The 144,179-nt window shown below is 45.6% G+C and overlaps 3 protein-coding genes across 7 annotated transcripts in view; 2 read left to right on the top strand and 1 right to left on the bottom strand.

Moving 5' to 3' along the window:
• The window catches only part of LOC132693218 (uncharacterized), a 7,583-nt gene extending 7,257 nt beyond the window's left edge, over positions 1 to 326 (top strand). For both annotated transcript variants that reach the window (XR_009616662.3, XM_078445111.2), the window contains exon 4: positions 118 to 326. Coding sequence is in view for 1 of the 2 variants with exons in the window: in XM_078445111.2 (XP_078301237.1) it covers positions 118 to 143 (26 nt within the window). In the remaining variant the exon portion in view is untranslated. The remainder of the gene's footprint in view (positions 1 to 117) is intronic.
• A 49,181-nt stretch (positions 327 to 49,507) lies between these two features.
• RP1L1 (RP1 like 1) lies at positions 49,508 to 100,786 on the bottom strand. Of its 2 annotated transcripts, XM_060653705.3 has the most exons (5): positions 100,679 to 100,786; positions 100,201 to 100,542; positions 62,833 to 63,460; positions 57,020 to 57,161; positions 49,508 to 55,478 (listed from the first exon to the last, which is right to left on the bottom strand). In XM_060653705.3, exons 3-5 carry the CDS (start codon positions 63,439 to 63,441, stop codon positions 50,323 to 50,325), a joined length of 5,907 nt encoding a protein of 1,968 aa, XP_060509688.3. In that variant the 5' UTR covers positions 63,442 to 63,460; positions 100,201 to 100,542; positions 100,679 to 100,786; the 3' UTR covers positions 49,508 to 50,322. The 2 variants fall into 2 exon arrangements, with proteins under 2 accessions (XP_060509688.3, XP_060509690.3); XM_060653707.3 differs by lacking the exons at positions 100,201 to 100,542; positions 100,679 to 100,786 and adding an exon at positions 66,182 to 66,289.
• A 14,742-nt stretch (positions 100,787 to 115,528) lies between these two features.
• CB1H8orf74 (chromosome B1 C8orf74 homolog) lies at positions 115,529 to 142,738 on the top strand. 3 transcript variants are annotated; one of them, XM_060653708.3, is made up of 4 exons: positions 115,529 to 115,622; positions 117,154 to 117,346; positions 139,422 to 139,825; positions 142,367 to 142,738. In XM_060653708.3, exons 1-4 carry the CDS (start codon positions 115,575 to 115,577, stop codon positions 142,598 to 142,600), a joined length of 879 nt encoding a protein of 292 aa, XP_060509691.3. In that variant the 5' UTR covers positions 115,529 to 115,574; the 3' UTR covers positions 142,601 to 142,738. The 3 variants fall into 3 exon arrangements, with proteins under 3 accessions (XP_060509691.3, XP_060509693.3, XP_060509692.3); XM_060653710.3 differs by having other exon boundaries at positions 115,593 to 115,677; positions 139,405 to 139,825; XM_060653709.3 differs by lacking the exon at positions 115,529 to 115,622 and adding an exon at positions 115,783 to 115,886.
• The last annotated feature ends 1,441 nt before the right edge of the window (positions 142,739 to 144,179 follow it).

The following is a 144,179-nucleotide window of genomic DNA, read 5'->3' as shown; positions in this document are numbered from 1 at the left end:
TTGGAAATTCCCTACTGCTGTCACCTTCCCTTATTGTCTTCTTATTTCAGAGAAGGTTAAGAAGGCCCTGAAAGTGGTGGGCTTTGAGAACCTAATCTAATCTCCCCTTCCTTCTAGGAGGGCAGTGGAAGGATATCCTTTAAAAGCAGTCTGTGCTCAACAAGCAGTAAAGGTCATGCTTCATAACTCAAGGTTAAAAGGCACAGGAAGCAATTCTGCACACAAGACTTCTTACTGATCTCTTTCTTATTTGCTTTCTTTCCTCATAAGACAATGACTTTGTGAGACAAAAATACCTTTGTCATTAAAATGCACTCATTCATCCATCCATTCATTCACACCTTCATTGTGTTATTGGATCTAACTAGTGTTGAGTGCCTTTCTCTGAGCTGGGAAACCAAGTGACAGGATGTCCATGATTACCATCTTGGGGGAACTCAACGTCTGGTGGGAGAGGCAGAATTACTGGCAGCATCACAAGTCAATGGATGCAGTAATAGAAGCACCAAATCTAAGGCATGAACTAAAGGCAATGTGTCCCAGGACTGAGGCTAAGGTCTCCTGTGATTGTGCTTGCCTTGCTTGTTCAAGACTCAGGAACTGCACAGAGGGCCTTCACTTCCTTATCCTGGTAATGCTGACCAAGGCACAAACAAGAAGGGCTGAAGAGAACTGCCAAGAATGATTGCAGTGTCTCTTCATCCTGCACTGGCCCAGAGGCTCTCAGTGACCAGATAGAAGACCCTACCCCATCCTTTCAGGAAGCAAACAAACAGTTGCATATTGCTTTGTCCTGGTCAAGTCCCCAACTATCCTCACTATAAAGCATTCCAGATTCCCTTTTCACTCAATGTGTTTGTTTGATAGGTACCAACAAATAACTTCCAGGAGCAGAACCTTTGCAAAATCCCTGCTTTCAAATGTTCTTACCCAGAGGGACAGTTAAATGACAGAACCACTGCACTGGGTAATTGGGTAATGGAGCAACCAAGGGGTGGAGCACTGGAGAAAATGGCTGGAGGTTACCGGGAAAAAAGCGTCGTTCTCCTGCCTTGCCTCAGTAAGCCTTAATGTGAGTTGTGCAAAAGAGAGTATCTTCTTGTGTTAGAAGAAAATATATTAGAAACTCCTGAAGAAGCTCCCTAGTACGAAGGCTAGGGACTATTTAATTTAAACCAGAGACCTCATTTCTAACTTACTAATGCCCTAAAGTTGGAACTTTTGAGAAATCCCTTTCTTTGAAAGAGTGAAATCATGAGAGTGTTAATAATGGCAAAGCCAGTGATGACTGGAGGGGCTCCAGGGAACATCTTCCTACTATAATCTACCAAATATTGGCTTGAAAAAGCAAAGCTGTTTTCCCACTTTACAAGAACTGAATCCAGGAAGCTAGCAAACAAGGGCCTTTTGGATCCCATGCCTTTCATCTGCAAATTTTGTGCTTTTCTTTTTCTTCTATGTGAGCTATTTTTCAGGCAGAAAACACATTCCTTAGGCACAGTCTCAAGTTGAAAATCTTCAAGAACTTCTGTCCAAATGAATGGAAAAATCAAGTAAAGCCTCTCCATTTTGATAATGTTTGTACTTTGTGGTAAAAGTAGCCTAAAAGTGTAAAAATGAGGTCATTTTTCGTGCCTAATCATGAAATTTCACACAATTACCAAGAAAAGGAACATGTTGCACTGATAAGGAGAATTAGGTCTCTTCAACATTGTGACTCTATTGGTTTTGGTCCACTGCAAAAGAGGGGTCCAGGAACCTGTTTTGATGAAACTTTGGATAGTGATTAATGTAATAAAGATATTTGTTGAACACAGATTATATACTCTTAAATACCATGTGTGCTATAAAATCTCTTTGAAAGTTCCATATGACCCTACTATTGATCTCCATTTGACAGATGAGGAAAATAAGACACATAGGTCTCATAACATGTCCAAGGGCACACAGGAGCAAGTTGAACTTGATGCTCCTAGGCCATACCCATGAGGTTGCTGAGAACCACCTAGGAAAATGCAAGCCCTACAGAGCTGGCCAGTCTTTGGTTCAGAATTGCATGTGGTCTCCCACCTCAGGGAACGGGGCTCTAAGAACTCCTTCTGCCCTTGTTTCATGGTCTTTGTTCCTGTGGCATCCCCTCAGCCTCCAGATCCTCCAACTGAGATGCACACATTGAAAAAAAGATTAATATGTATCACTGCATCATGCAGAAAAGAAACCAACAATTATTTTTTAAAAAGGATCTAAGAGAGAGACAAGTGCTAATTATAATCCCTTTCACTCTAAATGTTCACCCCTGCCTACACTGCCCATTTTATTTGTCCTTCAGAACCTCCATTTTGTCTTTCACCCATTTAACAGATGTCTGCTGAGCAAGCTTCCACAGGCTAGGTGTTGGGGAATTAGAAAAAAGCAGCAGCCATTACTCTGTGCAGCTTGTATGGGTGTGGGGGAGAGAGTCATCTTAAAATGGTTGCAGCTGCGATCAATGTGATGCTGGAGAGAGAACCGATGACAGGGAGGAGAAAAGATGAGGATCTGCCCTGTAGGATATCCTGGAAGCCTTCCTGCGTGAGTGACATTGAAACTGAGATAGAAGGGAATGAGTCAGAGAACACTGAAGGAAAGAGCAATGTGTGCAAAAGGCTCAGCAAGAGGGAACATGATGAACATGGCGAGTCCTGGAGTCTGAAAGAGGTCAGATGGCCATGGAGAAAGAACTTAAGGATGTGCATGGTTCTGGCCAGGCTTGACAGCTGGGCAGAGGCAGAGCAGGCAGGACCAAGAAGGCATAGTCAGTTTTGCTCTCCTCTTATGAGCCAGAGGAAGCCACTGATGGGGTTAAGCAGAGGGTGATGTGATGGAATTTTTATTTCGGGGGAGGCCAGTATGGCTATAGCAGGAGGGGTTGGTGTCAGGAGTAGAGTACGGTAGATGCCTGTGGGTTAGCCAGGTGCTGTGATGTGGACTGAGGAGAGGCTGATAGCTTGGAGGGGTGTCAGTGGTATAGGGGGAAGTGGGAGGAGAACACTCTAGGTGAGGGAGTGAGGTTGATAGGCTCAAGAGATAGTCTGGAAGCCAAATTGATGGGACTTGATGATGGGCTGGACAAGGGTTGAGGGGTAAGGAAGTAATCTAGAGTTCGGGATAGAGAAGGATGCAATTCTGTAATACAGGGAAGAAAGAGAGTGAGCTAGACTGCCTCTGACTTTCCTTGAAAGAGACAGAATGCACAACTAATCTGGCGCAAATTTACCTGGCCAGCCTGCTTCCCCATTGACAAGCACAGCCAGCTGTTAACAGACTCTAATGCCTTTCTATTTTGAGTGACTTCAGGAGGGTTTTAGAGAAACAAGTCTACGCATCCAGGAAAGGCCCTGGCCACTGCTGAGGTGTTTACTGACTAGATTCCATCCATGGGTCCTCAATCTATTTCCATGATGTTTAGCATCTTCTTGCTCCCTGCCAACCCACCACCCACAACCAGGTACATGCAATAAAGTAATATATGCAACATAAAGGCAGATACTAGGAGCAGAGAAGCTTACATTTTTGGAAAATTCCTGGACTCTTAGCAAATTCTTTTGAAATCTATCAAAAATCCCATGCCTCCACGTTCTCTCAGGGTTGAAAGGAAAGACAACAATGTACAGAACCAAGCTGGGTGATTGGCACCCCCTGTAGGTTGCTGTGGGAATTCCTGGTTGAGATTTAAAATGTCAGAATTTTGAGGCCATTTGTCCCAGTGAACCCATACCTGGGCTCACCTGTGTCCGCAGGCCCTGACACTTCCCAAGACCTCCAGAGCTGCAAGCCATATTCTAGGGTCCCAGCCAGGATTAAGAAATTAGGTCTCAGCTAATTTCAAGTTCCAGAACCTCCTTCTGTTCATGGAGACCTGCCACAAGGTCAGTGTAATTCTCTGACTCCTCAGAGAGAAATCTTATTGGGTCCATCTCCTCCCTTTTCCCACCCATCTCCAAGAGCTTCTTCCTAAAGACTAGAGGAATTCAGGCCTGTGGCCTAATAGAAGGCACAGAATCTGATCCAAAACAAAAAAAAAAACAAAACAAAAAAACCCCAACAACTTCTGTCCTGACCCAGGGAAGTCCCAACAAAATCTTGTTAGGACAACCTCTGCACATCAACCACTCTGAACACCACAGTTACTCACTGGAGCCTCTGAATCTAAGGTCAAAGTTCCCACAGCCAGAAGCTTGGCCCCTGCTAGGTGCCCAGGCCCAAAGGAGTCTCATCCCAGCTGTGGTCAGGCCACACCTGCAGCTGGCACAGCAGACCCCACAGCCTACCTGAACCTGGAGAAACTTGAGAAAGGGCCCCTAAGAGCAAGTGACTGCTGCCCACCCCAGCTCTAGGAGGAAACAAATGCTGGAATTTCTCTAGTGCTGGAGCACCCCACCCCCACACAGACCCCCATCTCTTAGCTTGTGAACCACCTCCTGTTTTAATCATCTCCTCTTCACTCTGTTGGGGAAGGAGGGTTTCCCACCCCAGAGTTATGGGGAAAGCCTTACATAACAACTGAAACTGAACTGATGAGATTGACATAGACTCACAACCCCAGGGAAGAAGGAGACCCCCCCCACACCCACATCGGCCACACTGACCAGAAACAGCATCAACAATCAGGGGCTGTGGGAGGCAGACTTTGTATCAACAAGAGGGTTGTGTGATCCCTGGTTCTCGAAGGAGGATGGGATTGTGTTGTTCAAGCGGAATACCATTGACTGGCTGGCTTATACAAGAAATTTATTTTCTTATAGTTCTGGAGGCTAGAAGTCCAAGATCAGTATGGTTGGTCTCTGGTGAGACCTTTCTTCCTAACTTGTAGATGGCCACCTTTTTGCTGTGTCCTCACATGTCCTTTCCTCTCTGCACACATACCTCTGGTATCTCTTCCTCTTTTCATGAAGACATCAATCCTGTTGGGTTAAGACCCTATCCTAATGACTTCATTTAACCTTAATTACCTCCTTAAACTTCCTCTTTCCAAATGCAGTCACAGTGAGGGTTAGGGCTCCGACATATGAATTTGGGGGCAGGTGGGAGGACAAATTCAATCCATAACAGGAGCACATAACATTGAGCCTCAGTTTTAGGCCTTATACCACACCTTTAGAGCCAATAAAGCAGCTTAACATCTGGTAGCACTCCCCCAATTGCTCATAATGAGAAAGACTTCCAGAACCAAGAGTCACCATTTACTGAAGAATTTAGCCCCATGGTCACCAATGGAAGCAGGTCAGGTTGGCCTCCCCAGCCCATAATCTTGGTTACCAGTGGAGGCCCAGACCTGCTAGCTTTATAAGTTCTTTAGGGCCTGATTCAAAATGTAATCCGCACCTGAATTCCACCTGAAATCCTGACAGCTCTGACATGATTGTAGAGAAGGGGTCATTTGTTTAGCTTAAATCCCAAGCTGCGAAATGAAGTCTTATGGCCAGGCAAGGCCATTATTAAGGAACTCATAATGCCCTCATCTTTTCAGAGCCCCATCTGTCTCCGCCTGGAGTGAGCCACTGCACTGGCCTCATAGGTAGCACCAACTGATAGCACCAACTATTTCCCTAGTTCCTATCCCACCCGATGTGCAGGCCTAATCCTAACACTGGGCTCCTTCTTGTGCTCCTTGTTCTGCTCTAAGGGGTGGATCAGCCCCTGCACCTCCCAAGCTTCATCTTGAAGCCAATGAGCAATTGCTGGGTTCCATCTATAGTATGCAGTGCCCTGCATAGTACTGGGCACTTTCAAGAACCTGGCCTTATATACCCCTCCCAACAATTCTGCAAGCACATAGTATCATCATCCTTATGTGGTCAAGAGAGTAATGGCTCCAAAAGATATCAGGTCCTTATCCTGAATCCTGTGAATGTAATCTTAGTTGGAAAATGAGTCTTTTCACATATGAATAAGGTAAGGATCCTGAGGTGGGAAGATTGCCCTGGATTATCAGAGTGGCCCCTACATGCAATCTTAAGTGTCTTTACAGGAGGAGGTAGGGGAATACGTGACAAACACAGAAGAGAAGGGGATATGAAGACAGACCAGAGAGAGATTTAGAAGATACTGGCCTTGAAGATTAGAGCCATAAACCACATACCCAGGAATGCTAGCCGCACCAGAAGCTGGAAGAGGCAAGGAACAGATTTTGTCCTAGAACTTCCAGAGAGAGCACAGCTCTTCTGACACCTTGATTTCAGCACAGTGATACTGATTTAATTTGATATATATATATATATATATATATATATATATACACACCTCCCACTCCCCTTCACCTATTTTGCCCATCCCCCCACCACCCTCCCCTCTGGCAAACATCAGTTTATTCTCTGTATTTATGAGTCCGTTTCTGTTTTTCGCTTATTTGTTTGTTTATTCATTTGTTCCAGTGAAACAGGTTTCAGATGCCAGTCTACAAAACTGTGAGAGAACAAATTTCCATTGTTTAAAGCCACCCAGATGTGGTCATTTGTTACAGCAGCCACAGGAAACTCACATAGCCATTTAACAGATACTTCCAAGTGCTGACCTCTTGTAATCACCATCCCATTTACAGTTACTTATCCCCATTAATATCCAATCATTATCCTCATTTACAGATTGGGAGACAAGGATCCAAATGATCCCCAGACATTGCAGTTGGTTCCTCTCTTCAACTACTCTCCAGTGGGGCCTCCATATCCTTCTAGTACACTCTCCTAATTCCAGCTGCCTGCCTGGGATTTTAGTTGGATGGTCCTCTTGTTTTCTGGCCTTTTTCTGATTACCTGGAGCTATTCCACTCCATGCCCCTCTGGCTTACCCTTGGGAATATCTGGGTACAGGAACTCTCTTCCCAGACTGACTTGGCCCTTGGCTATAAGCTTCCTCTATTATGCCACATGCTGGCCATACACAGAGCCAGAAGGTTGGGACCAGCAGAGAGGCCAGCATGAAATGACTCTTAGGTTTCACATGGAGCAGTCCTGTGGTACAGAACAGTTCCTACTGATCCTATGTCCCAGGGGTCAGGTGTCTGCTCCCATAGAGTGCTACACACCCCCATCAGTGCAGAGTCCCAGGTTACCCTTGGAAGGCCTGGGCTCTCTGCTCTTCCAGTGGGGGAAGTGTAAGACTCACAGCCTCTTGGAGTGCAATGTGTGTGTACTAGAGAGACAACAAGTTCTTGGCTGCAGCTCTTGAACCTGAAGCCCCCAGTAGGGTATCAATGACTTGCTCACAACAGAAACACTTGGCAAGGGGATGGATGTCAGAGACACCATGCAGGAGGCCTGTGAGTGTGACAATTGTATCCTGGGCCAGGCCTTTGCTGTTCTGGGGAGGGAGGAAAGGGATGATTTTCAGAGGAAAGAATACATTGATAAGTCATTGATTTATAATAAAAAATTGTTCCAGGTTGTTCCACGGGTTGTTCCTCAAGATTATTTAAGCCAATCTTCAAATTTTATAGATGAGGAAACCAAGACCAACAGAGGGAAAAAGTCATGAAATTTAGGGGAGGAAGCTCATATTGGGAGTCAAATTCTTAGGTTACCAAACCCAATGTTCTGACCCACACTTCAGATTCTTGCATGCACAGATTTCTCCAAGGAGATCTTTAGCTAGTTTATCCAGAAGCCTGTATCTTTAATCAACCCATTTAGACTGGAACTAGAGAAGCCATCAATACCCACCTTCCCCAATTTCCCATCTGTTCCATTTCAGAAGCCCCATCTTCTGGAGAAGTCCCAAGTGTCCTACCAATTCTTGTGTTACCCTCAGACCATAAGATTCTTTAAGAGATATGTTCAAGTTCAAGGCCATTAAAGACTTTGGACCATTCAGGTGAGGTCTCCAAATTTCACCAAGACCTGCCTGAAGACTTGTCTATACTTTCAAGAGGAAAATAAGGAATGATGCTCAGGTCAGCCTCTGCACTCTCACCCATGAGATCAGGCTCCTGGGAGTTCATATTCTTTTTTAACTCTGCAGATCAACTGGGAAGAGCTTGCCTTGACAATCTTTTCTCTCCTTCCCCAGCTTTTTGCATGCCTGGCTGCTATTCATTTTTTAGTGTCATCTAGGACGTCACCTCCCTTTGGAACCCTGTATAGTCTACCAAGACTGGTTGGGTGCATTTGTGCCAAGCCTCCATAACTGGGCATACCTCTAGTGTGGCTTCTAGCACCCTAATTGTAACTGCTTATAAATTTGTTTGTGTTCACTACCCGATTATCCTTGTCTGGGACTACTATCCTTTCTTCAGCACGCCACTCCTGGTAGGCATGCAATAAAAGCATGGATGAACAAATGAATGGGTGCATGAATGAAGTATTGTTGCTTAAGGCACAGTGAAGGGTACTTGAAGAAGGTGCTCCCCAGGTCCGGCTAGGCAGGTGAAGAAGCAAGTCTCCTCACTGGCAGAATTTCATGCTGTGCTTTCATCAGTGGCAAAACCAAGGAGAAGAGTCATATGTCCTAGTGATTAACTACAAAGAAAGTCTCCCAATACACTGGCAAAGAACTGAAACTAAAACCCAGGAACTAAAAACTTGAAGTACCTTCAAGTCTCCTGGCATTCCACAGTGGAAATATAGATTGATAGTTCCACTATAATTGGGTAATTTTTATGGAGAAAAGAGAGCCCAGAGCCAAGAAGGCCTTTCCCTAACTCCGACATCTGTACTGGGAACATATATTCATCACCTAAGAGGACTTTGGAGGACAATAAAGACATGAGATCCCCGTTGAGTGAACCCCAGAATTAGTGGGACGGCTTGGGACATGGACTCCTGGTCTGCCTGCTCCTGAAGAGTTTTGGATTCCTGTGAATCCAAGGGCCTAAACACAGAAGGACAAATGGGGATATACAGGTCTGGGAGTAAGCAGTGCCATTCCCAAATGTACTGATGCTATCATCTGGAACAGATCAGCAACTCATAATTGTGCAGCAGATGCCTTGCATGAAATAAGATTCCATTAACCACATGAAATCTGTGAAATGTTCATCTGCAGTATGCAAATCCATTGTCATGCAGCATTTTTCTCAGCCACTAGGTGGCAGATGTTCGTGGTTTCTGGGACTTCCTAGGAGACTAGGGCTTACCAGGAAGGGAAGATTCTAGTTCAGATTGGGAATCAGGCCTCATGCTGTCTGAGCTGTTAAGTCTAGAAGCTCTTCAGCTGAGGAAGCCTCTGCAGCTACCCCGGAGCTGTCCCTTCTTTCACAGATTCTCTATGTTCAACAGTTGTGACATTTACACTCCTTTTCTGGTTCTTCCTTAGTTGACCTCCCCTCTAAGCCAAACTTTCTGTCTAATCCTTGTCCCATAGTCCCCAAGACCCCAGGGGGAAGAAGAAGTCTCCTCCTCCAAAGTACACGGGATGCCTCCCTGTTGCTTTTAGGTCACTTGTCCCAAATCCCAAAAAAATCTCCTAAATGACATTTTGTCTTCCTTTACCTATCTCTTGCCCCTGACCTGGCCACCTGACCCTGTCTGTTCTTCACATGAGCCTGGCCTCTCCTGAGGTCCAGAGTCAGCCCTCCCTTTTCCAACAGATCTTGTCATTGGCATCAGAAAACATTTCCCAAAGAGTGTTCCAAGGGTCTCATGAAATGCTCTGTGTTCAAATGGGTTTGGGATATTCCTCTGACTACATCTCCAACCTGGGGCTACATGGTGCATGTTAGCACAGTAAAGGCTCTAGAGAGTCCTATACAAAGGCTACTGTTCAACTGGGAGGAACCGGGCTTCCCTAGATATCCCAGGCCCAGTACTCTGCAGGCAAGGTGTCAAACTCAGCTATATCTGAGTCTTGGCAGAGCAGGTCGTGATAGTCCATGGATGGAAGCCTGGGAGGAGCTGATACAAGACTGCCCCACATCCCTTGTTGCAGTCATCCCTCCTCTTTTGTATCCATGTTTTCCTTCCAGTGTGTGGGACAGGGCTCTCTAGGAGATGACATCCTTTGCTTGTTCTTCTTTTCACCATCATTATAAGAAATAAACAAATAGTGGATTTTTATATTAGTTGGGTCTTGACCTTGTCTTATGTGTCTGCTTGACAAGCATCTGACTCAATGGTAGAGATGAAGCCCAGAATGTTTCATTTTTTATTGTGATTTTAATTTCTTATTTTGGAAACAATTATAGATTCACAGAAAGTGGCAAAACAATGTTCAGGAGGTCCTGTGTACCCTTCACCCAGTACTCTCCAGTGATAACATCATTTAACTACAGGACAATATCAAATCTAATATGTTGACATTGGTATAATCCACAGAACTTCTTCAGATTTCACCAGCTTTACATGCATACATGTGTGTGTGTGTGTGTGTGTGTGTGTGTGTGTGTGTGTGTGTGTGGTTCAGTGCAATCTCACCCCACGTGTAGATCTGTGTGACCGCCACCATCAAGATACAGAGCCATTCCCTCCCTGGGAGGCTGTCATGTGCCATCCCTTTACAGACTCACCTATCACTGCTGTTCCTTCCCCTGGCAATCATGCATCTGTTCTCCATCTCTATAGTTTGGATATTTCAAGAATGATACAAATGGAATGAAGCAGTCTATTGACATTGGCTTTTGATGGTTAGAGAGGGAGGGAGCCAAAACATAAGAGACTCCTAAAAACTGAGAACAAACTGAGGGTTTATGGGGGGTGGGAGGGAGGGGTGGGTGGGTGACGGGTATTGAGGAGGGCACCTGTTGGGATGAGCACTGGGTGTTGTATGGAAACCAATTTGACAATAAATTTTATAATAAAAAAAAAGATTGGCTTTTGAGATTGGCTTCTGTTACTCAGCATGATTTTGAGGCCCTCCAAGTTGCTGCCTGTGTTGATAACTCACTGTGTCACTGACCAGTATCCCATGGTGTGGACGTACCACAGTTTGTTTATCCATTTGTCCATCAAAGGTCATCTGAGTCATTTCCAGTTTGGGGCTATGATGGATACAGCTACTAGGAGCATTCATTTACATGTTTTTGTTTTCATTTCTCTGGAATAAATGTCCAGGGGGAGTGCAATTCCTGGGTCACATGATGATTCCATGTTCAATTCTATAAGAAACAACTACCAAACTCTTTTCCAGAGTGGCTGTCTAATATTTGGTTTTTCCTCTCATATGACTGTACTGTGCAGCCAGGGCTAAGAATCATGGCTCTGGAAGGAAACTGAGGCATTCCCAGGAGCCACAGGCACTTCAGCTAGTGGAGTTGAGGTCTCACACTCCAGTTTTTCAAAGATAATTCCTGGGAAAACTTCCAAATTTTCCCTGAGGACAAACATGGGCTGTTTCCTTCTTAATTATTTATGTATGTCCTCTCAAATAGGAGCTCAAGAGAACGGGAGTATCCACATTACATCTATACAAACTTCAGTATGTGGTAGAAAGCCAGCCTAAGTTCTTCTGATTGGGGAATTAAGTTGAATTTAGCAGCTGGGAGCTATTGTTCCTTTGACTCCTGCCACCATCTCATGGTGGCTAGAAGTTTTCTAGAAAATGGAGCTCTTCTGTCATAGCTGAGCCTCTCAGCACCCTGAGCCCCACCCTGGAGCTCTTGTAGATAATTAAAATCAAGGAAGTTTCTCTCCCAAGTGGTGTGACTTCTCTGGGCTCCCTTGGGTGCTCTGGGATAAATCTACCACAGACAGATAAATCTGTCTCAGCCACAGGGAGCACGCAGGGTGGCATTTGCAGTAGGATGTTGGCAGGGCTTCTCTGGACCCAAGCATGGAACCAAGGAGTGACTGAGTCACAGACCCCATGACACTTCCAGATGTCCCTGCAGATAGAGCTCTTGGCCCTGCATCCCTCCACATGCCCTTCAACCAGTCATCAAGCACTTACCTTGTGTGTGGTCTTTGCCCAGGGTCTCAGGTACACTGTGCAGAGGCCCTCACAGGTACAGCTCAAAGGCTGGGTCTATCTGGCATGAAAAATCTGGTGACCATGTCCCAGCATCTTACTCTCCTGGCCTCACAAAGCCCTAAAACTTCCCCTCACAAAGTCTCCCCACAAAAGCCACTGCTATCCCCATTCCTATGTCAACTCCCTGTCTGCTCCTTCAGAGAGTTCTCCAGTCTCGCCTGCTGGCATCACTGCCCCTCCACACTCTAGAGCCCAAGCCTGGGGCTAGCCAAAGGCCAAACAAAAAAAAAAGGGAAACAAAAGCAAACAAAAGAATTCCCCTGACCCCCCAATAAACACACACACAAAAGAGCAGGCTTGTGGGAAGAGGAAGCTTGCACCAGCATCTACCCTGAGGGGGGGCCTGGGGCTCCCCTCATTGTTCTCCCTCCCCAGGCCTTGTGATGACAATCCCAGCCCCAGACAGGTTGCAGCCCCCCTGCCCCACAGCCAGCACCCCTCCTCTTTTCCCACCTTGGGCCCCCTGAGAAAGACGCCTTGAAGCAGATGTCATAGCCCCAGGAGTGGTTCCCACAGGAGGAGGAAGTAAGAGCTCACAAAAGCCTGGGCCTTTCCCTGAGGAAGTAGCAGTGGCTTTTCAGTGACAGACTCTTACAAGGATGAGGGACAGGGCAGGCTGGGGGCCCAGGGGACCAGGGCCAGGAGAGGAGCTGGCTCTTGGAGGAAAGGAGGGCATTGTGAGCCCTTGTTTACGGTGCCTGGCGGGGGGCCCTGACCTTGCTGCTTGTCAACAGACCCGCAGCTCCCCCCACCCCACATCTTCAGTATTGTTGTGGAGGCAGCCCATTCATAATTTTATTTGGGGGCGGTTGTTTTTGCCTCCAGCCCCTCCCCCCAACTGGCTCACTTTCAGCATTGTAACCCGGATAAAAAGGCAAGATATCCTTCCCCTTTCCTGGAGCCCGCTTCCTATCCTGACCTTGTTGGCTGGGGACTCTGTTAACCCTTAGGAGAGCAGGAGAAGGGGGCTCTCCTGCAACAACGGGCCTCCCAAGCAGGCCTGGCACCCCCACCCCATCACCCCAGTATTGTTGGAGACATAAACACATGGTTCCAGGAAAGGCCAGGGAGAGAAGCAGTTTGGGATCACGCATTTAGACACTGAAGTGCCAGAATGTTGGGACATGAGGATGGGATATTAGGGACTGGGGCTATCCTGAAAAAGGGCTGACATGTCACCCATCACAGAACTCATGAGGAGAGCACACACACTTTCAAAGGAACACTGACCAAACATGGCAATGCAGGAAGGGGCTGCAAACTAAGAAAGGCCTGGAAGTTGTGTCAAGGGCAGGGCAATTGAGTGGATATGGGACTTCCAGCCTGGAGAAGACTAGGGGGCCATATCAGGGTTCTCTGGCATATTAGGGGCTGTCACAAAGCAGAGGGGAGAGTTTACTCTAAGTAAGGAAAGGGCAGAATTTGGGTTAGGGAGGGAACTACTGGAGGTCTACTTTCTGTGAATAAAGGACAGTCCCCAATATTGGAAGTGAGCCCTGGGAAAGCAGTGAACCTCATCACTAAAAGCACAGCCTAGGCCAGGGAAAGACAGAGGGTGCTGTGTACCATTGAGACCAGGCATCATGGGGCCAAGAAGCAGAGGCTCACCCTGTACATGGGCCACATGGGGAGCACAGGGCACAGGGCACACAGGGAGCTCAGGGCCACACGGGGAGCACAGGGCAGAGTCAGTACCCAAAGTGAGGGCTCTGGACTCCTGGAGCAGAGCTCTGCCTCACACATGTTCAGACTGAGGCTGGCTGCCCTTGTGAGGTGCAAGCCTGCAGATGAAAGAGAGTCTCAAGGGAGCTTAGGGCTCCTTCCATACTAAGATCTGTAGCTTCAATGACTCTTTGGCTTCACCCTTTTACTCTGCTTGCTCTTCCTTCTTAACACCCTGCACATTTATATCCATTATTCTCTGACCTGGTCACTCATCCTTCATACCTTCTCTCCTTGCATCTTGGCACCAGCTCAGAAAATGCATAGGCTTTGGACTCACAGCCCACTTGTTCCACCTTCCACCTGCCAACACTTACACCCTCCAACCCCCTGTCTGAAAGGCTCTAAGAATTTCTTACCCCTGTGCTCTGTGACAATACAACCCCCTTTTGCAATGTATTATTTCTCCTGACTGAGATTGTGTCCCTGGTGCTCCTGAGCAGTTTCTGACATTTAGGTCTCAACTCTGCAGTTGAAGAGGAAGTTTTCAGAAGATAGAGCCTCACTTCCAATCATGCATTTGGGGGCTGTGACAGGACACAAGAAAGACAATGGCCCTACCTTTATGAAGTCCACAGATCAACAGCATCCTCTGTGCTCCCCATAGAAGCCTGCACAGTGCTGAGCACACACCTCAACAGTCTTGTTCCTCACATGATGGAGTGCACATCCTGAGTCGTCCGTGCATTCTGGGGTGTACTGATCTGCTTGGGCAGCCATAACAAAGTACCACTGTGGGGCTTAAACAACAGACATTTATTTCCTCACAGTTCTGGAGGCTGGACATCTGAGGGTCAGCAGGGTTGGGTTTTTCTGAGACCTCTCTCCTTACAGGTGGCCGGGTTCACTCTGGGTCCCCACATGGTCTCCTTTCTGTGTGAGTCTGTCCTGCGTGTGTCCTGATCTCCTCTTCTTATAAGGACACCAGTCATCTTGGATTAGGGCCCGTCCACATGGCCTTATCTTAATTTAATCACCTCTTGAAATGCCCTATTTCCACATATTGTCACATTCCGAGGTGTTGGGACTTAGGACTTCAACATACAAATTTTCGGGAAACACAGCTCAGCCCATAACAGTGGGATTTGGAGTGCCTTTTTCTTTAAGATCATCTCCAGGAGCTCACTGTTTCTGTGAATAGTCAAGTGGCAAGAGAAATAGAACAATAAATAGAAAGAAAGGACAGTGGGATCTGAAATTGAAGAACAGAACCTCAGAGAAGCATGTCTCACCACCTCAGCTGTCTCTTCAAGCATATAGCCCATTGGCATCATGGGAGCCCACATTGGCATGTGGGAGCCATCCACAGACTCTCGGTTAAGGTCTCTTAAGGTCTCTTAACATTCATGTAAGTCAGTAAGGCCTGGGTGCAAGGATAATGATATTTGTGACTGTGATAGAAACAGGCTGAATGGAGGTCAGGGCCACTTTTGGGAAATGGATAGCACATTGAGAAAAGTAGCCTAGCTGGTGGCAGGGAGGGACATATGGGGTTGGTACATTTAGGGATTAATGATACCCAGAAAGTCTGTTAATTCTGACCCATAGAGGCCACACAAACCATAGGGTAAGCAAGATTTCCCATGAATGCCCAGATGGCTGATGGGGAGCCAGCCTCTCCCCCAAAACCCTTGCCATGGGTGTGCGTGTATATGCCCACATATGTGTTTGTGTGTGAATGTGTGTTTGTGTGTGCGTGTGTGTGTGCATACATGTGTGTGCACATATATGCTTGTGTGTGTGTGTGTGTGTGTGCCTTTGTGTACTATGAGTGGCCAAGTGCCCGGGATGAGGTGAGGAAGGGACTTGGGCCCAGCCAGAATTGGGAGGTTGTAATTCGGGACACAGGAGTCTTTGCCACTGAGTGGCCATGGCACACCAAGTACCTAGTTTTACCCAGGAACAGGTAAGGGCACCCAACTCCCCACATTCCATTCTCTCAAAGGTTTCCTCTGGCTCCTTGTTGGCCTGTTTGATTTTCTCCAGGAAGCCCCTGTTTTACAGTGACTGAGACCAGCTGTATTTGAAAGAAGGACTGCATTCTGCTCAGGCTCAACATGAGGGATTCTGAGAAGCCCTTACACACAGCACATTGCTCTAGAGCTCAAAGACTCACTCTTATGAGTTCCTTCATGCGATTTTCACAATGGTACTGAAAGTGGACTACAAAATCATCCCCATTTTGCAGCTGGGCTGGAGAGATGTTGGTCTAGGACTTGGGAGCCAGGGGAACCCAGGCTAGGATCCTGCTCAGTCACTTAGGACATGTGACTTAGGACAAAGCCAAATTTCCTGAAATTCAAAGTAGGGATATTAATACTCACTGGAGAACTTTTGTGGTGGTTGATGAGTTAAAGCATACAAAACATGAAGCACAACTCATAGTAGGTAGAGTAACCCCTCCTCTCCTCCTTTCCCCATCAAAGGTGGCACAGGGCTGGCTCAGGGTCACTGAGAACACAGCTGGACTTGACTCAGCAGCATGTATTTTCCACTGTCCCTCTGTCTGTCCTTAGAAATCTCTTTGCCCAGCTGTCCCACCTCAAGGCTGCTTCCTTTCTGATCTTCCAAAGGCTGAGAAGTTGGGTTGACCAGCATATTGTTTCCAACTTTTCTTCACTTCCAGTGATCCCCAAACTAATAAAATCCCAGATCAGAACTAAGAAGACAAGACAGTGTAACTTGGATCCATTTCAGAACCCATGGTGGGCCGAGGGTCTCTCAGCCTCATAGAACTTCACCTCCCCAGGGGTGAGCCAAACAGTGGCTCAGAGGCCATGAATGGCCCACCACCCTGTTTTGCCCTCATCTTTATCTCTGTATGTGGGTCCCTCACATATTCACATATTCACAGATGCATTCACATACTGCTCACTGAGCCCCTACATGGGTAAGCAGCAAGGTCCTGGCACACAGCAGAGAACAAGCCCCACGGCCTCCCAGGCTCCCTGGAGCTAACAGTCCATGTGGTTCCCCACCCAGCCACAAGCAACTAAGTGAGAGGAAAACGCTGAAGAACAGCAGCAAAGGTCAAGTTACCCCCGCGCTGCCCTGAACGGAGGGAGGAAACCCAGCAGCCCTATATATGTCATTCCCATAGCACTTCTCCAATTCTGGACTCAGGATCAAAAGGCAATTGAGTCAGGATGTAGACTAACTCCCACTCAATGCAGGGCCTCTGTCCAACCAAGAAATAACAAGGAGAGAAGTCATGGATAGCGGGCCCTGGGAGTCAGGGTCAGTGAGACCCCAAAGAAGAAGACATGATTTGCCCTTGGCAAATCCATGTCCCATGTGCGAGGTACGGTATGATAAAGAATGTCTCCTTGACCAAACTTTAGACAGGTCCTCTGAGCCCTTTTTTCAAGTAGCCCTCATCCTTGTTCATTCTTTCAGAGTCCAGTTTTTGTTAAGAGTCCTTGTAAGTCAGTTTAGAAATAATCCTGTATCCTTGGTATCTGATGACCCTCAATATCTGATCAATTCCTTCATTCCCCTCACCCCACTCCAGGTGAAATCTGAGTACCCTGACCTGCCTTCTGCAAGAGTCTTCTTAGGTCTTTTTAGCAATAATCCCCTACCTTGATGTCTCCTCTTAGTAATTTCCATCTACTTATGCCACAGACTGCTCCTTGGCTATTAATCCCCACTTGTTCCAATTGTATTTGGAGCTGAGCCCCATCTCTGTCATCTCACTAATCTTGACACCTATCATGGTAGTCCTGAATAAAGTCTTTCTTACCATTTTAACAAGTGTAAGAATAATTTTTCTTAGTTACTTAGTTAGTTAGAAGTATGGAGGGACAGAGAGAGAGAGAGAGAGAGAGAGAGAGAGAATCTTAAGCAGGCTCCAATGCCCATGCCCAGCATGGAGCCCAATGCAGGGCTTGATCTCACGACCATGAAATCATGACCTGAACCAAAATCAAGAGTCGGATGCTTAACCGACTGATAATTTTTCCTTTAACAGGAAATATTAAAAGCAAGCAAACAGATATCTGCTTTTTTCAGGTTTTATGCATATGAGTTTTACAAGCTGCCTAGCTGACCAACTACAGAATAATCGTGAGGATTATTGGCAATACACAAAATCGTGATCAGATGGAAGATTCCAGGCTATTGGATTTATCTTTCATAGAGAAGAACCTAGGGACATGGGCAGAAGTGTCAGCAGCTCCAGGCACCATCCCTGGAGCCAGTCCCCTGGTGGGGTGGGGCCACCATTTATTGGTGACTGCTGAAGCCAGAGCCTGAGCTCATGGCCACCCTCTGACAGTCTCCCATCATTATGTGGTGCTAGCCAAGTGACTTTTGGAACCTGTGATATCTATAGTTCTGGCTGCCTCTTGCATGGGGAGGAGCAACCACCTAAAGTCTGGTCTTTTCTTCTCTAAACAGAGATTCCCCTCCATGGGCCACGTCCAAGAGGAATGTACACTATTTGTATTCACAACACCTGATTCTAAAAGAATCCTAGATACCTGGCTCACTTTCTCACGAGGCAGTTGGGACTCAAACCATTGGGTAAAATCCCTCACCCACCACCAACCAGTGTGGGCACAGCTGGGGTTTGAATCTAGAACTAGAGATAAGGAGACATTCCTTTCTAGTTAGCGGGATCCCACATGATCCATGCCAAGTGAGTCTGAACAGATTTCAGTTATTTTTCACCCTTGAAGTTGGGAGAAAACTACCTTCTAAAGTTTTCTTTGTGGGAGGAGGAAAAAATAAGAACCTGTAATTCAGCAGGGAATACAATTTTAAAAATAAGCCTTTGGGCCAGTGTATTTAATGCCCACCCCTTGGGGATCTTCAGCCCATAACTCAGGAGCACAATGGCTTTTCTTGTTATGAATGAGTGTGAAGTGCCAGCAGAGGAAATAGGAAGCCCCCAATGTAGTCTGAATGGACCTGTGAACAGGGATAATAAAAGTTGTCCTGGATTTCCGTTACCACCAGGTGTTTCCGCTGGGGGCTTCTATTCATTCAGGCTTTGGGATGGCCACGGTGCCAAATCTTCCAGGCCGACCCCAGCCCCTTGTCCATGCCCCTGACCTCACCACAATCACTAGGGCCCACCCAGGCCTGGACTCCTGGGACTTCTTGATGAGCATGTTCTCACTCCTGGGGCACCAACACTGGGATTTATTCTAGAGTAAAGGTGAGGGGTGAGAAAGAAGAAGGGGCACCAAATTACAGCCCCCAGACATTTTGATAAAAGACGCTAATGAGAGGGAATGCAGGTGCACATGGAGACAGGTGATCATGAGCTATGGGTGACAGAGACACAGTGAGGGACTTGGGCCAGGAGCCAGGAGAGCCCCAGCAATGGCGAGGACTGGGGTTAGATGCCGAGAAGAACACCCATCTGTAAGGAAGGGCTAAGAGAGGTACACATCAGAACAGCTGGAGGCAGGCCCTGGAAGCCTGCTCTGAAGTCTAACCCTAACTTACCCTGTGACCTTGAGCATATCACTGCCTCACTGAGCCTGTTCCTTAGTTCCCAAACAAGAATATTGGAACATGCTGCTCATCTAGTGCTACCTTCTGTGATCTGACATCAGACTGTGAGACAGAAATGCTTCCAATTGAAAGGGAAAAGCAGGCTCCAGTCTCAAATGCCCACATGAACTAGATAAGAGTGCAGATGAGTGAGGTCAGCCTGGTGCAAGAAGAGGGACTTGGGAGGGTGGGCTGAAGTCACTTGCCTGTCACATATTCCAACAGGATACAGGCCACAGAACCTGCCCCCTGCCAGATGAGAGACCCTGTCAAGGCACCCTTCTTATCTCCAAATGCTGAGGAAGCCATTGGGATGGGCAATGCTGCCCTTTAACCATTTTAATTAAACAGATTCATAGATATGCTGCCATGGCAGGGGGTGGGGGCCTTGTCATTCTAAAGTGGAGAGAAGTATTTATTCTGTTGGGGTAGAGAATATATGATAAATGACTTAGCTTTTTACATGGGAGATGGTTTACAACACACACCAGCTGGGTGAATGAGAGCTCTTGGATCAACCATAACCCTGACCCCATCACAAGTAGGAAGAAGGCCCACCTCCTCCAGAAAGCCTGTCATGGTTTCCCAATCCTGGGGGACACGTCTGGAACCCATGGATAGGTGACTACATGGTCACTGGAACATATTAACTGGGATTGTTCCTCTCTGGCAATATCACTATGACAGGTGGAAGAACTTCCACCTGGGAACCCCAAATCCTACCATTTCTAGTCTTTCTTCATTCCATCTTCAGGGCAGGTGGGTGAGCCAAACAATAAACATGTACTAAGAACCCGGGAACCTCGGTGGCTCAGTCGGTTGAGCATCCGACTTAAGCTCAGGTCACAATCTCATGGTTCTTGAGTCCACACCTCGCATTGGGCTCTCTGCTGTCAGCACAGAGCCTGCATCAGATCCTCTGTCCCCTTCTCTCTCTGCCTCTCCCCTGCTTGTGTCCTCTCTCTCTCTCTCTGCCTCTCTCTCAAAAATAAATAAACATCAAAAAACATGTACTAAGAACCTACTTGGGCGAGAGCAGCCCTCTGGTTGCCATTGTTTGGAGAGCAAGTTCTGACTATGGACAGTCCAGGTGTTTGACTGATATCTTTATTAGTCGCCTAAGGCCTTTGGTAATTAGTAATTAAAGTATGCATCATGACATCCAAGATAATGTATATCTTCAGTTCCTCAGGCAAGATGATGGTGATAGTGGTGATGTTGATGGTACATAGATAAACAGCTTCAGACTAAATACTCAACTATATACGTTTTGTATCCCAGTTTGCATTTTTGGGTCTAGTAACTAAATGATGCAAGAAGGGTGTATATTATAATACAAGTAAGAGCATTGAGGCTCATCAATGTCAGAGATCTTGTAACTAGTAAGTGGCAGAGAAAATCTTGTTTTCTCAGCTGAGAAAGCCAGGTCTGCAAAGCACTGTCTGCCACAATGGCATCAACCAGAAGATGCTGAGTGGGCTGAATATTGCTGTCCACACTGGGGAAACACCCCTGGGACTAGATGACTTTAGTTTTTCTTACAGCAGACATGAGAACCCTGGTCCTGCTCCAACTCCTAGGGAAGCCAAGTGGACCCACAGCTTCAGCTGGACCTTGAAAAATGGTGATATCCATCCTTTAGTCTGTACACACATGCTGGGCACAGGACTGCCAGGCACAGAGCGGATGAGAGGTGTGGGTAGTAAAATGATCACCAAGCTAGAATCCAGAAATCTACATTAAATTACAAGGCATTCACCTGCTAGCTGTGTGATCTTAGGTAAGCACCTTCCCCTCTGACCTTCAGTGTCCTTATCTACAAAATGAGGGAATTAAATTAGATGCTCTTTTGTAAATCCCCTGTTGTATTATTGAACAATTCTACAATGGCTCCCATGCCCTTTGGGACCCACTAGCACCTTCCAGAAGCCCACCCAATGGAGGCTGCTAGGAATCCATAACTTTACCTGGAAGAAGAGAAAATTGAGAGCAGGAAGCAGGTGCTTCTCTGAGTGGAGGTTTTTTTCCATTTGCTCTAGCCATCCAAATCCCAGCCACCCTTCAGGTCAAGACTCAGGTGTGAAACAGCAAACGCAGCAGCCACTGCCTGTCTTTTCCCACCCCCACGTCCCTGCTGGCCCCAGCTCTCCCTCCTACTTCCAGGGCACCCCCTCTCTGAACCTACTACTAAACCATATCACTTGCAGTTTTGCAATTTCCAAACTGAGCTCAGACTCTCACTTTCCAGAAATCCTCACATGCAGAAACTTTCACCCCTCCAGGCTCCCCTTGGCCTAGAACTTACCACCCTACTTTGGGCCTAGCTATGTTGGTCATGGATTTATTTATGATGCTCATGCTTCTTGGAAGGGTGCAGGAATGGAGGTGGGGGAAACTGGAGGGTTAGGATTGCCATGGGTTCATGCAGATTTTAAAGTTTTGCACCTGGTCTCTGACTTGGCTCACAGTTGCTGCCAGGTCTGGGAGGTGGCTGAACCAGCAACATAGCAACCATGCCCAGGGCTAAAAATCCAGCTATGGAATCCCCTTGGAAGGAGGGCAAGAATATGACCACCAGCAAGACCACCAATTACATGCCTTTGGGGCAGGGGGCAGCAGGCAAACAGAAGAAATGCAAAGTTTCAGTCATTTCAGGCTGCTCTAACAAATTACTACAGATTTAGTGGCTTAAACACTAAAATTTATTTCTCACCGATATGGAAGCTGGAAAGTCCAAGATCAAGGTGTCGGCAGATCTCATGTCTGGTGAGAGACTGCTTCCTGGTTTTCAGATGGCCTCTTCTTACTGTGTGCTCACATGGTGGAGAACAGAGAGAGGAAGCCAGCTCTCTTGTGTCTCTTCTTATAAGGGCACAAATCCTATCATGAGGACTCCACTCTCATGACTTCATCACCTCCTAAAGGCCCCATTTCTTTTTTTCTTTTAACTTTTTTTTGTTTTTACTTATTTTTTGAGAGATAAAGACAGAGCTATGAGCGGGGAAGGAGCAGAGAGAGAGGGAGACACAAAATCTGAAGCAGGCTCCAGGCTCTGAGCTGTCAGCATAGAGCCCGACGTGGGACTCGAACTCACAGACCATGAGATCATGACCTGAGCTGAAGTCAGACACTTAACTGACTAAGCCACCCGGGTGCCCTAATGCCCCACTTCTAATAGCATCCCATTGGAGGTTAGAATGTTAGCATATGAATTTGGTGGGGGGACATGAGGAGGCAAATAATGGTACAGTTATGGAAGAGTGCTCTCCTGGCTCCTGCCAAGGCAGAGGATAGAGTCAGTAGAGACAGACCCCTTCATTCCTCTCTCTTTTTTTCTCTACCTTGTTCATATTCTCCATAACAGTTATCAAGTTATCACCACCTGAAAGGATCTTGTGTATTATATCTTCACTGTTTCACTTTCTGCTTTTTCTCATGAGACAGAAAGTTCCTTGAGAGTAGTCCCTTGGTTGTCACGTCTGCTGCTGTGTTTTCAGAGCCCGGAAGGGTACCAGTTGGTACTCAGTAAATGAGTTAGTGAACAAAGAAATAAACCCTTGTTATCATTAGCATTATCCCCAAATTATAGTTAAAGGAAATGGAGGTCCAGGGAGGTTAAATTACTTGCTCATGACACACAGCTAATAAAAGAGGTGAGAACCCACCCTAGGTCTTAGAAATTTCTAGTTGGTTAACAGTCTCATACATCATATGAATTGTTTCATTGTCCCTGAAAGCAGTCACAAGCCCAAGTCAGATGTCTAGAGGCTTTCTCAGCTCTCAAGTCCAGAAGAGTCAAGGAGGTTGCAATACCTTTAAGGCTTGATATATACCACTGATGCCATACATTTTAGTTGGGGGAGCACCGCCATGTTTTTCCCTCTACTTAGGAGTCTAGTTCAGTAAATATTTTTTGAGGTTACCACACATATGTGGTATCAGATAGATGTTATTCAACTGAGCCCAGCTGTGGTTGACTTACTGACCCTTCCTGAGAGTTAGCACCCTAGGGCAGGTTCCGAGTCTCTATCATTCCTCAACCACCATGGTTTCCAGAACAGGCTCAGTGTGGAATTGTGTGTGTGGAATTGAACCAAATTATCTTCATCCTTTATTGGTGCCCCTCTTGTCTAGTAGGCTCCTTATTCAGGGGATCCCAGCCTGAGCCTGTTTCCTTGACAACAAAGTTCCCACTTTCTTGCAGGCCCTAGGCACAGTTAACACCTGCTCTAAGAAAGGTGTAGAGAGAAGACTCCCTTTCTCCAGGAGTCTTCCTTTGCTTCCCAAGAAGTAGAGGCTAGAGATCGGCTGCTGATGTCCAGTCAAGGCCCTAACTTTTACATGCCAAGCCTGAGAGCACACTTGGTGAAATTTCCCAGCTGAGGGAATGTTCCCTTCTCCACCAGCCTCCTCCAGCCTACTCCATATCTCCAAGCACCAGAGCCTCCGTCCCTGGGCCCACACAAACCCATCTTTACCTACTGCTCCACATGAGATCTTTCCCCAGAATTCTCTGTTCTCTAAATGGGCACTGCACCTGCCCTCACCTTTTGCATCCTTCCTCTACTCCATTAAACAGTGGGAACCACATTCAAGCCATACGAAGGTCATAGTTACTGATAAGCATCCAGTCAGAGCTCCTGCCTGGAGGGTTTCCATCTCATCCTCCATCCACGGGGGCTGAACTGCCCCAGTTCCCCAGTGGGACAGTTATCAGACCTGGGCTTTAACCCAGCTCTGCCATGTTCAATGGCCAGTGGCTGGAACTCTTTGAGCTCCAATTATGCCAACTGTAACACAGAAGTAAACACACTTCACACAGTTGTTATAAAAACTAGTGGGAAAAATGCCTAGCTTAGGTGGGTTTTCTAAAGACCATCTCCTTAAGAAAGTGGAATAATAATACCTAACTTAGGGAGGTGGTGAGGATTAAATGAAGAGCCATATTTAAAGTTAGCAGAGTGTACCATACATAGTTGTGTCTCAATAAATGGCAGCTAATGTCATCAATATTGTGGTCTCTAACAAACGGACTGCCTTAACACCCAACCTGGGCTTGACCTTATTTGCATCTTGTGCTTCCTGACTTCCAGCAGAACCTGTAAAGCTTTGGCACCTCATTCTTGGCAGTGCATTAAGTATGTTATCCCATGTGTTCCTCCCAGGAAGATAGGATTCAGTAGAAAGATCCTTGATTTTGGAGTCTGACAGGCCTGGCTTGAAATCTGTATTTCACCACTCACTGGCTGTGTAAACTTGGGCAATTAATTTAATTCTACTGATCTCCTATTTCCTCTTTTTCAAAATAGGATCATTAGGAAAGGCTTTGCAAAGAAGCCATCATTTGAAATGTGCCTGGAAGGACAGGTAAGATTTGGAGAAATGGAGGGGCGGGAGAGCCCATGATGGGACAGATGCAGATGAGTGAGGGAGACAGAGGGAGGGGGACAACAACTCTGTGTCACAGGGCACAAGGGAGCCAAATCATGAAGGCCTTGACTATCACGCAGGCGGGACTTTACTCTGTAGGCAAAGAGGAACCACGGAAGCTTTGCAGGACAATGAGGCCACCTGCACTGCATCTCTTGGCTTATGTTAGAAGTGAGCTCATGCTACTGGTTTCTGGGAATATGGAGATCCCACTTGTAGCACCTGCAATGGGGGATCCATTCTTGGCAGAATGAGTAAGGACCCCAGGCTTGTCTCATGTTCTTTCATGTCTCTCTACAAGTATGTGTAGTTTGGACACATGCTTGCTAACTGGGATTTTGTTCTCATTACTCCTACCATGTGGATGATGCCCAGAAAAGTAGAGGAAGGGATATGAAGTCACCAAAAGTTGTACCCCTGAGAATATGCAAAGAGTGACTATGAAGAGTGAGTGAGTGGAGTCTCTAGTCCAGGTGGAGATATGCGATTTGGCCATTCTGAAAGGTGGGTACCAAAGCTCATGAGAGAAGAAGAAGGCCAGGCCAGAGGTCTGGCTGAGCTGGAAGGACTGAAAGCTTCCTTGGGCCAATACCAGGATGGGCCAAAAACCATGGAATCAGGCCACATGTTGTGCTAGAAAGAGCACCAAACCTAGAGTCCAACAATTCGGAGTTCAGCTTCTGTTCCAGCCATTGATTAGCTATGGAATCAGCGTGCAAAGTGAAGTCTTTATGAGCTTTAACTTGCTGCTCTACATAATAACAACATTGCCCTCTCAGGGCTGTTATGAGAAGCACATGAACACACCTAGGTGGTTGCCATAGGAGGCACTGGATTTAAACGCTTGATATGAACAACACAGAAGAAAACATAGGCCAGTTGTAAAACTGGAATCTGATGTCTCTGATTAGCAAAATCAAGGAGCAGCACACACATGTGGTGTCCAGGCCCTGTCCCATCCAGGAACCCTACAAAGAAAGAATAGGACTGTGACACCCAGTTCTACAGCAGAAGCTACTTGCTCTGTCTTCCAAGTCACAGAGCTGATTGTGGCTAATAAAAGATCAGAAGCTAGGGTCCAACAAATGACCTGCTTGGATGGGAGGGAGGCATGGACAGAAGTGCTTCTTTTTCCTCTGGTTCCTTGCTCAGGGACAACATCTTTATTATTCTATATAGTTGAAGGTAGCTGGCTTCTCCACCATGGAGAAAAGTGGACTATAGTGGGTCATGTCAATTCACCTTGTTTGGGAATGGAAACAGCACAGATTTTTATTTTAGGACTCTTAAGGACTTTAAATTATTAGGACCACAGATTTCAGTCTGAACCCACAGCAGTTGAGCAACGGTATCTAATATAGGTTCAAAAGTTACCAATTGTAATGAACATAAGCAAACAAATAAACGCTCATTCCTGCATCATTGAATACTATGTTGTGTTTAAGCAGAAGTTTTGTGGATTCAGGGCCAGGGAGATTTGGTGGAACAAGCACTGGGCTTAGAGTCAAAGGGCCTGAAAGGATCCTGAGTACAGGACTCACCACTGGGTCCTTGATTGTAGGGAAGTTACTTAGCCTGTGGGCATTCACTTTTCTCATTTGTAAATGGAATAATGGGATACTTTATGCACAGGGAAGTTGTCGCAGTTGAATGGGATGTAGACGTGAAGTGCTATAGAAGTGGGAAATGTTTGCTTGTTGGGTTCTAGAATTGATTTACTTGGCCTGAAGATTCTCTTGCTCAAAGTGGTCATCCATTGGCCTTGGCTGTCATCTTCCCACTCTCCCTGGGTGTAGGGAAGGTGGAGCTGCCTGGAATGATGTGCAGTAGTAGGTCAGAGGCTTCTCCACCCTGGTCAGGTCTTGCTCTTAGGGATTGGAGAGAGTGCCCAGGGAGCCTGGCTCCCCTCCTTCCCACTTAGAGGCAGATAGTGCCAGGTGAATGCAAGATTCCTGAGCAGGACCCTCGGTCAGGCCTTCCTGGCTCTTGAAAAGCCCTGTGGATCATAGGACATCTACTACCATGGTGGTCTCTATGGGATGAGGCAGTGAGGTGTGGTGGGAAGGATAGACTTAGGAAGTTGAGCTTCTCACTCCTGCATTTCAACTCTTCTGCAGCCTGGGTGAGTCACACCCTCCCTCTGAGCTATGTTTTTCTCTTGGAATGATCTCTAAGATCTTCGCCATCTCTGAAAAGTAAATTCCTGTCCTTCAAAACTGTAAATGTATTGCAATGCCTTTGCTCTTAGATCTTGGAGTTTATTGATCACTTTTTATCCTCCCCTCTGTCCCACTGACATTTCCAAAAGTCCGCATTGTCAAAAGTTAGCCTTCTTTGTACCTTCTGACACTAGAATGTTTCATCCAGGCCCTGACAGTACTTCATACCACCCTCCAACCTCCCGGGGCCTGTCTTTCCTGCCCTCTCTTCCCAGATAAAGAAATTCAGGCACAGAGAAAGCCATGGGATACTCCAGTGGCCCTAGATTTCCTTCTCAGGATATGTCCTCACTGACATGGGCTCTTCTGACACAATGTCCCCACTCACAATGCACCCCAACTTTTAGATTAACCCAACGAACTTAAACAAATGATGGACACTTCCTTTCAGATAGAAACCGGGTGATAAGATTTCGGAGTCAGGAAGACCTTACAAGGTCCTCCATGTCAGAACACATGGGGTCATGATCACCCAGCCTACCTAGTTGGAGGGTGATACCTAATTGTATCATGACCAGGGCAGGTTAATATGGGCATGTGTTGAGTAAGGATTGATAGAAGGCCAGGATGCCTGTGCTGATAGAGCAGTTTGGAGGGCAGAAGATAAGTCTCACTGCAAACAGTTTTGCAACTGCCCAGTGCTCAGATACTTTATAAAACAAAGCCATTTCTGCTACTTCTTCTGTAATCTAAAAGCACTGCCATCTATGTAGCCCTCAGAGGAAACAGAGCAGAGTAGTCAGAATTCATTATTAGGATGGCCTTTTATAGATGGGGAAACTGTAAAAATTTCCAGAATTCCAGGACTGGCTTGGATGAGCTTACTTTTATGAGTGGTAAGACCTGGAGTGTGACACCAATCTCAGTGCTGGCAAAGACAGGACACCTGTCCTAGCACAGTGCCCCAGGCCTCCGGAAGGTCACCCAGGGAACCAGACACACAGCTCCCAGCAAGCCACCTAAAAATAACATTGAGATCTGTACCTGCACACTCCCAGCCACCATGTGCAGGGCGGTGTGCACAAGCCCAGGGCACAATGAATGGGGATTGTTAAGCAGGAGATGGCTTGTATTCATCTGCATTGCTTGGGTCTGCGCCAGCCCCTTTTCTCCAAGTAATCCCATTTTGGCTATTGTGCCCATTATGGCTGATCATTATCTTGGTTGTTTATCCAGTTGCTGTATAGATTGACTTTCTGAATGTTAGGGTTTGGCTGTTTCCATAACAGGAAGCTGCTTGCTGTCTTACTGTGTTAAGAGACTCCAGTCTACACAATAGAATCCCAGCAAAACCCTAAACACTCCATTTGCTGGGGAAACCTCATTGAATCTAGCTTATTGTTTCTTTTATAGGCTGAATCCTGTATTTACAGTCAGAGTGCTGTGTGTGTGTGTGTGTGTGTGTGTGTGTGTGTACGCATGCACAGGATATTCAGTATTCAGCCTGGCTTTTCACTTTCCACCTGAGCCTCAGCACAGATTAGGGTGTGAAGATTCCCCAGCACAACTAAAGATTCCCCAGCTCAACTAAAGTTGAGGGTGTGGGGAACACAGGCAGGACCTGTTCCTGCAGAGTTTCTCCTGCTTCTCCTCAGGTTGCCTTGTACCCAGAAGGAAGTTGGCATTTGTGTTGTCATATCAAGACACAACCAGCAGAACAAAACACTCAAGTCTGCGTTGAACCCAGGCGCCAAGACCCCTATGGAGGAAATAGAAGGTCAAAAGGGAGACATTTGGTCCTTGTTGCTGTGTGTCACTATTATTTATTATTTTCTGAGATGGTTCCCATGCCCATGAGAGTTTTCAACAACTCCACTCTGGGCATCTGGTTAAATATAATGAATTCATTTTTTATTTGACCAGGTTCCCTCCTCTCATCTCACCTATCAAGGAGCTTAGAGAAGAAATCAGGTGGAGCACAGTTGGAAGAATCTAGATTTCCATGGAGAGCTGCCTCCTTCAGAACAGAGACTTGACACATCAAAGAACCAGGTGTATAGAGCTTGGCTGGACACTCCCTGAGAACACAGTCCTCAGCCTGCTACCTGGTGGGGTAAGCCTGCCAACTTGACGTTTCAAGGACCTTTATGAGCTTACAGTTCTTTGGGATGCAGTTCTAGGTAGAAAATAAGCCTAGATCCCTTAGGGTACCTTTAAACCTTGTAGATCCCATAAATACAGATGATTTTAGCATTTTACCTGATGTAACCAGTGAAGCTAGTGAAAAAGCCTGTCAAATCATCCATAATGGTTAAGTGAGTATGCAAACTGTAAAGAGAGTAGTAAGTATCACAGATTACAGAGGCTACCTGCAGTCAAACACTGCCAGAACCCTTTCTCTGCTCATCAGTAGAGTGCAACTGGTTTACCCATAATGAGCCAGGCAGAAGCTTGAGGTAAAATGAAGTGAGATTGCTGGGTCTCAGAGGAAGCTGGCAGATAATGCAGACATCACCTAGTTCAATCCACTTCTTCACTTTATAGTAGAGAAGAGTGAGGTCAAGGAAGTCAAATACTTGAGGTCAAGTGACTAGTTAATGGCACAGTATCAGGGGAGGATGCCCTGTTCCCCAGTCCACAGTGAGGGGTAACAGAGAGAGTGATCATTCCCCTCAAAAACCCAGGTGGGAAGGGATGGCAGCCACACAACCCAGAAAGCCAAGGCACCAAGAGAATGTGGACACAGGGCTTTGTCTCAAATGATTGGGCCTGGGTTACTTTATTTCTTTTTAAATTTTTTAATGTTTATTTATTCTTGAGAGAGACAGAGAGAGAGAGAGAGAGAGAGAGAGAGAGAGAATCTGAAGCAGGCTCCAGGCTCCAAGCTGTCAGCACAGAGCCCAATGTGGGCTCGAACTCACGAACTGTGAGCCTAAGTCAGCTTAGATGACTGACCTGAGCTTAAGGCAGATGCTTAACCGACTGAGCCACCTAGGCTCTCTGAGCCTGGGTTACTTTAAATCACTACATATATTGTAGCTTCCAAATGTCTTTAGAAGAAAATGCAAGAGAAGGAGAAGGAGAAAGAGGAAAAGGAGGAGGAGGGGCAGGCGAGGGGAAAGAGAAGACAAAAGGAGAAGAAAACTCAAGTTTCCTGGGGAGATATTTCAAGTTACATAAAGCATGGGAGTCAATGGTTTTAGCGACTTTTAAAAAAAATTTTTTTAACATATATTCATTTTTGAGAGACAGAGAGAGACAAAGTGTGAGTAGAGGAGGGGCAGAGAGAGGGAGACACAGAATCTGAAGTAGGCTCCAGGCTCTGTGCTGACAGGCTGACAGCAGTGAGCACAATGTGGGGCTCGAACCCACAAACTGTGAGATCATGACCTGAGCTGAAGTCGGACGCCCAACCAACTGAGACACCCAGGCGCTCCTAACCACTCTTAAATAAAATTGGAGGCCCCAGTGGCAGAGGCCTCCAGTGGGGAGGAGTGGGGGGTTGGGCAGGGAGGGGGAGGAGAGAAGTGCTTTAAACTCTTGACTCTTAGAATAAGTTCTGAATTTCCAAAGCCTTCTGTTCTGCTTGCAAAGAACTGATCTGGTGAGATAGCTATAAACACTAACCAATCCATCTGATCCAAAGAGGTAGAAAAAGTGTTTGCTTGTCTGTGTGTGTGTGTGTGTGTGTGTGTGTGTGTGTCTACTCTTTCAAACAAATGTGAAAATGTGAATATTCTTGTATCTGGGTGCTGATAGAATTCTAAGGGCCCCATAATCTAACCTCCACTGGATGCCTGAATCTAGATCTTAATCAGAAACCTCTCTTTTAGTTGAAGGCTCTTGGTGTCCCATGGATCTAACACTATTTCCACCTTGTTCCACTCCTCTTTGGGGGTTCCTGTAGACAGAGCCTCCTGGGGAAAGCCATCACCCAGAGAGCTGTCATGAGAGCTGTTTAGCAGTAGAGGGCGTTGTTTACCTAAAATCCAAGCATGAACTTCTCCTACAAGACAAACTTCGAATTCTGATGCCTTAAGCATGGTCATCTGGTCATCTAACTGGTTCTCTTGTCTCCTCCAAACCATGTACAAACCAGCCCAACAGATGAGAAGGTCGTAAGTTCACAAAGTGCTCCCTTGTCTTACTCAGGAGCTCAGTCCTGTGGTAGCAATTCTCCTTGTCTGCCTGCACCCATTGTGTTACATTTCCTTTTGTTCTGTTCCACTGACTTTGAACCTTGTGTTCATATTGCCACAGATCGAATTACTTCCCCAAGATGCCTTCCCTCTATTATTCTCATTTAGCTAGCATTCAGTACCATGTTAACATCCTTGGGGTGGGACACAGGGTAGGGTTGGGCAGTGCAAAGTGGGCCTAATCTGAACATGGGCAGATTAAATCTAACATTGTCTGAGAGTTTGGGATAAAGCTAGATCTTGTAAACAGTAAATAAAGAGCATTTGCTTATTTACTGGGCTTACATGTCAGAAGCCTGGTTTCTGTAAAACACATATAAAAACCAGAATCACTCTTACAGGACTATGCTTCTTGGAAAAAAAAAATGCCCCAAGACATTCGGAACACTGGAAATAACCAGACATCCACAGTGTTATTCTCTAAATATTAGCCATATTTCTGTGGATAACATTACTTGTGTTGAGATTTGGCCTTGGTATGTATAAGGTTAAGCCTTGGGGCCCCCCATTCTAGCCAAAGTGCCTTACTACAGCCATGTCCTTTGTGAAATTTGCAAACGTGAGACATATTAATCACAAATTGGTTAAGACTATTATTTTTTCCACTCTGCCTTCTCCTCTGTCATACTTGCCACGTATATACATATGTCAGTCACTTCTCTGTAGTTAATCATTGCTAACCATCCAGGTATAGAAATGGCTTCCAGGCAACACCCAAGGGACCCAACAGTGCCATGAGGTGAAGGTGCAAGGCCCGAAGTCTTGCTTCAGTGAGCACATGTCTCAGGGCTCCCAGCACTGAAAGTATGTACCAAGCAGAAGAGACCCAAGATTTGAAGTACACAAAGCCAGAAGCTTGTATGAATTATTTTTCTGGTTTTGTGATACTTGTTGAGTTTTTTTTTCTTTTAGAAATATGCTATTTGGACAAAACTATGGAGAACATAAAAAGATCTGTGATTACTGGGGGTTAAGGAATAAGGAGGGTTGAATAGGTGAAGCACAGAGGATTTTTAGGGCAGTTAAACCACTCCATATGGTTCTGTAAGAGGAGATGCATGCCACTATACATTTTTCTAAATCCACAGAATGTACAATACGAGGAGTGAATCCTAATATAAACTATGGACTTTGGGTGATTATAAGGTGTCAGTGCAGGTTCATTGATTGTAACAATGTACCTCTCTAAAGGGGATGTTGATAGTGGGGGAGGCTGTGCATGTTAGTGGGCAAGGGGTCCATTGGAAATCTCTGTACCTTTTGCTTTATTTTACTGTAAATATAAACTTGCTCTAAAAAATAAAGTCTATTTTTTAAAAAAATAGATAATTTTTTGTGATTCATTTACTCATTCCAAATAAATATTCACTTTTGAGCTTAGATATGCATTCACAATCTTGTATTCTATTTCTTTAAGAGGCTTCCAAATTGTAGAGTCCCCTAAAAAACCTGCTGCTGCTTTGGTTATAGATAGCAAATTCTTGCAGCTGTATTAGCTTACACTGAATAACTATGTCATTTTCCACTCAGATTATAAATATCTTTTTAAAATTTTTTTCACACTTTTATTATTTATTTATTTATTTATTTATTTATTTTTAATTTACATCCAAGTTAGTTAGCATATAGTGCAACAATGATTTAAGGAGTAGATTCCTTAATACCCCTTACCCATTTAGCCCATCCCCCCTCCCATAACCCCTCCAGTAACTCTCTGTTATGGTATACCGTATTTAAGAGTCTTTTATGTTTTGTCTCCCTTCCTGTTTTTATATTTTTGCTTATGTTTATCTGTATTGTATCTTAAAGTCCTCATATGAGTGAAGTTTTTAATGTTTATTTATTTTTGAAAGAGACAGAGACAGAGAGTGAGCGGGGGTGGGGGGGTGCAGAGAGAGAGGGAGACACAGAATCCAAAGCAGGCTCCAGGCTCTGAGCTGTCAGCACAGAACCTGATGTGGGGCTCAAACTCACTAACTGTGAAATCATGACCTGAGCCGAAGTCAGATGCTTAACTGACTGAGCCATACAGGCGCTCCCAGATTATAAATACCTTGATGGTGAAAAAGTACTATTTCTTGCATTCCATACATGAAGTAAAACTATTCATTGGCTGGAGTTAATAGACCCCTCTTAGTATACTCCACTGGCTGTTATCTGCAGGAATTTTGTTACTGGCCTGTTGAGTACAGCATAGGAAATTTTGTCCTGAGATTTCTGGTCTCTCGGAAGTATCTTGAGCTAAAACAGAAGAAGTATCACAGGAAGCATCTAATTATCCATGTCAATAGAAGGGAACAGAAAATTGTGAACTCCACAAGCCAGTGACTTTAGAACTGAGTTCGTGGTACAGTGAATGTGATAATGGCATCCTGCCCTGGTGAGCTAGGTCAAGAGGAGATACAAGCCCCTTCAGTGTAGTCATCCCATACTCCTGTTCTCACCGCTGTTAATGACACTGAGAGACATTACTTCGCAGAATGTGGCATACTTTTTTGTTTCTAGAATTTTCCAAGTTCACTCCTTATGGGAGACAAAATTAGTGAAACTTTAGTTTGTTTTCTCCAAGTTCCTTCTTGGCTAGAGTGGGAAAAATTTTCTTCAACAATCGAGATTTTTTTCAACAATCAAGATTCACAAGGGTGAATTTTTCTTCACAGGAAAGCCACAATTCAGATTCTCCCAGAGCAGATAAAGAACTGAAGATAAGCTGTAAATTTGGCTTACCTGGTAATTCTCCCAGAGACCAACTCTGAAGGAAAAATCCTGTCATATCTGCATGTGCCAGCAGAGGGCGGGACATCCCTGCAGGTGGGAACAAAGTTGGCTCACCAGCTAGGGGTCTTCCCTTGGTCCATCTCCATTACTGGGCCAGTTCTGCAGACTTCCCCTTATGCACCCACACCCCCTGATGAGGTGCCCCCACCTGAGGAGGTTGCACAGAGTCCTGGGCCTGAACATCTGGCCGGGGCTGTTCTAGGGGCCATAGACTTGGAAGATCTTCTGTCCTGGAGATCCGCCTGCAGGCTACAGGTCACCTCTGGAAAAGGTGCTCCAGAGAAAATTTAGGGAATGAGACAGATATGGGAAAACCCTCCCCCATCTTCCCAATCCTGTCTAAACTTTCCAAAGAATGCCCTACAGCATTCTAGACCCCACACTGGGGGTCTTAAGTAGCATCGCTAGATAAAATACAGGACATCCAATTCAATTTGAATTTCAGATTTAAAAAAAGAATAGTTTGGGGCACCTGGGTGGCTCAGTCACTTAAGTGTCCGACTTCAGCTCAGGTCATGATCTCACAGTTCGTGGGTTCAAGCCGAGCATCAGGCTCTGTGCTGACAGCTCAGAGCCTGGAGCCTGCTTCAGATTCTGTATCTCCCTCTCTCTCTCTCTCTGCCCCTCCCCCACTCTGTCTTTCTCTCTCAAAAAAATGAATAAACGTTAAAAAAAATTTTTTTTGAATAATTTGTTTAGTATAGTTATGTCCCAAATATTGCATGGGACATACTTATATTTTACAAATCATTTTTTTATCTGAAATTCAAATTGAATTGGGTGTCCTATGTTTTTACTTGCTAAATTTGTACCACCCAGCTCTCCTGAGATTCCTAGAATATTCTACACTGGTGCAGACCAAAAGTAGGAGTTTTTTCTCCTTTCCCCCAGCCCCATCTCCCCCAAAACTCTAGATAGGAGCTGCTTTATTGGTCCTGCTCTAATCTAAACCCCTCACTTCAGAAAGGGCCCAGGTACTGTGGGCAAGGTGTGCCCTTCACACTTCCATTTCCTGGGCCTCATTTGATCCTGTTAATAGAACAGGCAGGCCTGTGCTTAACAGAGTAGGAAACAGAGACACAAGGAGAGAACAAACAGGTTCTGACAGATGCAGGACATTGATACTGATGGAAAGAGGTAGAGAGACTGCATGAACCTCCTGACATCACAGCTGGGCCCAGGGTCTCCTGCCCCCTACCTCAAGCACAGAGAACCAAGATACCCATAGAGAGCACAGCACGTGCCATGTTCTCCAGCCGGCCAGGACTCTGGCAGCCCCCGCCAACAGGACACCTGGGCCCTGTCAGCCGGCCTCAGCAGCGGCCTCAGCGGCAGCCACGCTTTCCTGTGCAGCCGCTGCAGCGTGTAGGATGCTGATAACGGGAACAATGCGGCAGAGGAAAAGTGGCAGGAGTGGGACAATGAGCCGGCCATGGGGACTCTCCCAGGCCAGGCGGGATCAAGGAAGGATCTGCAGGTCCCAGGGGCCCAGCTGGAGACTGCTGTGTGGCGGCGTGGTTAGGGGGGTGCCCAGTGCCCTAGGAAGGAAGACTGGGGGCAGCTGTCCCTCCTTGGGGCAGCCCTGGCATTGCTCCAACCCCCAGGAGACCCCTCTCTCTTTGTGGGTGGGCCAGGTGCAGATAAGGAATTATTAACTTCCAGACTACCCCAGGGAGAAGGGCAAGCATCATCCAGCTGGAACAAGGAGAAAGAGGCTCCCAGGATGACCACAGCTCTGATGACTAACTTACTCTCCGGCTCTCCTGCCTGTTTTATGCCCAGCAGCAGGGGCTCTTCAATACCCCCTAGCCCATGCAGAGAGGCTGGGTACACACACAGCACACCCAGGCAGACCTGCCAATAGCTCAGGAAGACCAGCCACCAGGGACAGCAGACAGACATTTGCTGCAGGGCTGGCTGAACAAAGCAAGTTGTCTTGGTGGCTGAGTGCCTAAAGGTGCTGGCGAAGTCATCCTAAGAGTTGTTGCTGAGATGTCTCAAGTGCCACCATCACTTTGTCTATGGCTCATGGCATATGTGGTAGGTATGGAGCTAATGTGTATAGAATATATACTCGGATGCCCCCAGGCCAGAATTGTAGACCACAGGAGGCAGGCCCAGGAGATCAATAATGAGCTTTAAGAAATATTTGCCTCTTTCCTATACAAAATCTAGACCACAGGTACTGAGGCTGTGTCATTGCTTAGTCCACCTTATACGGAAAAGGACTTACAGCAATCTGTTGGATGCAACAATATAACAGGATACAAAGAAAACAAAGGAAGGGAGGTAAAATGGAGCCAGGACTGGGGCTAAGCCCCAATGGTGCTTGTGGCCAAAGGGAGCCCTGAATGCAGCAGTCCCCATGACCTGTCACAAGTTACCTTTTGAGAGGAGCAAAAACAAAACAAAATACCAGAATATTATTTCTGATACTAAAACCAAAGACCAATTCTTGCCCAAAGTCCTCATGGAGAGAGCTCAGAGCAAGGCAATGGACACCTTCCCCTGCATGGGGAGCTTGCTTCTCAAAGCTTCTCTTGGTGTTGGGCAGGGATTAGGCAAGAAAGGCCCCACCTAAGCAGTTCAGTCAGTTGAATGTCCCACTCTTGGTTTCCGCTCAGCTCATGATCTCACCCTTTGTGAGATCAAGCCCCATGATGGGCTCTGCACTGACAGTAAGGACCCTGCTGGAAATTCTCTCTCTCCCTCTCTCTCTGACCCTCCCCCACTCTTGCTCTGTCTCTCTCAAAATAAAGGAACTTAAGGAAGGAAGGAAGGAAGGAAGGAAGGAAGGAAGGAAGGAAAAGAAAGGAAAGGAAAGGAAAGGAAAGGAAAGGAAAGGAAAAGAAAAGAAAAGAAAAAAAAAGAAAAGAAAAGAAAAGAAAGAGGAAAGAAAGGCCCCAGAAAGGAGACCACTGTGGTATGGCCCGTATATCCAGCTATCTGCTGTTTCTGTTTAATTTTAAGGCAAGGGTTCAGGGGCAAATTATAGTGTATTGAGAGAAGTGGATGGGTGTTTCTCCAGTCCCCAGCCAATCCTCAACTAACCCTGTTTGTCTCGGTGGAACTCTGGTTAGGGATTGGATCACATGGAGCAGGAGGTATTCTTCTCTGGCAACACACGGGAGGGCCCTTGTATGTGTTCCTGGTTCTGTGCAGCCCTCTCTGCTAGCTGTGTGCCATGGGTGGGGCTGTCACCCTCTTGTGAAAGAGGAGATGTTTGAGAGGCCACTCTGCCCTCTCCACCCTGGAGGTCAGAAAGGCCAGCATGGCCAGATTGGGCCTGTTCTAATGCAAGTTCTCCCTGGTCACGAGCAGGTGACCTGGCTTTTTCCCACCTAAGCTCAGCCCTCTCCCAGACCCTGTTCTGGCCACCACTTCAATCTGTATTTATAGATGAAACTCATTTAACCTTAGGTGTGTCATCTGTACAGGTAAAGGATAGCAGCTTTGCTGGCAGGAGCCGGTGGACCTCTCGAGAGTCTTCACTTCTACATCACCAGGATGCTGAGAAGCCATGGACTGCACTGAGCAGAGACATGTGTGTCAGGCCCCAGGTATAGACTTGGAGGTGAGTCATGGATCCCAAACACCAAGCTGCATCAGTTTAGAAAGTTTCTAGCACATTCTCCAGGTTGGAGCCAGGATACGTTTGCACATGCTCCCATCTAGTCCAGCTGGGCCAGCTGCCTGTCTCTGGTTACCCCCAGAGAGTTTGGGGGCCACACAGGGTCAGCTCCCGGCAATTCCCCCACCCACACAATCAAGGGCAGCCACTGGAGCTCCCTATTATGGACTGTTTTGTCAGCACTTGGCATGCAATCAACAGAGGTGACACCAATTACTTGTGTCACAGCTTCTGGGGAAGACGGAGATGTATGAAATCCAGCACAGGAGCCATCCATCAAGGCCTGAGAGGGGGCCGAGGGTCTGTCACCATGACAGGAAGTTGAGGGAAGCCAGAGTCTCTCAGGACAGCTGGTTGGCAAAGTGCATTCTATCATCAGAATTGACACCCCAGCAGTGGAGCGGAGCCCAGTGTGAGGCACTGGGCCTTTCAGAGCCAGGCATCTGGGCCAGAGTGCCCACCCCTCCCCCACCCGCCTGTGTTTGGTCAAGCTGGGCCCTCCCTGCCTGCTAAACCTCTGAACTTTTGACTATTTGTCCCCTGCCCTGGAATCTCCCCTACCCCAGCTCCCAAATCCTCAAGTTAAAACCCTGCTCTTTCTTCAAAGCATTGATCAAACGCAAACTCTCTTGTGCAACCTTCCCAAATTTATGCTCCTCCAGTTTGAATGTGCTTTCTCTCCCTGGGCTGATCTGCGGTAGCTTTCAAGTCTTCTCAAGACAATTTCCCACCCACCAGGGTAGTAAGTAATCTATGAAATATTTACTATGGCATGTCCACATTTATTACACCACTTCATTCTCTCAAACACTTAGTCAGCTAGGTATTGGGTCTATTTTGATACAATGGTAAACTGAGGCTCAGAGACATTGGTAACTTGCCCCAAATCACTCTGTTGGTAAGCTGAGTGTGGCAGCTGAACAATCTGTAGGTACAAAGGAAGGTACGACAGTGGGGGTCTGTGAGCAGAGGCTTCAAGGGCTACTGATGTGCCATTGGAGACCCTGAACCAGAGGGAGGCTGAGAAGGGGAAGCCAGCCTCAGGAGGGCACTGGGCTTTAAGGAATGCCTGCCAGCGGAGAGAGAAGCCAGACCATGTTTGTTGATTGTGGGGCCCAGGCTCCTTTCTGGCTGCTGGGCCCCTGCTGCACGTCACCCCTGCAGAGTCAACCTAGGATGGTACTCATAGGCTTAGGGAATGTGAGTCTGTCTTGCAAAGCATGCTGTCTTCAGGCTCTCTGAAACCCCCCACTGGCTATCACAACCCGAGGCTCTCCCCACGTGAGATCTTTTACCAGAGGATTTCTCCAGTCCTCCTGTTCATTCTTCCATATCAGTTTCCCCCACCATCAAACAGGTAAAGCAGACTTTGCCTTTCTTCTTCACTGGGTTGTTCTGAGGGTCAAAGGAAACCAGGATGTGCTTTGTAAAATGCACAGTGCCACTCACATGTGAGGTGCGGGCTGGGGGATTCCTACTATCTGCTTTGTGCAATTGCTGGGGACAGGAACAGAACACTGAGCTATGGAGAACTTTATTGTCCTAGCCAAGGTTGGAAACATTTGAGGCTGGTGGATCCCAGGACCTAACCCAGGACTACCCAAGAGATTTTGCAGAACCACCAGCATGTGGCTCTGGGTCTGGATGGGAAATTCAGAGAGGTGACTCAGCCCCATAGTTCAGAGCTGGAAGGGACTCTAGGAATGTCGTAGATGAGGAAACAGGCCCAGAAGAGTGAAAGGGCTGACCTGAGGTCACCCAGCTCAAGAAAGGAGAGCTGAGGCTCAGATTCCTTCCCCCTTCTCCAAACTGCCAGGACAGTCCCCCTTCTTCCTAGGAGGCAACAGTTAGCTAGCCCAGACTTCAGTGTAGATCTTGCATCCAAAAAACCACTTAATTGTGGCAGCTTTAGGAGCTGCTCAATCCACGTGGCCTTCAAAGAATTCATGGAGAGTGGCATGTGACTATTCCCCAGTCTGTCTTTTCTAACTTCTGCTTCCCAGCTGAGGAAGCTGAGGTCAAATATAGGTGACTGGGCCAATGTCTGGCACTCAGGCCTGGGAGGAGACTCCCCTGGCTCTCTGCCTCATTGTCACCATATCCCTGTGCTGTGCCATGTCACAGGCCACTAGTCAGCTGGCCTACCTTCTTGCTTACTAATTTTCCTTCGATCCTCATTCTTGATTGGCTTGATACCATAGGTTACCCTCAAATTATAAAACACGTGTAATGCACCCAAATCTTAGAGCCCGGCCAGCTAGACTGGGAGCTCCCAGCTGTCTCCTGCAGAGCACAGGCACACCAGGGACTAGAAAGTGCAGCCATCAGCATTTTTCTTATTTAAAGTGACACTGTTGCATTAATTAATTAAACCTCCTTAGCCTCTGAGAGAGAGAGAGAGAGAGAGAGAGAGAGACCACAGTTATTCCTACTTAAAGTTGTGGGTGAGGGGCAGGTAGGCAAGCTCCATCCTATCCATTAAAAGGGGAAGTGGAAGCAGAAATGTAGGGTCCCAAGAAAGGGACCTGAAAGCCTCCCCTTTGGTCATCCCTCCACAGGCCTGAATAGAACCACAATGGCTAATGGTAAATCTGCAAAGGTTTCACACTCCCATCCTTCCAGGCTCAGTGGGCTGTGGGGGAGGGGCTTCAGAGATGCAGCAGAATGTACTGGAAAGGGAGGGAAAAAAAACAGCCTAGAAAATGCGAATCGGCTCAGGGAGCGGCATAATGGGAAGATTTCAGCGTGATGTATGGTGCTGGGGATGTTATTAATGGTTTGCTGATTTTTACCTTTAAAACCTTTGGGCAGATTATTTATTATGTCTTTGGCGTGCCTATGATCTATGGAGGGGGCACTAATCTGCGAGCACGGCCCCCCATGTCCCTGCTCCTCTACAGCTTCTAATTAGGCTGGGATGCTGCCCTCCCTGCCCGCCACCCTCTCCGCCCACATGAGCAGAGGAGGCAGCCCTGACTCTGAGGCTCAGGTTCAGGCTGTGGAGCAAACTCAGGCCTGCAAATCAGGGAACCCCGTTTCTTGGCCTGATTCTGCTTTGACTTGCTGTGTGACCTAGGGCCAAGCCAATACCTCTCTGGACTTCTGTGCTCTTATCTTTCAAACCAGGCCACTGGGCTACATGAGCTCCAGTGACACACGGGTATAGAATGCAGAGCGAAGAGGTGGTAGGTGCATGGCTCTCCTGGTCTGAAAGACTCATGCTTCTGTGACACAGAGAATAGGAAACCAGCAGCGCTTTCCAAAGCGCTTTCCAAAGTTAACAGTTCACTGTTAACTGCCCCTAGAAGCCAAGTGTCTCTGGGTAAAACTGGCAGTCATCCTTTCTTGTTCTGGCTTCCCTGTTGTGGCAGGTAACCACAAGGAGGTCTTGACAAATCCTGGCTCCCATAGCTAGGAAAGATGGCTGGGCCCTCCAAGCACATGGGTGCCCCGAGTCATTCTTCTGGTTAGGTATGGAGCCAGGACTAGAAGTTAGGTGCAGCAGGAAGGCCATCTTTATGGTCAGAGTACATGGCCTCAGGCAGAAACACCTGGAATAGAGAAGACCACAGTCCCCATGGTGGCCTGGCCCCCATGCCCCAGGAACCCAGGGGTCCTGCTCATCCTGGCTTCTCTCTGTCGTGTCACCATCTACTCCCCAGCACAACATTATCCCTCACCTCTCTTATATTCCCAGTCACTCCTTCCTGGATCTGTGGTGTGGGGCCCTGGTGGCTGGGTGGTCTTTGAGCCAGGGCCAGCCTTAAGCTGCCAGCTGGGCGGGCTCAAGCCTGGTCCTCCTTGAAGCATGAGGAGATACTGCTTCCCATTGGCCAAAGCTCCATCCTATTTCTTTGAAAGTGCCTGAGGAGGTTCAAAATCTCCACGCCCATCCTCCTCCATTGTAATGAGTCTCTTTTGTCTTCCAGAACAGCATTCTCTCAGGTCATACTGGCCTGGGAGTCATCAGAGCCCCCTCTTCTCTCAGCTCCTTCTCTGCCCTATACCCACTACCCACAGAGCACCCCACACACATACCACATGACTCCCTATGGTTCTTCCTAATTGCTGTCACCCCCATCCTCCAGTCCCCTGATCCCCAGTCTCAGCTCATGGCACACTTACCCCATCCTGGCTCCAGTCCTTTCGGCCTAGAAGTACCTATCACACCACTGCCATGAGTCAAACTAACACATGAACCTGGCCTTTTTGGTGCCATAGTTGCTCTTGAGGCCATTCCTGTTGTACCTCCCAGTTTTCTCAATTACCATCTGGGTTTTCTGCTGTTGCTGCCCCAGTGGCCACACAGAGTAGAAACATTGCTCTGTTATTCCACACTTAGATGTTAAGAGGGCAGCACTGCTAATCGATAAACCCCAGGGAGGGACCACACAGTCAGGTGCAGGGAGGGGGCACATCAGGCGCACCAGTTTCATCTCTGCATCCTCAGCAGCTGGCACATGGCCTGGCATGAATCAGCTGCTCAACACATGTTGGGTGAAAGAACTAACAAATGTCAATCATCCTGGTGTGTAGTGTGCTCTAAAATGCTGGTGTAAGTAATGCAGGAAAATTCCATCATAATGAGTCTTTGTGATGCTGTTGTGACATCCGGTTGCAATGAACCCATTGGCAGAAAATCATAACCTCCATCTGCAAGACCAGGATGAACGAAACACCATCTACTTTCATAGTAGGGGCAAAGAAAGGAGCCCTAAGCCCAGGAGGGAATAAAGTCATTTTATCCTGTAGATGTTTTAGCTCCTTACCCCTATCCTTTAAACTCAGAACTTTTTACAGGTTTATTCAGGTATGCATTTGGGAAGTTCAGGTGTTCTTGGAAGGCTGAGGTCAAAGAGGGGAAAAAGGATAATTGCTCCTTGATCACAAAACAAAGGAGCTATAAAGCATTTTCTTTACCCCTGGGTCCCCAACATTTTCTGGAGCTGCCTGTCTTGTCAGAACCTGTCTCCCATAGGGCAAGAAAAAGTTCACCATGCTGGGGCAGAACAAAAGAGGATGTGGGGCTTAGCCTTTTCCAAGAAAATGAATCACTTTTCAAGTCTTACCTTTCCCATCATTCCATCCATTGAACCCAATGGATGAGTATCTGTCCCTGGGTTTGTCCTTTCCCGGAATGACTATGATTGATGGAACATTGAAAGGTCACCCAGTTCATCCCTTTGCCTTGAGGCAGGGTGCTCCCAAGCCAGTCTGGAATGTTAGCAGTGATCTCATTCTTTATGGGACAGAGTGGGAAGAGTCAGAAGTCAAGAGAGGGATGTTCATCCACTCTTAGCGCCTCCCCCCCCCCCATGCTTCTGATGAAGCCACTGTGCTCGTGGACTTCAGTCTCCACAACTGTAAAATGCAGCAATAATAATACCTGTGGCAGTCAATGTGAGTCTGCCCATCTTTGTGAGGGACTGGTCCACATGTTGCAAGACGTTCAGCATCCTGGCCCTGCACCCCAAACTTCACTAGTGTCCCCAGTCATTGTCACTAACAAAAGCATTCAGTGCTTTTCCAAGGCTGTCCACCTTTGGAAAGCCATAGGTTCCCTGTTCCTTATCAGGGACAGGCCTGATGAATGGGGGTGTCAGGGAGGCTATGAGGAGGGTGAGACCTAGGGTTGGGAAACATCAGCTGGGACAAGATGAGACAACCTGGAAGGTTCAGCCCAGCAGACCAAGGCAGGACTACAACAAGGCCAGAGGTGCAGCTCAGCAGAGTGTGGCCATGCTGGCCTGCCTCCATACTGAGGCTGCAAGGAAAGATGGTGGAGCTTGAAGCCCAGCCTAGGGAATGTGAGGTAAGAGGATGCTCAGAGCATGGAGTTCAGAGCTGGACTGTGTGGAAGAGGGAGCCCACGCTTGAGAGATTCAGATTCGAGTTCAAATCACAACTCCCACATCTACCAGCCATATGTCCTTGGCAGCTCACCTCTGAACCCATTTCTTCATCCACAAAGTGGCAATACAACAGCCTTGTAGGGTCGTGGCAAGGATTAAAGGTGAGAATGTACATAAAAACCTTTTCCTGATACACATTAGGAGTGCACTAAGAGATCCTAGATTATTTGGGGAGAGGGGGAAGTTGTACCTCCAGAAGCAACGTAGACCCTCCATCAAAAGGTGCCCCAGACAGAGCTGAATTCCCAAGGCAAGGACTCAAGCCTAGCTGAAAGACAGCAGTCCAGTTACCAGAATGCAGACCTAGAGCAGACCCAATTAATCCAAGGGCTGCTTCAGTGCCTCTGCGAAAATGTCAGGGCTGTCCAGCAGCTGAGGGATTCAAGTCGCCTCCACTATGAGGCTGTATACATGACCATACTCTCTCTGTTCACTCATGCTTGACTCCAGAGACCCTGACTATTCACCATTCACCATTCACTATTCACCATTCAAACCCATATCTGACTTCTCTGTTCCTTTTCTCCTGTCATCACCTCCACCTGAAATGCCCTTCTCTTCACCTCTCTACACTACAGCTCATCCCTCAAGATCCAGAACAAGTGTCAGTGTCCTCCTGGTGCTTTTCTGGACAGCCCAGCTGGAAGGGACGCTTACTCATGTCAAGTGTCCATAATATTTTATCCACATGGGGCTCTCCTCCAACTGCACTGTGACAGCCTCTATTTTAGGGGAAGCTCCCTCACCCTTCAAATAAAAACATCTTAGGTTGTTTTTCTTTGACCAAATAGATGACTCTGCTGAATAAAAATAACAAAATGGTGGTGAAACAACTGAAGGTTTTTATTGACAACTTTTGGTTGAGTTGGCACCACCATGCTAATTGCTTTGTTTGTTCTCTCTGAACCATCTCAACAACTCCAGGAGGGGAGTACTATTATTTCCTCAATTTTCACATGAAGGAGGTTAAGTAAATGGTGACTGATGGTGGAGGTGATATGAGAGCCCCTCAGTCCACCACTAGAGCCTATACCACTAACCACTGTGCTCTGCCATTTCTCTGGTGCTGCTCTCCTTGCAAGGAGAGTCCAGACTAGGATGTGCTGTGGTCACAATCCTGGGAAAAGCAAATAAGAAGAAAATGGCCTTCTCCCAAAGCTTTAGCAAACTATTTTAGTAAAAGCGTAAGATTTTTCCAAGTTGTTGACCAAAAGGCCTTTGATCTGTGATCTGTGGCATAATTTGTGAGCAGTCAGGAACATCATTCTGGGTGATGAGAGACTCTTGCCTAGTTATAACTGGAAGCAACATGGTGCCCTGTTAGATAGGGGATGGTGGCCATGGTGAGGATAAACTTGAGTGGAGCAAGGTGAGAAATGGGGACACCCTCCTTGGAGGCAAATGGTAGTAATGGTGAGGACTGAATAACCAGGCCTGGGGAGTTTTAATAGAATAAAGAGAGAGAACTTGATGGGATTAATAGAAGAAGAGATAAATCTAGTATGGATAATGGTTGTGCCATGGGCATGGTGGGGGAGAGATAGTCTAAGATGGATGGTAGTGGTACCATGGGCACAGTGGGGGAGAGATGTGTCTAGGATGGGTGGTGATAGTACCATGAGGGTTGTAGGGGAGATGTGAGTCTAGGATGGATGGTACAGGTGTCATGGTGTGGCTGGGGAGAGAATTGTCTAGGATAGATGGATATGGTGCCAGGTCTGAGCATGTGGTGAAAGGAAAAAGCTGAGAAAGAGAGATGAGTTCTGCTCTGAATGTGTTGCTCCTGAGGAAAATGTAGGGGCTGGAAGCCCAGCGAAATACGGGGTTTGATGATTTGGAAGTCATCAGCCTAAAAGCTGGAGCATAAACAGCAAAAGTGAGTGAGATCATCCAGGGAGATGAAGGGGGGAGAAGTCCAGTGGACTTCTCCAGTTCACATGCAGGCCATGGAGAAAGCACCAGAGCTGGACTAGTGGGGGACCATGAGGATGAGACATTGTCATGAGCCAGGGGGGCATCATTAGGAGAGTGGGCCCTACCAGTCAGGAAGTTGATGACTAAAAAGTACTACTTTGTTTGGAAAACAGGCCACTAGCTGTGATTTCAGGGTGAAGAGTGAGGTGCTAGACAGTGAGTTGAGATGGGACGGGGGTATAGATGAAAGTGGGGGAGGAATAGCAGCTGGGGCTATGGTGAAGCTCCTGACCTGTGGGGGCTTTGATCAGTCTTCTCATCAACAAACTTGACACCTTGGGTTATGATCACCTCCAAACCAAATCTAAAAATTTAAAACCCAGGAGGCTCTGGGATAAGACTCGGTAGACCCCACAAGGAATGAAGGCACAGGTAAAGGTGTTATAAGTGCCTCTGGGGTGAGCGTGTGGAAGCAATGGGAGGGGAGGGTGGAGCCTCCAGAGGAGGAGCATCAGGAGGCAGTGACCCTCTCCCCCTGGATGCTGGGGCTCAACACAAATGCTGGGAATGGTTGCTGCACAGAGGTTTAGAGACCCGAGGCTGATTACCTTGGGAATCCAGGTCTGGGTGGCTCTAGTGGAAGTCACAAAACAAGTGTGCGTCACTTGGCCTGGGGTAGTGAGAAGGCATGAACTTGGGGACCTTTGCTGCCCAGGTCTGCGTCTGCCCCAGGTGAGGACTGTTGACAATCAGGGGGCCATGGGCTGCCAGCTGTGCCTCTGGATCCTGGGGATGGGTAGGACGACCAGCGGAGGGAGATTTCTCTTTACCCACCCTAATTGCTTCTCCAGAGAGGGAGGCAGACAAAGTTGCTGTGACTTACCCACACTGTCCCCTGGGCAGACTACATAATGAGAGAGAAATAGTGTGGGGGTGGGTCTGGGGAGCTGGTAAGGCTGGGGAAAGGTGCTCAGCCTCTCTGAGGAAACCCAGTTCTGATGGGATGGCCAGACCACAGAATGTAGGAGTCAACTCGGTGGGAGTGGTGGGAGGCGGGTATGTGGGGTTTCTTCCAGGGGTTTGTTAAAATGCATATTCCTGAATCCCACCTCAGACACACTGAATCAGAGTTTTCTGAGTAGAACTGTCCATTTTAATGAAGCTCTCTAGGTGGAATCCCTGGTCTATGATTTCTTTGGAAATCTTTCAGGATGTGTCCCTTTCCAAGCTGTACTTGCCTCGAGAGTTTTGCAGAGGAAGATCAGGTTACTTCTCCCCTGAACACCTTAGAAGGGTCCTTCTGGACATATAGCCTGGGTCTCAGGTACAGACTCAGATGCATGGAATTGGGGAGCAGAAGAAGGTGGGTGGGTGGGTGGGCCTGCAGGTGACATGAGCACAGGTCTGGGTGACAAGGGAGTGGGCTTGCTGCTTGTCACCTTCCTCTGCAGGGCTTCTCTCAGCTCTGGGAAAGAGGAGTCTGAAGTGAGATATGGCATCTGGTCTCAGCATGGCCACTTATCCTGCTGTGTGATTTAGGCAGTTCCCTTTTTCAGGTTTTCTCACCTGGAAAAAGGAAGTTGGACTAAACCAGTGATGAGCCACCTGACTGAACATTGTATACATCTGAGAGAGAGCTTGACAACATAGCAGTGCTAGAGCTCTAGCCAAGACTGATAAAGTCAGAATCTCTGGGCAAAGGACCTGGACATGGAGGTCTTTGGCTCCCAGCCACTGAAAGGCTGTCTTTTGAGCTGGAGCCTCTGATCCCCATCAGCTAGACACAAGGATAGAAAGGAGAGTTTGTTTTCTTTTTACTACTGCTCACTTCTCTCTCCAACTTACTTCAAGGAGAAATCCCTAGATGGAAATGTTTGCATTACCACTGAGACTATAAGGACTTTGGCATCACTTTGAGTGATGAATGAATCAAGTTTGGAATCAGGGATTTGAACTAAGACTACAGGAATGCCAACATTTTCCCAAGGTGCTAAATGTCAGAGGCCTGAGCCAGGCTGTGCGATACGGTTGTTATAGAGAAGGGGTAGGGAGGAAGAGACACAAATATCCCCACTTTAGGTGATGGCCCTGAATTCTTTATCTCCAAGTCAGAAGAAAACACAGAGTTTTCCATTAACAGCGATTTTTTAAATGTAAAGGGCAGAAATATTTGGGAGCTTAAAGCAGATGAGGTTGTAACTAAAAGGAAAATCCCATGGAGAGATAACTTTCCAGTTTAACTCTTAGCTTTATGAAACCAGCTTATCTCTAGCTCCTGATGTCTATATATACGCAGAACATTCCTAAGGACATAATGCAATCAGTTGAGCAAATCAATCCCATCTAATTTACTTTTCTAAGTCTTAACTATTTTGCAGTAAGTTCATCCAACAAAGTGTTGATCACCTTTAGTTGAGTTATTTATTTATAGGGTCTGAATCGAAATGAAGAAAGTATGGTACAATGGAAAAAAGATAGGGACTTTAGACTCTGAAACATCTGTGTTTAAATCTTGGCTTTTCCCCTAACTAGCTGTGTGAGCTTGGAGAAGTTTTAAGTCTTCTCTGCGCTGGTTACCTCATTTGTGAAAAGGGGATGACAGTGTGGTCTTGCCTACTTCACAGACATGTTGGAAAGAATATACGGGGTCACATATGTCTAATATGGTAACCGACACATAATAGGCACTGAAAATGTAGCAATGCTAATGAAAATATTGATATTTTCCCAACATGAGAGTGTAACAAAGTTTCATATGCTATCTCATTTACTTCTTAACAATGCAGTGAGGAAAACATTACTTTCACAGATGTTGAAACTGAGGTGCCATCCCTGAGACTAGAGCCTATATAGGTCATAGAACTCTAAGTCCTGTGCTCCTTCCATTGCATTCTCGTGATTAGAGACAGACAATGACACTTCAATGAAGTTCCAGGTCAGTGAATGCCAGGATGGCTGTCTCTCATTTGGGGAGGTCAGATTAGGAATCAGAAAGGTTGGAACATCTCTTAGGGGATGACTGGGGACCTCAAGTCACAGAAAGAGGTGCATGATGTATGCGTCATGTCAACTAATAGCAACAAGTTCCAGACAACCTTGCATATCACCGTATTTAAACTAAGCTCACAATACAATCTGTTCCACTGAGGGCTCCGGGCTAGGACACCAGTGCATGTAGGTGTGTGTGTATGTATATATATTTCTAATGTAAAAACTTCAAAGAATCATCTTCACAGAAAATTTTACAACACATCAAATTTTATTAAGAATATCTCCAGCACTCAGAAGCAGAATAGATGACTACAGGTATGAGGACACAGCCCATACCCAACATTCACTTATTTTTTATTTTTTTACTTATTTTTTAAAATTTTTTACTTTAGAGAGAGAAAGTGAGTGGGGAAGGGGCTGAGAGAGAGGGAGAGAGAATCGTAAGCAGACTCCATGCTGCCAGCACAGAGCCTGATGCAGAGCTTGATCCCATGAACCATGAGATCATGACCTGAGCCAAAATCAAGAGTTGGATGCTCAACCTACTGAGCCACCCAGGCACCCCTTTTACTTATTTTTATTTTTTATTATTTTTGTTATTAATATTTACATTTAAACAACCAGGAGGAAGTTCCACTTTAGTAATTCTGAATACACAAAATTGTCCTGTATGAGTGGAACACTAATGAAAACCAGTCAAAGAAATTCTGCCTCATCAGGCAGCTCCCCACTCAGACAGGGCCCCGTCCTAGGCTTGCTGTGGAAGGATACAAAGAAAGGGCATTTTTTAAATCTCAAAAATGATGAATAGAATGTTAAAAAAAATTGTAAAGGAACAAGTAAATCAATTTCTCAAAAAAAAAAAAAAAAAAGCTGGGATCCCAGTTGAAAACGGGTAAAAGGCATACACATAAAATTTATATGCAAATAGCTTTTTAATAAACATAGAAAACTCTTTAATCTCACTAGCAATCAAACACATCAAAAATAGTACCACATTAAAATCAGGTACCATTTTTGCCCATAAAATTAGCAAAAGAGTTCTCATCTTTAATGGCTATACCAAACACTGATGACTGAGTGGTGGGCCAGGTGAAGTTTATTAGTACAGACCTTTAGAGAAGCAATTTGGCAGCAAGATATCAAACCCTCAAAAAAGCTGGTAGTTTTGGCTAATTCCATGCCTGGGAATCTATTCTAGAGAAATCATGCACAGTTCAGGAGGGAAAAGGTTAAGAAAAAAACATGAAACCTATCTAAATTGTCCATGCTAGGGAAAGGAAATGGTGAAGTATTTTATATTTGCATAATAAATTATTTAGGCATTAAAAATAGTTTTATGAAAAAATAGTTTTATTAAGATTTTGAGATAAATACAGGAAATTCTTATACTGTTAAGTCAAAAAAAAAAAAAAGGAGCATATAATGATGAGCTCAGTTATCAAATGGCTAGGAATAAAAGGGGAAGGAGCCGTATCAAAATGCTAACATGAGTCAACTCTGAGTGATGGGACTGTGGGTGACTACTTTTCTTTCTTCCTGCTCTTTTTGCATTTTCTGTATTTTTCCATTACCAATATATATATTCATGAATATATATACATACGAATTAAGGAAATACACTTGGACTTTTGGGCTGAGAACAAACTTTGTCCAATGACCCTGAATTTATTCATTTTTTCCAAGTATTCACATCTGCAGAGTCGCCAAATACATTCAAGATTAGAAAAAAGCACCTCAAAGTCAAATGAGGTGAATGCCAAGAGAGGCCAAGGAGAAAAATAACTGGAGATCAATAGGCAAAAGAATGAGAGCAAAAAACAAACACATAAACAAAATGCTCCTGGAACATTTCCAGTCAGGTCCATCTTCTTGGACTCAAACAGGAAAATGGAAGAGTCCAGTGGCCCTCAGGTAACAGGGCAGGTCTGAGATAAGCCTTCTTCACAACGTGCATGGGATTGGCCAGGGAGGCCTTGGGAAGCTCCAGAATTTAGAACCCAGGGACAGCGTGGTATGACCATGTCCTTGGCAAGCCCTGATCGTTCTCCATGCTCTCTGTGCATCTGTAGGGGACCCAGCCACGCTCAGATTTGTAGACAAACTACTAATAAAAACAGACTTGTGACCACCTTGCAGCTGGATCTCTAGAAATCTAAGTCATCTTGGCCAAAACCATCTGTCCTGTCCTTGGTGAGGTTTTTAGACCTCATTTCTGTGAAAGAGAGACTTTCAATTACATTCTCAGCTTCTAGGCCAGAGGCCTCACCTACCTCCTGCTCTGGAGTCCTTGGGCCCAAGGGTGCCACTTCTTGCTCAGAAGTGGAGATTTCTGGATACATGCCTGTGACTTTTCTCTCTGGACTGGGGATTCCCTTGGACTCATCTTCGATGCTCCTCATGTCTCCATTCGAAGGCTTTTCTTCAGAGCCTTTCTGAGAGAGCTGAGAGCAATTTCCCAGAGAGAAGGTGCTGGAGGAGGCAAGGCCTGCTTTCCAGCCTGACCTTTGGCAGGGGGTGTCTTCATCTGGGGTAGGGAGCATTGCTGGCTTCCCCTCTTGGTCTGGGCTGCTGTTTCCAGAAGTTTCACCTTGTTGGCCCTGTACCCAGACAGCTTGTGAGCTACCTTCTTTCTCACCTTGATCTCCTCCCACTGACTCTGGCTTCCTGTCTCCCTCTGTAGTTACAGCACCATCATTCTGTCCCTCTGGACTTTGGTCACCTTCTCCCCAGGCTTCACCTTCCAAACTGCCTTCAGCTCTAGAGCCCTTCTCTGTGTTTTCATCCTTCTCACCAAAGCCCTGCTCCTCCCTGCCCACTCCCTCAAAGACACTGCCTTGCCCGGGATCTGTTTCCTCTTCTCCATTCTGAGAAACTTCACCCTTCTCTCCCACTTGGGGGTGTCCATCCCTGCCAAGGCTCTGGCAGCTCTCATCCTCACCCCCCTCCTCTGTCCCAGGATCCTGGCCTAACCCCAGCTCCAGGCCTTCATTGTCAATAGTCCCTATCCCTGAGGTGTCCCCCTGGAGAAGCTCCATCTCTCTCTTCTCTGGGACTGTCTCTGCTGCCTCCCCATTAGCACACCCTCCTTTCTTCTTTTGCAGAATGTGCTGCAGGTCAAAGGCCTTTTTGATGGGTGCACTGGTTACCCCCTTTGTGTCTTTTGGGGATGTAGGGATCACTTTCTTTCTCATGCAGGCCTCACAGGGACAAAACTCCTCCCCCTCAGGCTCCCCAACCAGCCAGGTCCCCAGGGCTCCATGGAGGGTTGGCACATCCTCCATAGAGAAGGACAGGAGCCCCTGGCTTCGAGCCTGCTCGGAGAAAGCCGAGAGGTTGCGCAGGTCCCGGAGACGACGCCTGCGCTGCTCTGTCTGCAGGGACATCTCCCACCTGAGGGCTTCCCTCGCTGGCCCTGGCATCCTCCCCGCTGCCCAGCTCTGGATCTTGTGGAGTTCTTTCTCAGTGCTATCCTGGAGCCGCTGGCCCACATCCTGCTGTAACTCTGCCACCATTTGGTCCAGAAAGTCATTGCTCTGCAGGCTCCAGCGGGCTCGGATCTCGGCTGTGGCTCTGGCAAGGTCAGCCATGAAAGCTTTCTCCATCCTCTTTAGCAACTTGGTCACCCAGAGGATGTCAGGATTCAGGGACACTCTGCAGGCTGTAGAAGAGCTCTTCTCCCCAGGCCCCTGCAAGAACTTGGTCTGGGTTTGCTCATGGCTTGTCTCAGTTGTTTGGGGTGGCTTCTCCAAGCCAGGCTCATTGTTGGGGCCACTCTGACTTTCGCTGGCATCTGGATCCCTCCTGCTAGGGCTCCTAGGGGGCTCTGGCGGTTTCTCTCTTGTCCCTGGAGGGAAAAGTGTGGTGGAGGCAGGGTCTCCTCCTGATTCCTCTTCCTGCACACTCTTATCTTCCTGTGCACCTTCCCCATCGTCAGAGTCAGCCTCTGACAATTCTTGTCCCATGACTCTTCCCTCTTCTGGAGATCCTTGGACACCCTCTCCTGGCAGTTCTGCTATTTCTTTTTCTTCTTCAACTTTCTCTAGTTGTACCTCCTCTTCTTGCATTGCGTTTTCAACTACTTGATCCAGGTTACTGCCCAGCACCTGCTCCCCACTGTTTCTTTCTTCCTTGTCTTTCCTGGTGGCACAAGCCCATTCTTGGGAGTTTGAAGAGGCTGTAGAAACACTGGACTGTTGTTTTTCTGGATCCTCTTGGTTCTTGGAGGTTCTAGAATCAGGCCTCTGGGAGGGGATTTTCAAGGGCAGCTCTATCCTCTCAGGGACCAGGGCGCTGTCCATGGCACAGGGTCCAGTGCCCTCCCCTGAGCCTCCGGAGCCACTGCCAACATCCACACCAGATGAGGACGTTGGTGTGAAGTCCTCAGTCATGACATGGGACCTGAGGCCTGGCAGAGCCTTGCACCAGCCAAGCTCCCAGAGGCCAGAATCCAGCTCACCTTGCCTGCAGCCACACCCTGGCCATAGGGCCTGGAAGGTGCTCAGGAGCTCCTGGTACCGAGGAGACTCTGTGAACCTCACTTTGTCAGTAGGAGACCTAAGGTCTTCATCAAAGAAGTGGAGCCCAGCAAGACAGGTGATAAACGCCCAGGCAGAGTGGCTAAGCCTCCTGCCCACTGTACTGGACACCTCAGGCAGACTGCTGGGCCGGCCCTGCTTGGAGCCCATCAGCACCTTCATGATCTGTATGGAGGCAGAGACCTTGTGAGGAAGCACACACTGGCCCACACCACAGTCCACAGCCATTCCTTTGCCTGATCCAGTCTCCCTGGGGACTTCTGAAACTCTGCTACAAGGATGGCCCTCTCCTGACTTGGAATGAGCATCACTAGTCACTGGGAGGGCACCATCTGATTCTGCTTTTTCACTGGTGACCCCTTCATGGGACAGTTGTCTGGCCAGAACTGGCTCCCCTAGACCTTCCTGGGAATGTTTGTCAGCATTGTCCTCCTTGGGGCCTTCTGGATCACCCCCCACCACAACTGTACTCTCATCCACCGTCTCACGTTTCATGGGTATGGGCTCCTCCGGGATGTTGCTCAGCCATTCACGGACCACAGCATCTGGTGAGGCTCGGGGTAGGGCACCCAGCATCATTCTGCCATCTTCCTCTTGCTCCTCCAGGCTTTCCCCTCCACCAGCAACCTTCCCCTGTAACATTCTCCCAGACCTGGGACCACAGCTAGAGCTGCCCTTTCTCAAGGCTTTGACTGCTTTCCCCATGGCCCCTGACTGAGACCCCGGGGGCCGTGGGGGCCGTGCATCTAGCTTTTCCTCCTCCAGCTTTCTCCCGTCTGGCTCCCAGTCAGCACCAAGGCTACTGCTGCCTGAAGGGTGTTTCTTGACAAAAGGCCATGTCCTCGGGGGGGTGGGACAGTACCTGCTGCATACCAAGGAGACCTCAGAGGAGGGCCCCTGGCTGCCTGATGGCTGGGAGGTCTGTAGGGTCTGAGTGTTATCACTGGGGGTCTCATGGAACAGGGGTGTGCTGATTGGTGAGCAGCAGCAGTCTCGGTGGGCTCCTGGCATCCCTCCCTCAGGCTCTCCAACTGGTGGAACTAAAGGCCAGGAAGGCTTGGGAAGGTCATTCCCTGCCTTTTTGTCCAGGCCATCAGCTTGGATGCTCAAAGGGTCTGATGTGTTGGAAGGTGAGGGAGCTGGTGACCGTGCCCTGAGCTCAGAGTGACCTTCAGTCTCAGCAGAGGGAGAGTATGGGGGATAGAAATTGGAAGTACAGTCAGAATTGCTCACAGGGGTCATGAGAGCACTGCTAATCCCCTGTACATCCTGGGAATGAAGAGAGGCAGAGGAGGGAGGCCCTGCGTCCCAGGAAGCCTGGTTCCTGGCAGTAGGTGAGCTTCCAGAAAGGTGTGGTGCTGGGTTATCTGGACAGGCCCTGCCTCCACTAGAAGGCCCCGGCACTTGCCTGGGAACAGCTGAGTCAAGCGGGCAGTAGATGTCCCTTCGGTTGGGGTGCCGCCTGGGGTGGTCTATCCGGGCCCCTCGGCTGTGGCTGGAAATGCTGGGAGAGGACACAGCCCTGGATCTGCCCTCCTGCTTTCTTCTGCCTGGGACTGAGGCACAGGCAGAAGGCAGAGAACAGCTTTCTGCAGTATCCGCAGAGCCAGATTGATCTGAAACCAGGGGCGATCCCATCCCAGACCTACCCCTAGCCTGAGGGCACCTGGAACCCTGTCTACTTTCCTCTGCCTGTGAGTCCTTGTTCCTCAAAGATGAGGGACTCACCGTGGGAGGACTGGAGCCTTTCCTCTGAGTGGCCTTTGGCCGGGAAGTAGTCATGACACTTGTCTTGCTTAGGCAGCCCTGGTGCTGCTCACCCATTTCACTGGACTCCTCATGAGACCCAGCACTCTCTGAGGACTCACAAGTAGCACCTGCCGTGCCTCCACTCTGCTGCTTCAGGCATCTATGGTGCTCTCTGTCCTGCCCTGTTCCCTGTGGACCCGGGTCTTTACTAGTCCTGCACATGCTGCCAGCTTCCCTCCCTGCTTCTGTCTGGGAGGCAGCCCCAGAGGCCGCATGTAGGTCACAGCTGTCCACGCTGCCCTCCAGAGACCTAGAGCAGCAGGAGGAGTTGGGCTCAGAGTCTTTGGGGGGTCTGTCACTGGAGTCAGGGCTGACACTGTCTTTCCTGCTTCGTTTCCTTCCGGTGACTCCTTGGCTCCAGGGCCTCCTGGAATAGGAGTGTTGGGTCAACCTGGATCTCCTCTGAGAGGCCATCCCCTCTTCCTGGGCAGAGTACAGGGGGTTCATCCATATCTCATATCTAGACCCTGGCTTCCACCGGCCTCGGCCAAGGGCTTTCTCACATCCTGCCTCACAGGTCCCTAGTCCTTGTGTTCCAGGTTCCGAGGAGCCCCCAGGGTGACTCTCACACACACAGTGGAGGGGATCCACCTCCCCCAGAACAGGGACCTCTCCATTGGCTGCCGTGAGGACACTGGCCCTCCCCACCCTCCTGGACCACAGAAGTGCATCCTCGCCAAGTAGGTGGAAACGGACTTTCATCTCTACAGACAGGCTGCCATCCTCATTCATGTGGACCTTTTTCTCAACATCATCACTGGCCACCAATGGGCCAAGCTGGGTGGGTGTGTCCTGAGGATATCTTTCAGAAGCAGGGCCCATCTGGGCATGATGCAGGGACACTGGGGGGTCACTGAGACCAGACCTCTCCGACAGCAAGGAAAACCGCCGTAGCCGACTGCCCGACCTGGACCTTGAGTGGATCACACTCTGCTTGGCCTTTGGCCCCCAGCTTCCTGGCACATAATAAAAATAAGAAAAAAGAGGAAAGACAGTGAGCTACTAGGGGGAGCTTCAGAGTAAGAGAATAAAGGCTGGCCATGAGCCTTTCATCACCTCAACACCCCTACCACCTCCCAAAACACAAAGTAAGGGCAGAAACCACTCTAGAATGAATATCCAGTCTGCAGTTTGTGAACCAGCAAAGCCTAGTGAGATGAAATTGAAGTCTGAATTCAATCTCAACTCTGCCACTTCCTTACTGTGTAGTTTTTGGCAGAGCCTCTTTACTGAGTTGTAAAATAAGAATAACAGGTTTGTTTTGATGATGCAAGGCAGTGCCTATAAAACTTTCTGTAGACGTTCTAGCACAAAGTAGGTTCTTGGTAGATAGCAGAGTTGGTAGGCAGAGCAGCAGTGCCCAGAGCTAATTCCTGGCCCTGCTCATGCCCACCCCCAACACAGAAAGCAAAATCAATAAGCTGCTGCACAGGTGCCTGACTGGAAACTATAAAATGCTTTTCAATTATTAAGAGTGATTTATCATCCTAACACTCATCAAGCTTTGGGGTTGATCCATGATTTCAAGGAAAGACCTGGACACACAATAGCAAGTCCTGATAGTCAACCCTGCACCCTAGCCTTGAAAAGAGAAAGAAAGAGAAGAAAGAAGGGATACCAAAAAAGAATAAAGTCCTTAGTACTTTCTCATTTCATCTCTTGAACTAATGCATGGCAAAAGGAAAAGACTAGTGGGGGCTGAGGCTACAGCCAGCAAAAGAACAGATCTCCCCACTTGAGTCCATCTGGACGGAAGGTTTTTCCAAGCTTTCCTCTTCCATAAGCACCTAATGAGACTGAGGGCTCCTCCAAAGGGGGGTCTGTGGCTAATAGGTCTTTGTACCTCTAGCACCTGGCATGCAGCGATCACCAAAATCATTATTGTCATTTCTTAACAGATTTTCACAATGGATATTATTTTGTTTATTCACCAAATTTGCCCATTTCTATTCCAATAATGTTGCTGAAATTTCAATCTACAGTTGTTAGTTATACTTTTAAAATAATGTGTTTTTTAAATAACAACCCTTTGACTCTGGAAATAGTAAGCTTTTTGGAGGGATATACAGTTGGATGTATAGATTGATGAATGGATGCATGATTGATGGTTATCATTAGTTTTAGGTCATTTGGCTTCCACTGTTGTCTAAGGAAGTCATGACTCTTGAAAGATGCAAATGCCGCACACCTATGGTCATGCCCACCATGGTCCTTAATAAAGTTTATTTTAGATCCTGGAAACTTAAAGTTCAAGATCTCCTAATTCCTGTTTTCCTAAATACCAGACTCCTTTCTCCATACCCCAGTCAAATGTTCAGCCTGATTAAGGTTGATGATGATAATAAAGAGGAAAAGGCAAGAGTTACCCAAAACAACTAGGATACTCCAAAATTGGGGCCAAAAGGCAGGTTTTTAAAATTATCTGGAAGGGATATCTTCCCAGTCCTACTGAACCACTATCCAGTGAAAAATTGAAGAAACTCCAAAACTAACTCACCAGTTTTATTTCTTGAAGTCTGCCCAGATAAAGTTTCAATCCCATATCTTCTGGAATCTTCCATTGCCAGAGGTTTGAAGGACTCATAACCAGCACATACTAGCACTGAGGGGCTGTGCAGTAGACCGTTCCAAGAGTCCACCTGAAGAAGGAGAGTGTTGAGTTTTAGGAAGCCTAGCTTGCAAAACCCACCTTCTTCCCGAGGAGACATAGGTACCGGAAAAATCCCCTCACACTGGACCTTTCCTGAGGTTTGCACATCTCACCCCAGAATTCTGATTCAAGGAAAGGATCCTATCCACTTCCATAATACCTCCATAACTAGCTAGGGCCTGAGGTCCTACCACTATGACCTTCCTTTCTACCTACACCCTCTCCCTCCACCTCGAATGAGGCCTGTGGTTTAGGGACTATTCTGGATGTCTCAGGTGGGAAACACTTCAAGAAATCTTTGGCCCACTTCCCTGCTTGCACTTGCACCCTCCAGAATACGTATTTTTTTAAAGCAACCAGAAGGTCCTACATCTTCCCTATGGAGATCTGATTTACTATCTCACTCTTTTCCCACACAGAGTTCTCTCCTGGGTCCTATCTGTGCTTTCCAATATAATCTTGAACCCTTCAACCCTTCTGGAGTGGAAAAGGGCAAGGCTGTTCTCTCTACAGGTAGTCATTCTCTTCCAGGCTTCTCCATTGGTTTTCTAGGCTCCTGCCCAGAGGCTTGTGTCATCCTTTCCCACCCACCCCAGGACATCCTGGGCTGGGTACCTATCAGGCAATATTGCATTCCAGGAAACAGGACCCTGCTTTTAGAAAAATCTCACGTGGGCCTGAGGCCCCTGCGTATGTGAGACGTTGCACTATTTATGACATTATATTGTAAGTAGCAGTGTTGGGGTATTTAGTTTCATCTTCAAAGGGCTTTATATGTTCTTTTTTATTTTCTCAAATTAGAAGGGTATGTTCATTAACAAGGAAATGGAAAAAAAAAGACCTTTTGCATCCTGTCTCCACAAATGACATTAAATTAGCTGTACATCAGATCTTTCAACCTAGTTAATTAGAAGTTTGTTTCAAACTACTGGGTACATTTCTTGGTTGATTTGGAGCTCTAGTCAATCACAAAAATACAAACATGACCCAAGTCTATCAATTTATAGATGTAGTCATGTTTCTAGGAAATCAGACTTTTCTAAGGGGAAAAAAATAATTGAGTCCTAAATGATGCTCCCATTCTGGAAAGAGGTTGAGGTTTAGGATCCACACACACAAAAGGAGAGTTATTGAGAGTGTTAATCCAGTTGAGGACCTGAAAACTGAGTTATGACCCAAGCCTGCGCTGGGGAGATACAACATCCTTTTGTTAACAGAAACTCTAATAGTTCTGCAGTAATTCTATATGAAATTACACTAATATTTTTTTCTCCAACTAACTTATGTTTGTACCTCTCCCTCTCACCCTTCCCTCTAAACTGTAGCTAATTGAAAGCAGGGACCTAGACTTATTTCTCTGTGTACTCTGCATGTAGCACATGATAGTACATAGCAATGTGCCATAATTTGAAAGTTTTCTTACATGATGACTCTTAAATCATCAATGCTGACTGTATCATTTGCCAGCCATGCAACCATGAGCAAACTACTTAGCCTCTGTGCCCCAGTTTTCTTACCCATGCAAATAAAAGAATGACATTAACCTCCTCATGAGTTTGTGCAGATGTCATGTCCTAAATTAGTCAATATCTATTTTACTCTTTCTGCTGTAATTTCCAGTACTGCAGAGCATATAAAGCTCCCTAGACTCCTTTGCAGCTATAATTCTAACCACGAAATAGTTTCCAACGATTAGATGCACTTGTACAAGGTATGGAAAATGACAATGAAGCAGAGGCCATCTTTTTTTTTATTTTGATTGTTGTCACAAGAAAAAAAAAAAGTCAAAGGTACAAAGGAGCATGTGCAGCTGAGATGGCAAAAGTCACACTCATTGTTCCAGTACCAGTCACCAGCTTTCTGGATACCAATAGACAGTAGTGGCATATCACCTGCCTGATTCTGGACCACAGCAGTGGTGAGCTGATACTGAACTCAATTATTCTAGTGCCAGCCCCCCAAAAACCCACTTGCTTGATTGTGTGAGAGGTATCTACCCAGATAGGTCAATGATGTTCTCGGAACTAGTTCCAGAAATCAAATGTGTGCTCCTGCAGCTTCCCAATCTTTAAACACAAAACTCTCTGTGTATAATTTCTTCGTGCTTACGATACCTACAGAGGATTTTGTTTCCTGTACTGAATCATAGCTGATTAAAAGTGCAGTATCAGAGATTGTTACATGCAATAGACACTCAAGAATGGGAATCTAGGATTAGTTATTTGATTATCTGACCTGATTGGGTTTAAAGGCAGTGATAATCTGGTTACAATGGGACACTGGTGGCCTATGGCACAAAGTGGTAAAACAGATTCTTGAATGATCACCTCTGATAGTAGAATGTAGTGTTTACTGAGAGCAGGATTTTGACTATCCCTGGCTGCCTTGATAATGAGGGCTGAAAGGATTATACAGTAGGCTGACTTCTCTGACTTAAAGAGAATGGCAAGCTTAAGGTCTAAGCTCTCAGTTCTGGGATGGCCAGAGGACCTGGGTGCTTCTACTACTACTGTAAAAGAATCTTTTCCTCTTGTAGTCAAACATCAGATGCAGAAACTGATTCTGCTAGTTGTTGAAATACAAATGAAATGGTTATTGTATGATCCATCAAGCCACAAAGCAGGTATGTCAAAGCAGCACTCCATCATCAGGTGGTGGTGACATGTACTATATCAGGCTCCAGATGTTTGCACTGAAGGCATATGTAAATTGCATGAACCACACTCTCAGTTCACGTGCTTCTGTTGCATTGCCATCTCTCCTCCCCACACACCTACAACTTCCTGGGGAAGTTCCCTATGACCAGTTAACTGAAGATGAAAATATTTGATTCTGGCTTTCAGATGGTTTCACAGGGTATGCTGACACAAGTCAAAAATTGACCGCTGCAGCATGACAGACCCACTTAGAGGGGCATTAAGGGCAGTGGTGAAGGAAAGTACAAGGAACAATGTTGTTGATTGGCTACTTTTCATGGAAGGAGCAAAGGAAGGAGGTTCTATGGCAATTTATGGGCAGTGATTAGCAGTTCAATATGAGAATCAGGGACTTGGAAGGAGTAGGACTGGAGGCTGAGTGACAAGGAACTCTGGAGAGGAATCTGCGCCCAGAGAGTGAGAACATTTGTGTCCCATTGTATGCTCACCAGAAGGTTATAATCATGTGGACAAATGACCTGTACAATGGATGTTAGTCATTATCTTCCTTCAACCACCCCAAGTTGTGCTCAATTGGCTCAAACAAAGTGGCAAAGTAAACATGAACTAGAAACATAAACTACCTTATTCATGTGGATCTGACTGCCAACTCTGCTGAGGCTCCAATCTGCCAAGAACAGAGATCCATGCTAAACTTATGCCAAAATACTTGCAATTTGCAACATACCTTGAGGTATTCAGCCAGCCATCTCTTGTGAAGATAATAACATTGAACCCACCCCTCCCCCCCCCATGATGGAAATGTGTACTCATTGGAAAAGACACTGATTTTGCTTATATATTTTCTTCCTTCCCAGCATCCTTCTAGTATCACCATCCTTGGACTTACTAAATACCTTACTCATCATTGCCATAATCCATGAAGATTAGTTCTATCCAAAGAACTGATTTTATAGCAAAAGAAGTGAGCCAATGCACTAACACACACTTAATTCACTGTGTAGACATATATACCATTGCCCCAAAGTAGCTATAACTTATAGAGCAGTAGATCATTCTACAGGAGGCTCAGTTTGAGCACCAGCTGAAAGGTATCACTTTACGATGTTGAAGCATTGTCTTGCAGGATGTTATACGTGCTCTTGACTGGCAACCAATATACAGTATAGTGCTGTTTCTCCATAGGCAACAGTGCCTGGAAATTAAAGGTGGGAATGAGAGCAGTTCCTCTCACTGTTACACCTATGACCTAACTGAAAACATTTTGTTTCCCATTCCAACAACTTCAGGCTCTGCTAGTTTGGAAGTCTCTGAATCTAAGGGGAAATGTTCCAACCAGGAGACACAACAGTGGGTCAGTGAAGTTGAAAGTTGAGACAGTGCAGTTGAAAGTTTAAAGGATCCCTTACCTGGCCATATGGTGATTCTTGCAACAATGAACCACAAGGCAACAAGGGGGTTTCTGTGTTGAATGGGATGATTGATTCTGATTATCAAGGGGAAATAGGGCTGCTGTAATGCAATAGGATTGGGGAAAAGTCATCTATTGCTCAGGGAATCCCTTGGGTGCTTTCTGTAGCTGTCATATTCAGTGGTAAAAGTTAACCCAGCAGTTCATGAAGAACCTCCAAGGGCTCAGAGTCCACAGGAAAGATACAGCACATGCTAGCAAATAGTAAATGCACCGTAATTTAGATTGTAGAAATGGTTCAGTCACTCTACCACATCCATAACCACATTAAGCTGAGGTGCTGGCAGAGGTCAGAGGGAACACACAAAATGGACAGCAGAAGGAAACCTAATACCATCAATGGCCTTGCAGTAGATAACCTGGTTTTCTTCACAGTTTTGGTAGGTGTGAAACAATTTTCTATGTTTTGCCTTTGCCTCCATCTGGCACTTTATACAAGGTATTTTGTTGGTTGTGGACTTGATAGCTAAATCTTAACACAGAGGCTACAAGGTGGGCTTGTGCCCAGAGGATGGATGGTACAGTTCTAATGTGACCCTGATGTGACTCGGAGTTGGGGAGAAAGTGTATATGTTCTGACGGTAGGAAAGACAGCTACATTCTTAGGTGAGAACCTGCTGCTGTAGATGCTGCTTATAAATTTAAGTAGTGGCAGAGTAGTATATACAGGTGTTAAATAGTGATAGGAGTGGATTATGGGGAGACTGTGGATTAGATCAATCCACCTCCTTCCCCCATCACGCCCACCTACAGTGCACATTTATGTTCTGCAGAATCTGGAAAGGCAAAAATTACATTCACTAGCCTTCTTTAAAGTTAGGAATGTATGAAGATTGGGTTCTCCATCAATTAGATGTACTTGATCAAGTCTGGGAAAGCAAGTGAGACAGACACTATCTCTTCTTGATTCTTGTTGTTGTTGTTGTTGCAAAGCAAATGTGTGGGTACCAGACGGCTACAGTAGCCCAGACAGCAGTGTCTGGACTCGGCACCCCAGTTTTCCTGCATGTCAAGAATGTCAACATGCAGCTGTGGCAGTTTCCTGATCCCAGCTTTACAAACTTGGATGCCACTGCAGAGAAGTACTCTTCAATTCAATAATCACGGTAGCTTCAAGCAGGGTAGTAGCTTCCTGCAGACCAGCTCAGAGCTCATGCCTCCAATTGTTTAAAGATTTAGAAATCCCCTGATGCCCTGGATTAGATTGCTTTCTGCTAAAGGTACTTTGAGTAGTTTTCATGTTCTGCACTGAATTCTCACCGAAATAGGTGGGATTGGATAACAGAAGGAGTGGATGAGGAAATAATAAAAATGTGCAAGGCCTGGTGTCTGGCACTTACTAAGTGCTCACTAAATGGTAGCCAGAATATAAATAATAATTGCTTGTTTGACTGCATGTCTCTATTCACCTTTAATTAATAGCAGGGCAATATGTGCTTCATTTTAAGGGATAACTTCCCCATTCCATCAAAGTATTTCAATCTGAGGGCCAAAGAACTTTTTAGAGGAAATATCATACCCAGACAGCCTACCTTTTCTCCACTGGTCGTATACACCTGTTTCACGGGAAAGTGCAGAAGATCTGAGGCTTTGCTGAGAAAGGCCGTCAGATTCCTTGTATTTCTGTGACTGAGAACCACTGTCTTCTGGAACCTAGGGTCCCCATTCTTAATCAGCATTATCCTTCTTGGGGCCTTAGGACCCTTGCAGGAAGAGGATGTTCCTGGCGCCTCACCCCGGCTTTCAAATTCCCTTGACTGCTGAGCAGATAAGGTTCCCCCTTGTGGCCAGCCTGGTCCACTGGGTGTTTTGGGGGGCTTCTTATCAGAGCAGAGGTAGCAGCCACCATCTTCCAGCTGTTCCAGGGCACTGAGGCCATGCAGGCCCCGGGGCGTAGTGACAGAGCGCACCCCAAAGGAGAGAGGCATGCGCTGAGAAAGCTCATCCATCAGAGCACCGAAGCTCTTGAAAGCACGCTGGTCAACAGCCAAGCGAACCCCAGCAAACCGGGGATCCCCTCTCTTGAGGAAGGTTATCTTCTTGGCTGGTGTGATCTGGGTGACAGAGGGAGTCCGGGCCACAGAAGGCAGTAGGCACTCCCGGTGGCTCGGGGCCTGGGCATCTCTCAGGGTGCTGTTCATGGCGTGGAGGTCCAGGCAGCTGAAAGGGATCAGAGGAAGAGGAGAGTCAGAGAGCAACCTGCAAGAGTTTGCATTTCTCGCTCCTTTGTTAGAGAGGCGCCTCCTGGCCATCCCAAATTTGTTCCACTCGGCTACATAGAAGCTGGTTAACCCATTTTGACAGGAATAGAAGGAAGGCCAAAGGTTTGGCACCAGACAGATACGAATTCAAATCCCAACTCCCCACTTAATACCCAGGAGGTTAATGACATAATCTTCATCTTGGTGGATCTCACCTCTAAGATGCAGCCATGTTTACTCTGCATAGTGACTATAATGATTAACTGAGTTTACACATACAGAACACCTGGCATAGAGTAAGCATCAATAAATTCTTCTTCCTTTCCTTCCTCTTGCTGTTTCTTTTACCCTCTTCTACCACCTTGAACTCCTTTAATACTTTAGAGCTTGTCTCCTAAAGAGGTGGGTAAATAAAGAGAAGACCATATAACACAGGCATAAGAACATGGGACGGGCATTCAGGAGACTTGGGTACCTTGCTTGCTCTCTCATTGCAAGGTTTTGTGTGTAACCCTGGAGGGATTCCCAGCAATCTGGATTCACATCTTCTAGGTACCAGGTGAGCAGAATCCCTTGGTCACAAACCACTCGGAGATGGGAGGGTAGACGAGGAGACTTGTAGCCCAAAGAGGATGCCACCATGTCTTTTCTTTATTATATGGTAATGTTTGCATTAATGTAAAAAGAATGTCCCCCTCCTTGCATCCCTCCAAAGTCTTTGGAAGATGTGTAATAAACCCTATGGGAGAATACCCCAGCCCACTTCTATCGATGTGGAAGATTGGTGGCTTAGCCTAGCCTTGATAGGATCAAGCCCATTTGTCAAACTGTTCATTTCTATTCCCACCTCAGGGGAACCCCCATTGTCTTGCCCGGGACCCTTGGAAAAGCCTCCCACAGGCTCTTCCTGTCCAGATCACCCTGCTCTGTTCTGTGCACCTGCCAGTCAAGTTGTCCTAAAACCTAGTTTTTACCTAGACATTTCCTATGCTCCAAATCCTTCAATTGATTCCCCAGTGTCTGAAGAAGAAGCTTGGGCCATTTACCCCCACAATTAAAGGGCTTCTCAGGCTTGCTTCTGGCTGCCCCTTGAGCCTCAGCTCCTGTTTCTTTCCTGCAGGAATTCTCCACTCCCATCAGGCTGCCTGGCTCAGAGGCTCTCCCTGCATGGCAGCCCCTATGCTTCTGCACCCTGCCTTGGCTTACCTCCTTTGTGGAGCCTGCACCAGATCCCTAGTCTGGGGCAACCTCCGTTTTCAGTATAGCTCCCCCCGATATTTCCAATATTCTGGGCCTGTATCCCTTCTGGCCAAGTACCCCAAGCCTGGGAGGCAAATCTGTACTGCCCAGGGCTCCAAGCCCCATGCTTGACACAGATCAGGGGCCCAGGAAATACATACCAATCAATAACACCCATATTTCACAGAACTCATAACAACGCTCAATCCTGTCAGTAAGCTGATACTTGATGAATCATGACCAAGTGAGGAGTCTTCCCTGCTTCCACGTGGTTCAGACCATAGCAGGATCCTCATAAATGTGCACACGGTGAGTAAACATGATCTTCCCTGCTGCAGCCATTAATCCTACTTACGGCTCAGTGGTGCCCCCATCTCCCTTTCTTACCTTTACTCTCTATTTATCCGCATTCATCTTAGGGAAAGAACTCTTCTCTCATTTTCAAAATCTTGGAGCACAAAGAGGCCTTTTAATCCACTCTCATCTCTGGTACAAACTTTGTAATTAGGTTCTTCAAACTCCTCCCTCCCAGCTAATCCCTTTAAGCTGCTTTCTTAGACCTCCCACAAACATCCCTGCAGTGGTCATAAGCTGTTACCCAGGCATGTCTTCCTCCAGGACTAACTTTTCTTCCTACTTGGTTTCCATTTTCGCTTATAATAATGCACATCCTTCTTGGCCCTTACGAAGGGACTGAGAGAGGGGCAAGGAGGGTCACCGTGTCCCCCACCATCACCATGTCCCCAAGGTCAGTGTTCTCCACTGTCACTGCATTCTTCAATGTCACCACATCCCCCAGCATTGCCATGTTCCCCAGCATTCTGCTGCCTCCAAGGGCTTTTCTGCTTCTTGCAGCCTATTTCTGGGCAGAGAGAGCCTCTCTGGAAACCTCTGAGACAGCAACTCTGGAGTGAAAAGGGGAGCCTTCAAGCAGAACCTGGCCTGCAGCATAGGCAAAGACCCTTCTGTCACTCCTTGAAGACCCAGGCAAAAGCTTAACATTGCAACATATGCTCAAGTGGCTGACTGCCCCTTTCTTCTGTCATTCTTCTAGAAAATAACATCTTTTTGAGTTAGAATTCTCAATATCCAACTGGGTTTTTGAAATAAAAAGAGAAATGGATCCTAAGTACCGAAGATCAGGCTAGCAGCAGTCACAGTTCACCATGAAGGCTCCTTCCCAGCATGAGACCAAGCACACATGAGACCAAGAAGCTGAAGGAACTTACTGGTCATTCCCTGCTGAATGTACCTGCACTCAAATAACTGGCAAGATGCTGCATATACATAAACACACACACACAGATGTACACACACATGTGCATGCACACATATACAGGCACATGTTAGAAAAAAAATTTAGGACCCAGGAGAATGAGCTGAAGGACCCAGGGTGGCCTAGATATGTGGACTATGAAAAGTGAGGGTATATATGACTCACACTGCTCCTCGCAGGAAGGTGAGGCAACTGCTTGCTTTCCAGCCTCATTGATTGAAACAAACAGGTTCAACTTCATCTCTTGGCAAGTCTCTGAGAAGCATGACCTTCTCTTGCAGCTACGGGGAAGGGAGAAGCAAATCGATTTTCCTTTTCAAGGAGGCTTAATGAACTTTTGATTCATTCACCTTCAAAACAACCTGGCCATACCAGGTTATTCACTCATTCAATCACCCATTTGTTCACTCATATGTGTACCCATCAAAGATTTCTGAGCATCTAGTGGGTACCAGGGTCCATGCTGGGTCCTGGAAATATGAAGATTGCAGCGACATTTCATGAACCTTCAAAAAGTTCACATTTTAGTGTGACAAGCAAGGACATCATTAAAACGTGACATAAAAAATGTTCTGAGATATATAGATATAGATATATTATACACAGGGTGTGACCAAAAGCAGATTAAGAGGAACAGCAAATCAGGGAAGACTTCCTGACAGAGGTGACATGCAGCCTCCTGAGTTGAGACCTAAAGGACAATTTAAGGATTAACCAGAGAAGGAAGAAGTTAGGACCAGCATGACAAATAGATATGGCCTTGGTGCCAATTCTGAACAACCAGGTGGGCAGGTGGAAGGACTGGAGGAAAGGTGTCCAGGCTTCCTGTGTGTTGCAATCAGCTAGCAATGTTGCCATAGCATCAAGGCAGAGATGGGCCAGAGAAGTACCAGACACTTGCCATCCCTGCTCTGCTCAGGGCATTTGGGATGGGGGAGTATGTGCAAAGTTGCAGCAGAGGGAGAAAGCTTGGGAATTCGAGAAGAGCCTTCGAGGATGTCATCCTAATATTTTAGAAAGACCCCTCTGACAACAGTAGGGAGAATGGGGCCTGGGAGAGCAGGACGGTAATTGGTGAGTGAAGGTCAATTGCTGTGGATGGATCCCGCAGAGGCTGAGAAGGCACCAGAGGGACTGATGACCAACAGGCGGGCTGTGGAGGGCGCTGCAAGGGAGGACGAGGTCCTGCGTGGCGCTCGGGTTTCAGGCTCAGGGACTTGGGTGGGAGGTGGCACTGTCTACTCATCCAGCAAGGTTGCAGAGGGAGAAGCAGTTTTGGAGGAAGGGGTGAGGGGCGGTGGGAAGGGTCATCTTCTGGGCGGGAGCAGATGCACCGCCCAGGAGTGCATCTGACATGGCTTTATTTAGGGAGCCGGTGGATTGAGGATAAAGCGGCACAGACACAGCTCTGGAACCAGGTACCTCAACAGCAGAACCCAAAGTCCCCCTCCACTGAAGCTTAAGAGGCCAAAAGTAGCAAAAGCAAACTTGGGTTCCCTACGTTAGATCTAAGAACAGGTAAGTGAAGAAAAGGAGGACAGTATCCCAGTCTGGAAAAAAATAGTGGGGAAATAAGAAGCAGATGTCGTTGCAGGCCAAGGTGACCAACTGTCCCAGCTTACCGGGGACATCTTGCCTAGTTTTATTTTTTTTTTAATGCTTTATTTCGAGAGTGAGAGCAAACGAGCAGAGGAGGTGCAAACCCTGACCATTCAGAACCCCGTAATAAATACATCCCATGCAACATTCTGCCAACACCATCCCCTAAAAAGAGGGAAATCCCACAGGGTTTTTTTTTCTTCCCACGCTGTTCTCTCTACTTGAAATGCTTTTCATCTATATTTACCAAGTTAAATGTCATTTACCTTTTAATATTGTTTTAAGTTTATTTATTCATTTTGAGGGGGGGACAGGGAGAGAGAGAGAGAGAGAGAGAGAGAGAGAGAGAGAGAGAGAATCCCAAGCAAGCTCCACACTGAAGAGCTTGACATGGGGTTCCAACCCACGAACCATGAGATAATGACCTGAGCCCATGCTTAACCAACAGACTTAACCAACACCCTGGGACTGTCTTGGTTTTAACATTGAACCTGCCCCCTCAAATGCTGGGACCCATTTGCCACCTCCTGTCCCCCAGCTAACCAGACAGTTGGTCACCTTCAGTGTGGGGCCCGTGCGGTTTCCCAGGAGCAGGTGGCCTCTTCCTGGCACTGGCCCTGTGTCAGTGAGGCCTCGATAATCTGGTCTTGCCATGAGTTGACTGGTGGAGCTGGTTGAGCCCCTGGATTCAGCAGGGCCTAAAACCAGAACCCAAACTGGAAAGCCAGATTCTTTAGTTATGTGAGCCAACAATTCTCTCCTGAGCTGAGGTTTCTGTCATTTGAAATAGAAAGGGACTTGGACCCACCAGGGAGCAGGACCAGTGAGTATCCTGCATTTTCTGGATTCCAAAGCTGGGTTTCTGAGTTCAGAAGACCCTTTGGGTGGGGAGGGTGGCCCTCAAGGCCCTCCCAGATCCTCCCACTCTACCCCCAACATGGGACAACTGCCTCATTCCTACCTGCCGGTGAGGGTTGGAGAGGGGAGAATGTAACACAGGCCCTCAGATGTGGGACAAAGGATTAATAATCAGCTGATACACATAGTTGCATATATCAGTTTGTCCTTCATTGCCTTCCTCCTGGTAAAATCATGAGGTTTCTCTCCCTAAGTGGAGGGGGAGAGGATATGACCTCCTAAACAGACGAGCAAGGAAGGACTCCAGACCTGGCCCAGAGACAGGGTGGCCTGAATCCATTTAGGTCCTCCTTACCACATGAAGCAGACTGGCCACACAATTCTAAACCTGCGTCATGGTAGAAGGAAGACAGCCCTTGCCCCAATACTTGATTAAAAGGGTATAAAAGAAGAGAGGAGCCTGACCTTTCTGGATGCAAGGAATAGTGGGGGGAAAGGGGCAGAGAGAGTAAGGGGGCAGAAATGGAAGACAGCAAATAAGGCTTGCTTTCCAGCTTTCCACATTCAGTTCCTAGCTTGAGGTCCAGTGGGAGGAATTCTGGTGGCTGAGGGGGTGCAGCCAAGATAAGGTGAGAGACACTCAAGCAGCAGAGGGCTTCTGTCCAGCCAAGCCCCATGACCAAGCTCTAGGAGAGACCTCTTCTTAGACTCCCTACCCCACTTCCACTGGGGAAGAACCTCACCAAGGTATGCTGGGCAGAGTGTATTGGAGGGGACTCTGAGTCAGCTTTCCCAGGTGACCAAGCTGCCATGCGTATAGACAAGATCATGCAAGAGCTCAGGGCCCAGCTGCCAAGCTATGGTGGGTAGTCTTGGTGAGCACAGAGACAAGAGGGTGAACCACTTTTCTGGCCCAGCAAACCCCAGGGCCCACAGCACCAGTCAGTGCTATTGTGGGATTGGTTTGGGGCAGCAAAGGATGGGGGAGGGGTGTTAGGGGATTTCAGGAGGAAGCAGGGCAAGAAAGCAGAGGAGGCATTCCAGCTGTGTGTGGGAGGGGGAGGGAAGCAGGGAAAAACAGATTAAGGGGCAAAAGGAGAAAAAAATAGAAATCACAGGAAATGCTCAAAACGGTGACAGCCCTGGCAGACGAATTGGAAGGGAGGGCCTGCAGGGGAGGAAACAGTGTTGTCTGCAGTCCTGGAAGCAGGCTATACCAGGGTGAGGAGCTGGAGGCAGGAGCAGGCAGCAAGAGTGATGGATTCAGGAAGAGGATAAATAGGGTGAAGTCTGCAGGCAGGGTGGAGGCTGGGCTTTGCAGGAGAAAAACTACAAGTGGCAAGGACCCCAGAGCTAGATCTAAGAGGGAGTGAGCAGAAAGCAGGGAGAGCACTGTGGCCGAAGCCTTGAAGTGTTAATTGATATTACAATCAACAGCTCAAAGAAACAACAATGACGTCAGTAGTACATGTCCCAGAGAAAAGTGTTTACAGCACGTAGCCTCCAGAGAGAATAAGAGCCACCGATATTCCAGGCAGCTAAGACCTTCATAGGTTCCTCCAGGTCCACAATGGGTCCATACAGGGTGTAATGGAGTCTAGAGCCATTTTCAACACCACCTTTCAGTTTCCCAAGGAGCAGCATTATTTTATGAGTCAAGAGGGAAGGAAGGAAGGAAGGAAGGAAGGAAGAAAAAGAGAGAGAAAGAGAGAGAGAGAAAGAAAGAACTTGTGAGAGACTAAGACAAAGACATGCTATTAATTGCAGGATACATCCTGATTTCAGAGATATTAAAACACGGGAGAACCTCTGTGTATTAAAGTCAGTGAAATACAGTATGACAAAGAGCCACGCATGGGTTGTACACATAGTTGTGATAAAGCCACAGTGCTTACTTGAGTTTGATTTCTACTGATTTGAAGTGACAACAGCATCAGGGAGTCAGTGTACTAAAACCTGATAGTCATGTCATGGTGTTCAGATGGGCAAATGTGACTCATAAAAGAAAGAGGGGACCACAATGACATACCACCTCACACCCATTGGGATAGCTATTATCAAAAACAAACAAAATCAAAAATCCAGAAAACAAGTGTTGGCAAGAATGTGGCGATTTTGCTGGTCAGAATGTAAAAACGTTTAGCTGCTATGGAGAACAGTGTGACGATTCCTCTAAAAACCAGATATATGGGCACTTGGGTGGCTCAGTCGGTTAAGCATCCAACTTCAGCTCAGGTCATGATCTCACAGTTTGTGGGTTTGAGCCCCATGTCAGGGCCTGTGCTGACAGCTTGGACCCTGTAACCTGCTTTACATTCTGTGTCTTCTTCTCTCTCTGCCCCTCATCCTCTCTCTCTCTCTCTCTCTCTCTCTCTCTCTCAAAAATAAACATTGAAAATCATATATAGAATTACCATACCATCCAGAAATTTCACTTCTGGGTATGGACCCAAAAGAACTGAAAGCAGAGTCTCAAACAGATATTTGTATACCATGTTCATAGAAGCCTTATTCACAATAGCCAAAAGGCAGAAGCAACCCAAGTATCTATCAACAGATAAACAAATCAACAAAATGTGGCAGAGACATACAAATGACTATAATTCAGCCTTAAAAGGGAAGGGAAAACATTATGTTAAGCGAAATAAGCCAAATACAAAGGGAATAATCCTTTGTATCATATAAGTATCACTCTACTCATATGAGGTACCCAGAACAGTCAAATTCATAGAGACGAAAGTAGAATGGTGACTGCTGGGGCTGGGAGGAGGAGGGATGGGGAGTTTGTGTTACTCGGGATGCAGTTTCAGTTTGGGAAGATAAAATGAGTTGAGATGGATGGTGGTGATGGCTGCACAGCAATGTGAATGTCCTTAATGCTGCTGAATTGCACACTTAAAAGTGGTTAAAATGGTACATTTTATGTATATTTTACCAAAATAGGAAATGTAAAATGAAATAATAGAAAAAATGTAAAGGAGGTGGTGAGGAGAAAGGTGATTTGGTGGGTGGAGACTTCCCAAATCTGGTGCTGAGGTGGAGAAGGGTGATGGCAAACACCACACTGGCTCCCCAGCAGAACAGGTCCTCTCTAGAGGTGCTCAAGGCTCTGAGTGCTGGATTCAGGAAGAAAATCAACAGTGCGAGAGGGAAAGCAAGTGTAACAAGAGTGGTGGTTGTGATTAATGGCAGTAAAGCAACCCAGAGGCAAATGCTGAGACCTGCTATGTGCCAGAAATTTGGTTAGACACAGACTGAGGCACAGCATGGAGACATGGTTTTATGTCTACTAAAATTTATAATGCAGGGAAGGAGGCAGAACGTCTGCACCTGGGTCCTCACCCTTGGGCACATGAGTGTCCTTGCTGCTTCCAGGGGGACCCAGGCTCATGAGCCCACCTTGGCTCTTCTAGTAACTAGCTGATGGCTCTGAGTAGATTGACCTCTCTGAGCTCAGTTACTTTAATCATAAAAAGAAGGTGACAAACTAAAGGGCTACTGAAGTTATACGAGGAGTTTGTAGGAAAGGGTAGCACATAATGCTATGCTATGAATGAGTTACCTTGAATTGTGAAGACCTCTTGAAAAACTACTGGGCTCATTAGTTCCCAAAATTGTCCAGGTAATACCCTCCCCTTTCAAAATTATGGTGAAAACCATGAAGAACACCCCAGAAAAAATGAGTACATTGCCATATTCCACATGTCCAATAATTATATGCACATAATATTGCATACAATTTCAGGGGATGTGGGCCTCTGAAGCCCACCCATAGAAGCCCCCCAAAGATTCACAAAGTCCAGGTTAAAATTTTCTGATCTAGGTCTGAGGATCTAATGTAAAACATGGTGATTATAGTCGATAACATTGTATTTGTTTCATTTGTGAATTGTAATTGTATTGAAATTTGCTAAGAGAATAAAACTAAAATGTTGTCTTTCATACACAAAGAACCTTTGCCTAGTTACTGGAGATGAGAAAACTGAGGAGAGGAAGGATAATTGACAGAAACACTGTGGAGCTCTGGATTGACCAGTATATGCTGGTGGTGGGATTTAGGAAGAAGGAAATAAATTGTGTTTGTGAATATAGATACTCTTATTCAACTTGTAGCTACAGAGAAAAGTTTTCTAAAGATAGTTCCCTTTCTGCCTGATGATAAAGGAAAGACACATTCGTGACAAGTCAGGAAAAGAGAGTTGGGATGGGAAGAACCCTGATATTGACATAGGAAGTAAAATCCTTGGAAACTGAGTTTAAAAAAATACAAACAGCATTAGAATATGTTCCTGCCCCCCACCTCCCACGCACACACTTGCTAATATTTTCTAGACAGCTTATCAACAAGGGAAGTAGGCTAATGAGATGGCCTGGATTTATAGGGCTTAAAATGCAAAGTGGAATGTGCAAAGTGGAGTTTCTGAGCTCCGAAGAAGGCAGGAGGTGCTTCTGGTTCTGTCCCTGCTGTCCCAGGCAGTGCTTGGCACATCACAGGTGCTTGACAAATATTTGCAGAATAAATGATTCTTGGGAGACTATGCAGTGGTAAGAGTACAGTCAGCAAAGAATAAGATAACAATAAAATAGTGGGCAGTATAGCCCAAGGTCAGAAAGCTTGCCTGCCCATGGGCCAGTGCATGGAAGAAACAAACAGCCAAAAAAAAGTGCGAGTCCAACAGATACCATGGGCTGGAGACAGCTGGGGCGGGGGGAGGGGGGGTGCACAGACAGGGCAAACCCAGGCAGTTAAGAAATGAACTAAGGATGCCTGAGATCCAACAAACATATAACCTCAGGTAAAAGAGATGGAGTAAGGATCAAATTTAAAAATATCAATGGGAAGGAACTGGGCAGAAGCTGGGGAGAAGGAAGGGATAGACTTCTTTGGGGGCAGGCCAAGAAGGCAGAACTAGGGGTTGAGAATGGCCAGAGCTTTCCTAGGACACTGAGGCTACTCTCAGCTGACTTAGGAAACAACTTTTAAACAAATGGTGTCATCAACAAGATGACTGTAGTATCAGAAATTGCATTTGGCTCCTAATAACAGAGACCCTCATCCCCAAATGACTTTAATTAAGGTAGCTATTTATTCTCTCACATAAAAAAAAGTCTAGGGATGGACACTCTTGAGCCAGTACAGAATGTCCCTGACAATTTCCACATTTCTGCCTTGTTACACTTACTCCTGACTTCTCTCTTCAAGTTCCCTCATAGTTACAAGATGGCTGCTGTCGTTTGAACAGAATCCATTCAGCCCAACACTAATGGTCTGCTTGTTCAGGCTCTGTGCTCACCAAAGCCACTTGCCACAGCTTTACTACCAACCCCTGAGCTCTTGTGTCATTTTGTCCATACCCCAAGTCATACAGGTAGCTCAGAAAAGTAAACATGAGAGTGCCTACCAATCCACTCTACCCAGCCTACCTTGATGAGGCCCTACCCCAAGTGGGAGTCAGGTAGGGAGTCCAAAAGGAGATCTTCTTTAGAGCTCAGTCATGGGGCTTGGTTGGAAAAAGGCCCTTTGCTCTTGACGTGTCATTCACCTGCAGAGAGTAGAGAGCTAGGAACCAGAGCTAAGAACCCTGTCTTGCTTTGTTCCAGCTCTGCACACTTCCTCTCTTTGCCACCCATCCACATTTTAGGAGGAGGAAGGGGGAAAGTCAGAGGCACTTACCAACTGAGTTAACCCCTTAGAAAATTGACCTGAAGCTGTCGTCTAACAACTTCTGCCTACTTCCTGTTGCAGAACTTCAAGGGCCATTGTGACCTGCATGGGGGCTAGCAACGACTGTAGCAGCAGGTGGGGAAACCAGGTCTGGCAGCAATGACCGACCACTCTGGGCCATCTTTGGCTTTCAAGTGGAGAAAGAGGATGTGATATAAAGTTTGAGAGCTCTAAAGGACAGATTGAGAGAAAACTTCAAGACAAGTTCTGGAGAATGAAGCATTTTGGTTTTGCTATATGCCCATATTGTTTCCCAGGAAAATAAATGCCTGTCTACAGGGTAGCAGCATGGGTCAGAGAAAAGACAGGCACTATTTGACAGGCAGCCTGCAAACATGGGCTTGGCTGCTGCCTAGCTATCTGACTGTGTGCAGATCACTTGCTACCTCTGGGTCTCACTTTCCCATCAGTAAATGACACCTCTATTCACTTCCAAATGCAAAAGCCAGTGGTTCTTGAATGGCCCATTTCTGGGGGGGAAAAAGTGCTCTGCTGGGTGTGATGGTCTTGAGCAACAAAAGGTGTGTGGAGGTGAGTGAGCCCTTTGGAAAGGTTTTCTCCTGCATGCACAACAGGAGAAGTGAACAGAAGGATGAGCCCAGAGAGAAGGAAGCTAGTCCAGGCCAGTAGCATTCTTGAATAAGATTCAAAATCCTACTGGAAATGGCAAGTCATTGGTGCCAGTGACAGTTATCTAACCCAGTAGACCAAGCATAGGCCACATAAAAAGTTCAGAAAAATCAGATATTTACTCAAAATAAGAGAAAATATTAAACATGCCAACAAAGGTCAGGCTCCCTGGATTAGAAAAAGGCCTTTTGCAGAAAATCGTAGATGTAAAAGTGGCCAAGATGATAAGCAGAAAATCACTGTTAAAAAAAAAAAAAAAAAAAAAAAACTTCAAAGCATCTCTAAGTACAATTGGGGCATAAAGAGTAAAAAACCAGAAAGAGGGGCACTCGGGTGGCTCAGTCAGTTAAGCATCTGACTCAGGCTCAGGTCATGATCTCACAGGTTCGTGATTTCAAGCCTAACATTGGGCTCTGTGCTGCCAGCAGAGATCATCTGTCTTCTGCTGTCTGTGCCTCTCCAACTCGCGCATGCACTCTCTCTTTCTCTCAAAAATAAATAAACATTTTTTTAAAAAAACCCATGAAGAGATGCACATAGAAGCCACGTTCTATGATATAATGAGCTGTTACCAATGGGTCAATAGCCAGGTATTATACCAAGGGAATCAAAAGGTACAGTTCCACCACCGGCCTCAGGGAGATTATGATCCCGCTGGGGAGGTGGGAGGTGGAGGGACATGAGTGTGGCTAGCGAAGGGCTGCACTTGGATGTGCAACTGAATCACCTGGGTATTTGCTCCACCTGCTGTAATCTGGTACCACAGATTGGGCATCTCCAAGTACAGAAACTTACATTCTCACAGTTCTGAAGTCTAAGACCCAAGTGGTTGGCAGAGGTGGTTTCTCCTGAGGCCTCTCCCCTTGGCTTGAAGGTGGCCACCTTCTCCCTGGGTCCCCACATGGTGTCCCCCCTATATGCATCTGTGTCCTAATGTCCTCCTCTTTGCCAGTCATATTGGATTAGGACCCACCTATATGTCTTCACTGAACTTCATTACCTCTTAGAAGACATTATCTATAATCATATTCTGAAGTACTGGGGGTTAGGATTCAACATAAGAATGTGGGGGGGGGGGGCACGATTCAGCCCGTCAGCCCATAACCCCTAGAGAGCTTTTGAAAGTACTGATGCCCAGACTGCACCTTCAGATATCCAGAGTCTTTGGTTTGGCCTGAGATCCTAACAATTTTTTAGAATTTAAAAATGGTGTTCAATTTCTTTGGGGAACAACAACAAAAAAACTCCCCAAGTGATTCTCAGCCAGTGTTGAAAACCACTAAGCTAAAGTAACACCTGGAAAATAGTGTATGGCAATTGCAGACCAACCCAAGTGATGTTAAGTCTAGGCACAACAGAAATTCACAGGGACAAACAAACCCTGGAACTGCACCTGGCAGAAAATCACTGTTAAAAAAAATCTCCAAAGCATCTCTAAGTACAATGGGGACATAAAGAGTGAAAAACCAGGAAGAGGGGTGCTTGGGTGGCAGACAGTTGGACCAAGACTTTCCAGTGTCCCTTTGGGGGAGTGGGAAGATGTGCACTGACAGAGCAGGGTGAGCCCCACAGCAACTTTGTGGGTGAGGCCTTGTTTGAAGGAGTGAGCCTGACTCTCCAGAGTGGTGACATTGCTTGGTGACATTACTCACCCTTATTTGGGGGAGGAAATGTTGTATATAAAGCAGCTGCACAGGCAGGAGCCATGGGGGACTTCTGAGTAGGGGCATGATGATCACCCAAGATGAACCAGCAGGATGAATTGGAGGGACTGTGGTGAGGATATTGTCATGGCAACAGTACCTACACACACACACACACACACACACACACACACACACACACCACAAAATGGGCAAGGGGCACTGTACATAATGAATATACAAGCACAGCTCAGCAAGAGTTCACAAAACCTAAAGAACCCTTAACTGTACACAATAAATCATACAGTAATCTTTTATATAGTTCAGAATAGACTTAATGGCTGTACTGTTAGAGGACAGTGGTTCTATGTATGGGGGAGGGGAGGCAGGGATTGAAGATTGGTAGCACATTTGAGGACAATGGCTCTGGAACTCTGGTAATTTCTGATTCTTGAGCTGGCAGTGGTTACATTGGTTTGCTCAGTGACAATTCAGTAAGTATAGCTGGCTAATAACTCCTGATTTATATACTTTTTTTTTGTATGTATGCTATACTTCAATAAAAATCAAGTTTAATGTTAACAAATGTTTTGTGATACCCCATTGAATAAACTTACCAAATATATTTAGCCACTACCCTACGGGTAGACATTTCTTACTGTGATTATTACAGACAATACTGACATAAACACCTTTATAAACATACAAGTAAAAGAAGAAAAGTATGCTTTAAGGCAACATGTGTAAAGCTCTTTCCAGTTTACAAAGTGATTTTATATATAGGTATATATGTTTAAATGCATACATAAATATATTTAAATATATACATATATATACAATAATAGTTGTATGTATGACCTCACTGTTCCTACCATAACCTATAAGGGAGAGGGTGGGAAGCCCCACTGAACAAAGGAGAAATCCAAGGCCAGGCACAGTTCCAGGGTTTGTTTGTCCCTTGGCCTCTGGGTCACAAATGATAGAGGCAAGGCTTTGTCAGCCTTCAAACTGCCAACACCACATCTCTCCCTCAGGGCTGCCTCAGCCCATTGATGAGGGTTGGTTGCAGGCAGAAGAGAAGCAGCCCATTCTTGATGAAGTGAAAACCAAGGGCCACAAGCCCATAAATACTGCACTGTGGGGAAGACACTGTGACCGCAAGTGTCTGGATTCAAAAACAGGAAGGGGGAAACCAGCACAGAGCAGATTTGGAATCAGTCCATGGAAGTTGAATGAATAACTCCAAATCCTGCTTTCTCAGACACTTACTGTGGCCTCTGTGAGCAGGACTGCTCATTTCCTTGAGAATGTTTTTGTCATTTTGTCATCATGCTTCACATGGTGGGAGTGGTGGGGGAGGAGCCTTCAAGAGGCCACCAGAGGACGGATCCTACTGAGGAAGAAAAGGGAGCAAAGACAGGGGACAGACCTGGCCCAAGGAGAGGGCATAGTGATGTAGGCCAAGCGGTTTCTCTTCCCACAATCCTATCGTTGTGTAATAGTCAGGGTCCTCCAGGGAAACGGAACCAACAGAACGTATGGAGAGAGATACATAAAGATTTATCTTGAGGGACTGGTGCATGAGACTTCAGAGGCTGAGGGGTCCCACTGTCCACCATCTGCAAGCCTGAGGCCCAGAAGAGCCAGAGGTATAATTCAATCTGAGTCCAAAGGCCTGAGACCCAGGGGGAACTGATGGTGTCAGTCCCAGTAGAGTCTGAAGGCCCAAGAACCAAGCATGCTGATGTCTGAGGACAAGAGAAGATGGAGGTCTTAGATCAATTGATCAATTAGAGAGCAAATTCTCCCTTCCTCTGCCTTTTGGTCCTATTTGGACCCTCCATGGATTAGATAATGCCTACTCGTGTTTGTGAAGGTCTTCTTTATTCAGTTTACTGATTCAAATGCTAATCTCTTCTAGAAACACCCTCACAGACATACCCAGAAATCATATTTTGCTAGCTATCTGGACACCTCTTACCCCAGTCAAAGTGACATGTAAGGTTAACTATCACACACTGGTCCTAACAAATAATGTAAAACAATATGGGGCAACCCCAGTGTGCAAAAACAACAGGCAATCCCTGTCTTTCCTACTTAGGTTCAGTGACAACTGGCTAGCACTCCACTCTACAACCCATCATCAGATGCAGACGCAGACAGAACCTTCATTTCTTCTCTGGGAAATGGATAGGAGCAGTTGTTCTGTGATGTATGGATGTAGAAGAGACTGTGCAGATGCAAACCTTGAGTCTAGAACCTCCTGGGCAGCCATCCAACCCTCATAGCTGTTTCCTTCCCTGCACAGTGAAGATAATCGTATTTACCAAGTGTTTTGAGATGATGGTTGTGAAGCCCATGGCACATAGTAGGTCTCTGTTTTGGCTTAGCTTGTTGGTAAACAATCATCTCTTGGCTATACAATCTAATGTATTGATTTATGGGGTTATCTCCACCCCAGATCCAGAGGAGGTTATGATCTATCTTATCCCGATTTCCTCTCTCTTCCCTGAGCTCTTGCAGTGCTTTATCTCTTCCCCCTCATTTTCATGCTGACTGTATCATTGACATGTATGCATGCAGCTTATTTCTCCCACTACACTAGGAGACAGGGTGAGAGCTAGGTTACTTATTTTGGGGTCCCCAGTGCATAGCACATTGAAGGTACTCAGGAAATGTTTGCTGAATGCCTGAGTACAATTGTCCCTGCCTTACCATGGTTTCTGTTATCCCCCATCAGCAACCATCCAAAAATAGGTGATCATTCTTCTGACCTATTATTGTCAGAAAGTCAGTAGTAGCCTAACACGTTGCCTGCATTATTCATCTCACTTCACCTCATCGTGTAGCCATCTTATCATCTCACATCATCACAAGAAGATGGGTGAGTACAGGACAATAACATATGAGAGACAGAGAGAAAAAGACCACATTCACATAACTTTTATTATAGTATATTGTTATAATTGTTCCATTTTATTAGTAGTTATTGTTAATCTCTTATTGTGCCTAATTTATAAATTAAACTTTATCAAATGTATGAATGTATAGGAAAAAACAGTATATATAAGGTTTATTATCATCCATGGTTTAAGGCATCCACTGGGAATCTTAGAACATATCCCTTGTGAATAAGGGGGCACTACTGTAAATAGGTGAACATTCATTGGACAGAATGGTCATATGATTCTCAATCTGAGGCTGACCTGATACATGGTCAATGAGGTCGATGTTAGGATTTAAAAGCGTTTGAGGACCCTTTGATGTTCTGACACTATTTGGAGCCAGTTGTGACCTACTCTTTGAGACTGCTCAGCCAATACTCAGAGTTAAAATAAATAAAAGTTTATAATCACTCCCCCTTGGGCTAAGACTGATGTATAATGAGTGGCACCCCAGCCACTTCTCTTGCTTATCTGTTATGCTGGGCTGGCCCCCCACCAAAGCTCAGGTCCTGGAACCACTGAACCCCAGGAATCACTTTGAGAAAGAGGGTCAGCATCTGATGGTACCCACCTTCGTCAGTCAGGGTTGGGAAACACAGAGCACAGTCAAAGGGTTGACTGAAAGAGTTGAGAGAAGAAACATGGGTAGAGGGTCCAATAAGGGACTGTGATGTGCCTATGAGATGACAACAGTGAGAAGTCATTCTTGTCCCTGTGCCTGAGGGGTGATGGGGAAAAAGCATTGCTGGGCCAGCGAGAGGTGAATCTACAGAGCAACTATCCATTGGCCTTGAGTAAAAAACTGCAGATGTTGCCAAAGGTATCGGCCTGGCAGGGGATGGGAAAACAAATAGCCCAACCTCTCTCTTCTCACCCTCTGATCTGCTGCTGGTGCCTGCCATTGGCCAAACCCAACCAGAAGACAGAGGGTGCAGGGGTCTATGAGGCAATCCTTATAGGTCAAATGTCTAAGAATGGATCTGGAGGGGCAGACAGAGATTTAACTAACCAAATACCCCAAATGACATCTGCTTCCAGCCAAAGGAAACCCTGGACAGGGGCACTGGTAACATGTCTGAGACCTTAGTACATTTTCGCTCCAAAAACGCTCTCCACAACCCTCCTATGTGCCAGGCTCCAGAGAGTCACTGGGGAGTCATAATCCTGCCCAGAGGAGTCTACAGTCCTGGAAGAGAAACAAACAGTCATCTTTTTTATCCTTCTTGAATTTGGTATCACCTAGAGCACTGGAGGGGCTTCAAATCTCCAGATTGTGACCCAAGTTACTCCAAAATGTTCTCTAGACCTACATAGAATTCATATGAACTTCAGTAACCACTAATTCATGGTGGGTCACTGTTTACAAAACATTTTCATAGTATTGTATATAATCTTCACATTGTATCATGAGGAATGCAAGAACTAATATTCCTTTTTATACTCCCTACTTTTTTTCAAATGAGAAAACTGACAGATGTAAAGGGAATCCAATCTTCATGACTCTAGAAACCCTGCCCTCTTATTGTAAATAAGGGTGGCTAAAGGCCTAGCCAGGCTCCCAAACTCACCCTGCCTCCCAATCAGGCCTGAGGCAGCCTCAGGGCCCGGAGGTAGAGAAGACAGGGCTCAGGGGATCAGGCCAGAGCATACCACAGTTGTCTGAGCAGAAAGAGAGATGATAGGGGCATGAAATGGGGTGGAGTACTCATGCCACAGAGCACCTACAGAGGGAAGAAAGTATCTTTGGCTCCTGTCTAACACCTTAGTCACTCACTCTTGTGCAAATAGTTCAGAATACATGCTCTTCCAGTATCCAAGAAAGAGAAACCACCATGGTGGGCAAAAGCAGCAAGATTCTCAGCACATAGACCACAGGACAAGATGCACCCTACTGTACAACCTCATCTTCACTGGCAACTTCAAGATTTCTACAAGCATGTGCACTGATCCTTTGTGATTGCAATGAGTTGAGGAATATCAAATCAAAGAAAGCAGAACAGTCAAAGCATAGATGCAAGGGAGTGGGTCTGGGGAGAACTTGGTTTCCATGACTGTTCAGTTCTATCCTCAAAGTTACCGGCATTGCTCAGGTACTGCTTGCTGGAACTGAAGGTACTGCTTGCTGGAGCTGAAGGCGGCTCTGGGTTTAGCAGGGAAGCTGCCAGAAGAGTACCAAGTCCCTGGGTTCTTGCTTAACTAGGAGGCCATCCAAATAATTGAGGGACATCCCAACAGGAACTGAGTCTATAGACACAGTGGTGGCTGCTACATTTGCTACTGCTATCAATGTCAATGAAGTCCCTACATAGGACCCACCTGGCCAGGGGGCCCCACCGCATCTATTGGCAGAGCAAATCTACCTCCAAGAATTATGTCTCTTTTACCTATGAACTCACTAACCCCCAAATAGGATTCCTCTTCCTCAAGGGACACCAATAGGCATGGCCTCTCCAGTTTCCTTGGGACCCTCACCACCCAGAATTAGGGGTCCCACCTCCTTCAGGAATACATCCACCCAAGCCTTAGGTACTGTTGAGTCTTCTTAGTCACTTTTTCTGCCATGCATAAGTAAAAATATGTAGATTGTTTGTGAGCTTTTTGTCTTCTCTTGGCTACATTAACATGAGCTAATAATAACAAATGCACAGAACAGTTGAACTGTGGAATTGAGGGAGACAAGCAAAGGCTTGGGAGTCAGTAGACTGATTCTTCATCTTAATTCTGCCATGGACCAATATTCGGCCTTGAGGAAGTCAGTTTACTTCACTGGGTACAAGTTGGTGAGGGGATAAAAGCCCAGGTGCTTTCCAAGTGACCCTTGATCCACAGTAGCCCATGATTATTATCTCCTCCAAGAGGAGCCCCTTCTAGGCACCCAGAATACTCTCATGTTAATCTCTGGGTTTTGTTCACCCTACCATGCCTTGTTACTCCCAAACCACCCCCAGATACCCAATGCCTCATGTACTTTCTGTTTTCTCTTGGATGTCCTAGGGAACATAATTAACAAAACTCATGTTATTCTATGAGACCAAGTCATTCCTTTGTTCTGCAAATACCTATTGAATATCTATGAAATCCTTGGTGTTGTCAAGAAAGAACCCTTTTGGGACAGGGTTCTTCAATGTTCTCACTGGGTAAAGGAAAACCCTTTGATTTACACACTAAGATGTCCAAGATGAACATAGGGGAAGGGAAGGAAAAATTAGATAAAATCAGAGAGGGATACAAACAACAAGAGACTCTTAAATACAGAGAACAAACTGAGAGTTGCTGGAGGAAAAGGGGGTGGGAGGATGGGCTAAATGGGTGATGGGCATTAAGGAGGGTGCTTGTAATGAACACTGGATGTTATATGTAAGTGATAAATCACTGGGTTCTACTCCTGAAACCAATATTACATTGTATGTTAACTAACTTGTATTGAAATAAATGAAAAAATAAAATAATAAAATAAAATAAAATAAAATAAGCAACACTAAAAGCTTCCCATTTCCTCTGCTCTTCTCTTCCCTTCCCCTCCTGGCACAGAGCTATTTGTTAAGGGAGTAGTTGGTAAGGGTGATTGGGTGCCTACAGGGATCATGGAGGATTTGGGAATTTTTTGTACTGTTCCTGCAACTTTTCAGTAGGTTTGGAACTACTTCAAAATAAATATTAGTTACTTAAAAAGCATGAATAGTGAGTGGGGAGTCAGGGACAGCTGGAGGCCAATGGATGGAATGCTTGGAGGCAGCAGAAGTCCCCCCAGGTTAGGCCACTGCATTGACCTATGGACAAAGGTCCATTTGAAGAGGCCAGCACAGACTGAGAACCAGATGGAGATGGGGCTTGGGCTCATGTCCTGCTCTGCCACGAATTCCATCATTTAATCAACAACTCCCTATGGATGACCTGTCCTCTGCCAGGCACAGTGTTAAGTGCTATGTGGGCATGGAGGAGTTGCTTCATCCCTCTGGGCCTCAGTTTTCTCATCTGTAAAATGGGTTATTTGGACTAAGTGATGCTTTTGGGTCCTTCCAGTTCTCACCCTTTCTGAGTCTGTAACAAGAACTCTAGGATGCCTTGTGTCAGGGCCTTGAAGAGGGGCACTGGGAGCATTTGGGGTAGGTTAAGTCTACCAGTATGAAGATGGCAACACTAGGCAAAGAGAAGAGAAGCAGGTTTGCAGTCAACCAGAACCCCTCAAAGTCCCAGTGCTACTCTTTAGAAGCTGTAAAGCCTTGAATTTGGACTAATGAATTAACCTATCTGAGCCTGGTCACTGCTCCTATGTAATAGGGAGACATCAACACCTGTCCTGCACAGTCAAAGCCTCTCTTCTTCCCCTTCCCCCTCGAACTGCATCTCAGGGCCCCACCAGCCCCAAGGAGCCTGCTTCATAATGACCTCCTTGGATGACAGGCACTGAGGCAACAGGAAGGACTGTTGTTTTAACTGCTCTGGGTTTCCTCCTTTTGTCTCTGGCATTATAAACAAGCCTATTCCCCAAAGCCACATCTGATAATCCAGCTGCAGGAGGTCAGCGGTCAAGCAATCAGAAATGCTTTTAGCTGGGATTAGGTAATTCAGAGCTGGACCTGATGCCCGCAGCAGGTCAGAACTAACCTATCCTCGCTGTCACTCAGGCTGCCTGGGCATAGATGCCCTTTGGGAAGTTGACTGCCGTCCAGACAGAGTGGGAGTGTCCAGGGCAAGGCTCAGCCTGTCCACACAGCTCCCCTGAAACAGCTCCAAGCCTGAGGACCTTGGGCCATGACAAAAGGTTCCTGTTAGGGGAGGCTCTTTGTGGCATACAAAGCACTTTCACCCACTCTCAGTTATCCTTGGAAAACATTTAGAGTGAAAGATCAGGGGCCCAGAGAGGAGAGGGATCTGCTTAGGGTCCAAGGAGCAGGTAAGGAGAAAACAGTTTGAGTCTGGACTCAAACTGAATGCTCACACAGTTAGAGGCATCAGTTTACGTTCCCCAACCATCTGGGCTCATCACAGCATCTGGTGAGTTACTGTGCCCCCTTTCACAGTCCGAGGAGAGCACAGTGTTTCCTTCCGTATTCATCTACTATATTGAAATCAAGCTAGTTAGGTGATAGATTCAATGAGGTGATAAATTTACTGTGTGTGATGTTATGCAGGAACCAGAAGACTTTTCTGGGTCTTTTTGGTATTAAATAGAAGAATAAATATATCAGTAAAAAATATAGTTCAAAGAACTCCCCCTTAGTCAGTTGACCCACTTAAGGATATACTAGATGCTCTAGATAATGTGCTCAGTTGAACTTTCCTGCAAAGAAAGAGTTAATGTAGATGTTATTTGTGGTAACTTATCTCCCATATAGGCACTTATTTCCCTAAGTTGGTTGAGACAGGAGGGCAAAGAGACGGGGGGAAATAGGAAGAGAGAGAGGAAAAATGGGTTCGTTTCAAGATCAAAAGATGCTCAGAGATCCAAAAGGAAATACAAACTCTGGGGGTGGGGGGATTTTCAGGACTCTGTATCCTCCTGATAAGGAACGAATTCTTAGGATGGCTCCACCCTCCTGTCTGCAGCCCCAGGGCCAGGTCCCCTCTCCAGCAAGAGCAGGCAATGGCACCCACTCCTGGAGCTGGTGACCAGAGGCCAGAGCAGACACAGACCTGGGGAATAATATCCCCTAAGTCCACAACAGGAAAGAACAATTGGACAACACCTGCTTTGTAATATTTCATTAGTTTCAGGTATGGCTTATGTCAATTACACATGTGAACACAAAAATACTGGCTAAATTTAGCTATTCAAATTAAACACACATTCAAACAAATTTACACTTATTTGTAGGCATTAGTGACTCTCACTGAAGTCTAACCAAACGGTAAAACAGTTTGGTTCATCTTCATGATAAAAGTTTAAACAGAAGCGTTGAGATAGGAACTTCCCGTGGATGCTGCAACTTAAGCAGAAATTTAAGACAGTTTCACACGGAAATAAAAAATTGAAGGAAGAAATGAAATAATTCCCTCCCTTGATTTTTTTTCAAAATATTAGATAAAAGTTTCTACTCAAATCATTTGAGAGTGGGAATTATTGAGATTAGAGCTGAGGCAAATAAATGCGATCACCAGACAGAAGGACACAGATTAAACCCATTAGCTACTCAACAGATTAATGGAGGAGCTCCAGCAGGGCAGCTGGGGCCAGGTGTTCTTGCTGCTGCTTTCTGACAGAGCAAGCAACATTAGCTCTGCTGAAGGCCCTTCACTCACCCTCAGTTCTTCTCCTTGTAACCCCATCAGCAGCAGGAGAGAAAGAGAAACAGGACATATAGACATTGTATTATCCACGATTCAGGTAATATGATTCTAAGTGTGTCAACCTGACCTACCTGTTTCTCTTTGCTTCCTGATGATGTTTTCAATTTATTTAACAAACCATGCTATTTGAGCATCTTATTATGAGCCTTTCAGTTTCATGACAGTAGAGAAAACGTGGCCAAACTGTACTTAGACTACCAAGGCATCAAGGTATCCACCCCATAACAAATCAAATCTAAGAAATGAATGAAAATAAACTTAGAATATATATATACATATATATGTGTGTATATATATATATATATATATGTATATATGCACACATATATACGCATATGTGTGCATATATACATATATATATATGCACACATATATACATACATATATATGTGTGTATATATACATATATATGTGTGTGTATACATATATACATATATATATATATATATATTTTTTTTTTTTTTTTTTTTTTTAAAGGGGATGCCTGGGTGGCTTAGTTGGTTAAGTGTCTGATTCTTGATTTCGGGTCAGGTCATGATCTCACAGTTTGTGAGATAGAGCCCCACATCAGGCTCTGTGCTGACATTGCAGAGCCTGCTTGGGATTCTCCCTCTCTCTCTCTCTTGCCCCCGCCTCCCTCAAAATAAATAAATAAACTTTTAAAAGTATTAAAAGATGAATGACAGTTAATTTGGTAAAGATAGATGAAAAGCATTTCAAGTAGAAGGAACAGCATGGGCAAAAAAAAAAAAAAAAAAAAAAAAAAAAAAAAAAAAAATCCCTGTGGCATTTCCCTCTTTTTAAAGGATGGTGTTGGTAGAACGTTGTATGACATGTATTTATTACAGGGTTCTAAATCCTGAATAGTCAGTGTTGGTTGTTGTTGTTTGTCTTTTGATTCTACTTTAATCTACTTAAAACAAAAAATAAAGCTCCCTTGGAATGACACCAGTCGTAGGAAAGAAACTACGGAAACTGGAAGATTTTGGAGTGAGGTTGACAGGCTGGTCCAGGAAAGCTGCATGATTTGAACTGTTCAACCCTGTTCCTTTCACTTCAGAAATGGTACTCTTTTAACAGTGAAGTCTCATATATCTCAAATAGTTGGAAAATGAGCCATTTTGCATAAGTCAACTTTCCAAGTAACAAAAGTTTTACTTCTGTGTAACACCAAGATTTTTTTCTATGCTCTAAATCACTAAAATTTTTAAAAAGAATTTATAAGAGACAAGAAAAAGACTGTTGCAATATTAACTATAAAATAAAATACAACATTTTTCATATGATATGGAGCAGATGCAATGCCATGGCTCAACAAATCCTATGTCATATTCCTCCTTCCTGAGTATATGACCACACTTTGTCCTTTGCAGCAGGTGGCCTATGTGACCAGCTCTTTCCAATGAAATGTGAACAGATATGGAGGCCTCAAGTTGGAACAGTAGAGTCAATTAAAACAGCTTGGACCCCTTAGTCACCACTTAAATGACAATAGCCCCAGAGGGTTGCCTGTGTAGGTGAGAAATAAACCTCCATTGGACTAAGCCACTGAGATTTGGGAGTTATTTATCAATGCAGCCTAACCTAGCCTATCCACACTAATGCATGACATAAAAAGGAGAACAACAAAAATAAAAATATTTTTAAATTACATGGAAAGAAAGTACTCCAAATTTTTCTAATTTTTCTTAGGTGATGGTACCTACAGGTAATTAAAAAAAAACTGGCTTTATATATTTTCAATATTCTATCATGTAATACATTATTTTTAGTGGAAAAAAAATTAATTTTATTTTAAAAGCCCCAAAAGTTATTGGTGAAGGGATAGACACATAGATGAATGGAATAGAATAGAGAATTCTAAAATAGACCCACACAAAGATCTCCAACTAGTTTTTGACAAAAATGCAAAATGAGAAAGAATAGTTTTTTCAGTAAACAGTCCCAGAGCAATTGGGCATTCGAAAGGAAGGAAGGAAGGAAGGAAGGAAGGAAGGAAATTAATCTCAACTTAACCCTCATGTCTTATACAAAAATTAACTCAAAATCACAGACTTTAATGTAAAATATAAAATAATAAAGCTTTTAGAAAAAATAGAAGGAAATCTTTAGGATCTAGGTAAAAGTTCTTAGACTCAAACACATGATCCAGAAAAAGAAAAATTGATTAAATTTAACTTTATCAAAATCTAAAACTTCAGTTCTGCAAAAGACCTCATTAAGTAGATGAAAAGACAAACTACAGAATGGGAGAAAATACTTGCAAACTACATGTCCAACAAAGAATTGTTATCTAGAATATATAAAGAAACCTCAAGACTCATAAGGGAACAAAGAATCTGATTAGAAATTGGGTAAAAGACATGAGCAGATACTTCACCAAAGAGGAAATATGTATTGCAAATGAGCATGTGAAAAGACGTTCAACACCATTAGCCATGAGAAATCTTTACCTACCTATCAGAATGACTAAAATTTTATATGCCCACATTGCTGATGGGAATGTAAAATATTGCGGCCACTTTGGAAAACAGTTTGGCAGCTACTTATAAAACTAAACAAGCAGCTACCATAAGACCCGGGAATTGCACTCTTGGGCATTTATTCCAGGGAAATGAAAACATAAGTTCACACAAAAGTCTTTACATAAGTGTTCATAGCAGCTTTATTTGTAATAGCCAGAGGCTGGAAACAACTCAGATGTCCTTCAATGAATGAATGCTTAAACAGACTGGTGGTACATCTATCCCATAGAATACTACTCAAGCAATGAAAAGGAAACAAACCATTATTGATGCACACCACAAATTGTGAGGCAAAATGTTGCATATTCTGACTCCATTCATCTTCCTTTCTTGAAATGGCAAAATTATAGAAATGGAGAACAGAGGAATGGTTGCCAGAGTTAAGGAGGAAAGTGGGTGAGGCTATAAGAAGGCAAAATGAAGGATCTTTGTGGTGCAGGATATGTCTATATCTTGACTATATCAATGTCAATATCTTGGCTGTGATAGTGTACTATAGTCTGATGAGATGTTACCATTGGGGAAAATTGAGTAAAGACTATAGATCTCTCTGTATTATTTCTTACACCTGCATATAAAACTACAATTACCTCAAAATAAAAGACTTAATTTTTTGAAGAGTTTTTAAAAGTCCCAAGAGGGAGAGTGATCAAAATTTTCACCATATGTGGCAAAGACTGTTAATACCCATTCTCCCTTTCTTCTTACTCACAAAATCCTAAATATTGGAGGCTGCAATATATCTAATTAATAAAATGACATTTTCTAAATTCTTTTTTCAGGTGGGGATGACCAATGAGGGTTTTTTTTAATGTTTATTTATTTTTGAGAGAGAAAGAGTGTGAACAGGGGAGGGTCAGAGAGAGGGAAACACAGAATTTGAAGCAGGCTCCAGGCTCTGAGCTGTCAGCACAGACCCCAACATGGGGCTCGTGAGATCATGACCTGAGCCAGTCAGAAGCTTAACTGACTGAGCCACCCAGGCACCCCAGGATGACCAATGAGTTTTATGCAGAAGTCATTTGGAGGAGTTTCTAGGAAACCTCTCTCAAGGGTGCTAAGACATTTTCCCCCTCACTCCCTTCTCCTTCCAGATGCCTGGAACATGTACACAATGACTACAGGCACCATTTTGTCATCGTGATGGAATCTAATACTAAAGATAAGAGATAGAAGGAGCCTACATGCCAATGGCCACGGAACTACCATACCAGCCCTGGACTGCCTCTGAGTTTTTCAATTAAGCCACTGAAACTTGATTTTCCATCATTTGCAGTCAAATATATATGTGCTACCAAAGTGAGCATACCTGCAGTCAAATGTAATCTTACTTGGTGCACCATACAATTTACCACATCTCTCAGTGCCTCACCTCCCCCTGTCCAGTCCCAAACATTCCCATCCCCACACAGAGGAATGGTGACTTGGCTTGGGGCTTAGTTGTGCTTAAGGAGCAAGAGGAAGTCTGCAGAATTGAAAAACCAGAGATGGCTTTGATTCATTTACGTTAGAAAACTCTCAAGAAACTTAAGAAAAACAAAACTAATCGGGTAGTTAAAAGTAAGAGAAAAATGGAGAGTAGTACTGGCTAAAATCAAGAGAGAAAAAATTTGGAGGGAAAACTAGAAAAAATCAGGAGGGAGGGGAAGATAGGTGAAGATCTGTTGGATATTTTGCTATGAAATGACCCCTTGGGGCTTCTTAGGGAGGTTTTAGTAAATAATTGGCTTTGGAAAAAAAATTTTTTAAACATCAGAATGAGTTTCTCTGATTCTACTAGTATGCTGCAAAATGCCAACAGGCAGCTCAAGTATATTTTGGTTATGAAAGAATTGTCTATGTGCCCAGGGTCCCCTAAATTAAATGCTTAGTAACTTAAGGGAAAGATAAGAAGAATGCAGGGTGCTCTTAGGAAGCACAAGCAGGAGAACATCTACTCTAGCCAAACCATGATCAACTTTTAAAAATTACAAAAATATTTTTGAAGAGGAATGTCACAGACATTCTATTTCTCTCTCTTTTTTAATGCAGAGCTTCAAGCAAGACACAGTGAAGCTGATGGTTACATGGGTGCAGTTAAATTTTGGTTCTTTTCCCCACTTACTAGTTATTTATGTAATTTTGGCTGAATTAACTAGTAGCCCAAGCCCCAGTTTCCTCATCTGAAAACAAAAAATAAAAATTACCCCAAGTTCTACATGAAAGCATAAGTTTGAAAATGCCTGGCACCCTGTAGGTGCTGGATGTTAGTTCTTCCACTCTTCTGATGGTTCCTAATCTGGCTTCTGCCATAGGATCATGGGTAGTCTGCTATGGGCTCCCCAAAGACCCGAGGATCAGTGATGAGAGACACATTCTTGGCTTCTCAGAAAGGAAGGGAAAGCATTTAGATTAGTGTCTTGGGCAGAGGGGAACAGTGTCTTTCCATCTGTCTCTTTTGCCAGGTAATAAGGTAACAAAGAGTCTGGAAAAAGCTGGAATGTGATCCAGTAATCCCTGCACAAGGAAAGAGAAGATCCTGGTTCAGCCAAGAAGCTAATGTGAGTGCTGGAAAAACACTCCTTTCTCGCCTGGGGGCTTGCTGGCTACTTCTCACCTGGGCAGGTGGTGGTAGGTGACAAAGCACCCAGCTCCCAAAACATGTTGATGGAGTCATGGAAATTCAGAGAATGGAAGCAACTGGTATGTTACAAGAAACTGATTTACAAAACCAGAGCAATAAAACTCTATAGAGTCTGTCATTCTGGCAAATGTGGCCAAGAGTGGGTGGGAGGAGATTGGGAGATGATCAGAAAGGGTAGCAGAAACTTCCAGCATCTGTCAACAAGGGGGCATGTTGCCAGGGCATGTTTGGGATGTGAGAAGGTCATGTGGGGTCCTGAGAGCATCCAGCCCAATTCTGCCCTCTGGGAAAGCTTATGCTCTGCTCCTTGACCTTCTTCTCCAAGAAGACCCAAGGTCTATTCAAGGTCTAGGAAACTGGACTGCTCAGAACTTGGACCAGGTGACTGAGATGCTGTCTCACTGGGGTAATGAGGACTCAGAGATTTCACACCATATCTCTGGACTTCTGATTTCTTCTCCAAAAAATGAGGAGGCTGGACAAGTTGGCCCTTAAAGACGTTGTCCATCCTGAAAGTCTATGACTCTACAAGAAGCCAGTGGCTCTCCTGAATTGTAGCTTCCAAAGAAAAGCAGCCCATAGCAGACCATCCCTGTGCCACCCTCTGCTCTTTGAAAGGCACACAAGGCCACACAGGTCTGATTCACCCCTGCTCTCAACTAAACAGAAAAATGTAACAACTAAGATTTGACTGGGTCAAGGTGAGCTAATAGCATCTATAAACAAAGACCACCTCTCCCTCTCTAGCTTCTGGCTGGTTCATTCACCAGTCTGGGCCTCAGCCTTTTCATCCTTTTTCATTAATAAAATAAAAACAAAATCCCTTCCTATTTTGTAGGCTTGCCCTGAGGATGCCATGAAGCTGGTGAGTAGTGGGAGCTCTGGCAATGCCGTAGCTGTAGTTCTCAAACCTGGTTACATGTAATAATCTACCTAGAACCCAACCTCAGAGATCTCTACCAAACTGGCACTTTTCTAGTGGTTCCTGTGGGACTCTAACATATAGCCAGGAATTAGAACCACTTCTCTCCAACTCTGAGTAAATACATGTTATTGCTAATAAAAGATGAAAAAGTCAGCTGAGTAGTTATTTAGCTTATACAACACTAACAACCCATTTGACTGATTTTTATATTAATGAGCATTTATTTTAACATTGGATCTCTTGGATTTCTTTTTTTTTTTTCATTTTTTTAATGTTTGTTTATTTTTCAGAGAGGGAGAGAGAGAGTAAGAGAGTGCAAGCAAGGGAGGGACAGAGAGAGAAGGAGACACACAATCTGAAGCAGGCTCCAGGCTCTGAGCTGTCAGCACAGAGCCTGACACGAGGCTCAAACCCACAAACTGGGAGATCATGACCTGAGCCCAAGTCAGACACTTAATCAACTGAGCCACCCAAGCACCCCTGGATCTCTTGGATTTCTATAATGTCTTAAATTATTGTGGGAATGAAGAAATACACAAATAGAAGAAATAAAATCTTAGATTAATTTCTGTAAAGATCTTCTCCAAACCAGTGGTTCCCAAACCTCAGTCTTCAACACCAAATCATCCAAACCACCAGAGGTTTTGGTTGAAGTCCCAGATTTTCCAAACATCACTTCCTAGAACTGAATCCAAACCTTTGAGGGTGGGAATTGGTATGAGCTATCATTCTAGGTGATTCTGAAGCATAGCCAGGTTAGAGAATCACTGCTAACACATTCTGGGATGGGCACATCCTGCCAGGAAAGAAAGCCTCCAGGAAGGGAAGCAGTCATGTGCCCTTGAGCCTTCAGCCTCTGCTGACTGGGTCTCCACGTTCCCAACTATAAAACTATGGGCTCTGGAAGTACTCAGAAACATAACCCACAGGCTGTTTCCCACTGTTCGAAGGAGTGCAACTCCCATGTCACTACCAGGCCAGGTGGAGGACACATTCATTATTGGTCACCAGTGCAAGATTCCATACTGTGAACCCAAAAGGCAACTGCTGATGTGGGCTTTCTCCTCCTTCCAGCTTGCATTTTGTCTCACTCATAAAGCCTGGATTCCTTCAATACCCTGTTGGCCACCCTGCCCCATCTTCATTCTGTCATTCAGCAGATACGGACTACACCCCAGGCTGGGCATTGAGGCCACCCCAGAGAGCATGACAGGAGACATCCTGCACCTCAGAGCTTAGAGCCTTATCTGGAGACAGGAGAGAACCAGGCTGGGTCAGGAGAAGCAGAGGGTGCATCAGACTCAGCAATGTCACTGGGGGAGCCTGCTGTAATGAGGATCTCATAACATTAGCACCTGTTTACGTTACACTTTCCCTGACAGTCTGATCCCCACACAACATGTGGGACCCACCACTATCATCTCCATTTTGTAGTGGGAAAATGGAGAAGTTTAAATACATAAAGAGATTTAAATACATAGAGACAGGCAGAAGCTGTGAAGGGAAGCTGGGGTTTGAATCCAGAAGCATGGACACCAGTACTGGTTTTCTGAATGGCTAAGTATCTTACCTGTGTGTGCTGTGTAAAGATATTGTCTTTCATTTATTAACCTAGTAAGGATTTTGCATACCTTACTAGGAGCCTTGGGAGCATGGACCCAGAGAAGAGGCGATGCAGGCTCTAGAATTTCCAAGGAATCCCGAGTCCCCAGTATGCACTCCGGGTGGGGCACATCCCCTGGTGTCTCTGGACTCCTCATCCCCTAGGAAGGAGTGTCAATGGAGATGGACCAGGGCCAGCCCCTCTAATGTCCAGGGCTCAAGGTGGAGCCTCTTTTACCTGCATCTACAGGTGGCAGGTGTGGACAGAGCCTTGGATGTAGACAGGAAGTTGGAGTTCTAAACCAGCTCAGCTACTTACCAGCTATGTGGCTAGGCAAGTGACTTAACTGCTCAATGCCTTACATACAAAACAAGGAGACATGCTTTCCTCATAAAGTGCTAGGAAGTTTGCAATGAAAATTTAAAAATGGGTGTTGAAGCCTATTATGGTATGTATGCTCTTAGGCACTTTGCACCTATTCTTCTCAAATGACAGCCCTCAGTGGTTAGCCCCCTTAGGTACTGCTTCAGCAGAAGGCAGCTTGGCCCTGGGCTACATTTCTTGCAAGGTAGTGTACCTCCAATGATGCATCTGTGCAAGCCCAGCCATAAAGTCCTGGTCATCTTGCCCCTAGTCAAGGAAGCAGTCAAGAGCTGTCTACTTTCAGAACTCCCTGCAAAATTGGTTGAGTCTCCACCAAGACTCCATGGCAACCCACTTCTGCCTCTGCCAGTCCTATTTCTTCCCTCTAAGGGCACCTCCTAATAAACCTCAGTACCCTAACCTGCCTCTCAGATTCTGCTTCCCAATGAACCCAATCTGTGACAGCTGAGAGCATATTTTCATTGTTGTTGCTGCTATCAGTTTTTTTTTCAATTGTGGTAAAGTACATATAACATAAAAGGTACCGTCTTAACCATTTTAAGTGTATAGTTCCATGGCATAAAGTATATTCATATTGTTGAGTGGTCATCACCACCATCCACTCACAGATCTCTTCATCTTGCAAAACCGAAATTCTGTCCCCATTAAATACTAACTCCCCATTCCCCCTCTCCCTAGCCCCTGGAAACCACCTCTCTACCATTTCTGATAGAACCACCTTTTTTGTCTCTGTGAATTTGATTCCTCTAGGAATCTAATATAAGTGAATTCATACAGTATTTGTCTTTTTTATGGGTGGCTTATTTCACTTAGCACAACATCCTCAAGTTCATCCATGTTGTAGCAGGTGTCATAATATCCTTGTATGTATATGTATACCGCATTTTCTTTATGCACTCATCCATTGATAGATACTTGAGTTGCTTCCATCTTTTGGGTATAGTGGATGCTGCTGCTTTAAACATGAGTGTACAAAAAGCTGTTCAAGACTCTGCTTTCAATTATTTGGGGTATGTACCCAGAGGTGGAATTGCTGGATCGTATGTTGATATTATGTTTAATTTTTTGAGTGACCGCCATGCTGTTTTCCATAGTGGCTGCACCATTTTGCATTCCCACCAACAGTGCACAAGAATTCCAGTTTCTCCACATCCTCACCAACCCTTGTCATTAATTGCTTTTCAATGTAGGCTTCCAGGCCTCCTCCTAGAGGAGCCATGTTTTTTAAATGCCTTGGGCAGTTTCACAACAAATAGATTTGAGAACCACAGTTCTGAAATCTAGTAGCCACACCATCCTGCTCCTGCATGGATCTGATACACATCTCCAAAATTTTAAAACAAATCACAAAGAATGTTGTAACAGGCATGGACCCTGATGTCCAAAGCCCTGGGTTCTTTGTCTTATTTGAAGTGACCTCCATGTCTTTGCCAGTAAAATGAGACCCTCAAAGCAGAAAAGCAATAAGGTCCATCTGACTCTTGTGCTAGAGCTCCAGGTAGGATCTCATTTAGAGAAATCATTTTTGCTGAGCATGGACAGACACTACACACACAGGGGAACTGGACACAATCTTCCACCTTCTCAGTGTTTATCTTCCTCAACTCTGCACATATCTCCCCTAGAGACACCCCTGGGGATCTCAACCTCACAGCTTTCCTATGTCACTTACTAAGGGTTAAGTGGGGAGCTTCAGGAGCAAGAGCATCCACCCCATGGTCAGAAGGAGCCAGGACAGTGAAGGCTGTGGCCAACCACTCCCATCCAGGATTTGTTTCCTTTCAGAGCTGTTAGCCATCCCTGAGCCTAGATAAGAGTCTGTTCCTTAAAACAGAAACCTGTTGGGGGGGGGGGGCTTCCCTTCCCTCAGAAAGCCCTTGGATTCACTACTCCAATGGGTTGACAAAGCTCTTACAGAGGAAGAAGAATGAGATTTTAAAATTCCACAGACATGACTGTCTTAGAATGCTAGCAAAATCTATTCCACTATGAAAGCCTTCACTTTCCCCAAACCTGCTTGCTGACCAAACTACTTTAATTGTGGCAGTTAGAGTATCTTTCTTAAGCACTTAGGTGTCTGTCAGGCACATGCTCTAAGTACTGGCACTATGTTAGATTCAGGAGGAAACACCACACACAGTAGTAACGCTGCAGTGCTGATTTGTGAATTCTCAGGGTCAAGCACTTTGCCTGGGAAAGACTCTGTGGCCACTGAGTCTGTCCTTCTAGATCAGTAACCTCCCTGCTGGGAAAGGGGGATGGATTGCTCCCCTGACTCCCGGAGAGCTCCATTTCTCTTATGAAGGATGGCAAATACCTGTTTAAACTTCTTTTTGATATTCTGGTGAGGGGCCTTCCTAGCTGTGCCCCAGGTACAGGAAAATCTCATAACGTTGTGGGGAGGTGTGCAAGTAAAGCCTTATGGACATGACTCTGATTGGAAAGGGACATTGCTGGTCACCTCCTCTTTCACACACTTGCTGACTTTCTCACTTGCTGACAGAGGCTTGATTGGGTGACCATATGCTTCATGAATCTCTTCCAGCCACAGAGGTTGAATATTTGACTAGTCTAAACTAATCATGTAATTCCATTTCCCTTGTCAAAGGACATGTGATACCACCCTGGCCAATAACAGGCTTCTAAAAAGGTTTTTTTTATACATTAAAAAGTATACAAGTCAGGGATTCGTCTCTTCATGCTTTTGATTGTTGTATGTGGATGTGAGTTTTGGCACTTCTACAGCCACCATGTGACCACGAGGAGAAAGCCAAAAGAATTCTAGAGTCTTAACTTGGTCAAGCCATTGAATTAATCAACCATGAAATCACTCTGCCTCTGGGCAACAAAATCCTTAACTTAAAAACACTTTTAGCTGGGAATTCCGTTTCTTGTAGCCAAAAGCATCCTAACACAACAGTGGCCCAACATGGAGCTTTGACCAAAGGATCCAACAGGACACAAGGCAGCATCAGCAGGGTATTAACTACAAACCTGCATTATCCACATGTAGAATAATGAGCTACCGCATGACTTGGCACATAAAATAAACTACCTGAGCACCTTGTCATATTATGGATGAGGAATCTGAGGCTTAGGGAAGTTATAAGAACCAAATTCCGTAGTTCTTTATATTTCATAAGTTGCTTTTATATTGGTCATCTCACTTAATCATTATAAAAATTACTATTATTATCTTCATTTTATAAGTGAGTAAGCTAAAGCTGATGTGGAATATTAAACTATTAATAGTTACATTGTGTTTTATAGTTTCATGCAGTTCTTTGCTCATCATAATTTCTCTAATTATTACCTTTAAATAGAATCTGTAAGGTAGAGGTTTGTAAATAAAGAAACGGGCTCAGAAGGGTCAACTTGGCCAAGCTCCTCTAAGATCCAAAGCTGTTCTTCCTACATCAGTGACTCTCACAGTGCAGGCCCTGGACCCACAGAGTCAGCATCACCAGTGAATGTCTTAGAAATGCAAATTATCAGGTTCCACCCAGACTCACTGTATCAGAAACTCTGGGATGGAGCTCAGCAATCTGTGTTTGTTTACTAAGACCTCTAGATGATTTTGGTGCACACTTATATTTGAGAAGTGTTTGCTTTGTACTACAGCTGTCTCTTCAGTGACCTGTCCAAAGTTATCCTTCAGGTTAGCCAGAGGTCTTGGTCAAGGGCCAAGTGTTCTTTCTAATACAAAAAGTCAAGGCTAAACTGAAAAAAGAATATGGACTCCAACCATAAAGATAAAAGCTAAGATCACAGTTGATCTCAGACTATAAAATCATGAAGCATATGCTATACTATAAGTAAAATATTGCCCTTCAACCTTGAAGAAAATTATTTTAGGATCAATAAGCAAAGATGATACTGTTGTATACTGTATACATCACATGATCGACTCATAGAACTTAAAACCCCAACTAGTGGGATGGCCAAGATCCAACCAAAGGAACTGAAGACTGCAGAAACTGATCCTTAATGAGCTGGTGAGGGGAAGGCAGACTATAATATCAATCACCTACTATGCACCAGACATTTGACAAATGTGATGTTGTCTCATCTCAAACAATCCCTCTTGGTAGATATCACCCTGCCATGTAAAGTACCTGAGACTCAGGAACTTAACTAGCTCGCCCAAGGTTCACCCAGCTAATGAGGAGTGAAATCATTGTTCAGATAAAAGCCTAGTTTCCTCCAAACTCTTTGGCTATTTCACTTTATTGTTGATTATGCTGCATCTGGGAGAAAAGCTTTCAAAGCAGCCCACATTGAGCACCAATGTCCTATCTGCAGCTGAGAGATTGGCTAGGTCCTCAGTTAGGACCCACTTACCCCTCTTTGCTTCTGAATCCACCCTACTCTGTACTCTGTGCAGGTGGTCAGGGAGCATCACGCTCATTTTTATAACCCTCAAATTGCCTAGCACAGGGCTCAGAACAGAACAGGTGCCCTTAAGTGTTTACTGAAAACATTCTCAGATACTGCTGTTGAGGCACAGCCCTGAGCTTCTGGAGATGATGGTATTGGAAGGAACAATATCTTCCCAGCATGTCTACTATGCCTCAGGCCACTGCTGGACAAATGAACCCTTGGTCTGAGCAACAGTGAAAAAAATCTTTCTGTTCCTGTGTGGTTGGATTGTATCAGCCCAGCACCTCCTGCAAGCCACAGGGTGGTTGCTCAAGAGATATTGTTGACAGATTGATTTACCGACTAATTTATACGACATACTTATCCAATGACATAGGTATCTTGGAGGGAGTTCAGAGGAAAATAACCAAGATGATTAAAGGATTGGAAAATGTGCTTTACAGGGAAAGGTTATGGGGACTGGGGTTATTTAACTTGGAGCTGAGAAAGCTGCTGAACACTGCATGCATAGGCTATTGCACTGGAAAGAAGATATGGCTCCTTGACTCCATCCTGCTAGCTTTCCACCTAGAACACCAAAGCCCAGAGAGCAGGGGTACCATGCAGTCAGCAGGTCTAGGTGTTGTGACCACTAGTCCAGTGGTATCTCAGCAAAACCAGGTCCCCTGCATACACATGCATGCATACACACACACACAAACCTATGTGCATACACATGCACAAACACACAAACACCCAGTCACATACACACGCATTACAGGCATGCACACACACAGACACGCACATATAGACATGCATACCCACACACATATACACAGACATACGTTTAAGCACGTTGGTGCTGAAAATGGCAACCAGCTCTCCTATTTTCCCCAGCTTAGATAAGGAAAGCAGACCTGTCTGAGACCACCATAATAAGAGGATTTCTGGATGATGTTTACATATCTAAGAGCATAAACAAAGAATAATGCAGGTTATACTTCTCTAGAAATTTCCCAGAGCAGAGGATATTCTCACTGTCTGAGGTGTACTTCTGGGCTGTGGGAAGGAACCAGATGCCCTCCCGGGCCTCCTTCATGGTTACACTGCCAGAAGGCAGTGGTTCATGCCCCCTTGCCTATCACTATGGAGTGGACCTCCTTCTCCAAGTAGAGGATGAGTCTGCAGTGGGGTGGAGCCCAATGGGAAGGTGCAGAACTGAAGCACAGAGATAATTAGTGTCAGTCACACTGGACTTGGCTGAGAGTCTGCCCTCACTGGCTGTGTGCCCTCTGCAAATCACCCAGTTACCCCAAGTCTCAGTCTCTTTGTCATTAAACCTGGGACAGGAGGATGGCATTTGCCTCATCCAAGGATGACTAAAAAGAGCAACAAGGAGGAAAGAGGTTTGAGGCAGACCTGGGTTTGACTTAGTGGTGCTTCCACAATTTAACATCTCCATGCCCCATTTTCTTCTGTAGGAACGGGTGCAACGATGCTAACCCTGAAGCCAGTAGAGGAAATTCAATAATGTAATTCCTAGGGACTCCTGACCCTTTTTCCTGCTAATCTCTATATTCGCCCTGGCTCTTTATAGCCTTCTCTTGAAGTCTTGACCCTCTGAGAAGCAAACATGGCCCCTGAACCACCCCAACGTGGGCCATCCTCACCCTGTAGGAGTGGAGGGGCAGCTCCCCTCCACCCTAAGAGATTGAGGAGGGTCCTCAGGAGGGATTTCTCCCTCTCTGGCTCCAGTGACTGCATTGTTCACCCCCTCGGTGCAGGTGGGAGAACCAGACAGGCTATATAATATTAACATCCTGTAAATTAACGAGCAGGAACCTGAATCTTAGCAGCACCGTGTTTAAACATGACCTACCACCAAACAGCCCAGCAAGCTGGGGGAAGAGAACCAATCTTGCATCACCACATGCATCCTGCTCAAGACGTCCCTCCCAGAGTCTCAGGCTGAAACACCTCCCTCTTGGCTGTGACTTCCCAGAGCCAAAATACTCTACCCCTGGGGAGGCTGACCCTAAGAGACACAGACCTACTGAGACTCAAAAAGACTCACCATCCTCTGCAGAGCAAAAGAGCATGGCCAGCTCCTCTGAGCCCTCTGAGACCCCAGGGAAGTGGCCAGTGGAGGAAAGTCAGACCACTGTGGATGCTTGCCCCTCTCTCTGAAGCTGATTCAGCCTCCCCGGGGCCACAGGACTAGTGGCCTTCTTCTGGACAGCCCTTGCGGCTGCTCTCCTTGGCTTAAGAGCCCAGAGCCCCAGCCCCACAGAGCAGGTGACCTACCTCCTCTGCTTAAGCAGACAGTCCTTTTGCATGAAAGCCAGACACCCAGCAGCTCTCCTCAGAACAAAACTGGATTATGACAAACTGAGAGAGGATTAGTGGAGGACACCATCTGCAGAGAGAATAATTAGCTTAGTGGGTTACACAGATTGTTCCTGGCCCTCTGCCCAAGGCTGCACTCTTCAAGACTGTTAAACACAGCCCCCATGGGCTTTCAGGGAAGCCCTCCCAGCACCAGGGGCTCCCACCTGATTCCAGCTGCTTGGATAGGCCATGAGCAGCCTGTGCTGACAGGGGGTGCTCCATGGAAACACAAGTACTGAGCTGGAAACACCAGGGGAGAAATGGTTAGCTGATTCCCATCTCCCTGAATAAATCAGAAAAGGAAATATGATGTCATTGCAAGAGATAGGAATTCGGTATATGAAGTCCTAAAAGAACCATCTGACAAGTACACATATCCATCAGCTCTTTTCTATACCAATGCTGAATAACCAGTTTCCCCCTTGTAAGACCCTACTTACTCATTTTAGACTGAAGTGGTCATTATGGCTTTATGTTGACAACACTTCTGGTGAAATTTTGAAGCCTGGAATTATCAAATCCTCTCTCTCTCTCTCTCTCTCCCTCCCTCCCTCCCTCCCTCTCTCTGAGGGCAGGAAACTATTCTTTCTTAGAAAATTCATGTTTAGGTTCAGGGTTGCTTAGAGGCAGGAATGAACTATGTAACTTGAAACTTGGTGGTTTCCTCAATGGAATTTAATGAGGTTAAAGAGTCACCTGCAGAAACAACTGGAACTGATAATGAATTGCCATCAAGAAACAAAGACTTAGTCAATGTGTGTTCAATATAAATATGACTGATCAGTTCTACAAATGAAATCACTCAAGGCTTGCTTCTGGCTGACAGATACAGGGTTTAGTCCAATTAGATGTGCACAGATGTGTGTTACCGAGTGGAGATCACTCTGTATTTGAAATATAGGTGTATTAGTCAAGATCCTCAAGTGAAATACAACCAATAGAATATTTAGAGATATAGATATGTAGAAATAGGTTATGGGGGATTGGCCTATACAATTATGGAGGCTAAAAAGTCCCACATCTGCAAGCTGGAGAGCCAAAAGGACTGGTGATGTAGTTCTTTTTTTTTTTTTTAATATGACATTTATTGTCAAATTGGTTTCCATACAACATCCAGTATTCATCCCAGCAGGTGCCCTCCTCAATACCCATCACCCAGCCCTCCCCTCCCTAATCCCAGCCAGAAGGCCTGAAAACCATCTGATGATGCAAGTCCCAGCCTGCATCCAAAGACCCAAGAACCAGGAGAAATGATGTCCAAGGTCAGGAGAAGATGGATGTTTCAGCTTATACAGAGAGAAAAAAATCACCTTCCCTCCACTTTCTTCTTCTGTTGGGGCCCTCAGAGGATTGTATGGTGCACACTCACATTGGGGAGGACAATCTGCTTTACTGAATCTACCGATTTGAATATGAATCTCTTTCAGAATCACCTTCAAGACAAGTCCAGAAATGATGTTTTAGCAGCTATCTGGGCATCTCTTAGCCCAGTCAAGTTGATACATAAAGTTAATAGTCACACTGGGCTTGCCCAGGTAATTTTAATAAGAACAAATATTGTCAAATACAATAGTCATTGGCTGAAATCCAGATTTTTTTATGCCAACTGTAGAACATAAGAAGCACAAACACATTTCAGATGGTATGTATTGGTTCATTGAGTACCCGAAAAGTGTACAACATTCATTGATATTCAGTAAATGCCAATTCATCTACCCTATGAAGTAGATATTATTATCATACCAATTTTTGAATGGAGAAACTGAGTCCTGGAAAACTTAGCTTTCCAAAAGACATTTGGCTGGCATGCGGTGGGGTCAGAATTTGGATCCAGGCTGCTTGGCATCAGCCTCCATGTGTCTAACCACTACACTTTACTTTTTGTGGGGAGAACAGCATAGGCCCAGAGAAGGAATTATTTTATTAAAGGAATAAGAAAGAGAATGAAGTGTCAAGAAGGGAATGAGAAGAGTTAAAAAGCAAGAGCATGCAGAAAACCAAGAAAAGAATGTTTCAAGTATGGAGGAATCCAGCCAAAGGCTGTTGAGACATCAAGGAAGAAAAGGTGGGGAAATGAATGGCCCTAGTTGCTGGCAGTGCAGAGAGGCTTGGTGGCTTCACAAGAGCTACTTTAGTAGACAGGTGAGAGCAGAAGATAGACTGTATGTAAGAGCATGGTAGGCAAATAGAGGCAGTTATTGGGAAGTTTGCAGTGAAAGGTAGGAAAGAGAGAAGATGGTAACCAGAGGAGATGGCCTGTGTGTGCCTGAAAACAGAAGAGATAAGCCAGTGCAGGGGGACACGGAGAATGCAGGAGAGAGGAGACAATGAGCGGAGAGTGGGGGGAGGGGGGTCACAGCTCATTATGGGACTTGGGACTGGCATGTAAATTCAGCCATTCAGACACAGAGTAAAAACTTCAGCAGGTTTCCACATCACCCAGACAAGGAAACCTGTAGCCTCTGGACAGTCATCACTCCCAAGAGTCTTGTCTCTATGATTTCCAGCGACCCAGTAAAATTTGGGACTCTCTAGTCAACCTATCTTTCACCTTTGGCATTGTTCATACCACTCTGTGTTTCCTTTTGCATTTATTCTTTCTTTCACTGCTTTGTCTGTGCTGGTGCTTGCATTGTGTCTTCTGAAATCTACATCATCAACCTTTTCATGGAGCATCGCCTCTGCTTCCTTGCTGTAACTGAAGCCCAACCCTCCTAATCTCACCACTTCCTCGGCAGCCCTTGAGGGAATGCTGTGTCACCTCTCACACCTTCCTAGGAATGGAACTGGCTTTCCACAAAAACTGCTATTCCACCATTTCTCACTGTCATACAAAGTCCCTTCTCCCTTTGAAGGGCTTGCCATTAGGCTTAGCTACTACCCACCACTCCTCATTACTATCATCTCATGGACTCACTCTGTCTCCCTCAGTCCTGGGGAATTTGGCACCCAATGATGCAGAATCTCCCTTTCTGCTTCATTCCAGCCAACATTCTCTGAGATCTAGATGTCTCTGTCACACCCAGCCCACAAGCTGGCTTCAAATGCCCTTGACTCAATACTCTATGTCTATACCCCACATCACCAGCTCACTCCCATGTCCATTCCCAAGGTCTTCTCTCCCAGACATGCTTGGTTCTGGAAACCTCAACTCTAAGATGTCAGTCTCAGGCCATGGCCTTCTATCTCTGGCTCTCTTCCTCTCTTCCCCCTACTACAAGTGTTCTCCATGCTCAGCAGAACTTAGTCACTCTCCTCAGATTCCTTTGCCCCCTTCCTACCTCTGGATCATTTTGTACCCAGCCCAGTGCCCATGGTACATTCTTTCATCCACTGTCTTGCTGATCAATCCAACCATCTCCTTCTTCTTTTCCACCCTCAGGGGTTGGAAGCTCAGCTGAACTTCGTCACTCTCCTCAGATTCCTTTGCCTCCTTCCTATCTCTGGATCACTTTGTACCCAGCCTAGTGCCCATGGGACATTTTTTCAGCCACTGTCTTGCTGATCAATCCAGCCATCTCCTTCTTCTTTTCCACCCTCAGGGTTTGGAAGCTTCTGGAGGAATTCACTCATTCCAGTGGATTGAAATTTCTGCCAACTCCTGGTATTAACATTATCTGGGCATCCAGTGCTAATCCTCAGTGCTTCTATATTTCTCTGGTCAGGTCCAGTCCTCACTCTATCTACTCCAAACCATCACCAATTTTTCCAGGTCACTGCCTCAACAGACTTCTGACCAAGATAATAGGAGCTGGGCTTTTTGTCCATAGGATTAAAATCATTCCTCTGCTACTTGTCCCTCTCTAGGCGTTGACCTCTTTTTACTCCCTCCTCTCCGAGAAAGACCCTCAGGAAAGCTTTAGACCTGGACCAGTATGCATTCGCCAAGTGTGGTAAAGTCTTTGATTGAATTATGTTTTCCATAGCTTGGGTTTAGGGGATATAAGGCTATCCTTGTATCTATCACTGTCCTACTCTCTACAGCTATTCTTCCAAACCTCTGCTTTCCCCACCTGCCCAAACCCCATTAATGCCCCCTCACCCTTAGCAACAACATCATCTGTGCCCTACTATTGTAAAGTAAAAATCAGAATGTGGTCACTTTGTTCTCAAATAAGCAGTTAAACAAGTTCCAACCCCATCCCACATAGATAGGAAACTCAGTACCCTTCGCCATGTCTCTGAAGGGATTCGGGGGACTAGAACTTTCATCTTCATGGACCAGAATCTCATTTACTGCTGCCAAATTCCCACTCACTGAGTAGCTTTTGATTTGTTACTTTTCTCTGTCCTACATTGATCTTAATTTCTTCATAACCAGATCATTGTGCATACTAGATGTCTGTGAGGTAGGGGGTAAAGATGAGCAGTTCAGATTATGTCACAGCTCAATGAGGAAGGACAATTTAAAGTGACTCTGGTACATCCCTGTATGCCAAAAGGGATGTATGCCTTGGTCCTCACCCTTTCCCGCCAGTGAGGACTTTTCATAGTGGCCCCTCCTCTTGGACACTAGCTTCCTCCATTGTTCCCTCTTTCAAATTCCTCCTTGGAACTCCCCAGATTCCTCACCTCTTCTACCCCTAAGGCTTTGCTATTTCTTTTTCCCCAACAAATGTTTTATTATCCTCAGGCAAAAAGACTTTGTTGTTGGGGCAGGTGAGATCAGTTGCTTACCTAACTGCCATGTCTGCGTTTTTCACTGCCAATAGGACCCCACTTTTTGAGGCTGAATATTGAATGTCCTGTCCACTTCTTATGCAAAGCCATTTATGTGGCCTTCTGCCTTCTGCTCCAGTATTCCCCAAGAGCTATCTTGGCACAACCAAAGAAGCCAATTAAGTTATTCTAAAAAATTTCTTCCCAAGATGATCTCTCCCCTGGCCCTAAAGCTAACTTCCACATCTGTCTCTCCCACATTGAAGTTAGGGTCCTGTTGTATAATGGCCCTTCTCAACTTTCTATCATGACCCCACACCTCTACCTGTTCTTTGTTTCATCATCCACCCACTTCTCTTGACCTAGAGGGAGAAGTGGTCCCCAACCTGGCTAATCTACCAGACTCCATCCTCTTTCTCTGCCTTGACCCTCAGTCCCCAGTTAGTCCTGCTCTGTCTCCACAAAGTCATTTTCTTCAGGCATCCATCCCTGTCTGGACTGGGCGTCCCTCCTCTCCTCCTGAGTGCTCTGCCCTTATCTTCAAACAGCACTATTGTGATTGGTCTGCTCCTCTCCTAGACTGGAGACTCTGTGAGGACAAGGCCTGTGTGTTCATTCATTCAGTTAATATGTGTGAAGTTTCTGCTCTATGTTAGATGCTGTTCTAGGGACATGGTCCCTACAGTGAGCAGAGCAAAGATCCTGCTCTCATAGACATTCATTCTAGTGAGGGGAACAAAAACACATAGCAAATAAATACATGACAGGTGGTAATAAGTGCTGTGAAGCAAAATAAAGCAGGATGAGGATACAAAGAGTGAGAAGAAGGGACTGCCTTTTTAGGGACATGGTCAGGGAAAGCATCTCTGAGGATGTGACATTTGGTTGAGTTCTGAGTGAAAAGAACTAGTCAGATAGGTACCTGGGAGAAGAGCTTTCTGGACAGAGGCAAGAAAATGTTCAAAATCCCCAAGAATGAGCTTGCCCCAAAGCCAGTGCAAGGAACAGGGGACACATCATAGGAGATTTTATGGATATATCTGTATCTCACACCTGCAGTGGAATGGCTTCTCTCACATGCTTCATAAACATTTTTTTGAGTGAGTGAATGATTGCTTAGAAACATGCTGAGGCTTACTGTGTATGTCTCCTACTTTCAGGGGTCCTTGCCCAGGGAAACTAAGGGTTCCCACCCATCTAACAGGTTGCACGCTCACAAAGCCTAAATTTACCTTCTGACAAGTGTCCCCTATAGGGTAAACCTTTGGCTTACATGATAATTTGTCCTTAATGGAGCTCCTTTTATGTTAATGAGCAGACTTCCTGCCCCCACTCCCCAGGCCCAAAAAAGTTTCCCAAGATGACTGATGACTGTCCCTTTCTCAGGGCCCTGACAGGAAGTAGGACTTGCAATGCACATTGGTGACCAGGGGAGATATCCTGCAACCTAAACTCCCCCACTTCCTGGTTCTGGCAAATCGCTTTATTTCTGTGAACAAGAAACCCCCATTGCCTGGTCCATCTCATGACCTGATTTGACCCAACTTGGGCCTCAGAAATTAGTTTCTATAGCAGTTAGAGACTGAATGTCAATACACATAACTCTAAACCCAAATACCAGTGGCTTAAGAAGTGGGTGTTTTTTTCTCTCACGTCACAAGTCCGGAGTCCAGTAGTCAGTGGCTGGTTCAGTAGCCTTAGCTGTCATCAGGGACCCCAAGATGGGATACTCACTCCTGTGCTTGTAACAGGACTGCTAGTGCTCCTGTGATCATCTCTGCATTCCCAATCAGAAGAAAGAAAGGGATAATGGGCAAATGGGCTTTCCAAATCCCAGAAAACCTACCCAGGGACTATGTCACATAACCATTCCAATCTGCAAGGGAGGCAGGGAAATGTTTTTCGGTTGTGTACATTGCCCCTCTGGGAAAATTGAGGTCCCATTGGTAAGACTAGGGGAGAATAAATCTTGGATAGACGACAAAGAGTCTCTCTCAGAATCAACCCTCTTGAGCTACCCATCATCCATGAATATCCTTTTTCATATTCATATTCATGCCCACTAAGAGTGATGCTTTCTTTCTGTTATGTCTAAATGTGGTCCCTGTAGCCCAAAGGTCTAAAAACTAAAAGTCAAAGATTCTACCTCAGCATCCCCCATATGCAATGACAGAAAAGGAAGATAACTGTCTTTAAAACTCCCATTAAGGAAAGAGAATGATGGGAAACTCATTGCAGTCATTGGTCCATAACAATTCTGGAATATTCTAAACAGAACACAGAATAGGCATGGACTGTTGGTCTTGGCCATGGGCTGTATTCCTGGCCAGTTGCTTCACCCTCTGGGAGAATTTCTCTTAAGCATTTTCCTCACTGTTTCCCCTCTAGGAGGTTTTTCCTCATCCATTACTCCCCTTGCTCCATCTCAGAATGGTCTTTGGAAGAATGACTTTCCTTAGAAATTCACAGCTTTTAAAGCTCACTTCCTATTTGCTTTGGTTTGGAGGTGCAGGAATCATTTTTGTTTAAGAATCTTGGGATGTTGCAGGTCAGGTTAGGCTTTTGATGGTAATATTGTTCTCTCAAAACTTAACTGACTTTGGTTCTAATTGGCTCCAGCCAATTCCATATGCAAACAGCCACACAGAACCAAAGATCCTATCTAGACTTAATTTTTAGGGCTGCTTGCCTTTTTCTGTTGGCTTCTATGTAATCCCTTAGCCCATAAAATATGACTACTGACCTGAGGTAACTTCTAACAATAAGCTCCAATCAGAAGGTTTAATCCTAATTTTATTAGGAGATCAATACTTTTGCCTGATGGGATAGCAGTCCAGTCTTATCTTACTGTGGCTGTCATTCTCAAGTCATTATTTATAAATTGTTTAGTTTGAAGTATAGAAAGAGTTGGGTTTTTTGATCCTGTAAGACTCCAAATTACAGTGATCTCTTTGGACACCCATGTGGATAGCAGGCCAAAAGGTGGAAGCAACCCAATGTCCATCAGTGGATGAATGGACAAACAAAATATAGTCTATCCATACAATGGAATATTATCCTGCCTTAAAAAGGAAGGAAATTCTGACACAAGCTACAACATGGATGAACTCTGAGGACATTATTCTAATGAAATAAACTCATCACAAAAGGACAAGTGATTCTAATAATATGAGGTGCCTAGAGTAGTCAAATTCATAGACAATTAAGATGGTGGTTGTCAGGAGCTTTGGGGAGAAGAGAATGGGGAGCTATTGTTTGCTGGGTACAGAGTTTCCGTTTGGGAAGATGAAAAAGTTCTGGAGATGGATGGTGCTGATGGCTGCATGACAATCTGGGTGTACTTAATGTCACTGAACTGTATACTTGAAAATTATTAAAATGGTAAATCTTATGTGCATTTGCCATAATTTTTAAAAAATCATCTTTAATAAATTATAAGCAAAAAAATTGTAATGTTCTCAGCATAGATTGTAGACTGTAGGTGAAGGGTATATCTCTAAGATGTATTTTCATCCATCTCTGCTTGCAGACTTCCCTACTCCAGTCTGAATTTCTCTCTCTTTCTCTCTGTATTTTGCTGTCAGAAGTCTGTTTTTTTCTTACCATATTCCCTGATGCTACAGCTTTGTTTGGCATATGATATACATTCCAAGGTACAGTAGGTGACAGTTTAAAATGTCTTCAAATGCATCATGAGGTTACTAGTTTTTATTCTGTAATATCTGATATATTAATATCTCTCTACCTACTTTCTTCATTCAGTTACTTTCGAATATTAGGTTGTCAGTCCCACTCCTGGTACCTGTCTGCCTCAGGTAGGAATTGGTAGAATTGTGTGGTAGAAGCCACCAAATTATGGCGGTTTAAACAGAAATGGGCTTGTTTTCGTTGTCTAACGAACAGTCTAGAAGTAGGTAACTGATGATGTTGGTTTGGTGTGTAAAGGTTAAGACCTCTCTGATTTGAATAGCCTTTTTCTTAGGGTCCAAGATGCTTCTGAGATCTCAGCCATGTCATCTATCTTCTTGGCAGGAAGAGCAAATGATAAAGAGAGACAAAATGTGTGTTCCAGAAGTGCCTGGGTGGCTCAGTCAGTTAAGTGTCCGACTCCTGATTTCAGCTCAGATCATGATCTCACAGTTCATAAGTTCGAGCCCTGCACTGGGCTCTGTGCTGACAGCATGGAGCCTGCTTGAGATTCTCTCTCTCATTCTCTGCATTTTTTCTCTCTCTTCTTTCTCTCTCAAAATAAGTAAATGAATTTACAAAATGTGTCAGGTGGATATGCTCCTCTTAAAACACTTCCCTGATATACCAGCTAGGAACTGCTACTTATATTTTATTGGGGACAAACTTTATCAAACAGCCAGCCCTCTCCAAACACGAGAATTCTGTTAGTAATGCAAAGGAGGAAGGTAAATGTTGGAGAACAAGAATTCTCTGTATCTCTACTGACGAAATTCAAGTTCTCTTGAAACCACAAGCCAGCATCTCATAGCCAATCTGTCAACTGTCCTATTAGACTGCTTTCACCTTACTTTGGTCATTCTTAGTAGGTAGAATAAAGTTTTTAGAAAATTTTATTTTTATGTATTTTCTTTCAATGTACCTATGCTATATATATGTAAATAAAAGTTATGTGTGCCTTGTAAGTTCCTTTAGGGAACCAGTCAAGATTCTACAGAAAAACAGAACCAAGAGGAGAGATAGATAGATGATGATTTTAGATAGATAGTTGATAAATGATGGTGATAGATAGTAGATTTATAGATTGATAAATTGATAAATGATTGACAGATGATGGTAGATGATAGATAGATAGATAGATAGATAGATAGATAGATATTAAGAAATTTATTTTAAGAAATTGGCTTATATGATTATGGTATGTTAGTATATTAGTCCAAAATCTATAGGACAGGATGGCATTCTAGAAACTTAGGTAGGAGTTGGTGCTGCAGTCTTAAAGCAAAATTTCTTCTTTTTCAGGAAGTTTCAGTTTTTTTCTTGAGACCTTCAGTTGATTAGAAGAGGTCCAGCAACAATATCAAGAGTAGTCACCTTTACCTAAAGTCAACTAATTACAGCTGTCAATCACACTTGGAAAATACCTTAGCAACACCTAGATTAGTGTTTGATTAAATAATTGGGTACTATAGTCCTGTCAAGTTGGCACATAAAACTGACCATCATAGACAGGTAACACAACGTAGATGAAATGGCACTATTATCGGGTCAGAGCCTTGGGTTCCAGTCTGAACTTTGATATCTAGTGATGTTCCCTTTGCTCTGGGCCTCATTCCATTACCTGGAAATTTAAGGGCATGGACAAGAATACCTTTGTGTTCCCTTCCAGATGTAATATTTTTAAATATTAAATATTTTGAATATTCTGATTTTAATTTAAATATTAAATATTTTAATTTTAATATTTGATGTTAAAATATGACTTTACTGTGTATTTTTTTGTACTTCTAGGATCCACAGTCATGTCTTAGTATGATGATGAAGGTGATAAAAACAATGTTGATCAACATTATAGAATATGAAGATTCCCCCCCAAAAATTAAAAATAGAACTACCATGTATGATCCAGAAATTTCACTTCTGGGTATGTACCCAAAATAAATAAAACAGGATATCAAAGAGATATCTGCCCCTCCATGTTTATTGCAGCATTATTCACAATAACCAAGATATAGAAACAACCTAAGTGTCTACTGATGAGTGAATGGATAAAGAAAACATGATGTGTGTGTGTGTGTGTGTGTGTGTGTGTGTGTGTAATGAAATATTATTCAGCCATAAGAAAGAAGGAAATCCTGCTGTTTGTGACAACATGGATAAAACTGGAAGGTATTATGCTAAGTGAAAAAAGCCAGACACAGAAAGACAGTTATTGCCTGGTCTCACTATATGTGAAATCTTAAAAAAAAAAAAAAAAAAGTCAAACTCATAGAAACAGAGAGTTTAAAAGTGGTTGCTGGGGCTGGGGTTGAGGAAACAGAAATAGGGAGAAATTGGTAAAAGGGCACAAACTTCCAGTTATACGATGAATAAGGTCTGAGGATCTAATGTTGTAACATGGTAACTACTACAAAAAAAGTTGGTGATAAAGGATGAAAAGAAAAAGTAATGACCAGATCTGCCCTGAATCACTCAAACATAGCCAAAATCTCCAGGTTATAGTGTATATCATAGCCTTCTGAAGGAAGCAGTTATGTAAACTCTACTTGAACACTAACTGGAGTCTGTGAACCTAAACATCCAGGTCTTATCTAGAAAATTACTGAATCCGGCAATCTGCAATGGCTGTTAGTATGGCCAACTGTTAAAGTCAGGGTTTCAACGCTAGTTTTGTGATTTTGTACAAGGTATTTAATCTCTCTAAGCCTCAGTTTCCTCATATGTGAAATGAGAATGACCATTATTATATCTATCCTATGGAATTATTGCAAGGATTAAAAAGAGATAGTTAAAGCTCCTGGAATATAACTCTATTTACTAACTGAAAGTACTCTTCAGCATTCCTTGGTAAGTACATGAAATTTTTTTTGTTGTTGTTTTTATGACCAAACAGGCCTGTAAGATAGATGAGCTGAGATACACACATTCATTCCACAAACAGTAAATAGGAAAAGGCACATCAACTACCATTAAGTTCAAGAATGCTGGACTCTGTGGCTTTTGTATGGATCTCATGGGAGATCTGAGAAAAGTCCATGTTTAACTAAAGAACATTGGGTGTGGCCAAAATGAGCCACGTTCATAGGTAGGTCCATAACCTGTTTCTCTCCTGTCAATATCACCTCATGATGCTTTCAATTATTCAACTAACAAACACTTACTGAGTACTAGCCACCATCCAGGCCCTACACAAGGCATCAGGGCCCCAGAGAGGAAGAAGGCATTGTCCATGTCTTTGTGGGACACGCAAGCTATAGGGAGAGGCCCTCGATAAACAGGTGAAATGTCCTGTCATTATGATAAAGATAGTCACATTCATTCAACAAGCCTACTATGGCTTGGAGAACAGGGAATAAAATAGTCATCAATAAAATGAAATACTCTCATGACTTACAATCTAGGGGGAAACAGTCATTAAAACAAATCATTCAAATGGTTAAGTGAACACTTACGATGTGCAAAGTGCTGCTGGTGATGCATTTAGTGCCACAGACCATGTCACAAGGGCTCAGGAAAGCTTTCCCCGGGCAAGAGATGATTAAGCTGAGACATGAGGAACCAGAATGATGGAGGCAGAATGAGGGAGGAGAGAGTGTTCTAGGAGAGAAGACAGTGTATGCAAAGTTCTGGAGGGAGGACAGAGGAGGACTGGAAAAGTGTGGATGGGTAAGGCCCAGAGGCAGTGGGCATAGCCACCAGGATGGACTGGACAAGAAAGAAGAGTCCAGATCATTACAGTGCCTTTTAAGCCTCATGAAGTCTTTGGGGCTTACTCTGTGAGCAACAATTGTATTGCAAGTTTGAAGCAAGAAACTGACATAGTTCAACTTTATGTGTGTTATATATTTGTGTGTAGCGAAAAGGGAAGATACAATTTACAAAAAAATAAAATTCAGAGATCTTAAGTGAGGATACATGCTGGAGTAACCAACCCTCAAAACAAGATGCAGGACATTATGATCACTTTAGCAAGTTCCCTCTTGCCAACGTCCATCCCATAATCAGACTTGTTTTGTATGTTTATTTACTCTGGCAATAGTGTAGAGAATGGGTGATGGGGGTGGGGGAAAAAACTGATGAGGGATATACTTGGGTAGTAGCAATGGGGATTGAAGCGAAGGAACTCAATAAATAGAAGAAAATGTTGGTAGAGCTTGGAATGTCTGGGAAGGAACAGGGGAGGGGCAGTCAGGAATATGACCCACCAGTTGCTGGCTGGAGTAGTTGGAGGGACGCCTAACCACCCTGGGGAAGAAGGATCTGGAAGACTTTCCAGAAGAGCTAATGTGCAGGCTGAGTTTTGCAAAATCAATGAGAGTTAGCCAGGTGAGGGGAGTGAAAAGTGCATTTTAGGAAGGGGGTGGCAAAGGACAATCTCAGGGAAGATCCTGGGAATGAATACAGATGGGAGCACCTGGATCTAGCCTCACCTTAAATATACCCTAAGACATTTTACTTCTGTGCAACAATAAAATCTCACTTGGTCTAAGCTAGTTTGAGCTTCTGATGTAACAGAGACTTGTGGCTATGAGGAGAAAATTGAGAGGGATGGAAAAGGAGATGAGAGCAGCCTCTAGGTCCAGGGTGTTGAGCCCCAGATCAATGCCACTTAGGAGAGAAGTCAAGAAAGAACACCTGAGTTTCCAGGCACAGTGACTGACGTGTAGGACCTACCCCAGGACTGTGGGCAAGGACAGCTCCCACCCAGTGGGTCTAGACTCGGAGACTCACCCCCTCAAACCACTGTGTCAGGATCCACTCCCCCTGGCAAAACACCCCATGAAAATCCTGAGCCCCCAAGGACCCCAAAAACCTAGCAAAACTCCCCAGTCATCCATTCTATGGGAGAAGACTGAGCACTTTAACACTCCCCAGGCTGGGGGTAGAGGTGAGAGGACACATCCATTGCATAAATTTGGAAGTCATTTGCAATGGATGGACATTGAAGTCATGTGACTAGAAAAAAAATCCCTCAAGAATATGTGACCTGTGACCATTGAGGACATTATGCTGAGTGAAAGAAACCAATCACAAAAGGGCAAATACCGTATGATCCTGCTTATATGAGATGTCTAACATATTCACCCTCATAGAGCCAGCATGTAGAACAGTGATTGCCAGCTACTGGAAGAAAAGGAACACAGAGAGGTGCTCATCAATGGGCATAAAGTTTCAGTTACATGGGATGGATAGGTTCTAGAGGCTTGCTGGACGATGGATTGCCTGTAGTTAACAAGACTGTGCTGTGCACCTAAAAATGTATTGAAGGTAGATCTCATGTTAAGTTTTACCATAATAGAGCTTTTAAAAAGAACATGAAGTTTAAAAAGAGAAGAGGGTAAGGATCAAACAATGGATGACACCAACATGTCAGGGACAAATAGAGGAAGAGAAGTCTTCACAGAAGGCAGAGAGTGAATGCATGGAGAGAGAGGTCATTCAGGAGAAAGCAGCTTGTGAGAAACCAAGAAACATCAGCCAAGGATGACAAGGATGGAAAGGGATCCATGATGCAGCAACCACATGTTGCAAAATGACACCCTCTGTGAGATTAACAAGAGTGTGAAGGTTGCCAGAAAAAGAATGGGTAAGTTGGAATGAGGAGCCCGAGACCCTCGTGGGAAGGAAGGGCACCCCCTCCCCATTCCTTTAACCCTAGTAATTTGCAGGAGTGGAACAAAGTGCCCTAACCAAGTTTTTCCTCATGGCGGGAAAGACAGCAAGGGGCCCTGAAGTAATATGACCATGAGGGTAACGAAAGTGGTACAGAACAGAACTAGCTTGATGGAGTCACTGGGCTGATGGTAATAATACTTTGAGTAGTTGAAGTGGTAGATGCTAGACGCTTGGGCTCTCTTACTTCTTCCCTGACTCAGGGAAAAGCTATAACCTGGGAGCTGTCACTCCTGGCCAGGAACTCTCTTGGTAGGCCCTAACGCAAAGAGACAAGGAGACCTGGGAAGGTACCAATGGAGGCGGCTGCAGGATCAGACAGTTCAGCCACCAACCTAAGCCAGCATCCAAGGTTTTCTTCATGGAGACTCCTGGGCAAGGAGTCATGGCTTACAGTCAAGGAGGCAGGGAAAGCAGGACTCACCCTTGTCAGTGGGCACCAGGGCTTCCAGGATGCAGAGGGCAAAGCTAGCCAGGAGAAGACTCGATCCCTACTAATCTCAGCATGTGGATGCTTGGGCACCGTGCTAGGGGACACCCCCACAGGGCTGTTTCCTGCACCCCAAAGCAAAGTCAGGATACAGGGAACAGGAAGTCACAGATGATACAGGCCAGTGAAGAAGTGGGATGAAACTAGACCTTGGTGGGAATAAAGTCCAAAAACACATGAAGACAGTAAATGGAGGTCAGTCTTTTCATGGAGATAAATCCTTGACCTTGAAAGGAAGGAGAGAAGTGGGGCTTGGGTTAGAAGGATATGTAAGATGGGGGCATTCGTGAGTGTTTATAGGAAAGCCTGAGAAAGCTCATCTCTGTGAAGGAGAGGTGGGACAAAGGAAAGGGACCAAGGCCCCTGAAGCAGGTGTTGGGGGATGAGACCCAGAACCCAGCTGGAGAGGAGGGGCCAGCAGAAAAGAAACCTAGAAGAAACCACCTCAAAGCAGACCCTATGACCTCACAAAGCTGGCACACTCATCCCCAGGGTTCCAGAAAATCTGAGTCAGTACTGGCTAAGTCTCCTAGCAACTGGATGCAGGGGGCATGGCACTCTTAACACCCCAGGGAGTAAAAAAAGTCTTCCAATTTCAGGTGAAGAGAAAACCCAACTTTTAAAAAGGAGTTTGCTCGGTGATGTAAGAGTGAGGTGTGTGTGTAAAGTGGCCCCTCAACAGTGCTTCTTCAGATAGACACCTTGGACATGACTCCTTGCCCAGGAGGCCCACAATGGGGGGGGGGGGGGGTGCTAGCTGGAATGCCAGACCAAAGGCTTACCAGCCCTTGGAGCTTGGAGGCTGTTTTCCCAACCTATAGGGACAGAGCCTGCCTGAAGGGAAGGAGGATATGGCCATAAAGGTACTGTGCCTGCTTCCACTCTGAGGAGGGCCAGGAAGGCCCTAGGGGCTGATCACCATGGGATGCTACCTCTTATCAGTCAGCCTCAGGGCCCTGTGAGCCCTTTGGGCTTATATGCCAATGTGTGTAGGGAATGTGTGTGGTTGTGGGGGTGGGGGAAGGGGGCTGTTGCTTTAAGGCAGGGAGGGGGAAGATTTCATCAATTTCCTAGACCCAACTCTATGGTGACTGGTGTGAGTAAGGAGGGGCCTGGACCTTCCAGAATAGGGCTTTCCACAGAGGGGTGTCAGGGCACTGTTACAGAGCTCAGGCAAGAGGAGTCATGCAACTATGTGCACAGGTTAGCTTCTGACCTTCAGCCATGAGCTGATGGGCAGGCACCAGGCAAAACTTTCCTGGTGGGGCCTCCCTCCCCGCCCTGGGACATGTGCTTTCACTGGCTGCTCTACATCTCCCAACCAGCTGACACCAACCTGGGGATCTGTGAGCGCTGCAAGGAATGGCTGCCTGGGTCAGGTGGTGAGAGAGGAATCCCTGGGCTCTGGACCTTCCCCTGAGAGCAGTTTCCCCACAAATGCCCACCCCCCCCCAGCCAGGAACCTCCCTCACCCCAAGGGACCAACGTTCCCATGTTCAGTGGCTCTCCACTTCATGCCGCACCTTTTCTTACTCCCTCCTTTAATGACACTTGCTTCTCCTACATCTGTTGATAACCTATAAGAATCTTTCTGGAAAGGCCAGACAAACTCTCAAGTGAAATGGGATCTTTTGGCTAGTTCCCTGATCAGGTTTCCCTGCCTGACCTGCTAGAGTGCCCAAATTTTCACCAAGTAATGCATATTCTTTCTTTTAAAACATAGGCTCACCAAGCCTCCTTGTAGTCATTTACACTTTAGTATGAATTTCGTTATCAGATCAATACCTCTGGGGCAGTTAGTTGAGAGTGGGCTCACAGGGAAGTCAACTTTTGTTTTAGAGAAAAGAAGGAGGAGCCATAATTCAGGACTTGAAGCCTGCTGAAGCTGCAATGACTAGCATGAGAACTCTGAGAGGAAGGAGCAGTGCTAGAAAGAACAGCGCATTCCCAGAAAGGGGAGGGAGAGCTGTCCAAAACTGAAAGCATGATTCTCCCCAGGCATACTCACATTTCTGGTCACTCTTCAGGACAATGCAGAGCACTGTGAGGACCCCAGTGGTGATTTTCTCAGTGAGGATGGCATCTTGATTCCTCAGTCTCACTCTCCATCCTTCATATCATGCCCTGCAGAAACCAGAAGGTAGGGAGCACCTACGGAGACTGTTGAACTGGGAAGAGTTTGATGAAGTGAGAGACTCCCGCAGAAGCATTCTGCTGGATACCCTCTATGAAAGCATCATCTTTGCCGTGGGCAAAGGTTTTCCATGGGTGGAAGTGGCCAAGGTGGTCAAGTTCACGGAAGAGCTGCTCAAGGAAACCAAAGGTATGGGGCATCCAGAGCAGGGGTCAGTGAGGCTTGCAGGGGAAGGCAGGGCACAGGACCCCCCTGCAGTCCACAGCCTCAGGAACCCTGTGAGGAGCTGGAAGTCCCTTTCTTTCTTTCTCTGGCATTTAGCATCCTCCCATGCTCATAAACAAACTTCCTGTCTAGGCTTTCTGGAAATTGAAGCAAACTGAGTGTCCATGCTGAGTCTTTATATTTATCTCCCTGGCTGAAAATTTCGCACAACTTCAAGCTGTTCACACAGCAGCCAGGATGTTTGTCTCTTGGTCAGTCAGTCATTTATGCTTAAATATGAATTTCCTTATCTGATCAGTACCTCTGAGACAGCTAGCTGAGAGTAGGCTCCCAGTGGAATCAGATTTTATTTTAGTGAAAAGAGGAGGGGCCAAGATTCATAATTTTTGTTTTGTTTTCACTTAACAGAAATCAAACGTGTCACTCTACTGGTTCACTGACCCCCCCCCCCCACACACTGCATTCCTGAAAGACCACAATTGTTCCAAGTATCAGGTTTTGGTCTACTGAATGTCTTGGAGGAATCCTTTACAGGCAGCAGCTTGCTGGCAGGGATGAGGGGAAAAGCAGTAAAGTGAGTTTATAGAGGGAGCATCTCTCCCACCTCTGCCCTGTGCTGGGCTTCATGAGAAGAGGAAGAATATCTCTCCCTGTGACTCCCTGGCACGAGGGAATGTGATCACACCCATCCTCATCTTGGGCTGTGAGATGCAGATTCATTCCTTAAGCAAATATTTGGAGCAGCCCCTCTTTGGCCAACATCATAGTAATACTCAGACAGGAATAATCAATAAGTACCACAACCAGTAGGTAGATGCTTGATGGGAAATGGGACATTTACATACTCCCTCCCAACATTCTTACTGATCACAAAGGGGAAAAGACTACTTCTATGTGAGTGAGCCTGACAGACACCTCCTTCATGAAACGATCCAAGTAGACATCATCAGTAAAGGGACACACTAAGAATCACATTTTACCTGGTAGAATGCAAAAGAAGAACCCAGCATCCTTCTGTGATGGTTCTAGCAAAGACTCAGAACCTGATCTAATCACGAGAAAGCATTAAATTAGCATCACTGAACAAAGTCCCTCTCCTGTGAGCTTCAAAAACATTAAGGTCCTGAGAGCCAAAGTAAGGCAGAGGAGCTGGTTTAAACTGAAAGCCACCTAGGAGATGTGGCCACTAAACGTGACATGTGGCCTCAGTTTGGGTCCTTTTGCTATGAAGGGATATAAGGGACTACTGGAAAAATTTGGATGAGGTCTGGAGGTTAAATAGGAGTGGTGTGTCAAGGGAGATCTCCCGATTCTGATGGCTGTGGTTATGAATGCCCTATGTTAGGTAATTTACATGAAAGCATTCTGAGATGATGGGGCATTTTGTGGGCCACTGATTGTTTAAGTACTTGGAAAAAATGTCTTTGTACTATTTTTTTCCAGTTTTACTGAGATACAATTGACATATAATATTGTATGAGTTTAAGGTGTATCGCATACTGATTTGATATACGTATATATTGCAAAGTGATTACCGAAGTAAGTTTAGTTAATATCCATCACCTCACATAGTTACAATTTTTTTTGTGTGATGTAAATTTTTAAGATCCACTCTCTTACCAGCTTTTAAACATACAACATGATATCGTTAGCTGTAATCACCATGCTGTGCATTAATTCCCTGGGACTTATTTCTCTTATGACCAGAAGTTTGTACTATTTGACCACCTTAATCCATTTTGCCCCCCCACCACCACCACCTCTGGGAACCACCACCTGTCTGTCTCATTTCCATGAGTTTAGTTTTCTTTTTTTAATTCCACATGTGAGATCATATAGTGTCTGTCTTTATGCCTTTAAGGTTTATCCATGCTGTTGCAAAACGTAGGTTTTCCTTCGTTTTTATGCCCAAAAAATATCATATTTTCTTTATCCATTCATCTGTTGATGGACCATAGGTTGTGTACATGGCTTGGCTTGGCTACTGTGAATAATGCTGGAGTGAACCTGTAGGTACAGGTACCTCTTCAAGAGAGCAGTTTCATTTCCTTTGCATATATACCCAGAAGTGGAATTGCTGGATCGTATGTTGTAGTTCTATTTTTAATTTTTTGAAGAATCTCCGTACTATTTCCACAGTGGCTACACCAGTTTACATTCCCACTAAACAGTGCATGAGGGGTCCCTCTTCTCCACAACACTTGTTATTTATTGTCTTTTTGATACTAGCTATTCTAACAGGTGTGAGGTGATATCTCATTGTGGTTTTGACTTTCATTTCCTTAATGATTAGTGATAGCCTGTTTTCATGGATCTGTTAAGCATTTGAATATCTTCTCTGAGAAAATGTCTATTTAGATCCATTGCCCATTTTTATTAGATTATTGGGAGTCTTGCTATTGAATTGTTTGAGTTCCTTATATTAACACCTTATCAGAAATGTGCTTTGCAAATATGTTCTCATATTTCATAGTATGCCTTTTAATTTTCTACAAAATTTCTTTTTCTGGGCAGAAGCCTTTTACTTTGATGTAGCTCTACTTATTTACTTTTGCTTTTGTTGCTTGTGCTTTAGGTATTATTCCAAAAAATCATGGTCAAGACCTATGTCAAGGAGGTTTCCCCCTGTTTTCTTGTAGGAATTTTATGGTTCCAGTTGTGCTGTTTTTTAGTACACTATTTCTTAGAGCAAAATGGAACAGAAGGTACAGAGATTTCCCACAGAAACCTTGTCTCCCCCACCCCTCCGCCCGCCCAACACACACAGCCTCCCTCACTATCAACATCCCTCCAAGAGTGGTACATTTGTTACAACTCATGAATCTACATTGGCACATCATTATCATCCAAAGTTCCTAGTTTACATTAGGATTCATTCTTGGTTTTGTGCATTCTATGGGTTTTTTTTTAATTTTTTTTTAAATGTTTATTTATTTTTGAGACAGAGAGAGACAGAGCATGAACGGGGGAGGGTCAGAGAGAGGGAGACACAGAATCCGAAACAGGCTCCAGGCTCTGAGCTGTCAGCACAGAGCCCGAAGCGGGGCTTGAACTCACGGACCTCGAGATCGTGACCTGACCTGAAGTCGGACGCTTAACCGACTGAGCCACCCAGGCGCCCCAACCAGTTCTTCTTTTATGGGCCATGTCTTTGTGTTGTATCTAAAAAGTAGTCACCAAACCCAAGGTCATCTAGGTTTTTTTATGTTATCTTCTAGAAGTTTAATAGTATTGCATTTTAGATTTGGATCTGTGATCCATTTTGAGTCAATTATTGTGAAGAGTATGAGGTCTGTATCTAGACTCCATTTGTTGGCATGTGGATGCCCCGTTGTTCCAGCACATTTGTTGAAAAGATTATCTTGGCTCCATTGTGTTGTCTTTGCTCCCCTGTCAAAGATCAGTTGCCTATATTTGTGTGGGTCTATTTCTGGGCTCTCTCTTCTGCCTGCCCCATTGATCTCTTTGTCTTTTCTTTTGCCAATACCACATAGCCCTGATGATGAACTCTTTTTGAAACTTTTCTGTGATTCTTTATTTTGAAAATTTTTAAGCATAATATTTTCTTTAACATGTGGCACATTTGAAATTCTCTGGACTTCTGACCAAGGTCTCCAACAGCTGCCAAGCAAATAGGACACATGATGCTTTGTCCCTTGTGCATCAGGTCCCCATCCCTTATGTGCCCAGAGCTCATCCACCAGTCTAGTCAGCAGTGCCTCAATGTCCTTCCCTAAGCTCACCACTTTTCACCAGCTCCTTGTCTGCCACCCTTTCTAACCCACCTCCGTCTCTTGACCAGCCCACTGCTTTCAAATCTTATACCTCTGCAGCCCTTCACTGAACTGCCCAGTGATTTTTTTTTTCAGGCACAAATAAAATCCCATCACTCCTCTGCTTCAAGCCATTTAGTGGCTGCCACTGAATCGCACATCTTATGTGCATGTGGATCAGCCTCTTTTTATTTTTTATGCTGCCCATGTGCCCTTTTACTTCTCTCCTCCAAACCAGTGATCCCTGTCTGAAGGCTTGAACCAGACATGGCATTGCTCCTGGGCTGGCTTCAGAGATTCTTGGGAAACTTCATCTCCCACCAGCCACCCCCTAACCCCCACCCCTGGGCCCTTCCTGGAATCCCTCTGGGTCCCACTCCCTGCTGCTCACAGCAATACACAGGTACCAGAGTTCATCCCCTTCGGCTGAGCTCTGCAGTGGCTTGTGGCCAGAACAAACACTGACGAGTGGGAAGAAGAATGTCTGCCCCAAGCAGGTGGGAACTCGGGCTCTTTCAAGTTTCCATCAGAGCCTTCCACAGGCTGAGCCCGTGAAAAACAGTCAATGACGATGCAGACCCAACTTCACACTGAGGAGATTAGAACACCCTGGAGCTTTCATCATATCTGGTTAGTGCATGCAGCCAATGCAGCCTATATATGTCTTGTGGACTCCTAAAACCTTGCAGTTGGAAGGACACTCAATTCCCTCTACTGTAGGGAGACCCTCAACCAGCCAGCAAGTTTCTTCCAGCCTCTGCAGACACCCTCCAAGCAACAGGGTGCTCCCTCTTTCCAAGGCCACTCATGCCTTTCTAAAACCATACCAATTATTTGAAGGTCTTATTTATATCTAGCTACATCTGCCTTCTGCACCTTTTACTAGAATGTTCAAAGTCTGTCCCCTGGAACCAGAATGCAAGTCCTGCAGATATTTAATCCGCTTTATCTAATGTGACTATCAACTCCCAGTTGCTTTTATCACTTTTTTTTTCTTCTTGTAATATTTATTTTATTTTTGAGAGAGACAGAGCACAAGTGAGGAAGGGACGGGGGTGGGGGTGGGTGGGGGACACAGGATCTGAAGCAGACTCTAGGATCTAAGCTATCAGCACAGAGCCCGATGCGGGGCTTGAACTCATGAACCAGGAGATCATGACCTGGTCCAAAGTCAGTGCTTTACCAACTGAGGCACCCAGGCAGCCCAATTTTATCATTTTAATGTGACATCATTTCCACAGGCCCTTTCCTCCTACCTTCCCATCACTGCTCTCTTTCTTGCTGTCCTTCTCTGGGCATACTTGTGATTGTCAATATTGTTCTTAAAATGTCATCCAAATACAAATACAAAACAACCTGAAAATTGGTCAGTGGATTGGTCGGGGATTTTATCACCTCCTCTGTCCTGGTGATGATGCTCCTGTTTATATAGTATATAGGTGCACTTACTTTATCAACATCAAAGTCACACTGATTTATATTGGGCAGGCAGTTCCACATGTGAATGATTTTTCCCATCCTGCCCTTGTGCAATGGCAGTTTTGAGTGAACTTGCAGGACTTTACAATTATCTCCATGGATTCCATCTTGTCAGTGTTGGCCCATCTTTCTTTCTTCATAACAACTTTTAAATCTTGGTCTTGGGCTCTCCACCTTACAAGTTCTTTCTCCTACCTTTAAATCATCTCAAAATTTAAGAAACATGGTTGGTACAAACACTGAGTGGGAACAAGCACTTAGGTGGGCTCCTCATGCCTGAAATTGGACTCACTGAAGATAGAATCCATCAGGAGGTTCAGCACTCAAAGCAAACATTCCAGTCCTCGTTCAGTCCCTTACTGGATGTGTGGTCCTCGTCAAGTCGCATTGCCTTTGAGCCTCTGGTTACATATCTAGAAAGTGGAAAAAGCGAGAGCACCCATTTGCTAGGGTTGTTTTAAGGATTAAACGAGGTTACATACATAAAGCCCATAGCATGGCATTTGGTGCCGCGTAAGTACTCAGTGAGAGTCAGCTATTGTTCTTAGGAGGGGACCACAGGGACAAAGACCCAAGGCTTGAGAGAACAGGATGTGATTCAGAGATGGCATGATCAGATGTGGCTGCATGTACTTTATGCAGCATCCACGATGGATCAGCCTCCAGATGTACAAAAGCAGCATCAGCTCCTGTCAAGGGCAGCAGAGAAACCCAGCTGCCAGCACTGCCTGGCAGACCCTGTGACCTGGGGAGTGGGCAGGACAATGGACTGAAAGCAAGAGGGCTGGCACTTCAGCCAGAGGCAGGCCCCGGAGGTAAAGTAAACTGGCAGGCTTGTCCGGGAAGTGGGGACGCAGGAAAAAAGGCAGACAAGACTGTTCCCAGCTTGGCTCCCAGGTAACTGACTTATTGTGAGAGCTGACTTGAGAGCAACACCAGGCTGGCTATGGGTTTGCAGGGAGTAGACAACGGTGTGCAGTGGAAGCACCCAGGGGTACAGAGCCACACTAGAACCAGTCCTCCTGAGCTAGGTCCTGTTCACCTTGGGCCCCTCATGGTGCCATTCAGGATGGTGGCTGTTGCACCTGAAGATTGTCGGGTTGGCCCAGATAGCATCTCCATGGCAGCCATGCCCACACTGCTTCCCGGAAATCCAGCCCAGGGACACTAGCAAGAGCATGAACAAGTTCATCAATACCCCCAAAACAGGGGATAGAATTTCATCTGAAGCCTCCTTACTCCCGGGGATTTTCTTCTTCAGTCTGTAGTCAACCCCAGTATCAGGCTGGACTGGTCCTCAACATTGCTGGGGCCCTGCTTCAAGGCTTGGTTCTGCCATTTCCTCACTGTGTGACTTTGTGAGAGTCCCTTAACCTCTCTGTGCTTCAGATCACTCATCTGTAAAATGAGGACAAAAATGGCACCAACTTCATGGGATCTTTGCGAGGATTAGATGAGTCTATTTATGTAAATCACTTGGATCAGTGACTGCTACATAGGAAGCCCTGTGAACGTGCAGTGGGTTGACCACTAATATTATAATACCCATTCCTCGGGGGTTTTAGGCACTCCCATGGGTTCAGCTGTCCTTCCAGAAATGTAGGTCTTACACCTGCAGCAGGAGACAGCCATTCGGTCCTGTTCATTGAGGGTGCCTGGTTTGTTCCTCTTGACTTTGCTCCCAAAACCCCTGCCTTTGCTTACTTAGTTCTGTTCCCATTCTACCCAATTCCTAACCCAATCTTGATCTTTCCTTTCTCTCCTACCTGGTGTTATCTGAGCCAAACTACCCAGGTTTGGACCATATTCTCTAAGGAGTTGGCCCACTTTGCTCCTTCAGGTGCCTACCAGCTTGGGGTAAACTCCTCTCCTAACCTTGGATCCAACCCGAGTAGGGGCCAAATGAATAAGTGTCCAGCTGAACAAAGAGGCACCTGAAATCAGTCCCACTTGCTGGAGGGTGTTTCCAAATCCTTTCTCAACTTAACCTGCCCCTCCCCAGGCCCTGTCCACCCATGCTGTCCATTACCTCTGAGATACCCCCTACATTGATCTCTGAGATCAGCCCAGGGCCTTCTCACACTCTCACACCCTATCCCATCCCTTCACCCTCCAGGTACCCAGACTTTGCCACCCAGAGCCATCCTTAGAACCTCCCACGTCAGGCCCACTCCCAGCCATGGCCACACCTTCCCAATGCCCTCAACACTTTATACCTGGATGTCTGCGGCTACATCTCTCTGGGCACCCACATGCCTGCAAGCACCCTCTTGCTTGTGGTGGCCACCTTGTTCATCCTTCTCAAACGCTGTTTATATCAAGGTGTCCTCCTTCCTACTCTATTCAGATCTAAACTCTTCCCCCAAAGAGCTATAGTTAGACAGCAAGGAAGGCTAGACCCTGGGGAGGCTGGATCTCCTGGAGAGGGGTCTATGCCCACTTCACTTTTCTCCCTCTATTAATACCCCCCATGCCAAACACAGCATATGGCACACAGTGGGTGCTAAATGAAGAAAATGAATGAATGAATGAATGAATGAATGAATAGATATTTGATGCCCATGGAGATGATATGCCCTGTATGCAGAGAGGAGGTTAGGGTGCTTGACTCATCCAAGGTGACCTCATTGAGTTGCATGTCCAGGTGATATTAGAGGCTACACGGTGGGGTGATTAGCACCAAACTCTGCAGTCAGAAGATCTGGGTTCAAATCCTACCTCTACCACTTACTAATGTGTAACTATACCTCTCTACACCTTCATTTCCTTGGCTCTAGAATGAGTGGCATAATAGTTCTAACTCATAGAGCAGTTGGGAGGATTAAACGAGACAGGGCCTGCAAAATGTATAGCACAGTAACATGCACACAGTGAGTGCTCAACAAGTGTTAGCCCCCATGTGCCCATCACACATGGAAGGGAGGTGAGATGAATAGAAGGTGCTGGAAATCCAGGGCTAGAAGCTGCTACATGCTGCCCCTTGGAGAACTCGCTGTCTGTGCCATTTATTGTCTTCCCCTCACCTTGCAGGCAGGATTGCAGATGCATTCAAATCATGGGCCAACAGAATGGAGGTCCAGAGAACCTCAAACCTGGCCCCTAATGGAGACACCCAGCATCCATGACCTGCCCTTGGGCACATATGTGAGGAAGCGCCACTGCCCAACAGCATAGGGGAGAAGGCATCTGTTCACTGCCCTTGTTAGGGGACCTAGACAGCAAGGGGCAGGAAGAGCTGGTAAGACAGCAAGTCAGTTCCTCATAGGTCATGGGATGCAGGATGCAGACAGCAGGGTCCTACTGACCAGCCAACTTACGTGCAAGCTGATTTCCACAGTGGATTGTCACTCTTCTTGGAAGGGAGATTCTCCAGGGATTTGTTTATTTGTTTGTTTTTTGTTAATATGGGGCTAAGGATGGTTGAGTTCTGTTTGCATACTAGATAACAAAGCTGGTGGACAGTATTTAAGGAGGGTCATGTTTGTACAACAATGATTCAGAGCTTTGACAGGCCAGCTGCCAGCTGGGCTTATTTCCTGGTCCAATCAGTCCTCAGTACCAGGAGGGAAAGAGTGGCCCTTTATTCAAAAGCATAAGCTGATTCTGCCCTGGCAAATGGCTCACCAGGATGTTCTGGTCTCAATTCCAAGCTAGAAGTGAGAGTCTTGTGAACTGCACCTCCTTTGCCAGCATCCAGGAAGCCCTGGGAAGATCCCATCCTTCTGTCTCTGTAGGGCCTGGGAGGAAGTCACCAGGCACAACACAGAGGAACAGAAGGCTGCCAACTCTGTCTTGGTGGGAAGAAATCACAGGAAGTGGACAGATTTTGCACACTCTGTTGAGTGTCTGGAGAGAGGTGTTGGGACATATGGGAACCCTGAGGTCTCCCACTTTGCATACAGGAGTGGCAGAGATTTAGGGTGCCCAGAAGGCCCTGCACATCCTATCTCTGACTCACATGTAGCAGCAGGTGAGGGGTTAGAGGGGAACAGCCTCTGTGGCAGCTGTCATCAGCAGTGCCTGGCAGGCCCTGGTCTTCTCTCTGATACTTTACCTAGACTTCTGGTCTAGAAGTACCTCTTTCCTTCTGTCCTGGCCCTCATATCCTGAAGCCATGAGGAAGTGGGCCTTGATGGCCAGTTGGTAGAGGTATGAGGTGGCCAGGCAAGTGGGTCATAGCACTGTATCTGTAGTCCCATCCATGGCCACTCCTGATTCTCCAGAAAATGTCATCTGGGCAGCCATAACATGGAAGGCAGCCACCCCACCTTCCCCCAGCAGCCTGGGGCTGGCAGGACGCATTACTTGCCTAAGGTCATCTGTGTGAGTTCTTCCTACCAGAATACTCATGGCCATGCCCAGGGTCTACTCCACCAGCCCCCAAGTACCGCATCCCATGTGGGAGAGCCTCCAGCAATTCAGGACCAGCCCAAAGAGAAAATGCACCTTCACTCTTCTTGGAAGTTAACTTCCTTGGGGCAGCCTGACTTCAATGCCTCTCCCACTAGACTCTAAGGAGGGGCCTTTGGCGGCAACTTCCTTGCTGATGGAGAATGGAAGCTGCCACAGAGGCCACTGGTTGAAATCCTGAGAGAGCATTTTGTGGGGGCAAATGGGCAACTGCCATTTCAGAGATACCTCCCTGAGCGTATCAGTCTGTGAGGACCATCATAACAAAATACCACAGATGGGGCACTTGCAACAACAAACATTTTTGTTCTCACATTTCTGGAGGCTGGGAGTCCAAGATCAAGGTGTCAACAGGGTTGGTTTCTTCTGAGGCTTCCCTCCTTGGCAGATGGCCATCTTCTCATTGTGTCCTCACATGGCCTTTCCTGTGTGTATGTATGTGTCCTAACCTCTTTTTGTAAAGATACCAGTCATAATGAATTAGGGCCACCCACATGACCTCGTTTAATCTTAACTATTTCTTTAAAGACCCTATTTCCAAGAGCAGTCCCATTAGGAGGCACGGAGTGTTTGGATTTGAACATATGAATTGTGTGGGATGCTGTGCTAATTCACCCCATAACGCTAAGTAAGGTCAAAGCTCTCCAGGTGAGACTGTGCCAGCTAGTAAGCCAGAAATCAAGACTATGAAATAGAAACGTCCCCCAACCTTCCCTGGAGGAGCATACATCCTGTAGAGGGAGGAACAGTGAGGACTTTATGATCCTGGCATTTTTGCATGTAGCATTTATAATCCTCACCATGACCTTGCATCATACCTATTATTTTAATGATGAATTGAGGCCCAGAGAGGTTAAGTAACTTGCCCTAAGTCACACCCCAGTAAATGGATTTGAACCCAGGTCTGTCTGACAGCAGAGCACATGCCCTGCCCTGTGACCCTTCTATCTTGACTAAAGGGATCTGTACACAGAGCACATGAGGGTCTGAGAAGCATGAAGCCTGGGAAAGCACCCTGCGATGAGAAGAATGAGGCTGCCTGCATGCAGGAAGAGGGAGACACCTGGAAGAACCAGGTGTGGAACACCTGGGGGTGGGGTTCCTAAGTGGGTCACCTGGAGTTACAGCATGTACCTGGGATCCTGACCCTCAACAGGATGGCTCCAATGTGGTGGGTGGCACAGGCCCAGCTGCAAAGAGGAGCCATGCCCTTTGGGTAATGTGTTCTGGCCTGGATGTGCCACCTGTGTGCAGGTGGGTGGTTCTGGTGCCTTAAACCCAACCTCTGGCCCTTTGGAGTGACCTCATGCTCTACCTCTAACTTCCCATGTCCTTCTTCAGTCATCTGGGCATACTGGTCAGTCTCAGAGCCCCCAACATTAGAGGGGACACGGTACAGATACAATATAGTCTATTTTTAGTCTAAGGCCCCGAGACAGTGGGATTCCTTGGTCGTTTTCAACTCAGGGATGATGACAACAGGATAATGATAAAGATCAAAAGTCAAGACTCCCTTCACTAAACTTGAGACAGCTGCAGAGCTTGGCCACGAGGTACCCACAGTGCCTCAAATATGGCTATGGAGGACCGTCAGCTCCATGGAAATAACCATAACATCTGAGAATCAAAAAGAAACCCAAGATCTCACCTGATCCAAGCCCCACTACCACCACCACAACAAACACATTATTCGAGAATCCTCTTACCAGCCAAATGCCTCCTAACTCCTCAAGCTAGACTGCTCTGCTAATAAAGCTTTTGCTTCTAGAAAGTTCTGCTGCTGAACTGAAACCTGTCTCTTTGAGACTTCCATCTGAAGACTTCTGTTCTGCCTTCTGAACCTTCCTCCCTGAATCAGCCTAATCCACTGCACTCAGTCAGCCATCCTCCAGCAAACATTTCCAGGGCACTGTGCTAGGGGGTGAAGAAGATGGGACATCCACTCAGCAGTCCCTACGTGCTGAGCTCTCCTCATGAATCATCTCCTTTAAAGTCCACAGCAACTGTAGGTGGATTTAGCAATGATGCAGCTGAGGTTCAGAGAGGTTAGGTAACTTGCAAATTATCACACAGTATAAGGGCAGAACCAGCATTAACCTTGAGACCTTCTGGCCCCAGATCTGTTGTTCCTGCCAAAGCTCTGTAGCATTAAGCGTGCCAACTTCTTAAACAGACTCTTAACTGTAGAGAACAAACTAGTGGTTACCAGTGGGGAAGTGGGAAGGGGGATGGGTGAAATAGGTGATGGGGATTAAAGAGTGCATTTGTTGTGATGAGCACATGGTGTTGTATGGAAGTGTTGAATCACTATATTGTACTCCCAAAACTAATATAGTACTGTATGTTAACTAATTGGAATTAAAATTAAAACTTAAAAAAATAAAAAATAAAAACACTTCCTTTTCAATGAAAACAAAAAAAGGAATTCCAGGGGCGCCTGGGTGGCTCAGTTGGTTAAGCATCTGACTTCAACTCATGTCATGATCTCACAGTCTGTGGGTTCGAGCCCCAGGTCAGGCTCTGTGCTGACAGCTCAGAGCCTGGAACCTGCTTCACATTCTATATCTCCCCCTCTTTTTCCCTCCCCTATTCATACTCTGTCTTTTACTCAAATATAAATAAACATTAAAAAATGTTTTAAAGTAAAAATATCATGCAAACTTCTTGAGGAATGGAAGTGAGGAACAGTCAGGGGTGCATTTACTAAACAGACAAGGTCAGGGGACCATTTTAAGCAATGAGAAGAGCTTCGGCCAAAGTTCATGACAAGCTAAAATAGATGGCCCTGTGTTTGCCCTTTTTGAGTCCCAGGACTTTGAATAGCAAGGAAATCTTTAAAAGATCAACATAATCTTTCCAGTCCTACTGTTGGAGTAGATTTTTTTCTTTAAGGTGACTCTTGGTTTATCTTAAAAACAAAAACAAAATACCATGGGCAGGAAAATAGTAGGGAGACTCCTCAAAAAATTAGACATAGAACTGCCATATGACTTAGTAATTCCACTTCTTTGTATAAAGAACTGAAAACAGGGACTTGAACAGATATCTGCACACCTGTGCTCACAGAAGCATTGTTCACAACAGCTGAAAGACAGAAGCAACCCATCTGTATGGGCTACTTGTCCATCAACAGATGAATGAACAAACAAAATGTGATCTATACATACAATGAAATATTTCTCAGCCTGGTGAAGGAAGGAAATTCTGACACGGATGAACCTTGAGGACATTACCCTAAGTGAAATAAGCCAGCCACAAAAAACCAAGTACCTTATGATTCCACTTATGTGTGGTTACCTAGAGCAGTCAGGTTCATAGAGGCAGAGAGGGGTCTCAGTTTCCCATCTCTAATATGAAAGGACTAGACTAGCTCAATAGTTGCTCAAATATGTTCCTTGGTCCGAAAGACCATTTACCTCAAATAAATTTGAGAAATATTGCAGATGCTCAACCCCTTTGGGCCATTTGCTGAGCCCATTAGCATATTAAGGGCCTTGTTTCATATCTTTTGATCCAACATATCTTCAAGGTCTCTGGCTTTGAAGTACTGGTTTCTATGTAATACCTATTGCAAAACATCCTTTGGAAAACTGTGTCCGAAAGGATTGGGGGCCCCTTCCAGTGTCCATCTCTAAGGGTCTACAAAGACAGCCCAAAGCTGCTTGGGACTAGATGGCTGTGCCAGGCAGCGGCTTGAATTCTAGCTTCCCCACTCCATCAGCTGTGTGTCCTTAATCAAATCCCTTGAGTCCTTGAGCCTCAGTTTCCCTCATGAGTAAAGTGCCTGTACCCCTGCCTCACAGAGCTAGGAGGGATTGGGTGAAACGAGATGACCCAGGGCATGCGGCACCCAGCGGGAGCTCCCTCAACAAGAGTCCTCCACTGCCTCAAGGAAAGCACGTGAGCTGTCACTGTTATTGGCACCTTGGTGTAAATGAGTTTGGCAGAACCTTACCATGAGCAGAAAGATGGGCAGGGGGCAGCTTTCAGGATGCAGGAGGGGGGTGGAGATGAAGGTTCTGTGCTTTCATCTGCTTTCCACCATCCCAGGTCAACCCTGGTAGGTGCACAGAAAGGTAAGCAAGCCAGGCTGCAGCCTGACTTGGTTCCTCCCCTTTGAGCCAAGGCGGGGGCAACCAAACTGGTTTGTCAGGGGGCACTGGTGGCACCTGGATCCTCCCCCTCACACCCACCCAGAAGGAACAATGCCTCTTCACCGTTCCCAACCCTTCCAGGACATGGCACATCTCCCTTGCTGTCATCCAGCCCCAGACCCCGAACATGAGGGGCAGCAGGAGGCAGGCGCCCAGAGTGCTTGGTCCAAGCCCAGTGCCTTTTTGCCCTGATTCTGGAGCATCTGGTATTGTCATCCCACCCCCTGCTCTTCCCCTCCTCATTGCTCTCCTCCTCTCCCATGCCTGGGTCCCCGTGCAGGTGCTGGCCTCCAGGGGCTTGGGGACTGTCTTCAGGAAGTTCCCAGCAGCCAATGCAAATGAAAGCCACTCCCTGTTATTGAAGAGCAACTTGCACGTACAGATCTGTCCCCCGGCAGCCAGAGGCTTCTCTCTGAGACTTAATCCTTGGCTTTCTGAGTCATCGGAACTTCTCTACCTGCGGCAAATAGAGAATGGTCTGAGGGCCAAGAAAGTGTGTCTCATGAGCCAGCTTAGGATGATCTTTGCTGAAAACCAGAGCTGGCCAAGGAGTCTTGGGGCTGGAAGTTAGAATCCAGCCCAGGGACTCCTTCCCCAGTGACCCTGTATGAGGCCCACTCTTGCATTTTATGACCTTGAGGCTAAGGCCATAGCTCATACCCATAACTGGGCACCTGCCAGGATGACAGGCAGCTGGGAGCACTTGCCAACATTTGCTGAGGTCACTCAGCACAACTGGGCCCTCAGACTTCTTGATTCAAACCTGGCCTCTATGCATGGCTGCCCAGGGGCTGAATAGAGAAAACCATGGCCTTGACAAATGAGGCAGTTGTGGCCACCCACATCTGGAGGATGCAAGTGATCCCAGCCCCGTCCACTCATAAGCCAGGCTGGAGGAGGGACGGCATTTTCCAGTATGTTTGTTCAGCTCCACAGAGCCCAGAGAAGAGGCAATGATTCACCTCACAAATTTCACACAGTCGCCTCCACACCAACCTGGAGTCCAGCTTTGATTATCAGAAACCAACCCTGGTCCCCCAGTCTCTGAGATTCCTTTACTGATTATTTTTGCCATCACACACCACCACCATCCCTTTTAAATGCCCATCTGAGCTCTGCCTTCTCGGCTTAAGACCTCTGAGTGGCTCTGCAGCTCTTGGCCACGGTTCTTAATTTTCCTTTCAGAAATCTGATGATTCTTTCTATGCACACACCCCACCCCCAGGGGAAAAAAGTGCATGTGAAATTCTGGATACAATTTCAGAAGATGCCAGTTGGTCCTGAAGCCCAACATTGGGGTCCATGAATCCTCTTTAAAGAGCCTGGTTTCTGTTTTGAAGTCCAGCTCTTTCATGTGACATATACGAGTTTGCCCTTTGCAAACTGATGATGCCAAGCCCTTCTGTTACCCTGGGGGAGTCCCCCAGACTCCAGCTTTTCTTCCCAGAAACTCTGAACCATGTGGATCAAGCACATGCCCACACTGTACCCTATTTGCTTCCAGCCTTTTTTCTGCAGGCTCTCCACCTTGGAGGGCCTTTCCCTACCATCTTCTGCCAAACTCCTCATTCTTCCTTTGGGCTCCAAAGGAGCCCAAACCTTCCTTGGCTCCTGGTCCCCCCACATCCTGAGTCAGGATGCCTTCCCCATGAGAGCACCTACCCCATCTCCTCGTACTTTCACTTCTTCCTCTCTGCACCTCGGTGCCCAGTTTTATCCTAAACATGGGTACTTGCTTGCATGCTGCTTTTAGAGGAATCTTCAACTCTTGTTATGTCATTATGTAATGCATTTGAGCACCTTAAAAACAACAACAACAACAACGACAACAACAACAACAACAGAGACTTGTACATTCTGTGTCATTTTTAACCAACCCTCTCCAAAAGCAAAAGAGAAAAGAACAAAATGCCCACAGGATCCCAGCAGCACAAAGCTCACATCTGTGCAGGAAGGGACCTGGCAACCATGTGACAGGTGAGAGGGTCCTGAGACAGCTGTCTTGTGTAAAGGTCACTCAGCAGAACAGAGCATCTGGGGGCTTTGGTTTCATCCTTTTGCCAGTTGGGCATTTCATAACTCCATGGCCCCCATGTGTCAACATCAGTTCTTTCGGCTCAATCTGTCTCATAACTGAGGAGCAACAATTCCCAAGCCAATCCCACCCTGGAATCAGCACTTCCTTCTTTTGAGATGGGGGGTGCTCTGTATTTTTAGAAAGATCCAGGTGATTGTGGAACACAGGGCTTCCACTGGCCCTGGGCTCCTCCCCACTATTCAGTAATGAAAGGGTCTTCAGGATCAGCCACCTAGCCAGATATTTCCCAGCGCAAGAGAGAAGTCAAGGAATGCCTAGGTCGCTGTCCTGGTGGCTGCAGAGTATCTGTGACACAAGTGAGAAGCAAAGCAGAAAATGGGGAGAATGCATTTCACACCCTACCATGCAAAAGCAGCATCTCTTTTCTTGCCATTATTGCCTCCCCTAGAAGTTGTTTTATTTGTTTCCTGAATTTGTGTGTGTGTGAAATACCCCCTCCTTGCTTTACTGAGGTATAGCTGACAAATAAAAACATTGAAAAATAGGGGCACCTGAGTGGCTCAGTCAATTGAACAACCAACTCTTGATTTCAGCTCAGGTCATGATCTCATGTTTCATGGGCTCAAGCCCCGCATCAGGATCTGCTCCATGCTCGGTGTGGAGCCTGCTTGGGATTCTGTCTCTCCCTCTGCCTCTCCACTCCTTCCTCTCTCTCTCTCTCCCTCTCTGTCAAAATAAATAAACATTTTTTTAATATTGAAAAAATATTTAATGTGTACAAACATAATGTTTTGATATACATTGTGAAATGATTACTACAATCAGGCTAATTAACATAATCATCACCTGACATAGTTACCACTTTTATTTGTAGTGAGAACATTTAAGATCTACTCTCTTAGCTAATTTCAAATATGCAAAACAGTATTGCTAGCTCTAAGCACTATCGAAGTAGATCCCCAGAACTTATTCATCCTGCATAACTGGAACTCTATATACCTTGATCAACATCTCCCCATTTCTCCCTCCCCCCAGCCCTTGGCAACCATCATTCTACTCTATGCTTCTGAGTTCCACTTTTTTTAGATTTCACATATAAGTGGGATGATGCAGTATTTGTTTCTCTGTGTGTTGCTTATTTCAATTAGCACAATGTCCTCCAGGCCCATCCATGTCGTTGCAAATGACAGGATTTACTTCTTTTTTCAATTTATTTAAATTCTAGTTAGTTAACATATAGTGCAATATTGATTTCAGGAGTAGAATTTAGTGATTCATCACTTATGTACAACACCCAGTGCTCATCCCAACAAGTGCCCTCCTTTTTTAAGGCTGAATAATATTCTAGATAGATGATAGATTAGATAGATAGATAGATAGATAGATAGACAAATAGATAGATAGATAGATAGATAGATAGATAGATAGATATTCTGTCTACATATCCTATATAGAGATTATATAGATCATAGAATTATATGTATATTCTATATCTATATATCTCACAATTCTTTAACTATTCATCCATCAGCACACTTAGGTTGTTTCCATATCTTTGCTGCTGTAAATAATGCTGCCTTGAATATGGGAGAACAGATTCCTCTTAAAGATCTTTAATTCATTTCTTTGGGGTATATATTGAGAAGTGGAATTGCTGGATCATACAGAGGAGGCATTCTAGACATTTTTCCCTAATGACCTACTCCTTAATGACCTACTATCTAGTTTTAATATCATAAATATTTTGTATATCTGATTTTGTGTTGTATGTATGTCTGCTTTATACACATATAAAGCTTACTCTTTGTATGTAATGCAGGGTTAAAGATGACTAAAGAAAATTTTTAAGTTAAAGTCAAAATTAAAAAGCTATCAACATCTAATTTAATGTTACAACTGTAACTTCTAAGTAATTTTAATATAATTTATTCACTTATGTAAATTGTAATTGTCAAATTACACATGCAAAGAAGCAATTTATGTAGATGCATAACGATAATAGCAATGCAATCAAATCTTAAAATGTCATTCAAAACTGCCATTTCTTTGACAAAAAATTTACAAAATTAATTTTTTTAACTATTTTCAGTAAGCTTAACTTTCAACTTTTCCTTCATACATTAAATATTTGGAGGATGGGCTGGGGGTAGTGTGGTCTGGGAGGTGTCTGTGAGAAGGTGGCATCCTGGGAGTGAAGAATACGTCGTCAGCCAGGAATGCCATCCGAGCCTAAGGCCTGGCACAAGGGAATACAGGGTATGGTGGAAAAATAAGGGAAGGCCAGTGTGCCAGGCAGAAGCAGAAGGAGAAGAGGAAAGGAGGGTTTTATGCAGAGGAAGACCAAGATCTGACTCATGTTGCAAAAGGGTCATTGTTTTAACATCACTCTTAGGCTGAAGACCAAATTCCTCCCATAGGGTCTTAGGAGGTCCTGCACCACTGGGCTACTGTCCACCACCCAACCTTTTCTAGAACCAGGGAATCTCTCACCAGCTGCCTTCTAGCCTGCCAGCCCCTCACCCCCAGTCTTTTGGTTTCTCAAATGGGCCATGCTTTCTCCAACTGCAGGCACATGATGTTGCCCTTGCCTAATTCATTCTCTCCTACCTCTTTGCCCAGTAACTCCTCTGACACTGTTCATCTCAGATTCTTCATCACCCTCTCAGAGAACTGCTCTTTGACTTCCCTAACAAAGTCACTTCTTCTTATTCCGTGCCCGCCCAGACTGCAGAACCCTGAACAGAGTTATACTCTGTGTGTTTTCTCCCTAGCCCTTCATTGCCTCCCTGGAACCTGGAACAGGTCTTAACACATGAAAAGTCCCAATACTTGTTGGATGTATAAATGAATAACTCTGTCACTGCACTTAATATCAGAATTTGCTCATTTACTCACTAGCTACCCATTGGCTCCAACTGTGCACAAAGCCTTGTGCTGGGGACTGAGCATAAAAAGGGAATGTCATCTTTTTGTCACCTCTTCTACAAACTGGAATCTCTCTGAGGGCAGGGGTCATGTCAGAGGTGAATGTGCCACCTGTATCATATTCTATTGGTGGTCCCACCACTCTTTTTATGTAAGCATCTGGGAGTTATGCAGGTCGCTACCACACTCCACATCGGACCATCAGTCCTGCCACTCAAATCTGCCCACACCTGCTGACCTGGCATTCTCAGGCCACAACAATCCCATCTGGACCGGACAATGCAATGCACCAACACCACATGACCATCAATGTTATTTAGCTCAAGGCAAGCATGGCCATGTGTACAATCTTCCTACAATGCTAGGCAGACTCTGCACTTCCTACAATGCAATACTTCTGAATGCAGCATTCAAGGCCCTCCCATCTGTCTTCTGCCTACCTTTCCACACAACACTTGCCATTTTCTGCTTCCATTTTTATATGCCAAAAATAACAAACCCAGGCTTGTTCCCCACCTATGTCATACAGTTTCTTGCCCCAATGCTTTCACCCAGACTGTACCCAGAAAGTGTCTCCCTCACCATCTTTACTGGCTCAGTCCTCCCACTAAGCCTCTGAGATGTAGCTCATGCATTATCTCCTCCAGGGGAATCCCTATCCTCAACTGAACCTTCCTCTCCACCTGTTTCTGTTTCTCTTTACACACATATCGTAACATTTACTTGTTTGTCTTTCCTGTGAGCACTTTATAAACAAAGAATGTGTCTTATTTGTCACAGTATTGCCATAGTATTGACTTAGCATAGTTCCTAGTAATTAATAGGCACTCAGTGACAATTGACAAATTAATCTTGAGTGGATGGATGGGTGGGTGGGTAGGAGGACGAATGGGAGGGTGGATGGGCAGATGGATGGGAAATGGATGGGTGCATGGATGGGTGAATGGGTGAATAGATGGATGGATGAATGGATAAATGGGTGGATGGGTGGGTGAATGAGTGGATAGATGGGTGGATGGATGGATAGATGGATGGATGAATGGATGAATGAGTGGATGGATGGGTGGATGAATGGGTGGATAGATGGGTGGATGATGGATGGAAGAGTGGATACATGCATGCAATGCATGGAGGGTGAATGGATGCATGCATGAATTCATGGATAGATGCATGATGGGTGAATTGATAGGTGGATGAATAGATGGAGAAATGGAAAGAAGGAAAGATATATGTGGCCAGGAGAGACTTTTCTCACAGGGCAGAAACAAACTCTTCTTTCCCTACACTGTTTATTGATCACTACCTTGTAGCAGGCTCTGTATCAGGCACTTGGACAAGTCATCCCATTTGATCCTCATAAAAATCCTATCAACTAAATATTATTATCCCTCATTTTACATCTGTGGGAATGAAGGCCCAATGTCACAACTAAAACGGGACAGAACTGTCTCAGGCCTCCAAATCCAGTGCCCTCCCTCTACACCATCCTGAAACAGAAGCACTCTCTTGGACCTCTGAGCCTGATGATTTGCCTTGAAAGAAGGGGGAAACACAGCCTACCAACCTCCTGTTCTGCACATTGGAGAGGCCTTTCTTCATCCCTTGCCCAGAAGACTGAAGTCTAAATCCAAGTGACACTCCCAAGCACATTCTAAATGAAGCTAAAAGTGGAGTAGTGCTCCATCTACTAATGTTTTTATAAGACAGTGATAACTTACCATCTCAGCACTCCGGGAAGATTTGAGGGTAATATTCCCATACAGAGCCAAGAGTGAGAAGCCAAAATGAGCATACAATGTTCATTGTGGGGGTGGGGTGTGGAGGACTTTACAAGCAACTACAAGGGCAAGACTGAGCTCCTCCTAAAGGAGAAAGGAGCCCTCTGGCTAGGAAGGTAAGAGACTTCACTAGGGCCCTACGGGAGTCTCACATAGGAGAAACGAGGAGGGGGATCTACAGACAGGTTGGGCCTCCACTCCAGGAGGAAAGCCAGGTTCCCTGCATGCAATACTTAATCTCTCCCTTCAGTAGATAAAACTGAATCCCCCAAATCATGTGACTTGGTGGTCAACTGGCCCAAGCTCCTATTCTACAGAGGTAGACACTGAGTCAGGAAGCAAGAGACACTTGATTGAATTTACAGTGCACTTCAGGGAAGGCATCTGTGTGAGGACCCAGGTCTCCTTATGCTAAGGCATGTTCTTTCTCTGTTCCTTGTTTCTTGCCCCTCTCTCTGCCCAAAGTCTGTTCATCAAGGCATACCAATCATTCAGTCATGACCCTTTACTGAACCTCCCCCTGTGTTAAGACCCAATCACATGCTGGGAAGAGTCCTTCCTCCTTGATCACACTACCGTGAGCTTTTGATAAAATTGTGAGCAAAAGGAGTGTATGGGAGGGGGTGAGAGAAGATGGTTTGCTCAGGAGCATTGCCCATGGTGTAACCCCAGAGCTGATCTTTGTTTGCATGATAGAAGCAATATTTGCCTAAATCTGTGACACACATCTCCAAGATAACAGTTGCCTGGACATCTGTCTCTCCAGCCATCTCATAGTCTACTCTTATCAGAATCCCTTTTTTTACACCCTCATTTCCTTTCCAAAGGGTTTCAAGTGGAAACAACATAAAGAACAGCTGAAGTAAACCTCAAAATAAGAGTTAAAGGTCAAAATATTGGTAAGGGGTGAGATAATCATATTAAAAATGAGATAAAGGTAAGTTACTACTTAAATTTGGCTTTGAACTTCCTAGAAGCCAAGGTAAAAGGAGAAATGTGATATACTCCATAGCCTTTTTTAAAGATTTTTTAAAATATTAATTCATTTTTGAGAGACAGAGCATGAGCAGAGGAGGGGAAGAGAAAGGGGGGAACAGAGGATCTGAAGCAGGCCCTGTGCAGACAGCAGTGAGCCTGATGAGGGGCTTGAACCCATGAACCATGAGATCATGATCTGAGTTGAAGTCAGACTCTCAACCAACTAAGCCACCCAGGTGCCTCTACTCCATAATTTTTAAGAACTGATAAATGGTAATATAGAATAACTAGTAGGACATGGGCTCTGGGGTCATGGGTGTCATGGATGGGTGGGTGGGTAGGGGAATGAATGGGAGGATGGATGGGCAGACAGATAGGAAATGGATGGGTGCATGGATGGGTGGATGGGTGGATGGGTGCCTAGGTTCAGAACCTATGTTGATCACCTATCAATGCAGCTTTACCTCAGTTCACATTCAATTCTCAGCCCCTCTGTCCCCACAGGCTGCTCCATCACTGAGGCGGTGACGATCCTAGGGAACAAACTCAGAGATTACCAGGAGCAGTTCAATACCACCCACCTGCTGGCCCTCTGTGACTACTTCCACAACACCTTCATCCGCCACTACAAACTCTACCAGTATGTCCTGGGCCAGGAGCAGGAAGTCAACCTGACTGTCAACCACCTGGAAGTATGTGCACCGCCCCAGCCCCTCCCGCTGGCCAAGGGCATGGACAAGGACATCTGGCAGCTTGAGCAGCAGATGGCGGAGCTCCGCATGGCTGAGGTGCAGAAACGCACCAATGTACTGCTCCTGAAGGAGGCGCTGCACCTGGAGCAGGAGCACAAGCTACAGAAAACGTTCTCTGAGGTGTCTGAGCAGCCCAGCCGGGTTCTAAAGAGGGAGGTAAGGCTGGACCCATGAAGTGGGAGGATGCTCACCTACCATATACAAATGCGCATTCCTACCAAGAGCACATCAAAGCTGGAGTCAGACTCACAGACAGGACTCCATGGTCTGCACACATGGGACGGGGCAGAAGGGGACAGTCACTGAGTTTTGGCCACAGGCTTTGCATGCACGTTTCACAAAACATCTCTGTGAGGTATAGTTCTTGTCCCCATGTTAGTAATGAGACAACTGAGGCTCAGAGAATTTAATCCACTTGCCCATGGTCACCAAGCTAGCAAGTAGAATTGTTTACATTTGAACTAAGGCCTGGTGGATTCCAACGTCTAATGAAGAGCCCAGGATCTGAACCACCACAGATGGTCTCAGTGCCCTTCATCTACTTGCAGAGCTGGCATCCACTGAGGCCTGGGGGTGGGGGAAGATGACGAAGGAAGGTCCACTGGGGACAGCCCAATGTGGGTGATATGCTGAGGTAGGCAAAGGGGTGGGGCTAGTGGTCCAGGGGGAACCTAGAATAGTCTGGCATGGATAGAAGAAATCGGGCTGCCCTCTTGACCAGTCTTAAGGCCACAGAGGCTCGAGGAGCCAGAGTCTCAATGACCAGCTCTTTACTAAATGGTGACTATCTTGGCCCCAGGGCAATCAACTTCTTAAGGGCCTGGAAGAGTCCAAATTTATTTTTTAACTAAACATAGGCACTAATATCATCACTGTTGCATTATCTTTGAACACAGAGACAAGTATTGCATACATGTACACATGAGGGCGTATGTTGGTATATGCTGGGGTGGGGGTGGAGAGTCACAGGGCCTGTGTGTTTCAAAGTCAGCCAAAGAGTGAACAGCCCTGTGAATTATAACATGGGGAAAATCTCTAAAATCTAAAAAGCAATTAACACAATAGAATAAATGATACTCTTCTAAGGTTAAGTCAAGTCTCCCAGAGAAATAGCACATTGGGCTGCCAGGTAATCTTAGTGCAGTAAGATGTGCAGCAAAGAAAGACCCAACAGAACCTAGACAACAGGGACTCCTGGGTGGCTCAGGCAGTTGAGTGTCCATCTGACTCTTGATTTCAGCTTGGATCATGATCCCAGGGTCATGGGATCGAGCCCTGCGTATGGCTCCGTGCTGAGCATGTAGCCTGCTTAAGATTCTCTCTCTCTGCCACTCTCTCTCTCTCTCTCTCTCTCTCTCCCTCCCTCCCTCCCTCTGCCCTTCCCTTGCTTGTGCTTTCTATCAAAAAATATTTTTAAAGAAAAAAAGAACCTAAGCAATAGCCTGTCTCCTCTGGGGGACTCTGCTCTAGAACATGTGGACAAGGCGATGGATGGGAGGTGTTGCCTTCCCTCCCACTCTTGCTGTCCTTCCCTGCCCCTCCCAGGTCCTCTTCCAACCCCCATTACTTTGCTGCTGGTCCCTGCCTGGTGGAGCTCATGGACTAGAGTCCCTTCCACTGTGTGCCCCTGGTTGTGTGCCAGAGGTGGGGACACTGAACACCATAGGATAAACACAGTACATCCTCTTGGAGCACAGTCCTCCCCAAGGACTTAGGGGAAGAACATTATTTTTATATAAAACAACCAAGGAGATATTCTGGGTCAAATATAAGATTTTACACTAGGTTTTAGTTAAAATAAGAGATCTCAAAGAAATGTCTTCTAGGCATCAGCTACTCTAAGTATGTCCCCTGACACCCTCAAGACAAGCACAAACTCTCCTCTGCTGTTTGGTTCCTCAAGCAGGAAATTTGGAGACATACAGTTACATGGTCCATGTCTCCAGGATTCCATGTTGCCATAATCCTGACTGAGATGACAGACAGGGTCTCATTTTAACATGGAAGATGGTGACAGAGTTTCCATTCTTTCCATGGCTGGCTGGCTGGAGGACATTCCCACTCTCTGAGCAACTTGCACTGTCCCTTCTGACAGTGCTGCTACTAGGCTGCTACTAGAACTTTGAGATGTAAAAATGAGATGAGGGCAGGAGGGGAAGGAAGGGGGATGATATCCAAATGGAAAGTTCGCTGACCAGAAGATAGGAGAAGATGGGACTAGCCTATGGGCCCAGAACAATGTTAGTAGTCAATGACACAGTCCAACAGGGTTGTTGCCACAGTAGGCCTGATGGGAGAAGGAAAGAAACAGTCACTGGAATCCAAAAAGAGAGCTGTAGGAGAGGGCTGTGGGTTAGGAGGCTGTAGGCAGAGGGTTAGAGTCATGGCCAATCTACAGTGGATCCTGAAGGAGGTGAGAGACTTCATTCTCTTCCCAGGCTCAGATCTCCTGCCAGTACCTCCCATTGGCTGAACTCAACTTAAAGCCATAGGTCAAGGTAGCTGGTTGAGGCAGCCCTTATAAGTTAGCCTCTCAGAGCACAGAGTAGGGGTGAGAAGGGTGACCAAGAGATCTGGTGGGGGAAATGTAAGGTTTAGAACACATAAAAAGGAGTGGATGTGTTCAGAATTGGATATCTGCAGATAGCCTCAGTCTCCCCAGAGTTCTGATCACCAGCCATGTTCTGTTTCTTCCAGGAGTTAGAAAAGCTCATTGATGAGGTCATTCACATTCAGACTGAATGCCTGAAGGAGCTGCTGCAATATGAGATACAGATAACTTTTGATATTTTGGACCTGAAGCTTCAGAAGACTTTGAACCTCAATGCTCCTATCCCTTCCCCCCTCTCTATCACTGGCCAGCCAGGCCAAGATGAATCTCTTAAGTTCTACAAAACAAACAAAGGAAAGAAAGCAAAAGCAAAGAAGTAGAGAGCTCCTGGTGTCCACTGACTAAAGACTATGACTGAGGAAAAGCCATTGACAATTACGAAAGTATTATGTGATGTGCTCAGCACCCAGTAGATCAGAGCTTTCTAGTGATTAAAATAAATAAAATGGCAGTCACCATATCTCCTCTCTCTTATTTCTGGAAACCACCTTCTACCCCCTGAAAATCCAACCCAAATGAATTTTCCCTGCATCTTGGAAGAAAGCTGTCTTTCTCTGCTAAGCACAGAGTTTATGCTCAGACAGGCAAACATCACTTGTTTACTAAGGCTGAGCTTAGACACTAAAGACAGAACTACCACCAGTGGGTTTAAATGGATAAGGGTGAGGGTGACACCAGACACCAGGAAAGACTTCCAGCTAACAAAGTGGTTCTCTGGCTAGTGTGGGAACAGGTCCTGGGATTCTGTTTCCTTTCTGCAATTTGTACAATAGGATTGACCTCCTGCAGCCTGTTAATTCATGTGCTGGTCTTCCTGCTAGAAGACCTAGAGCTGCCTAGAGCCTCTAGAAAACTTTTCCTTTTGTGAGGACCTACATTGCTTAGACTGAGGCAGCGGAACCAGTGCTGCCCAAGAGGCCAGAAACCTGGTTGGGAGCACAGCTCTGCCTCTGGTCTGCTGTGTGACCTTGCCCATGTCCCTTCTGTCTCTGGACCTCAGCTCTCTATCTGTGTCAGGCGAAGGCATTGCTGGCTGGTGTCTAAAGTCTCTCTCTCATTCTAACCCTGGGAGGTCCCATCTCCCCTAGAAGAGAGATGAAGCAAGGTTGGCTATACTCATTTTTCAAGGAGCTCAAGGTTCAAAGAAGTCAAGTACCTATCTCAAAGTCACACAAGATGCAATGAGAGAATCACGACTAGAACTCGGGTACCTGGACTCTTATTTCTGTGCTGCTTCCCCTACAGCCTCATGCCTCGTCCACACAGTGGCACAAATCCTGTAGTAGTCAGCTTATCACAGCTGTGTAACTGACAGGGGACTATGGCCCCCAGGATTAAGACAGAAGAGACATTACCACTCACTGATTCTTCCCAGGCCAGCGGTCTGCTCTCCCACCTCTGTGGTCTGCCCCATTTATTTGCTGATGATGGGATGGGCCACAGTGGATCACACCTATCATCTCACCATTGCCACTGCTGCCTTCTGGGTCTTGCCATCCAAAGTGTGCCTGGCTCCATGTGTTTCCATGCAGTCAGCCTGCTCTTGGAGGTCAAGCTGGATTCAGGTAGAGAGAGGGAGCCCCAGAGCAGGCATGTCACTGGCCTGGAGCACCTTCTGAGAGAAGTCCAGGAGACAGGTGTGCCCCAGCTGAGAAGGCGCCTCACAAGGAGCACTGCCCCACTCTTTTCCATCTTATGTTGAGGCCACTGGGAGTGTGCCTTATATCAGAAATACAGTAAGCTTTCCCAGACCTCTTTGGACAGAGGAAGGAGGTTCCAGGTTCTTCTTAAATTTCCATCCCTTCACTCACTCACTTATTCATGTATTCATATTTCACATTTTTTTTAAACATCCACATCTACTATGTGACTGAAACCACTATGACCTAGAGGGAAATA

This window comes from Panthera onca, chromosome B1, assembly GCF_046562875.1.
Source record: "Panthera onca isolate mPanOnc1 chromosome B1, mPanOnc1 haplotype 2, whole genome shotgun sequence".
Lineage (NCBI taxonomy): Eukaryota > Metazoa > Chordata > Mammalia > Carnivora > Felidae > Panthera > Panthera onca.
Note: the sequence above shows the minus strand (reverse complement) of the source record. Positions and strands in the feature narration are given on the sequence as shown.

Coding starts and splice junctions, on each gene's coding strand:
- RP1L1 (XM_060653705.3), bottom strand. CDS start 63,441: ATGAACAGCACCCTGAGAGATGCCCAGGCCCCGAGCCACCGGGAGTGC. Junction 57,162..62,832: donor ATACGACCAGTGGAGAAAAG/GTAGGCTGTCTG, acceptor CTCCTTCTTCAG/GTGGACTCTTGGAACGGTCT. Junction 55,479..57,019: donor GACTTCAAGAAATAAAACTG/GTGAGTTAGTTT, acceptor ATTATGTGCCAG/GAAGCTGGGGGCCAAAGGCC.
- CB1H8orf74 (XM_060653708.3), top strand. CDS start 115,575: ATGGCACTCTTAACACCCCAGGGAGTAAAAAAAGTCTTCCAATTTCAG. Junction 115,623..117,153: donor AAAAAGTCTTCCAATTTCAG/GTGAAGAGAAAA, acceptor CATGCCCTGCAG/AAACCAGAAGGTAGGGAGCA. Junction 139,826..142,366: donor GCCGGGTTCTAAAGAGGGAG/GTAAGGCTGGAC, acceptor TGTTTCTTCCAG/GAGTTAGAAAAGCTCATTGA.